The 144,179-nt window shown below is 47.1% G+C and overlaps 1 protein-coding gene and 1 long non-coding RNA gene across 6 annotated transcripts; one reads left to right on the top strand and one right to left on the bottom strand.

Moving 5' to 3' along the window:
* Window positions 1-27,087: 27,087 nt before the first annotated feature.
* LOC145361973 (uncharacterized) lies at window positions 27,088-44,092 on the top strand. The gene is made up of 4 exons (XR_013889900.1): window positions 27,088-28,567; window positions 36,296-37,876; window positions 39,466-40,141; window positions 43,224-44,092. It is a non-coding gene; the product is annotated as an uncharacterized LOC145361973 (long non-coding RNA).
* A 4,851-nt stretch (window positions 44,093-48,943) lies between these two features.
* Window positions 48,944-139,836, bottom strand: LOC145362040 (transmembrane protein 198-like). Of its 5 annotated transcripts, XM_080218078.1 has the most exons (6): window positions 139,411-139,836; window positions 118,391-118,556; window positions 108,237-108,427; window positions 72,808-73,033; window positions 60,353-60,928; window positions 57,284-59,064 (listed from the first exon to the last, which is right to left on the bottom strand). In XM_080218078.1, the coding sequence occupies exons 4-6, from the start codon at window positions 72,956-72,958 to the stop codon at window positions 58,700-58,702; spliced, it is 1,092 nt and encodes a 363-aa protein (XP_080074204.1). In that variant the 5' UTR covers window positions 72,959-73,033; window positions 108,237-108,427; window positions 118,391-118,556; window positions 139,411-139,836; the 3' UTR covers window positions 57,284-58,699. The 5 variants fall into 5 exon arrangements, with proteins under 5 accessions (XP_080074207.1, XP_080074204.1, XP_080074206.1 ...); XM_080218081.1 differs by lacking the exons at window positions 108,237-108,427; window positions 118,391-118,556 and adding an exon at window positions 48,944-56,465 and having other exon boundaries at window positions 58,916-59,064; XM_080218080.1 differs by lacking the exon at window positions 118,391-118,556 and having other exon boundaries at window positions 108,237-108,431.
* Window positions 139,837-144,179: the final 4,343 nt, after the last annotated feature.

Here is a 144,179-nt window from a genome sequence, read left to right as displayed (position 1 = left end):
ACAAATCTACTGTGTTTGTGCATATAGAACATTACAGCACAGGAACAGGTCCTTTGGCCCACAATGTAGAGCTGAACATGCCGCTAAATTAAACTAATCCGTTCTGCCTGCCCTTGCTCCATTTCCCTCTGTTCCTTGCATATTCATGTGCTGATCTAAAAGCCCCTTAAACACCCCTATCATATCTGCTTCCTCCACCACCCCTGCCAGCACATTCCAGCCACCCTCCACTCTCTGTATAAAAAGCTTGCCCCTCCCTGTAGTGCAGAAGGAGGCCATTTGGTCCACCAAACCTGTACCGATAACACTCCCACCCAAGCCCGAGCCCCATAATCCCAAATATTTACCCTGCTAGTCCCCTGACACCAAGGAACAATTCAGCATAGCCAATCAACCTAACCCACACATCTTTGGAGCTTCACACAGAGCTTGATTAAAGCCTTGTGAACCTCATACTAGCACACGTTGACAACTAGGACAGAAACAGGAAATGCTGGAAAAATCTCAGCCGGTCTGACAGCATCTGTGGACAGAAAATAGAATCAATGCTTCAAGTCTGGGTGACCCTTCATTAGAGGAAATTAAGAATACTTTACATGACCCATTTCTATATTATGGCTCCCAATTCACACATTTATTTGTCTTATTGGACCTGAGGTCAGGTGCTATCATTTGTGGACAAGCAGTGGGCGTTAGCAAGGTGGAGTTGGTAAAGCAGCTGTTTTTGTTTTAACATAAGGTTTGGTCATGAAATGGTAGTAGGTTGAGGATTAAAACTGTTGAGTTCAAGACAGAGAGAACATCAGAAAGAAAAGCTTGTATTTATACAACACCTGGGGGTGTCCCAAAGTACTTACAGCCAATGGAAGCCTGGAATTCTAAGCACAAAAGCATTGGGTGCCAGGGAGAAGGTTGTGTTACTTGGGCAGGCAGTGGAAACAAGGATTTTAAAGGAGAGGTGTGATAGAAGGACCAGGTGAGATGTTCAAAGTTTGAGAGAGCTCAAAGGGAGTAGGGGGACAGATGTAAGGTGATACGAGCCGTGCTGCCACAGTGATGCTGTGGGTGAGGCAAGCGATGAAAGGCATAGCCAATTAGGGAGGCTTCATTGCGGGGGAAGATTCATCACCCCTCAACTATATTTCTGTCAAAACCATGACAGCAATGCAATCATGAGGAGCTCATACATGGCAAAGGCCTTGTTCACAAGTGAATGGATATTCTAGAGGGAGATACGGAGAGGAGTGGTGCGAACGGATCCACTGGAAGGATCAGCAATGAGAGGGGTGGGTCGGATGGGGAGGAAATTGGTCAAATTAGGCCCTAGTAGGTGCGCTGGGCACGGAGGTCAGTGAGAGCATGGGATGGGGAGAGGGCGGGAATGTGGAACTGAGCCACGACAGATCAGCCATGATCTTATTGAATGGCGGGGCAGGCTCGAAGGGCTAGTTGGCCTACTCCTGCTCCTATTTCTTATGTTCTTATGTTCTTATGGGGCAGTTAGGGTTATTGCCCATAAGGAGACAACAAGGAGTGCCCCGATTGGCCGTTCAGAAGATGCCACGAGAGGCACAGAGAGAAGTTATAGTCTTATCTAACCGGAAGTCAAACCTGGGACAACAGCAGGAGATTAGGAAGGTCAAAGAAAACTGGAAGGGTTGAGGAAGCAATTTGGATGGGCAGAGTAGCTGAGAATGGTGAAATGAAAGGCATGACAACAGGAGGAAAGGATCTCAGAGGGGTAAAGAAATAAGAAGTGGTAGATAAGGAAGTGAAAATGGAACTGATAGATTCAGGTCCAGAGGTATATGAATGCACAGTTACATAGGCCTAGTTATGTAGCAATGATTAGGATACTGTAGTTATCTCCTGTTTTGCACACAGGGACTCGAGAGGAGGCAATAGGAAGGAGTCCAGATTTGAAGTCAGAGATTCTATGCTGAGGTGGGACTTGAACCCACAACTGTGCGACTCAGCAGCAAGAGTGCTTCTGACTGAGCACAGTGATATGCAGCCGGTGATGTGAGTGTGGGAGTCTGAAGGTAATAGGGCTTCAATGGCTGAACTTCCCAACAACTCATTTGCTTGCTATTTATAAACTGAGAAGAGCAGGTCCAGCTGTATCTTGTGATACATGCTTTGTTGTGGAGCCCTCAGACAATCAGCTCTTTCAACTTTTGGCAGCCATTTGGTTGCAGTAACTGTGTCTAATCCAGTGCGTGTGTGTGTGTGTGTTGCTGATTGGGGGACGGGAAGTAAAGCACTGGGAGATTAATGATTTGTCACATGTCTCTGACTCCCAGCTCTCAACTGCAGATAAAATGCTGCCTCTGACTGATAACATCTTGCACAATTATCCAAGAAATAATGCTGTGCGTTGTGAATTCAGATTAATCCTGCTCTCATTTCACAATGTTTTGATAGCTCGGGAAAAGTGATATTTTCATCCCATGTTGGGGCTGGATTGCAGCCGATGTCTCAGAGGTGAAATAAAAGCAAATTACTGCGGATGTTGCAATCTGAAACAAAAATAGAAAATGCTGCCAAACCTCAGCAGGTCTGATAGCATCTGTAGACACAGTAAGAAGTCTCACAACACCAGATTAAAGTCCAACAGATTTATTTGGTCGTAAACGCCACTAGCTTTCGGGGTTTGCCCCTTCGTCAGGTGAGTGGGGAGTTCTGGTCACAAGCAGGGCCTATAAAGGCACACACTCAGTTTACAGAATACTGATTATAATGCGAGTCTTTACAGCTAATCAAGTCTTAAAGGTGCAGACAATGTGAGTGGACAGAGCATTAAGCATAGGTTAAAGAGATGTGTATTGTCTCCAGACAGTACAGTAAGTGAGATGTTGTAAGCTCAGGCAAGTCATGGGGGTTACAGATAGTGTGACATGAATCCAAGATCCCAGTTGAGGCCGTCCTCATGTGTGCGGAACTTGGCTAACGTGGTGTTGTGAGACTTCTTACTGTGTTTACTCCAATCCAACAGCAGTATCTCCACATCAGCATCTGTACAGCCAACGTTTCAAGTCTAGATGACCCTTCATCAGAGCTAAAGACACAGAAAATAGGACAAGATTTATCCTATAAGGGTGAGGTGGCAGGGAGGGGTTGGGAAGGACTGTAATTGATAGGAATGGCATAGACGAAAATACCAAGGGGATGTAAATGGTGATGATAAAGGCTGAGAAGGGGCTAATAGCATCCATTAAGAGATCAGAATGTGTAAATGCAAATGATCATTTTTGTTCTGCCATTTACACATTCCCATCTCTTAATGGTTGCTATTAGCACCATTCTCAGCCTTTATCATCACCATTTACATTCTCTTTGTCTTTTTGTCTTACACAAATCCCCACCTCATCCTTACAGTATAAATCTCATCTTTTTTTGTCAGAGCTCTGGCGAAGGGTCATCCAGACTCAAAATGTTGGCTCTATTCTCTCTCCACAGATGCTGTCAGACCCGCTGAGATTTTCCAGCATTTTCTGTTTTTGTCTCAGAAGCAAAAACTCACTGGTGTCAGCACTCTCATAGCTTGCCCATGGTTTACAAAAACAACTTACATTTACCTGGCACTTTTAACATAGTAAAACCAGAGACAATGCTGAGACAATCCCTTTTCAAAACAAACTTCCTCTTGAGGGTCCTTCTTAGCCACAGCCAACTCAAAGTGTGACTGGTGTCATCTAGCTGCGTAATAGAGAAAACAACATCCCTGTGCCTTTATGTAGCAACTTTAATGTAGTAAAACATTCCAAGGTGCTTCATGGAGCACCAACCAACAATGTTTCACACCAAGCCACATCAGCAGATAAGCGGACAAGTGGGGTTTAAAGAGTATTTTACAGGAGGCTAGAGAGGTGTAGGGAGAGGTTAGGGCCAAGGCTGATGACACCAAAGTCGGAGGTGTGGTAGATTGTGAGGAAGGGTGTCATAGTTTGCAGGGAGACTTAGACAGGTTGCAGAGCTGGGCCGAGAGGTGGCGGATGGAGTTTAATGCGGAGAAGTGTGAGGTAATTCACTTTGGTAGGAATAACAGATGTGTCGAGTATAGGGCTAACGGGAGGACTTTGAACAGTGTGGATGAACAGAGGGATCTAGGTGTATGTGTACATAGATCCCTTAAAGTTGGGAATCAAGTAGACAAGGTTGTTAAGAAGGCATACGGTGTCTTGGCGTTTATTGGTAGGGGGATTGAATTTAGGAGTCGCAGCGTCATGTTGCAACTGTACACAACTCTGGTGCGGCCGCACTTGGAGTACTGTGTGCAGTTCTGGTCCCCACATTACAGGAAGGACGTGGAGGCTTTGGAGAGGGTGCAGAGGAGGTTTACCAGGATGTTGCCTGGTATGGAGGGGAGGTCCTATGAGGAGAGACTGAGGGATTTGGGGTTGTTTTCGCTAGAAAGAAGGCGGCTAAGAGGGGACCTTATTGAAACATATAAGATGATTAGAGGTTTAGATAGGGTGGATAGTGATAGCCTTTTTCCTCGGATGGAGAAAGCTAGCACGAGGGGGCATGGCTTTAAATTAAGGGGGGGTAGTTATAGGACGGATGTCAGGGGTAGGTTCTTTACCCAGAGGGTGGTGAGGGATTGGAATGCCCTGCCTGCTGCGGTTGTAAATGCGCCTAGTTTGGGGGCGTTTAAGATATCCGTGGATAGGTTTATGGACGAAAAGGGATTGGTTTAGGTTAGTGGGTCATTGTTTTTTAAACTGGTCGGCGCAACATCGTGGGCCGAAGGGCCTGTTCTGCGCTGTAATGTTCTATGTTCTATGTTCTAAGGCAGCTGAAGATACCTAGAAGTGAGCATGTCACTTGTTATAAGATATAGAGCAACAGTGAAGTTAGTGTTATTTATGATCTCAAGACATCTCAAAAACAGTCCACAGCCAATTAATTACTTTCCAAAGTCTAGTCAATGTTGCAATGTAAGAAATAAGGCAGCCAAATGGCAGTCAACAGAGGCGATCTTACCCAAAAAATTCTAAATGCCAAACGAGTGTGAAAATGGGAGAGAATTGTGTCCATCTTTTGGGCAAGCTGGTCCTGATCTCTGCCCACCCCCCACCCCGTGCGGCTGATCGCTGGCTCGGCTGGTACCCCATGCAGAGTAACCCCCCTCTCAAAAGCCGATGAACTGGCGTGATGCGACAGTAAGATCGTCTCCAATGAGATCCCACAAAGTGAAATGAGATAAATAATCAGCTAACCTATTTTGGTAGTATCGGTTGATGGTTAAATGTTGCCCAGGACACCAGGAAAAAAATAAAAAACAACTGTGCTAAACATTGCACCAACAATCATCATAGTGGCTCACTTCTGCATACTGGATGCTATTCATACACTGGACTCCATCCTTTGCAGACAGAAGGAGCAGTTCCAGGCATTGCACCTTTTTCAATAAGCAGCACTTACCACCTACTGGATCATGACAGTAGTGCATGGCTGGCGAAGCTGGTTCTCTTTGCTGGTGCTTCCTTTGCCTGGAGGTGCTGACTGGGTGCCAGCTGCTGACACTGTGTGGAAATGCTGCATCACTCTGGAGGTGCAGAAGCTGCTGCCTCTGGTTTGAAAACACTTGCCCCTATTCTGGGTGTCCTCTGTTGCCCCACCTAAGTAACCAATTGTGCCTTCAGCTGACTGACAGCAGTAAGAATCTGGATAGTGATCAGCGGGGACAGGGCTGGTTGGATATTATTTGCCTCTTGCTGACCCTGAGCACCAAGGTCAGTTGTAGACAACCACATGTTACCCTAGCTGCAATCAGCTAACGCAGCAGAATTCAGGGATCTAGGTTTGGATTTTACTGGTTCATGTCATGCCAAAAAGTGCATTCACCCACTGTCACTGAAACCATTTCAAGGGGATTTACAAATAGAGTTGTGACAGAGTTCATCCACAATTCCATACAAAATGTGTAAAGGAGCCATCCTGACAGCTGTAGCCTTATGGAATACCCTGCTGTGATCCTGCTGAATGTTTCCAAATACCAACATCCTGGGTCACCTGCAAAAATGTTTTCCTTTTTCTCCTTTGACAAAAATGCTTAACTGCAGAAATGGAGTGAGTCAGAAGTCAGTACAACATGGTGAAGTGCTGGAGCAGCTTAACAATATTGTTGATAAAGAGCTCAATGTATTACTTAAATGAGAGCATCTGCAAAATTCCAAGGTGTAGAGGGATCAAGTGTTCTAGTGCATGAGTCAGAAAAAGCGAGTATGCAGGTACAGCAAGTTACTAAGAAGGCGAATGAAATGCTCTCCTTTATTACAAAAGGAATTAAACATAAAACTAAGAATGTTATGCTTCAGTTATACAGGGCATTGATGAGACCATGGGTGGGATTTTACTGCCTTATTTGACCCGAGATCAGAAAATCCCGCCTGAGGTCAACGGACCTTCCCATTGTCTGCCCCTAGCTCGCTGCGATTCCTGTGGCGGGCAGGGCGGTAGAATTCCGGCACACACCTTAAGTATTGTGTGCAGTTTTGGTCTCCTTATTGAAGGAAATGTGGACAGGAGATGGCTGAATTTCCCCTCTCACTACTTGCCCATAAACATAAATGTGTTTTTGATTTTTGATTTCCCCCTTTACAGGTAGTGGTGCATTTCCCCAACCCTTTGGTTTTGTGGGATCCAGCCGTTTATTTGTAACCCCACAGCAAACTCGAGATAGTAGTGTTGGTTTATTTTTCACATACACAGTATGGGAAGAGGTTTTCACAATGCTACCCCTTTTTTGTACTTAAATAATAAAAAAGGGATAAGGGAAAGAATGGGGTTCACGGCAAGACCACAATAAAAGACCACTTGAGTCCAAAGTCCAGAATTAACAGTCCAATCGTATATTCCTTCAGAGGGTAGCCGGCTGAAACTGTCACAGGATGATCTATCTTTCTAGAAGCGAGGATTTCCATAATGGAAAAGGGCACACAGTGATGAATTAGTCTTATAGGCACAGTTGATGTTCCAGTCATATGCAATATAGATGAAGGCCAGGCAATGTATCTGGACAGAACTCTTTCTGTTGCTACCTGTTGGGTAATAAAATGGTAGACTGCACGAGTTCAGTTCCACAGGGCAATATTATAGGTTCTTATAGCTTGTCACATACTTCCCACTTCTTCTCCTGGGTTTTGAATAAAGGGTGTATGTTTGGAATTTTGAGAGGTTTAACAGAGCAGTCATTGTCCTTGGAGACATACTGTCTTCATCCACAGAGATGAAGGTCCCGTCACCAAGTTACTTTATTTACACCATACATCTGTACACAGCCAGCTCTCCAGTTGCTCCCTGCTGAATGCAGGCTGGGAGTCTGACACACCTACTTTAAATAGGGAGCATGAGGCTCCCTGATATAACCATCAATTAAAACACTCTGGCAAGTCAACCTCATTAGCCTGGCTGAAGTCAAAAGTTAGTGGCTTTTGCGACCAAATAAACCAGTTGGACTTTAACCTGGTGTTGTGAGACTTCTTATGAAGTCATCACAATCAGTCAGAACCCTGACTTAGAAGTGCAAAGAGTGTTGGAACATTTTTTTGAAATTTGACTGTCTGCAGTTTGACATTGGGACCTTAGGCTTGCTAAAATCCATATCAATGACCTCAAATTCACTCGCCATTAGCTCCCCTTTAAAGTTAACAAGGTCCCTGTTGGATCTGAACATTAGAAATTCCTCTGGCATGAATCGTGGCTAGTCAGGCATGTCTGCGGAAAGCCTTCATCCATTTTTAAAATAAAATAATAATTTGATCAAGTAACTCAGTTGATGTATAGATATATATATTTTTTCCTTCATGTTTTCTGGACTGGAAGGGGATGTACATGTGTTGGAGGTGGTTCAGAGGAGGTTTACTAAAATGATACCTGGGAATGAGCGGGTTGTCTTATGAGGAACTGTTGGACAGACTGGACTTGTTTCCACTGCTTAGAAGAACGAGGCGGTGACAAGATTGAAGTATCTAAGATCCTGAATGATTTTAACAAGGTGGACGTGGAAAGGATGCTTCCTCTTGTGAGGGAGTCCAGAACTAGGGGGCACTGGTTTAAAATTAGGGATTGTCCTCATAGGACAGAGATGCTGTCCTGCCACATAGATTGGAATGATGCTTTCCCATCAGAGTTCTTTCTGCCGGCATCCCTTAAGACTCTTTTCACTAAGGGCAGGACTTTCCAGCCACACTCACCCCAAAGCCAGAAATTCCCACCTCAGGTCAACAGACCTTTGCATGGGGTCTGCCCCTGCCTGCTATGATTCCCGTGGGGGGCGGGAAGGGAAAGTTCCGCCCTCAGTCTTTCCAGTTTACATCATATAGTTTGAACCATGGTATGAAAGGGGAGAAAGGGACAGACTGAGGCAGCCCGGCCAATTGGCCTAATCTCGGTGAAGGGAAAATGATTGGAAAACATTCTGAAAGCAAGATAACTCTTCAGTGAGAAAGACATAGCTTAATCAAAGACTGTCAGATGGATTTCTGAAGGGAAGATCATGTCTGACGAACATGATTGGATGTTTTGAGGAGGTAACAAGTATTGTCAACGAGAGAAGTGAATTTGAGGTCGTTGATATGGATTTTAGCAAGACTAAGGTCCCACATGGCAAACTGGTCACAAAGTGATAAATTGGATCCAAACTAGCCTCCGAGGCAGGAAGTAAAGGTTAATGGTCGATGGGTATTTGTATGGCTGGAAGGCTGTTTGCAGTGGGGTTCCACAGGGCTCAGTATCAGTTCCCTTGCTTTTTGTGGAATATCTCAATATTCTGGACTTGAAGAAATTTTAGGCAATATAAAAGAAATGGCTTTGTAGTGATCGTGAGGAAGAAAGTTGTACAGTGCAGGAAGATGTCAGTGGACTGGTCAGGCAGATGGAACATTGACAAGAGGAGTTCAGTCTGGAGAAGTGTGAAGTAACGCATTTGGAGAAGGTTTATAAAGCAAGGGAATACATAGTAAATGGTTAAGATACTGAGAAGTGTGGAGGAACAGGGGGACCTTGCACCAACAACAGTCCCACCCAAGCCCTAACCTGTAACTCCACAAATTTATCCCACTAATCCCCCTGATACTAAGGGTCAATTTAGCATGGCCAATCCACCTAACCTGCACATCTTTGGACTGTGTGAGGAAACCTGAGCACCTGGAGTAAACCCATGCAGATATGGGGAGAACATGCAAACTCCACACAGACAGTGACCCAAGGTGGGAATCAAACCCGGGTCCCTGACGCTGTGAGATAGCAGTGCTAACCACTGTGCCACCGTACCAAGTACTTGGATACGCACTTGAAGCACCATAGCTTTCAAGTCTACAGACCAAGAGCTGGAAAATGGGATTATAATGGATGGCTATTTGTCAGCCAGCATGAACATGACAGGCCGAATAGCCTCCTTATGGGCTGCCGATTTCATGTTTTTATGATATGAAGTGACCAGCTGCTTTAGCAAGGTCCAGGTAAAACCTATAGAATTACAGAAATTATGGTGTCCCTTCAATTTAGTATGAATCATAGAATCCCTACAGTGCAGAAAGAAGCCATTTGGCCCATCGAGTCTGTACTGACAAAAATCCTACCCAGGCCTTATTCCCGTGACTTTGGGTATTTACACTGCTAATCTATGCTATGAGAGGATGAATCAGAAATATTTGTCCCCTGCATCTCCCTCAGCTGTTCAGTGAATGTTTATAAGGGAGGAGTACAGAAGGTGCTGAGTGGCTCCTGAATGTTTGCTGAACTGCAGGAAAGCTTTGTGTCAGTAGCTACTTGTGATGTTCAATGTGAGGATCTCTATGCATCTGTGATGCTCTCCGCTCTGCTGTTGCACTCTCTGTCTGCTGCCATACTCTGGAATCGAAGGAGTGAGAGGCAATGGTATAAGCTTGCTGGATTTTCCTGTTGTTTGGATAGGTTCTCTGCAGTTTTTCCTGATTTCCTCTTCACACATAGCGCCATTTGCTCACTTGCATCCAATCTCTGCATCCCCACCCCCGCACCACCGCCCCTCACTCCAACATCTCAATTATTGTGACATTAGCTTTATACAGATGGTGCAGTTTCTGTGCAATGAGAAGCAATGGGTGAGAATCGGAAAGTTGCCCTGATTGGGAAGCATTTTCTCATTTCAGTCAGTGAGAATGATTATTTCGTAGGAAGGAATCAAGTTTCTCCCACAGTCCCACAGTTGGGGCAGCAGATAGGGGCTATACAACTTGTCTTTGAACTGGAACAAGAAGTCAGCCAGATTCTTTCCTCCTGCTGCAGTGGTGTGCATCTGTGCTTGCGTTTGTAATCAGGCTTATCTGCAATGCCCCCTACAGTTGAATAGTTTGCCAACACTCACTGCCCATTCTTGTACATGGAGGCTGGAAACCAGGCAAGGTACCAAAGGACAACTGACACCTACAGGACTGCACCTGAACTGAGATGGGTATTTTCTTTTCTTACAGACAAATATGACTGAACCCTGAACTTCAATCATTTCCTGACAAGTTTTCCACAAGGACTAACTGTCTTTGGGCTATTACACTGCCACAAATAGTGAGTGGTAAAACCTCTCCATTGTCTTTTCTTGCCGTGGTTTTGTGTATAATTTCATTTGCTTTCAATCATGGGCCAGAAACCAAGCGGTTACAGAGACATCGTTGTCAATCATGAAATTTTCCTCTGACTTCTGCTAGGCTGGGCCCTGAATCTCTCAGGTGATATCGATTCTAATACCTCCTTATGTTCACAGGCTTGAGTGGGAGTGTGAGTAACAGTGTGAGTGGGAGTGTGAGTAACAGTGTGAGTGGGAGTGTGAGTAACAGTGTGAGTGGCAGTGTGAGTAACAGTGTGAGTGGCAGCGTGAGTAACAGTGTGAGTGGCAGCGTGAGTAACAGTGTGAGTGGCAGTGTGAGTAACAGTGTGAGTGGGAGTGTGAGTAACAGTGTGAGTGGCAGTGTGAGTAACAGTGTGAGTGGCAGCGTGAGTAACAGTGTGAGTGGCAGCGTGAGTAACAGTGTGAGTGGCAGTGTGAGTAACAGTGTGAGTGGCAGTGTGAGTAACAGTGTGAGTGGGAGTGTGAGTAACAGTGTGAGTGGGAGTGGGAGTAACAGTGTGAGTGGCAGTGTGAGTAACAGTGTGAGTGGGAATGTGGGTAACAGTGTGAGTGGGAGTGTGGGTAACAGTGTGAGTGGGAGTGTGAGTAACAGTGTGAGTGGGAGTGTGAGTAACAGTGTGAGTGGGAGTGTGAGTAACAGTGTGAGTAACAGTGTGAGTGGGAGTGTGAGTAACAGTGTGAGTGGGAGTGTGAGTGGCAGTATGAGCAGGAGTGTGAGTGGGAGTGTGAGTGGCAGTATGAGCGGGAGTGTGTGGGAGTGTGGGTGGCAGTATGAGTGGGAGTGTGTGGGAGTGTGGGTGGCAGTATGAGCGGGAGTGTGTGGGAGTGTGGGTGGCAGTGTCAATGGCAGTGTGAGTGGGAGTATTGGTGGCAGTGGGTGGCAGCATGGGTGGCAGTGTGGGTGAGATAAAACAATGACACTGACCTATATAGCTGTGTTCCCTATCTTGGATACACTGCTCTAGGTGGACAATATTGTAGAAACATAGAAACTAGGAGCAGGAGGAGGCCATTTGGCCCTTTGAGCCTGCTACACCATTTTGATCATGGCTGATATTCAAATTCAATATCTTGATCCCCCCTTTCCCCCATATCCCTTGATCCCTTTAGCCCCAAGAGTTATATCTGTAGTATAGATATGTGTATGTGGTATCTGTATCTTTAAGACAGTAGAGCAGCAGTGAGTCACTTGACTTGAGGAACCAATGGGATCTGAGAGAGAGTGATCACCCCAGAGGGTGGAATCCTTTCTCAGAAGCCATGTTTTCAGTGTGTGAAGGCTCTGCTCCAAGGCAACTGCATCTCTCATGTATCATGTCTCTTATTCAATACATGCCTTTTGTTCTTGACAAAGTCTAAAATCTCTGGGCGACACTAAGAGCCACAACATAAGAGACAGCAGTGAAGAAAGGGCAACTTGTTCACATCTCCACTCAGTTCAGAGAGATTTTAGCTGAAGATTGGAGCAGGCTGCCCACATTGTAACCAAGGGAAAGATAGTGGGTGGAGAGTGAATTTGAAGGGGTGTATTTTAATTTGTTACCCCTGACAGTTTGCCTTCCTCTCCTTACTCTTCATGCTTAATAGTTGTGTGGGTGCTTTCATGGGGAAAGGAGGTGAGTGGGGCGATGGGGAGGAAAGAAACAAGACAGAAAGCAGAATGAGCTTGAAATCAGTCTATATTGGGCCCTGATGGTGCTGCTAGGGAGTTGCAGGTGAACTCAGGCCTGATTTTAACCCTGTGCAAGTGGATGGTTTACAATCAGTAAAGTCCATTTCATGTATAAATATTGAGAGGAGCTTTTTGGTGCTCAAAAGTCCCAGAAGCACCCTCAGATTGACCTGCAGAAAGAAGCCTCTTCAAGGAGTCAGCACCATCCGGGATATTTTCCAAAACTGAATCCTAATCTAACTTCACCTCAGTCCAGGCCTCCCGATGGGTCATAAGTTAGCAATCAGGAACAGGAACCCTGGCTTCTTCCCCACCAGGAGCATTACAGTCAGTTGTAGACTTGCTGATTGTAGGGAGCTTTACAGTCCCTGAGATGCAGAAGTCTCTGGCAAAACAGCATGGCAGTACTGTGAATAGTGCGGGTGTTTTATCTGAAATGACTGAGTTGTGTTGCTTGTTGTTAACCCTTAATTACTGAGATTTTAAATTTTGGACCATTCATAAGTTTTTTTGTCGTAGCTCTACATATCAAAAATCATGTGCCCTAAGTAATGCTTTAAATACCTGTACTGCACATCCAGTAGTATATCTTAATTTCAGGCCTTGCTGCCATATCAGAGTGCCATTGACTGCAGATGCATGGCTCTCGTATTGCCAATGCAGCTCCTGAACACAAAGGACAGGATCACTGTAGAGCCAACAGCAGAGGCCACCCACTCTTGGAGTCATTTTTCCAGGAACCAAAGAGTCCCATAAAAATTGCTGCATACCTTTTGCACTTGGTCAGATCAAAGGTTATTTTTGTGGTTCATCAGATTTGAAGGGTAAAGCAACCCTGGACTGGAGGCTGGAGGTAACGGTGTCATCACCTTATCAGACAGCAATCTCGGAAGCTCAGGCCATTGTTCCTTCTCCAATGATTGCACCCAATGAACAAATCAATTTTTCAATAACCTAGATGTTCATGCGAAGTTGCTGGTGCAGGTTGGATATTGCAGCCACCTACAGAACAGTGGTCACTTTGCCTAAGCCCTATTGTGACAGACTTTTGAGATCTGTTAGAGAGAAAGTGTTGGAACAAAAACAGAAAATGCTGGGAAACCTCAGCAGGTCTGGCAGCATCTGCGGAGAGAGAATAGAGCCAACATTTTGAGTCTGGATGACCCTTCGTCAGAGCTAAAGACAAGGGAAATAGAACATGATTTATGCTGTGAGGCTGTAATTGATAGGAATGGCATAAGTGAAAAGGCAAAGAGAACCTAAATGGTGATGAGGCTGAGAATGGTGCTAAAAGCATCTATTAAGAATTGGAATGTATAAATGGCAGAGTAACGATGCCCACTTTATCATTTACACACTGCCATTTACACTCCCACTCACACTGCTACATTCTGATCTCTAAATGGACGCTATTAGCACCATTCTCAGCCTTTATCATCATCCTTTGTCTTTTTGTCTATACCATCGCTATCAAATACACCCCCCCCCCCTAACCACTTCACCCTTGCAGTATAAATCTTGTCTTTAGCTCTGACAAAGGGTCATCCAGACTCAAAATGTTGGCTCTACAGATGCTGTCAGACCTGCTGAGATTGTCTAGTGTTTTCTTTCGGATTGCAGCATCTGCAGTATATTTCCTGTGTGGTACTCTCAGCAGGCACGAAAGTGAAACAGAAAATGTGCTGTTTTGTAAAGGCAAGTGGTGATGCAATGTTAGAGGGAACGAGGCGGGTGTTAGAACATATCAGAGCAACATTGAAAACTCAGGGAGACTGCCACCTGCAGGTGGTTCCTGGTAAGCCAGCATTTGTGTCATTTTCTCTCAGTGCTCCTGTTTTTGAACAGATTCTATTATTTTTAAAATAAATCTTTCTTTGAAGGTTCATTTTATTTATGCGTAATTCTGCTTAGTCCAAGATTTTTGAGGCTCTACCAGTACCTGAATTCTTAAGGAGGAAATTCTCAATCGCATTCTCACGAGACTGCATGATGAGGCTGATAACTCTTTCACTCTCAAATTCATTATCAAAGCCAAGCTGTAGTACATGCAAACGCTTGCTGTTTCAGACCATTCTTATCTCTGACTCCCCAGTATGAAGTAACTGTCGGACACTTGGTTCAACAGTTCTTGCAAAATATTGTTCACATTCCCAGAAGTGAACTGATCTGTTATGGCAAATTGTGTGGAGTTCCTGTTTCTTCAAGAGTGTAACCATGAAAGGGTCACACCAGGTTTTCAACCACTTGATTCAGAGCGGAGGGATGAAGGGTTGGTTCCACTGATTGTGCTCACCACTGTATAGAACAGCATGCATGTGTAGACATGAACCCAGGTAAAATGTATGTTTGCCAGTGGTGTGGCGATATGCAATAGCAGATTGGCAGCTTATTTTGCACCATGCCCAGATTTCCTTACCCTTGAAATGAATGCAGAATTAAATCGAACATGGTGTAAATTCAGCTGTGAATTTATGATTTCCATACTAATTTCACTCCCACTGTCTTCAGAATATGCAGAAATGCAACCATATGTCATGGGGAGCAGAGAAGTCATCCAGGCATCCTACTTCTCATTGCGTTCTCATAACCCCTGTTGAATGTGTGCAGGTGTATATGTCAGATTGGCTTTTAGTGTCCAAAGATGTGCAGGTTAGGTGGATTGGCCATGCCAAGGGGATTAGCAGGGTAAATATGTGGGCTTACAGGGATAGGGTCTGGGTGGGATTGTTGTCAGTGCAGACTCGATGGGCTGAATGGCCTCCTCTTGCACTGTAGGGATTCCATGATTCTATGATATTAGTGTAGCATCTCTTTATAAAATGCTGGTTAAAACAAATTGAGGGTCACTTAGAAGCTTTCACTATTGATTCCAAAAATGATAGTAGGAAAGTAATGTACTTTTTTTGTTTTTCTTCTCTGTCCCTTCTCCCCCCACCCCTCCTGGAGAGGCTGACACCCTGTTAGGATGAGCATCGAACAGCCACCAACATTCCCCCCTGTGATTACTATTCACAATCTAGTCAGGTGTGTTGACAGGCACCCCGCCCTGTGCCATCCTATCAGGGCTGCTACAGCAATTAGCACTCAGACCAGTTGTTGCACCATTAGCCTCATCCCAACTGAGATCCACTGACTCAGCACTGAGATGTACTCTGGCAGCTTTCTATTTGATACAATCCCATTGACTGAATTGATTCACTGAGCCCATAATAGCTTTCTGTAAGCGAAGGAATGGTAAAAGTCAGCCTTAAGATTCACATGAATAGTTAGGAGCAAGAGTAACAATCCTGTGGAAGCTGCTTTGTTTATGTTGTCCCAATTCTGTTACAGGTGATAAAATGTGGAGTTCACAAAACTCTTCACAAAACCATGTTGCCTCTCACTAATAGTCCACTTATTTCTAAGTGGGAATAAATCCTGTCTTGAAGAATCCTCTCCAATAATTTCCCTACCACTGATGGAAGGCTCACCGGCCTGTGATTACCTGGATTATTCTTGCTATCCTTCTTAACTAAAGGAACAACATTGGCTATTCTCCAATCCTCTGAGACCTCCCCTGTAGGTAGTGAGGATACAAAGATTTCTCTCAAGGCCCCAGTAATTTCCTCCTTTGCCTCTCTCAGTATTCTGGGTATATCCCATCAGGCCCTGATGATTTGTCTACCTTAATGTTTCTCAAGAACCCCAATACCTCTCCTTTTTGATCTCAACATGAATCAAACTATCTATACATCCTTTCCCAGACTTATCACCCACCAAGTCCTTCCCTTTGTGAATACTGACGCAAAGTTTTCATTTAATACCTTGCCCATTTCCTCTGGCTCCATGCATAGATTCCCTCCCTTGTCCTTGAGTGGGCCAACCCTCTCCCTGCTACGCTCTTGCTCTTTATATATGTATAAAAAGCTTAGGATTTTTCTTAATCCTGCTGGCCAATGCTTTTTCATAACCCCTTTTTGCCCTTCTTGCTTAAGTTTCTTTCTACTCTCCTTGTATTCTACACTTGCTTCATGTCTTCCCAGCCTTCTGGCTTTGCCAAATGCTTCCTTTTTCTCTTTGACTAGGCTCACAATATCTCTTGTTATCCAAGGTTCCCAAAACTTGCCACACTTATCCTCCATCCTCACAGTAATGTGCCAGTCCTGAATCCCTATCAACTTACACTTGAAAGCCTCCCACACACCAGATGTTGATTTGCCCTCAAACATCTGCCCCCAATCTACATTCTTCAGTTCCTGTCTAATATTCTTGTAATTAGCCTTCCCCCAATTTACACCTTAACTTGAGGATTACACTTATCTTTACCCATCTGTACCTTCAAGCTTACTGAATTGCGGTCACTGTTCCCGAACTGCTCCCCTACTGAAACATCGACCACCTGGCCGGGCTCATTCCCCATTACCAGGTCCAGTATGGCCCCTTCTCCAGTGGGGCCAGTATGGTAGAGTATGAGAATATCAATGCACCATAGACATCAGGAGAGACATTCTCGTATTTGTGAAAGTAAAGCTTGTCATAAAGGATAGAGTTGTGATCCATTTCCATTGAGTTCAGTAATGCATTTTGGAAGGAAAATGGGGCAACATGAACGAATTGGGAGAGTTTTAAAGGTATGCAGCTCGAAAAGGACCTGAGGGTTCATGCACAGAAATCTTTGAAGGTGGAAGGACAAGTTAATGAGGCTTTTAAGCAAAACATACAGATTCCTTGGCTTTATAAATAAAGATGCAGAGTACAAAAGCAAATATGGTATGCTCAACCTTTAAAAAAAACACTCAGCAGGGATGTCAAGATTTTGCAGAGGAAATTGACCAAAATGGTTTGAGGGGGTGAGGGACTTCACTTACTGCAGAGAGACTCGAGAAGCTGGGATTGTTTTCCTTAGAGCAGAGAAAGTTGGGGGGAGATTTAATCAAGGCATTCAAGATCATGCAGAGTTTTAATGGAGTAAAGAGAAACTGTTTCCAATGACAGACAGGTCAATAACCAAAGGGACACAGATTAAAGATGATTTGCAGAAGAACCAGCGAGAGAAGATGAGGAGAATTTTCTTTACATAGCGAGTTGTTGTGATCTGGAAGGGATCTGGCTGAAAGGGTGGTGGAAGCAGATTCAATAATAGCATTCAAAAGAGAGTTGGATAAATACTTAAAGGGGACATTTGTCTTGCTACAGGCTGACAGTCACTGGCAGTGGGAGGCAAACAGCTGGAACAACCTCAGCAGTTCTCCAAAGAACACTGGGAACCGGTTCACCATCAAACCTCAATGTTGCAATCACTTTGACAAATGGTGAGATTCTGTTGTTGATGTGGGATAAATACCGACGTGTTGACAATCAGCTACTCACAGCAACAGGATATTTGGATGCAGTGTTTGTAACAGGGCGACCTGTACACATTGATTGGTTCAATGTTGAATATGTGTCAGTCATCTGGGGGGAAACACAAAGGGGCCACTGATGGATGTTGTTTCTGGGATGGATTCCTTTACTGGATACATACACGGGATAGTTTTATACCGTGGAGAAGACCACAACTGAGAATGTATCCACGCACTCAATCTCTGCATCTTAACAAACATCAGCAGGAGACGACTTTCATCACACCTTCCTCGGATGGATTCAGTGCCGGGACTCCAGAGGGACGAGGCCTAGTCAACAGGCTTCACCAAAGAAAAGGAATTTGTTTCTCCTCCTCACGTAAAATCATCTTTGTGTTGGACCAATTTTAAAAAGGCGGTAAGTGGGAAGAAGTGTGATTTTGTGACAGCCTCCTGGGTGTCTCTGATGTGTATCTGTGACAGCTTCACCCAGCCTCAAAGCCAGCTCACATGGTGCAGGCACTTGGCTAGCTCACCCTTTGGTAACATTATTCTCCATTCACACTTGCTTATTTTACACTCCATGGTATAAATATATCCTTGATAGACAGCACTGCTATCTGATCACCAGAGCTTTTCTGTTCTTTAACATGATTGGTTTGAATCCCCATCATTTACGGTGATATTACAAACGTCCACCTGTAATAGGTTGGCATCCTTCTTACTTCTGAATCAGGGCTGATGAATTTAAGCCTCACTCCAGCATTTCAGTGCAATACAGTGAGTATTACACTCTCATTGTTGCTGTCTTTCAGATGAGCTGTAAAACCAAATCTCTGTGAGCTCCAGTGGATGAAAAGGATCTCATGGCAGCATTTGAAAAAGAACAGGGAGCTATTCCAGTATTCTGGCTAACATTCCTCTTTTAACTATCACCATCAGAGCAGATTTTCTGCCCCCATTTTAAGTGGGGGCAGTGAATCAAGGGGGAGTGCCAAAATGGCGTTTAGGCCAGCGAGTTTTCCCCGCTCGATCGTCCTCTCCCTCCCCTCCCCCCTCATCAATGGCATAATGGTGTTCCCACCCTGAAAGCTCCCCTCTCTACTATCCTTCCCCCAAGTGATGATTCCATCCTACCCCCGCTGCTGATGTGATGCCACATCAGCAGGGTTCTGGGCCAACTGGGCCCTGATGAGCAGTTCCTGTCAGGCCCACATGGGTAAGTACAGCCACCCATGGGGAGAGGGCCATGCCCGGGCAGTACCTTGGCAGTGCAGAGGATGGGGGGGGTGGTCTCCATGTCCGTGTGGGAGCAAATTTTCCTTTTGATCGGGAAACCAAGGTTGCTGGCAGGGTGGGCTCTGCCAGCATGATGTCGTGGGACCCACCTTCAGGATCTGTTTTTGACTAAGTGTCAAAAGGTATGGTTGGAAAAACCTGGCATGGGAATCAAAGAACAAAAACAGCCCGGGAAACAGGCCCTTTGGCCCAACAAGACCGCGCCGCCATTTTAACATTACCAGTCCCCCCCTCCACCCATGGCCCTTTATCTATTGTTTATGGCATTCCACATTGAGGGAAACTAATTTAGGGTCAATTTATTACCTTCAATCAGCCTAATAGCACATCTTTGGGGTGTGGGAGGAAACCGGAGCACCCGGAGAAAACCCACGCAAGCACGGGGAGAATGCGCAAACTCCCACAGACACCGGCCCAAATCCATGTGTCTGCACAGCTAGCAGTGATAGTCACTGAGCTGTCGTGTTGCCGAGCATCTGGTCCAGTTTAGGCACACACTAACAACATGAAGCACTCGGCTACTCTCGAACATTCAAGAGCAGCCCAAGTACGACCCATCGCGTGTATGCCCCTCGTTGGACAACAAGGCGGACCGACTTAAAACCTGTGAATTAAAAGAGAAAAACATTAGTATCATATCACATCCTTTTACATTACCAGGGACGTCCCAATGCTAATGAACCTGATTTAAAACAATCTCCGACATCCTCCCATCTCCAACCCACTCATGTGCCTGTCTAAGTTACTCTTAAGCAACTCCAGCGTGTTTGCCTCCACCACCTTATTTGGCAGAGCATTCCATACCCCCACTACCCTCTGTTTGAAAAACTTCCCTCTAATATCCGTGTTATACCTCTCCCCCTTCACCTTAAGCCCATGGCCCCTCGTACTGTGCGTCTGTAACATAGGAAATAGCTTACCTCTGTTTACTCTATCTATACCCTTCATAATCTTATATACCTCTATTAGATCCCCCCTCAGTCACCGTCTTTCAATCGATGGACTACAGCCTGCCTTTCATGTCTGAGTTGACACTTAGTCAAAAAAGGATCACATTCTGCCCAGGGTATCTGACAATATATCACATCACTGATTGTGGGATTTTCTGTGCACAACTGCGATTGCTATTTGGCTATAAAGCAGGTCAGGATGTCCTGGGGATGCAATGCCTCACCGTATAAATGCAAGCTCATTCTATTTAAAGAAAGGTTTTTTTATCTAGAGCAGAAACATTATTTATGGATTTCGATTATCGATGTGCTTTCAAGCAGCATTCTACGTTTGCCAACTTCTTCGAAAGAAAAATGCTTTGTAGTCACATCATGTTATTAAAGTAGTCTTTAAATTCTGTTCTTAAGTTTCATTGGTCGGATGTATTTTTCCCAGACTATTTGCCATTAACCTCATGGCCAGAGGTTTTTCTGAATGTGTAATAAAAGTGTGCAGAGAAAATATAGAGATATCACACATCAGGAGAGGAAAGAATGTTCTCACTCATCCGGTCAGAACACGTCTATATTCGAGTGAGAGGAAATAGATCTCCATTCACCCAGAGAGAGAGAGACAAGATCTCCGTTCACAGCGAGGGAAATGTGATTAAAGTCATCTCTTGTTGATGTTTGTTAAGATTCAAAGATTGAATGGATGGAGGGAGAGAATGGGAGGGCACAAACCTTTCCCATTCACCCAGAGAGTGAGAGTCAGAGAGTTGGTGAGAGAGACTTCCCCATTTACCCAGAGAGAGAGGGTGTGAGAGGGAGAAAACACTCCCTCAGCCTTCCAAGGAGTAAGAGTGAGGGAAAGAGAGAGAGTGCACAATGAGAGAGAGTGGGAGACACTTCATTCATCCAGAGAGAGAAGGATACACTGAGAGAATGTGAGAGAGAGATTGTGAGAAAACACTTTTCCTTTCAGTCAGATAGAAACCAGTTTGGGAAATGTCAGTTATTTCTTTGTGAATGTGTTTCCTTGAATCAACCACAGTTGGATCTCAATGGTTCATGTACTTGGATAGAAAAGTAACATTTTTCCCCTGCGCCCCTGCCGGCAACGAGGGCAAGTCTTTTTCCAACCATTGTTCCCCACCTGAAGTCCATACATGTGCACTCTGCGCCCCAGTGTCACTGAGTCCAAATATCGGGTTCCTGCCTCTGGCCTGCCTGATATCAGCTCAAAATCCTCTCAGAACAGGAAATGCTGACATTGTCTTTTTCTCTCACTGTAGGTTGACAGTCACTGGCAGTGGGAGACAGACAGCTGGAACATCCTCAGCAGTTCCCCAAAGAACATTGGGAACCGGTTCACCATCAAACCTCAATGCTGCAATCACTTAGACAAATGGTGAGATAAATACCAATGTGTTGACAATCAGCTACTCACAGCAACAGAATATTTGGATGCAGTGTTTGTAACAGGGCGACCTGTACACATTGATTGGTTCAATGTTGAATATGTGTCAGTCATCTGGGGGGAAACACAAAGGGGCCACTGATGGATGTTGTTTCTGGGATGGATTCCTTTACTGGATACGTACACGGGATAGTTTTATACCGTGGAGAAGACCACAACTGAGAATCAATCTCTGCATCTTAACAAACATCAGCAGGAGACGACTTTCATCACATCTTCCTCGGATGGATTCAGTGCCGGGACTCCAGAGGGACGAGGCCTAGTCAACACACTTCAGGTATGGGTGGGGTGGGCTTGGGTGGAGTGGGGTGGGGGTAGGGTTGAGTGGGGGCCGGGTGGAGGTGGAGGTGGGGGTTCCTCTCACCCTCCCACTGCTCCTCTCCACCCCTCCCCCCGCTGATCCTCCTCATTCTCCTTCCCTGCTGCTCCTCTCCCCCCTCGCTGCCCTTCTCTGCACTGTTTTAACTCACTTCTCCACCTGTCTCTGTGCTCTTTCGCTCTCAGAGAAGGTTCAGTCGATTCAATCTTGGGATGAAGGGCTTGTCTTACAAAGAAAGGTTGAACAGATTGGCCTGTACCATTGGAGTTTAGAAGAATGAGTTTTGATTTTCTGGAAACATGTTATGTCCTGAGAGAATTTGACAGGGTGGATACAAGTGGGACGTTTTCTCTTATAGGAGAGACTAGGGCACAAGAAGAAGAGAATGTTTAAGATGGAGTTGAGGACATTTTCTTCTCTCAAAGGGTCATTAGCCTGTGGAATTCTCTTCCTCAGAAAATAGTGGAGGTTGTGGAATTTATTCAGGCTGAGTTTGATAGAGAAGGATTCGAGGGTTAAGGAGGTGGGGGGAAACAGACAGCAAAGTGGAGCATAGACCACGACCGGTGACCACCCATGATCTTATTGAATGGCAGAACAAGCTCAAGGTGTTGAATGGCCTACTCCTGGTCCCAAGTCCTATGATCCTCTGTTCCTACTATGTTCCAACATGGGCAATTCTTACTCCTTCATTGTAAGGAATGTTCATTAATTTGAAGCTTCATTACATACCATCTAAAAGTGGGGAGCAGAGATAGGTCAGTGCCTGGTCTTGGCGTCACCAGCTGATGCACAAGATAAGTGGCAGTTCAGTGCGGAAAAGACACCCTTTTTTAACAGCTGATTTGGAGAACTCTGTCCTTCTTGGACACAGGACAGATTTGAGACTTAGAGAGGAACAATAATTGGTTTGATTTCAGTGGAGGATGTGGGGGGAGAAGGGGGTGTGGGGGGTGAGAGAGAGCAGCTTCCAAAGGGCCTGTAACATTCCTCAATCTGATCTTTTCACTGCAGCTGGGAGGCTGGGCGGGAAATCAGTTAGACATGCTACTTTCTCGCTCAGGTCAAGGTTCCTGGCAAGAATTGTTCACTGTGTTTTTCGGAAAGCGTCCTCGCTCAACATTAGCTGGTGTTCCCACGCCAGCCTGCTCTCCAGTGCCCCCTGGTGGAAAGCTCATAACATGTTTGGAGACAATTCAGTTCAACTGGGGCAAGTCAAGCAGCCTTTTGATATTGCCATTTCCACTTGAAAGGTGACAGTTAGTGTGAGGTTGTGAGGATGCTGCTATTCACAGAATGGTATCCTGGCAAAGTGTAGAAGACAAAAGCTGGCAGAGCAGGAGAAATGAGGAAAATCTGGGGGAGCAGAGATAGAATTTTTTGCTCTGATTGGCTCAGTGAAACAATTTCATACTGAGATTTCACAGTAACAACTGGTAAAGTTTCACAACAACAGTCTTTGCCAAAATATGCATTGTATTAGAAATGGATTTCTCATTGGCAAAGGTATCTTTTGTTTTTCCTGCAGGACACAAGGCCAGTGCACTGGTGTGGCAAGACCACTTGGGCTGTTTATACCTGGAAGTCGAGCGATTTACAAGACCGCTGGGACAGGGTAACAGCGATGCACTGCTGGGCCTGAATAATCTAAGATGATCAAACAGAGATGATAAACAATGTGGAAAAGATAAATTCAGGCAAGGTTAAATTAAAAGTGAGAGCTTTCGCCAAATAGGTTTAAACCAGTGAAAGGGAAACTTAGGACTGATAGCAGGAGGTTTTCTTCACAGATCGACACTTGAACTGAACTCCCAGATCGAACGTGCTTAATATAAGGGTAGGCGATGGATGGCCTAGTGGTGTTATTGCTAGACTATTAATCCAGAAACTTAGCTAATGTTCTGGGGACCCAGGTTCGAATCCCACCACGGCAGATGGTGAAATTTGAATTCAATAACGAATATCTAGAATTAATAATCTGATGACCATGAAACCATTGTTGGAAAAACCCATCTGGTTCACTGATGTCTCTTTAGGGAAGGAAATCTGCCGTCCTTACCCGGTCTGGCCTATATGTGACCCCAGAGCCACAGCAATGTGGTTGACTCTCGACTGCCCTTGGGCAACTCGGGATGGGCAATACTGCTGGCCCAGCCAGCAAATGAATAAAAAAAGCGCCCAGGAATACTTTAAAAATTAATCTGATGTTGCAATGTGGGAATTGTCGACTCTCTCTGGCTGGGTGGTCTAAGATGGGGCAATTAACCTTTCTCCTCGTAATAATCTTCAAATTGCTTCTTTGAGGTAGGTGTGTCCCCTCAGTGAGTGGTTCAGTGAGGCTAGACCAATATATATTGCTGAACTCTGGGGAGGTGGCTGTGAGCCAAGCTATAACTGCCAAGGTATGGGTCGACCATGCTCCCACAGTGGTGTTAGGTGATTGGGTAGATAGGCTAAGTTGATGCTTACTGACTGCATGACAGCCCAAACAGTTGCTTCATAATTGTGCTCTGTGACAGACTATGGTCCCAGAGCAGCCCAACAGATCCCACAGACATGTGACAGTGCTCCCTGTCACCCCGGTTTCATTGATTGGTCTAACTATTTGATGCACCAGTCTGCAACGCTAGGGATCTCCCTACACAGTGCATGACACCCTTTTGCCCACCATCCTCAGTAATACTGAACACAACTAGTAACTCATGGAATCCTACAGTGCAGAAGGAGGCCATTCGGCCCATCGAGTCAACACCAGCCACAATCCCCCACAGACCCTATCCCCATAACCCTATGCATTTACCCTAGCTAGCCCCCCAACACTAAGGGGCAATTTAGCATGGCCAATCCACCTAACCTGCACATCTTTGGAGTGTGGAAGGAAACCGGAGCACCTAGAGGAAACCCGTTCAGACATGGGGAGAATGTGCAAACTCTACACAGACAGTGACCCAAACTGGGATTCGAACCCAGGTCCCTGGCACTGTGAGGCAGCAACGCTAACCACTGTGTCACCATGTTGCCCTAACTGTGAAGGGAAAGTCCTGGTCTATTTGCAGTATTCTGTTTGAATTCAGGGTGAAATGGATGGCAAGATTCATGTGGCGAAATCCCAACTCAGTGGAAATGGCGAGTTAGTTTGTGCTGAAGAATAATAGGATCTTGCAAGAGGGAACTGATCAGAGCTTAAATCTAACTTGAAATTTCAGAGATAAATGTCAAGAGCCAACTGTTTCAAAGATTTTCAACAGAAATTGTAACGCTTCCATGGAAATGCATTTGGGAAAAGTGTTGCCTTCAAAAAGGTCCTTAAATTGAAAAAGAAACATACCCCCCACGACCTGGCTAGTGCTGATCTAACTAGGGAATATTCTTCTTTAGCAGCTGTTGCTGTTCTTGACCCCACCTGCAATCTCGAGCACGTTTCAGTGTGTACGAAAGCAGTGCAGGAATGCAATCCAATCACTGTACCTCTCGCTTCAGATACTCTACCCCTAAAAGGTTGTTGGTGGCCATGCACCTCCATGTTAATGTTTCTCGCGAGACATGGATCATCTGAGTTGATGGTACCTTCATCCAATTTGTGAGACTTTTTAGAAAGGTGATTCGTTGTCTGTGTGGAGTTTGCACATTCTCCCCGTGTCTGCATGCATTTCCTCCGGGTGCTCCGGTTTCCTCCCAAAGTCCAAAGATATGCAGGTTAGGTGGATTGGCCATGCTAAATTGATCCGAGTGTCAGGGGGATTAGCTAGGGTAAATATGTGGGGTTACGGGGATAGAGCCTGGGTAGGGATTGTGGTTGGTGCAGACGTGATGGGCCGAATGGCCTCCTGCTCTGTAGGAATTCTATGATTCTACTTGATCTTTTTAACCAGCAATCTTTCCTGTGGGTATCAGACTGTCTATATCCAGATCTTGTATTATGTGCCCAAGAAATTCCAACTCTCTCTTCCTGATCTTGGTCAGGAGGGTTCTTTAGGTCTCAGATTTTACCAGCCCCTTTTCATTGGTTATGCGGTTTGTCCAGGATATCTTCATTATTCACCTCAAAATCTCCTCTGCACCAGAGAGGGTACAGCAGAGGATACACCTGGATGCTGCCTGGGCTGGAGCTTTTCAGCTCTGAAGAGAGACCGGTTAGAATCATAGAATCCTACAGAGCAGAAGGAGGTTGTTTGGCCCATCGAGTCTGCAATGATCACAGTTCCACCCAGGCCCTATGCTCATAACCCCACATATTTGTCCTGCTAATCTCACTGATTCTAAGGGGCAATTTAGCATGGCCAATCCACCTAACCAGCACGTCTTTGGACTGTGGGAGGAAATCATAGCACCCGGAGGAAACCCACGCAGACACGGGGAAAACGTGCAGACTCCACACACACAGTGACCCGAGCCAGGAATCAAACTGCTGTGAGGCAGCAGTTCTAACCCACTGTGTCACCGTGTTGTTTTCCTGAGAGCAGAGAAGGCTGAGGGAGGACTTGACTGAGGAATATAAAATCATGAGGGGCATAGATAGGGTGGATAGGAAGGAACATTTCCCCTTAGCAATAACCAGGGGGCACAGATTTAAGATAAGGAGCAAGGAGGTTTATAGGAGATGTGAGGAAAATCTTTTTCACCCAGGGGGTGGTGGGAATCTGGAACTTGCTGCCTGAAAGGGTGGTAGATGCAGGAACCCTCACAACATTAAGAAGTATTTAGATGAGCACTTGAAATGCCAGAGCGTACAAGGCAACGGGCCAAGTGCTGGGAAATGGGATTAGAATAGATAGGTGCTTGGTGGCCAGCACACACACAATGGGCCGAAGGGCCTCTTTCTGTGCTATAAAACTCAAAAAAACACAGAATTGCAACCTCAATTCTTCCCTGCATTGCTTCACTATTCATTCAATACTAATTCCCATGTGTCCAATTGGTTTGATGCATCATTCGAAGATTCTCAGCTTTATGTCCATGGGTTTTTTTGAGTTATGATGTGGAGATGCCGGTGTTGGACTGGGGTAAACACAGTAAGAAGTCTCACAACACCAGGTTTAAGTCCAACCAGTTTATTTGATAGTAAACCCACAAGCTTTCGGAAACGGTGGAACCTTCGTCAGGTGTGTGTAAGGAACACCGTTTCCGAAAGCTTGTAGGTTTACTATCAAATAAACTGGTTGGACTTTAACCTGGTGTTGTGAGACTTCTTACTTATTATGAGTTAGTCATAATCTTGTCACAATTGCTATCTCTGATCAGTCTGGTATCAGCTCCGATAACTGGGAATTGGAAATTTTGACATTGTCTATTTTGTCTTACTGTGGCACACCTCAGCAGTTCCCCAAAGAACATTGGGAACCGGTTCACCATCAAACCTCAATGCTGCAATCACTTAGACAAATGGTGAGATTTACTAGTGGCCAGAAGTCCCAGAGCTGAAACATAAACTCTGTTTCTATCTCTCCACAGATGCTGCCTGACCAGTGGAATGCTTCTAACAAGTTCTCTTGTTGAATCAGCTACTCACAGCAACAGGATATTTGGATGCAGTGTTTGTAACAGGGCGACCTGTACACATTGATTGGTTCAATGTTGAATATGTGTCAGTCATCTGGGGGGAAACACAAAGGGGCCACTGATGGATGTTGTTTCTGGGATGGATTCCTTTACTGGATACGTACACGGGATAGTTTTATACCGTGGAGAAGACCACAATGTATCCACGCACTCAATCTCTGCATCTTAACAAACATCAGCAGGAGACGACTTTCATCACACCTTCCTCGGATGGATTCAGTGCCGGGACTCCAGAGGGACGAGGCCTAGTCAACAATTTGTTTCTCCTCCTCACGTAAAATCATCTTTTATTTTTAATGAAAGAAGGTGGTAAGTGATTGGAAGTGATTTTTGTGACAACGATTGGCTGGATGGCACTGATGTGGGTTTGTGTCAGGTCTCAAAGCTAGACCAGTGCTGAGACCCGATTAGCTCACCCTCAGGTAACATCAGTCTCCCTCCACACTTGTAGATTTCTGTGTAAACATATCTTTAACAACAATGACACAGTCTGAAGTGGGTTTTAACATATGATTTTGTGTGTTAGGGGTGTTATTTAGATTGATCAAGGTTCCATTATCCTTCACATCATAATCCTTCTGTTACAGTTGTTCCAATTCTTATCCCCACCCAAAGTCCACTCTGGAGCATGTCTCAGTGAGCAGAAATCCAGCCCAGTGTCACTCAGTCTAAATATCAGGTTCCTGCCTCTGGCCTGCCTGATATCAACTCAAAATCCCCTCAGAACAGTAAATGCTAACATTGTCTTTTTCTCTCACTGTAGGTTGACAGTCACTGGCAGTGGGAGACAGACAGCTGGAACATCCTCAGCAGTTCCCCAAAGAACATTGGGAACCGGTTCACCATCAAACCTCAATGCTGCAATCACTTAGACAAATGGTGAGATTTACTAGTGGCCAGAAGTCCCAGAGCTGAAACATAAACTCTGTTTCTATCTCTCCACAGACGCTGCCTGACCGGTGGAATGCTTCTAACAAGTTCTCTTTATGAATCGAGATTCTGTTGTTGATGTGGGATAAATACCGACGTGTCGACAGTCAGCTACTCACAGCAACAGGATATTTGGATGCAGTGTTTGTAACAGGGCGACCTGTACACATTGATTGGTTCAATGTTGAATATGTGTCAGTCATCTGGGGGGAAACACAAAGGGGCCACTGATGGATGTTGTTTCTGGGATGGATTCCTTTACTGGATACGTACACGGGATAGTTTTATACCGTGGAGAAGACCACAACTGAGAATGTATCCACGCACTCAATCTCTGCATCTTAACAAACATCAGCAGGAGACGACTTTCATCACATCTTCCTCGGATGGATTCAGTGCCAGGACTCCAGAGGGACGAGGCCTAGTCAACAGGCTTTAACATTTAGGTAGGAATGGAACCCTTTTTAAAACTGAAATCTGCCCAATGAATAGAAGTGGGATTTTGTGAGAGTCTGTAACTGGATATGACTGATGTGTATCTAGGACAAGTCTCGCCCTGGGCCTTAACCCCAGTGAGTGCTGAGAGTAAACTGGCTCACCCTCGGGTAACATCAGACGCCCTTCACACTTACTGACTTTACCCCCGTGACATAATCCCATCTTTGACAGAGAGCACCACTGCCTGATCATCAGATGTAGCCAGTAAGGGCACTGGCATTGATCACTGCCACACATGCCATCCTGGGGGTTTATGGGCACATGAAATCAGCCAGTGAAATAAGAGGCTAGGATGGCATTTGCCACCCAGACTTTAATCTCTGCGATCTATGAATCATTCCTTAAAAAGAGGGCCTAAGAAATGGAACTTGCTGTTAGTTGCAGAGCAATCAGTTTGGTTCATCGCTCCTCCAATAATTTTCAATGCGGACGTTAATTTTGTGTTTGTAGGGTAGGGACCAGGCAGTTTAAACACTCTGATTGAGGGGTCCTGTCCCTCCCTTGTTTCCACCCAACCTGAGACGTCATCACATCCATCTCACTGTGAGGAAACCCTGCTTCAAATCTGCCCGTATGTAACACAAGTGAAAGAAACAGGGTAGGAAATGTCTAACTGTCTGAGAAGGTGATTGACTAGTAATGGGAAACCAAGGAAAGTTGAGTGAGTGACAGTAACCAATTTGTTTATTGTCTCAGTTATCCAGCACTGCCTTACACAAAAGCCAAATATTGTGAATATTGGAAATCCGAGCTAAAAAGAGAAAATGTTGGAAGTGTTCAGTAGGTCAGACAGCTTCTGTGGGGAGAGAAACCAAGTTATTGTTTCAGGCCTGTTTCAGAACTGGGAAAAGTTACAGATGTAACAGGTTTTAAACAAGCACTGAGGCACAGAGAGATGGGAGGATGGGAAGAAGGATGGATAAAAGGGAAGGTGTGAATTATAATGAGCACAGGGGATCATCATTAGATCTTCCCATGGGCTTGTGGAGTACAAACTCCTTTATTGAGCGAGCGGAAGCTCACCCAATGGGAAGTGAGCAGCAAGGGATTAAAACCCATTGCTTCAATGTGGACCCGTATTCTGTAGGTTCCTGGGTAGAGACTTGCATGCTGTAAGCTGTGGGTGCGGCTCTTCCTCACGTTATCATTAAAGGATTTTTGGTGATGGCAGACTGGCCTTGGCGGAATTATTACATTGGTGATGGGGAGGAAAAACAAATTTATTTCTCTCCGGACAACCTCCATAGTCACGAACAAGCAACTATTCTCCAGGAAGAGAAAGCAATTATGCCTCTTTTTGGGGAACTTGAATCCTATGATACCTATGAGCTAGTAAGCTTGGTGAAAAAACACTACGACCTGTAGCCCTCTGTTATATTCCAGAGATACCATTTTAATACACAGGGAGAACCCCTGGTGAACCTGATTTTTAGCCAGGTCACGAAAATTAGCAGAACATTGCGAATTCGGACTGCCTCTCAATGAAATGTTACAGATTGGTATGCAGCATAAATAACCTGACTACCCAAAAGAAGCTACTGGCAGAACCCAACCTGGATTTTAAAAAAGTCATTGAAATATCACAATCGCTGGAAAATGCAGAAAAAGGGGCACAGACCTACAACAATGTCGCCCAGTTAGGGAGAGGGGCCTTATGCAATCAGTTCTCAGTGGAGAGTGCTGGCATCAAGAAGCTGTTAAAAGGATCCCTTACAACATCGAAGATTGCACAACACCACTAGGCAATCAAGGAAAGGCAGTGACGGCCCCAGAGGGGTATGGATGCCAGACAATGGCTCACACTGCCAAACGGCACAGCCAAGGTAAAATTTTAGCAATAGGAAAATGCGTGCTTTCAATGAAGACAAGATCAGTAGCTGACCATGCCACACTGGTAAACCCACTTCCAGAAATAGTGACATTACGGTTGAATTGCATCATCGCCACAGAGGTCATCCCTATAGTTGTAGAACTACTGGTGAATGGTCATCCCTTGTAAATGGAGGTGGATACAGGAGCTACGGTCTCTATTCAAGGGAACAGACATCCAACTCCTGGTTTAGAAGACATGAACCCAGCCTAGCAAGCTTCACGGGGGGAACTTGACAAATGAAAAGCACTACAATGGCCCCCAGTGACTCCCAGGTAGCAATCAGCTCATCTCGCACACATTGTTGTACAGTGGCATGGACCAAGACTTATGGGGAGAGATTGACTCCAGCAGATCCAGCTGAACTGGGTGGAGATCCATGCTTGGCATGAGGGTACTGTGTGAAGTTCTTAGTCAATATCCTGGTGTTTTCCAAGAAGGACTGGGAAACATAAAATGGGCCAAATCCAAGTTCTGCATTGACCCCAATGCTACACCAAAATATTTCAGAGCAAGACCAGTCCTATACTCCCTGTTAGTGAAGGTGGAAATTGAACTAAGGGGCCCTGAAAGTTTAGACATAATAAAGTTTGTGCAATTTGCAGAATGGGCTGTAGTCCCCGTCCTTAAGCCAGACAAGTTGATCCAACTCTGTGGGGATTATAAACTAACAGTCAGTCGGGTTTCCAAACATGATAGGTACCCCATGCCCCAAATTGAAGAACTGTATGCTCAGTTAGCAGACGGCCAGACATTCTCCAAGTTGGACATGAGCCACACCTATCTTCAACTTGAATTGGATGAGTCTTCCTGAAAATATGTGAAGGTCAACACATACAAGGGACTGTACAAGTATACTCGCCGGCCGTTCAGGGTCTCATCAGCGTACACCATATTCCAATGAGTTGTGGAGAACATACTCCAAGGGCTACCCAGAGTGGCAGTGTACTTGGATGACATTCTGGTCATGGGGGCTTTGGAACAAGAATACCTGACAAAATTAGAAGTGGTCTTGCAGAGATTCTCAAGAGCGGGAGTACACTTGAATTGGCTATCGGGGAGATGGCAAAGGGTTATACCTAGTAGAGGATTAGGTGAAAACCATCAAAGAAGCACCACTTCCACAAACATCACAGAGTTAAAACCCTTCCTGGGATTAATCAATTATTATGGAAACTTTATCCTGAATTTGGCTTCAATGCTGTACCTTTGCATATCCTACTATGAAAATACCAAGGGGGTCCTGGGAAGCACCAGAGAAGAGCCTTTCGACAAAGTTACACAACAGCTACTGTCATCTAATCTATTGGCCCATTTGACTCCAAGGAAGAACTCACGCTGGCATACAGTGCTTCTCCATACAGGGTTAGGGCCATTCTTTCAGATACAATCCCTACAGTGCAGGAGGAGGCCATTCGACCTATCAAGTCTGCACCGACTCTCCAAAAGATTGTCTCACTCAGGCCCACCCCTGCCTTATCCCCTAACCCTGTGCATTTACCAACTAACTGACACATCCCTGGGCACTAAAGGGCAATTTAGCATGGCCAATCCACATATGCTGCGCATCTTTGGACCCTAAGGGGGCAATTTACCATGGCCAATCCATCCAACCTACACATCTTTGGACTACAAAGGGACAATTTAGCATGGCCAATCCACCTAATCTTGGACTGTGGGAGGAAACCGGAGCACCTGGAGGAAACCCACGTAGACATGGGGAGAATGTGCAAACTCCACACAGATAGTGACCCAAAGCCGGAATTGAACCCGGGTCCCTGGCGCTGTGAGGCAGCTGTGCTAACCACTGTGCCACCATGCTGCCTAAAAGATGGGACAGAAAAGCCCATTGCATATGCATCCAGGGCCCTCTTGCTGCCAGGCGGAGGTATTCTCAGATCGAGAGAGAGGGATTGGCGGCCATATTTGGTGTGAAAAAGTTCCATCAATACGTCAATGGCAGACATAATAGTTACTGACCATAAACCCTTATCAGGACGTTTTAAAGAAGATAAGGTAATGCACCTATAGTTTCTGCCCAGATACAGCTTTGGACCTTGCTACTTGTGGCCTATACACACCTTCTAGAGCACTGCCCTGGAACTCAGATTACCAACACCGATGCCTCCTGTTGCCCACAAGCCTGACTTTCTTCGCCAGCATTGGAAGTGGTCATGGTGAACCTACATTTTTTTGAGACTGCTGTTCTCCAGAAGGTAGATTAATGCCTGGACACAAAAGGATTCAAACTTGTCTAAAATAAGGCATATGATCCTACATGGTGGATTCCAAGGACAATCCTCAGAAGTAATGAATCCCTATCGGGTTCATTTGGTGCTCAGTGTTACGGATCGGATCATTCTCTGGGGGTCCCATGTAGTTGTTCCTCACCCAGAGTCCAATATTAACGGAACTACATAACAGCCATTCCTGGAGTATCCAAAATGAAACTGCTAGGTAGGAGTTACATCTGGTGGCCTGGACTTGACTCAGACACCACGGACTTGGTGAAGAGGTATGACTTATACCAAGAGAATCAAAAACTCTACAAATACATAAAGGGCAAAAGAGTAACAAGGGAGAGAGTAGAGTCTCTTAAGGATCAACACGGTCATCTGTGTGCAGATCCACAAGAGATGGGTTAAGATCCTAAATGAATATTTCTCATCAGTATTTACTGTTGAGAAAAGCACTGATGTTAGGGAACTTGGGGAAATAAATAGTGATGTCTTGAGAATGTACATATTACAGAGAAGGAGGCGCTGGAAGTCTTAAAGCGCATCAAGGTAGATAAATCCCCAGGACCTGATGAGATATATCCCAGGATATTGTGGGAGGCTAGGGAGGAAATTGCGGGTCCCCTAGCCGAGATATTTGAATCATTGATAGTCACGGTGAGGTGTCTGAAGATTGGAGAGTGGCAAATGTTGTGCCTTTGTTTAAAAAGGGGTTCAGGGAAAAGCCTGGGAACTACAGGCCAGTGAGCCTCACATCTGTGGTGGGTAAATTGTTGGAAGTATTTTGAAAGACAAGATCTACAGGAATTTAGAGATGCAAGGACTGATTAGGGACAGTCAGCATGGCTTTGTGAGTGGAAAATCATGTCTCACCAATTTGATTGAGTTTTTTGAAGGGGTAACCAAGAAGGTAGATGAGGGCAGTGCAGCTGATGTTATCTACATGGAATTTAGCAAGGCCTTTGACAAGGTACCACATGGTAAGTTGTCGCATAAGGTTAAATCTCACGGGATCCAGGATGAGGTATCTAAATGGATACAAAATTGGCTTCTTGACAGAAGCCGGAGGGTGGTTGTAGAGGGTTGTTTTTCAAACTGGAGGCCTGTGACGAGTGGTGTGCCTCAGGGATCAGTGCTGGGTTTACTGTTATTTGTCATTTATATTAATGATTTAGATGAGAATATAGGAGACATTGTTAGTAAGTTTGCAGATGACACCAAGATTGGTGGCATAGTGGACAGTGAAGAAAGCTATCTCTAATTGCAATGGGATCTTGATCAATTGGGCCAGTGGGTTGACGAATGGCAGATGGAATTTAATTTAGACAAATGTGAGGTGATGCATTTTGGTAGATTGAACCAGGGCAGGACTTACTCAGTTAATGGTAGGGCGTTGGGGAGAGTTACAGAACAAAGAGATTTAGGGGTACAGGTTCATAGCTCCTTGAAAGTGGAGTCACAGGTGGACAGAGTGGTGAAGAAGGCATTCAGCATGCTTGGTTTCATCGGTCAGAACATTGAATACAGGAGTTGGGACGTCTTGTTGAAGTTGTACAAGACATTGGTAAGGCCACACTTGGAATACTGTGTACAGTTCTGGTCACCCTATTATAGAAAGGATATTATTAAACTAGAAAGAGGGCAGGAAAGATTTATTAGGATGCTATTGGGACTTGATGGTTTGAGTTATAAGGAGAGGCTGGATAGACTGGGACTTTTTTCTCTGGAGTGTAGGAGGCTGAGGGTGATCTTATAGAGGTCTATAAAATAATGAGGGCATAGATCTGCTAGATAGTCAATATCTTTTCCCAAAGGTAGGGGAGTCTAAGACTAGAGGGCATAGGTTTAATTAAGGTGAGAGAAGAGAGATACAAAAGCGTCCACAGGGGCAATTTTTTCACACAGAGGGTGGTGAGTGTCTGGAACAAGCTGCCAGAGGTAGTAGTAGAGGTGGGTACAATTTTGTCTTTTAAAAAGCATTTAGATAGTTACAGGATAAGATGGGTATAGAGGGATATGGGCCAAATGCGGGCAATTGGGATTAGCTTAGGGGTTTAAAAAAAAGGGGTGGTATGGACAAAGGGCCTGTTTCCATGCTGTAAACCTCTATGACTCTAACTCCCTCCCTCAGTGGGGGTACTGGGTGAAAATGGACCTTAAGGGGGAGGGATGTTATGATGTCCACAAAGGGCATGAAGGATTGTCAATAGATCTCCTGGTGGGCTTTGTGAAGTACAAACTCCCTTATCGAGTGAGTGGAGCTTCGCCCACTGGGAAGTGAGCGGTGGAGGGTTAAAACCCATTGCTTTAATTCAGACGGTATTCTGTAGCTTCCTGGGTATTGACTTGGCTTCTGTAAGCCGTGGGATCGGCTCTTTCTTGTGTTATCATAAAGGGGCTTTTGGTGATGGAAAACTGGCCTTGGCAGAATTGTTACATTGTGTGACATGGGGAAAAGGCAGGAGAGATTAAATGACAAAAGGGAGGATAGTGCAAGGCAAAAGCAAATAGTAATGGAAATCTTCAAGGCTGTGAAGCACTTTGGGACATCTGCAAGTTATGAAAGGTGCTACATAAATGTAAGTTCCTTCTTTCTGGGAACAGACAGCAACAACTTTTCATTTCATTAATACTGCTGGTCCTTCCCCTCGCCTATCATTTACAGTTGTATCACATGCATCAGCTTTGAGTAAGTTCTTGCTTCTGTGTGAGCACATATTCTAGTTTCACATGTCTGGGCAGTACTGAGGGAAAGCTGCACAGTTGGAGCAGACACTGTCAGTTGAGGTGTTAAACTGAGCTCTGCGATGCAAAAGATGCCATTGCACTCTTTGAAAAGAAAAGTTTTCCCAGTGTCCTGGCCAAGATTTTTCCCTTAACTATCACCATCAAGGCAGATTATCTGACAAATTATTGAATTGTCTTTTTGTGGGATCCTGCTGTGCATAACTTTGGTAATCAACACTGTGGTGATTGGCCCCTTAAGGATCTACCAGCAGAGTAAGGATCACATGTCCTGCGAGACCAGTCAGGAAGCAGGCTGGGGGATCATGGTGGAGAGAGTGGACATACGGAAGATATTCCCATTAGTGGGAGAGACTAGGATCCGAGGGCACAGCCTCAGAGTAAAGGGACAACCTTTTAGAATCGAGGAGGAATTTCTTCAGCCAGAGAGTGGTGAATCTGTGGAATTCATTGCCACAGAGGAGACTGAGGAGGCCGGGTCATTGAGTGTCTTTAAGACAGAGATAGATAGATTCTTGATTGGTAAGGGGATCAAAGGTTATGGGGAAAAGGAAGGATGGGGTTGAAAAATTTATCGGCCATGATCAAATTGTGGAGCAGCCTGGATGGACAGAATGGCCTCATGCTGCTCCTATATCTTATGGTAAGCAGGGGTTTCTGTTCCAGATCCTTCTCGAGAGCTGGCTGTGGCCATGAGACTGCAAGCCTTTGTATAGCCTTTATCTGTAAATAAAGGTGTTATAGTTCTTCTCTTAACTGCTGAATAAGAATTATTACAAACTCAGAACAGTAAATGCTAACATTGTCTTTTTCTCTCACTGTAGGCTGACAGTCACTGGCAGTGGGAGACAAACAACTGGAACAACCTCAGCAGTTCCCCAAAGAACATTGGGAACCGGTTCACCATCAAACCTCAATGCTGCAATCACTTAGACAAATGGTGAGATAAATACCAATGTGTCGACAATCAGCTACTCACAGCAACAGGATATTTGGATGCAGTGTTTGTAACAGGGCGACCTGTACACATTGATTGGTTCAATGTTGAATATGTGTCAGTCATCTGGGGGGAAACACAAAGGGGCCACTGATGGATGTTGTTTCTGGGATGGATTCCTTTACTGGATACGTACACGGGATAGTTTTATACCGTGGAGAAGACCACAATGTATCCACGCACTCAATCTCTGCATCTTAACAAACATCAGCAGGAGACGACTTTCATCACACCTTCCTCGGATGGATTCAGTGCCGGGACTCCAGAGGGACGAGGCCTAGTCAACAATTTGTTTCTCCTCCTCACGTAAAATCATCTTTTATTTTTAATGAAAGAAGGTGGTAAGTGATTGGAAGTGATTTTTGTGACAACGATTGGCTGGATGGCACTGATGTGGGTTTGTGTCAGGTCTCAAAGCTAGACCAGTGCTGAGACCCGATTAGCTCACCCTCAGGTAACATCAGTCTCCCTCCACACTTGTAGATTTCTGTGTAAACATATCTTTAACAACAATGACACAGTCTGAAGTGGGTTTTAACATATGATTTTGTGTGTTAGGGGTGTTATTTAGATTGATCAAGGTTCCATTATCCTTCACATCATAATCCTTCTGTTACAGTTGTTCCAATTCTTATCCCCACCCAAAGTCCACTCTGGAGCATGTCTCAGTGAGCAGAAATCCAGCCCAGTGTCACTCAGTCTAAATATCAGGTTCCTGCCTCTGGCCTGCCTGATATCAACTCAAAATCCCCTCAGAACAGTAAATGCTAACATTGTCTTTTTCTCTCACTGTAGGTTGACAGTCACTGGCAGTGGGAGACAGACAGCTGGAACATCCTCAGCAGTTCCCCAAAGAACATTGGGAACCGGTTCACCATCAAACCTCAATGCTGCAATCACTTAGACAAATGGTGAGATTTACTAGTGGCCAGAAGTCCCAGAGCTGAAACATAAACTCTGTTTCTATCTCTCCACAGACGCTGCCTGACCGGTGGAATGCTTCTAACAAGTTCTCTTTATGAATCGAGATTCTGTTGTTGATGTGGGATAAATACCGACGTGTCGACAGTCAGCTACTCACAGCAACAGGATATTTGGATGCAGTGTTTGTAACAGGGCGACCTGTACACATTGATTGGTTCAATGTTGAATATGTGTCAGTCATCTGGGGGGAAACACAAAGGGGCCACTGATGGATGTTGTTTCTGGGATGGATTCCTTTACTGGATACGTACACGGGATAGTTTTATACCGTGGAGAAGACCACAACTGAGAATGTATCCACGCACTCAATCTCTGCATCTTAACAAACATCAGCAGGAGACGACTTTCATCACATCTTCCTCGGATGGATTCAGTGCCGGGACTCCAGAGGGACGAGGCCTAGTCAACAGGCTTTAACATTTAGGTAGGAATGGAACCCTTTTTAAAACTGAAATCTGCCCAATGAATAGAAGTGGGATTTTGTGAGAGTCTGTAACTGGATATGACTGATGTGTATCTAGGACAAGTCTCGCCCTGGGCCTTAACCCCAGTGAGTGCTGAGAGTAAACTGGCTCACCCTCGGGTAACATCAGACGCCCTTCACACTTACTGACTTTACCCCCGTGACATAATCCCATCTTTGACAGAGAGCACCACTGCCTGATCATCAGATGTAGCCAGTAAGGGCACTGGCATTGATCACTGCCACACATGCCATCCTGGGGGTTTATGGGCACATGAAATCAGCCAGTGAAATAAGAGGCTAGGATGGCATTTGCCACCCAGACTTTAATCTCTGCGATCTATGAATCATTCCTTAAAAAGAGGGCCTAAGAAATGGAACTTGCTGTTAGTTGCAGAGCAATCAGTTTGGTTCATCGCTCCTCCAATAATTTTCAATGCGGACGTTAATTTTGTGTTTGTAGGGTAGGGACCAGGCAGTTTAAACACTCTGATTGAGGGGTCCTGTCCCTCCCTTGCAGAAGCGAATAGTAATAAAAATCTCCTTCATTTGACACAAGGCTGCAAACACCTCAAATTACTTCATTGGCTGTAAAGCACTTTGGGAATCTGCAAGTTATGAAAAGTGCTATCTAAATGCACGTTCCTTCTTTCTGGGGACACAGAGTAACGGCTTTTCATTTCATTAATACTGTTGGCTGTTCCTACCCTCTATCATTTACACTTGTATCTCATGCATCAGCTTTCAGCAGGTCGTTATCACTCTTGCTTCTGTGTGAGTACATATTCTAGTTTCACAAGTCTAGGCAGTACTGAGGGGAAGCTGCACAGTTGGAGCAGACACTTTCAATTGAGGTGTTAAACTGAGTCTACGATGTAAAAAGATCCCATGGCACTCTTGGAAAGGAGAGTTTTCCCAGTGCAGGAACAGAAAATAGTGGAAAATCTCAGCAGGTGTGACAGCATCTCTGGAGAGAGAAAATAGAGCCAGTGTTTTGAGCCTGGATGACCCTACATCGGAGCTAAGAGCAAAGAAAATCAGAAAAAGAATACTATGAGGGTGGGGGAGGGCAAATTGAATATAAGTGAGGATGAAGAAGGCTGAGAAGGTAGGTTCTTTAAGGTTCTGAGAAGGTAGGTTCTTTACCCAGAGGGTGGTGAGGGATTGGAATGCCCTGCCTGCTGCAGTTGTAAATGCGCCTAGTTTGGGGGCGTTTAAGAGATCCGTGGATAGGTTTATGGATGGAAAGGGATTGGTTTAGGTTAGAGGGTCATTGTTTTTTAACTGGTCGGCGCAACATCATGGGCCGAAGGGCCTGTTCTGCGCTGTAATGTTCTATGAGAAAGGTGCTAAAAGTGTCCATTAAGTGATCAGGATGTGTGAATGGAGTTTTCCCAGTGCCCTGGCCAACATTCTTTCCTTAATTACCACCATCAACGCAGATTGTCTGACAAATTTTGGAATAGTATCTTGTGCAATGTTACTGTGCATAAGTTTGGTATTCGACACGGAGCAGGAAATGCTAACATTGTCTTTTTCTCTCACTGTAGGTTGACAGTCACTGGCAGTGGGAGACAAACAGCTGGAACATCCTCAGCAGTCCCCCAAAGAACATTGGGAACCGGTTCACCATCAAACCTCAATGCTGCAATCACTTAGACAAATGGTGAGATTTACTAGTGGCCAGAAGTCCCAGAGCTGAAACATAAACTCTGTTTCTATCTCTCCACAGACGCTGCCTGACCGGTGGAATGCTTCTAACAAGTTCTCTTTATGAATCGAGATTCTGTTGTTGATGTGGGATAAATACCGACGTGTCGACAGTCAGCTACTCACAGCAACAGGATATTTGGATGCAGTGTTTGTAACAGGGCGACCTGTACACATTGATTGGTTCAATGTTGAATATGTGTCAGTCATCTGGGGGGAAACACAAAGGGGCCACTGATGGATGTTGTTTCTGGGATGGATTCCTTTACTGGATACATACACGGGATAGTTTTATACCGTGGAGAAGACCACAACTGAGAATGTATCCACGCACTCAATCTCTGCATCTTAACAAACATCAGCAGGAGACGACTTTCATCACACCTTCCTCGGATGGATTCAGTGCCGGGACTCCAGAGGGACGAGGCCTAGTCAACAGGCTTCACCAAAGAAAAGGAATTTGTTTCTCCTCCTCACGTAAAATCATCTTTGTGTTGGACCAATTTTAAAAAGGCGGTAAGTGGGAAGAAGTGTGATTTTGTGACAGCCTCCTGGGTGTCTCTGATGTGTATCTGTGACAGCTTCACCCAGCCTCAAAGCCAGCTCACATGGTGCAGGCACTTGGCTAGCTCACCCCCCCTGGTTATATCATGCCTTTCCTGCATATTGTGTTTTTAAAGTGATCTTTGAATTATGCTGTCATTTATGATTCATTGAGAAATTGCTCCATCAGGAACTTTGCAGCTAGTTTAATGGCCACACGTTTTGAATGTGTAAGAAATGAGCACGGATAAAATGTATCTGCAAGAGATTCCCCCAAAGGGAGAAAAAAGAACTTCCACATTCACGGCAGCACAATGAACAATATGCAGTTTGGAATGCCAGTAAGAGTGGAAAATGATATGAAATAGGACAAGAGGCATGATTCAGTTAGAAAGAACAAGATTTTTGAAATAAAAACAGTGGACCCGATTTTAGCATGAAGTTGGTGCCGTTTTCAGGCGTGAAAATTTGGTTGAAGTCAGGCGTGAGGCAAATAGCGCCTCTGCACCAGTTCCTCCTTTACCAAGGCCTGAAAATGGCTGCAATCGGAAGCACGTCCGAAAGCGGTGCGATGGCCATTTAAATGTATTTGCATGCATTTAAATTGACTTAATGGCACTTCCTCCCTTTACCACCGCATTCGCCTGTCTGGAATCAGCATGAAACAGACATGCTCCACAATAGTCCGATTCAGGTGCTCCAGTTAGTGAGGGTTAGTGAGGAGGTTAAGTGCTGAGCTTGAGATCAGTGAGGGGAGGAGATGAAAAGGGGTCGGCTGCCACTCTGCCTGTGATCAGTGAGGGGGAAGGGGGGGGTCCGCTGTCACTCTGTCTGAGATCAGTGAGGGGGAAGGGGGGGGTCCGCTGTCACTCTGCCTGTGATCAGTGAGGGGGAAGGGGGGGGTCCGCTGTCACTCTGTCTGAGATCAGTGAGGGGGAAGGGGGGGGTCCGCTGTCACTCTGTCTGAGATCAGTGAGGGGGAAGGGGGGGGTCCGCTGTCACTCTGTCTGAGATCAGTGAGGGGGAAGGGGGGGGTCCGCTGTCACTCTGTCTGTGATCAGTGAGGGGGAAGGGGGGGGGTCCGCTGTCACTCTGTCTGTGATCAGTGAGGGGGAAGGGGGGGGTCCGCTGCCACTCTGCCTGTGATCAGTGAGGGGTAAGGGGGGGGTCTGCTGTCACTCTGTCTGTGATCAGTGAGGGGGAAGGGGGGGGTCCGCTGCCACTCTGTCTGAGATCAGTGAGGGGTAAGGGGGGGGTCCACTGTCACTCTGTCTGAGATCAGTGAGGGGGAAGGGGGGGGTCCGCTGTCACTCTGTCTGTGATCAGTGAGGGGGAAGGGGGGGTCCGCTGTCACTCTGCCTGTGATCAGTGAGGGGGAAGGGGGGGGTCCGCTGTCACTCTGCCTGAGATCAGTGAGGGGGAAGGGGAGGGTCCGCTGCCACTCTGTCTGTGATCAGTGAGGGGGAAGGGGGGGGTCCGCTGCCACTCTGTCTGTGATCAGTGAGGGGGAAGGGGGGGGGTCCGCTGTCACTCTGTCTGTGATCAGTGAGGGGGAAGGGGGGGGTCCGCTGCCACTCTGACTGTGATCAGTGAGGGGGAAGGGGGGGGTCCGCTGTCACTCTGTCTGTGATCAGTGAGGGGGAGGGGGGGGTCCGCTGTCACTCTGTCTGTGATCAGTGAGGGGGAAGGGGGGGGTCCGCTGCCACTCTGACTGTGATCAGTGAGGGGGAAGGGGGGGGTCCGCTGTCACTCTGTCTGTGATCAGTGAGGGGGAGGGGGGGGTCCGCTGCCACTCTGTCTGAGATCAGTGAGGGGGAAGGGGGGTCCGCTGCCACTCTGTCTGAGATCAGTGAGGGGGGTAAGGGGGGCGTCCGCTCCCACTCTGTCTGTGATCAGTGAGGGAAAGTGGGGGGTACGTTGCCACTCTGCCTGAGATCAGTTGGAAGGAATGGAGAGGAGGGACCTGTGATCGTTCTGGGTGGCAGAGGTGTGGGGGGGAGAAATAAGGGGGTCAGTAATGTTGTGGGGATGGAGCAGTGTCCTGGGGGCCAGGGGGAGCCATTATCTGGCCCGGGAGGGATGTGGCAGGGGAACATTACTTGGAAAATTTTTTCTGTGCATGCGCAGTTGGAGGCTCCGATTGGATCTGCAGGGTTTCGGGCGTGTTAAGCCCCACCCACAGGCTTCTACAGTACGATTTGGAATCATTGATATTTTTTCAGGCAGAATGTGTATGGGGAGAACAGGTCTAAAAGTCAGATCTGAAACACTCCCAGTTTCAAGTCTGCCCAGCATTTAGAATCAAAATGGTAAATTAGGGGCCAGCAAGTACAGGAAAAACTCAGCAGGTCTGGGAGCATCTGTGGAGAAAGAAACAGAATTAATGTTTCAAGTTTGTATGACTCTTCTTTAGAACTAAAGAGGGATAGAAATGTGATGGTTTATAGAGTAGGAGAGGGGGTGGAGAAGATGGAACAGAATAGAAGGTCAGGAATAGGTAGGAGCTAAGGCGAGATTGACAAAGATGACATGGACACAAGACAAAGGGAGTATTTAGGGCTAAAGAAGGTGCTGATAGTGGCATAAAGGTAAGATAGCAGAATATGTTACTAGGAAAGCAAATGTCAGTACTCAGTGAAAGCAAAGCTAAAGAACATGTGACAGAAGGCCCGGTGGGGGATGGGTGGGTTTGTTTGGGGAAAACCAAAAAAGCTTTGTTAAGTCCAGAAGGATTTAACGTGCCTAACCGGAAGATGAGGTACAGTTCGCGATCTCTGACATGAAGCATCCTCTGGTCTTCCAGGAAATATGCCACATTTATTAATTTCAGACACAGTTTCCTGCACAAGTATCCGAACAACAGACATCAACGTGAAGTCTGACTCGCATGGGAAAGTGTGGAAAATCTGGGATTGGTTTGATTGACTCTCAGTGGCTCAATTTTCGATTGAGATTTCAGAATAGCAAATGTTACTTTCCTGACTATATTTGCCAAAATGTGCATTGAATTAGGAATGGATTACTAATTTGCAAAGGTGTCTTTTTTTTCTTGCAGGACACAGAGGGATGCACTGGTCCCTGCCTGGAGCATTGGAGGTAGAGAGACATACAACTCACACCTATACACTGCTGGGCCTGAGTGATTGAAGGCAACAGCACATGGCTCACACTTGCTTTTCCAGTAACCTGCTCTCTGCCTCTCTCCCTCTTGCCACTTCTCTCCTCTATCCTCCTGCATGACACCCCTCTCACTCCCTTACTCGCTTTCTCCAAGTGAGGGTTTGTGAGAGGGAGCCAGACAGAGAAGTGGTGAGTGGGAGGGTCTGCAACAGGAAGAGAAGCAGGGTGGAATCTTGTGGCGAGCTAACAAGGTACCAGCTTTTTGCAAAGAGCTACTGCATTTTGTGCCACTCAGGCATTTAACAGGGCAGCATTGGGTCTTCCCTGGGGTCAAGGACCCCAGGAAGCATTGGGTCTTCCTGCCAAGTGGCTGTCCCATCTGATTGGCTGGCAGCTCTTCTGTACTTAGCAGCACCATCAGGGTGATGGTGGCCATTGCCAGTACTACACCCAGCTGAGGCCTTGGATTAAGGAGGAACCAGATGGCTGGCAAGGTGCTGCGTGGAGGGGCTCTCACAGGACAGTGATGAGGGATTAGACAGCAAAGGAAGGACTGGAGTTTACAGTGGACCCCATCCACCCCCGAACAACGCTGGCATTAATTGCCCACTTAAGTTTTCTGTTAGTGAGACAGGAAGGTCATCCAAGGGGCTTCCCACCATGGATTTAATCGGGGTGCAGGCAGGAAGATGATGGCCCTCCAGCAGCAGGCTTCACCTCCACACCCGTCACTGTGTGGAGCACAAGACAATGTCCACAATAAGCAGAAGAGAGGTGGTGACAGGGAGAGAGTGGCAGGAGAGAGAGATGGGACGGGAGGGGGAGACAGGGTGGGAGGGGGAGAAGGGAAGGGGAGATGGGGGGAGACGGGAGGGGAAGACAAGGGAGAGGGGAGATGGGAGGAGGAAACGGGGGGAGGGGAGATGGGACGGGACAGGAGGAGAAGGCAGGAGGAAGGGCAGAGACGGGAGAGGGAGGGGGAAATGGGGGGGAGATGGGAGGAGGGGATTCGGGACAGGACAGGGAGACGGGAGGAGGAGACAGGATGGGAGGGGGAGATGGGAGAGGGCAGGAGAAACGGGGGGCAGATGTGGGGAGGGGAGACAGGGCTGGACAGGGAGGCAGGACGTAGAGACAGGAGGGGGGAGTGGATTGGGGAGTGGGAGGGTCAGAGAGGACAATTGGGCAGCTGCACTTTCAGGGATGGGAAGGCGAGGGGAAGAGTCAGTGAGGGGGAGGGTGGGCGAGGGAGAGGGTGGACGAGGGAGAGGGTAGGCAAGGGAGAGGGTCAGCGAAGAGGGGGAGGGTGGGTGGGGGTAGTGTGGGCAAGGGGGAGGGACGGCGAGGGAGGGAGGGTTGGCAGGGGGGAGGGCCAGTGAGGGGGGAGGGCCGGCGAGGGGGGAGGGTGGGCGAGGGGGAAGGGTGAGCGGGGGGGAGGAACTGCAAGAGGGAGAGCAGGATGGGGGAGGGTCAGTGAGGGGGAAGATTGGTAGGGAGAGGGTTGGGTGGGGGAGGGTGGACAAGAGGGAAGGATGGTGAGGGGGAGGGTGGGCAGGGGAAGGGACGACAAGGGGGAGGACAGGCAAGGGGGAGTGTCAGCGAGGGTGAGGTTCAGTGAGGGGGTGGGACGGCGAGATGGAGGGTGGGCGAGGGGGGAGGGTTGGTGAGGGGGGAGGGTCAGTGAGGAGGGGGAGGGTCGGTGAGGGTGGGGGTCAGTAAGGGGGTCGGACGGCGAGATGGAGGGTGGGCGAGGGGATAGCACGGTGAGGGGGAGGTAAGTAGAAAGAGTTAGTTAGTATGTTATTAAACACATTAACAACTACAATTGGAGTGTTGTTTACATTTACTAATGTCTTTACCATGTATCATCAATTTCTTGCCTTTTCCACACCACGATCCCCTTTTTAAAATATATTTTTATCGAAGATTTTTCCCATTTTTACAATCAATGTAACCAGCTCTCCCTGATTGGTGCAGTTCAGAATAACCCTGTCTCCACATATACATTCAGACAGAGACAAAAGTTGGTGTGGATTATTCATTTTCAAAACAAACAGCGCCTCCAAAGATACGAACAATGAAAAGATGTTTCCGACATTGGGAAAAACTGGATAAAGCTATGAGTACATCGGCACAACGGTAAAGCATACTTCCCCATCTCCAGCTACATCAGGAGCACCACTGTCTTCCCAGGATATGTGCTCTGTTTACATCTTTACAGGAGTCCGTCAGAGATTCTTCAAAATAGCGAAAATACAGGAACAAACTGCACAACACCAACCATTCAGTTTCCTTTCCAACTGTGAGGACTCGATGGGCCATACCTGCAACCTTTACCCCAAACCACCCACCCAACCTCCCTGCAGTGCCACTACTCACATTAACCAGGATAAGAGTTAAGAATACCACATAGTGCGCACCACCAATAGAAATGCAAGGATTATAAGAAGATAAATATTGCACAGCCCTACAACCTACCCAGGGCACTCCCCAACGCTCTTAAGCACCTTAAGGATATTAAACCACTAGGATTCAATTTTAACACAGGACCAGAAGCAATGCACCTTCCCACCTTGCACCCCATGGCACAGCAAGGAGCTAGCAGGATAAAATCCGTGCCTTCAGTGTGGACTAATTAAAAGCTGTGCATTGGGATGATTAAAAGATGATTAACACCAATGCTCACAGAAACACAGCCCTTCCTGCACTCACATCACATAACCCCCCCACAAGATACCTTACTGAAAAACAAATTATAATGAAGAGTAAAATGTTCCAATATCTCAATTGATCCAAGGTGACCAAATGGAGATCCATGTGTCGGAGAACAGTATGGAACAGGTACATGTAGACAAGTTTTCATTTAATCCTGAGTGTTGGCCTAGAAGGGTCACAGGTTTAAATGAGTAAAAGGGAAACTTGGGACTGATAGTGGGAAGATTTTCTTCATCGAGAACAATCAGCACTTGGACCAAACACTCTTTCTTAAATTGTGGATCCAGCAACCACTTAAGAAATAATTAGATGATGATGAAGGAACTGTCGTGTCTTTCTGGCTGGAAGGTCTAAGATGAAGTAATTGGCCTTCCTCATCTGTATCTCATTACATACAAATGAACATCCATATTAGGAGCAGGGGTCGGCCACTTGGTCCTTCCAGCCTGATCTACCATTCAGTAAGACCACTGGCTGATCTGATTGGAACCTCCCTCCTACCTCCGATAACCTTTCACCCCCTTGTTAGTCAATAATCTATCTAACGCTGCCGTAAATATATTCAAACTCTGCTTCCACTGCTTTTTGAGGAAGAGAGTTCCAGAGACTCAGCACCTTCTGAGAGAAAAAAACTCTCCTCATCTCTGCCTTAAATGAGCGACCCCCTCAGTTTTAAACTGTGACCCTTGGTTATAGTTTCCCCACAAGAGGAAACATCCTCTCCACAGCCACCCTATCAATCTCCTACAGGATCGTATATGTTTCAATCAGGTTACCTCCTACACTTTGAAACTCCAGCAGATTCAAGGCTAGCCTGTCCAACCTTCCTTCATAAGACAGCCCATTCCTGGTATTAAGAACATAAGAACATAAGAAATAGGAGCAGGAGTAGGCCATCTAGCCCTTCGAGCCTGCCCCGCCATTCAATAAGATCATGGCTGATCTGTCGTGGCTCAGTTCCACTTTCCCGCCCTCTCCCCATAACCCTTAATCCCCTCTCTTATCAAGAACCCATCAACCCGCTTCTTAAAAATATTTAGCGAGGCAGCCTCCACCACTTCAACGGGCAGAGAATTCCAGAGATTCACCACCCTTTGAGTGAAGAAGTTCCTCCTCAACTCCGTTCTAAACCGCCTCCCCTTTATCTTGAGGCTGTGCCCCCTAGTCCTACTGTCTTTTTTGAGCAGGAAGAGTCTCTCCACCTCTATCCTATCCATCCCATTCATCATCTTATATGTCTCAATGAGATCTCCCCTCATTCTTCTAAACTCTAACAAGTACAAGCCTAGTTTATTCAGCCTCTCCTCATAGCTCAATCCCCTCAACTCCGGTATCAGCCTAGTAAACCTCCTCTGCACTCCCTCCAGGGCCAAAATATCCTTGCGCAGGTGCGGCGCCCAAAACTGCACACAGTACTCCAGCTGCAGCCTCACCAATGCCCTATACAGCTGCAGCAAGACCTCCCTACTTTTATATTCAATCCCCCTCGCTATGAAGGCCAGCATCCCATTCGCCTTCCTGACCACCTGCTGCACCTGCAAGCTGGGTTTATGCGACTCATGCACAAGGACCCCGAGGTCCCTCTGCACCGTCGCCTGCTGCAGTTTTTCGCCACGTAAGTAATAGTCCTTCCTACCATTCTGCCTACCAAAGTGGACCACCTCACACTTGCCAACATTAAATTCCATTTGCCATTTCCTGGCCCATTCGCCCAGCCTATCTAGATCCTTCTGCAGACTCTCCACACCCTCCGCACAATTTGCCTTTCCCCCAATCTTAGTGTCATCAGCAAATTTCGACACCCTGCACTCGGTTCCCTCCTCCAGATCATCTATATAAATGGTAAATAGCTGAGGCCCCAGCACCGACCCCTGGGGCACCCCACTAGTCACCAACCGCCAATCCGAATAGCACCCATTGACCCCCACTCTCTGCCTCCTATTTGACAACCAATCCTCTATCCACGCTAACACTCTACCCCCAACTCCATGTCCCCTGACCTTCTGCAATAACCTCTTGTGAGGTACCTTGTCAAACGCCTTCTGAAAATCCAGAAAGACCACATCCACCGGCTCTCCTCTATCCACCGCCCTAGACACATCCTCATAGAACTCCAGTAAATTTGTCAGACACGACTTCCCTTTAATGAAACCGTGTTGCGTCTGCTCTATCAAGCAATTCCCTTCAAGATGCCTCGCAATTTCCTCCTTAATGACGGATTCTAACATTTTACCTACCACAGACGTTAAACTAACCGGCCTATAATTCCCCGCCTTTTACCTGGCACCCTTCTTAAACAACGGCGTAACATTAGCCGTTTTCCAATCTTCCGGCACTTCCCCGGAATCCAGCGACGTCTGGAAAATAACCACCAAGGCATCCACTATCACCTCCGCCATTTCTTTCAGAATCCTCGGATGCATTCCATCCGGTCCTGGGGACTTGTCCACAATCAGCCCCCCCCCCCCTCTATTAAACCTCACTATCAGATTTCATGGGGGCGTTTCTCCCAAACAAGTTCTAAGTGCTGAATTCGTGGGAAAACTGGTATAAACCACGATTATTTTTTCAGTGGGAGTTCAGACTCGAATCTCCCACACTCTGTCCACTGCAGACGTCACAATCATGAATATCATTAAAAGTTCGGAGTGGGTAGGCATGCCAACATTCCGGAACTTTGCGCAGTGGCCCCGATTTGTCAGCTTCTGGTTCACTGGCCAGCCAGAGACCTTCGCCATGCTGCCCCTCACAACACCCCCATGGCCCCATCGCAGCACCCACAAGCATTCCAGGGCCAGCCCCAGTTTCCACACCACACCCCGCCCCCACCCCTGCCATCCAGGATCACCCCGATCTTCAGAACACCACCCCCCCGCCCAATAACCCCGCTTGCTGGCCTCCCTCCGACCTGACGGGATCCCAATGCAGAGTGGCAGCGGGAACCCCCCCATCCCTGCTGGCAGGGTAGGAGCTCTATCGGACCTGGCAACTTCAGCCCTGGGCCCGATAATCACATTTAAATAATATCAAAAGTCGATTAAAATAAATTACTTGCTGTTCCCGCCGCTTTCCTGTGTGATCCCAACCACGCTGGATTTCCGTCGCTGGGAGATGCACGTGCATCAGGATCACACACGTGAATCCCGCAAATCAGCACACGTGCGATTCGCCCGACCTGCCAAAAAATTAGCACGACGGGATGGGAGAATCGTGGCCTAGATTTCCAGCTAGTTTTTGTATCTATTTTTTCCTCATTAATTTTTTTTCATTCTTTTCTGAATATGAATTCAAATAGCTTCTTTGAGGTGCGATCCACACTGTGTCCTCTTAGTGTGTGCTTTGCAGGTTTAATAGGACTTGATTGATGTCAACATTGTCAAGAAACTGAACTAGACTCAGCCATATAAATACTGTGACTACTAGATAGGGCAGGTCAGATGCTGGGAATCCTGCGGAGAGTAACACCTCCTGACTCCCCAAAGCCTGTCCACTATCTACAAGGTACAAGTCAGGAGTGTGATGGAATACTCCCCATTTGCTTGGATGGGTGCAGTTCCAACAACACTCAAAAAGCTCAACACCATCCAGGACAAAGCAGCCCCACTTGGTTGGCATCACATCAACAAACATCCACTTCTTCCACCATCAATGCTCAGTAGCAACAGAGTGTATAATCTACAAGATGCACTACAGCAATTCACCAAGGTTCCTGAGACAGCACCTTCCTTCACTGTGGCTGGGTCAAAATCCTGGAACTCCCTCCCTAACAGCACTGTGGGTGTACCTACACCACAGGGACTGCAGTGGTTCAAGATGGCAGCTCACCACTACCTTCTCAAGGGGCAAATACAGATGGGCAATAAATCATAAAACATACAGTGCATCAAGTCGCCACCAACACATTAGAAACACCTGAACTCCCACCTAATCCCGTCTGCCAGCACTTGGCCCATCGCCCTGAATGTTATGATGTGCCAAGTGCTCATCCAGGTACTTTTTAAAGGATGTGAGGCATCCTCCCTCCACCACCCTCCCACGCAGCGCATTCCAGACCCTCACCACTCCTGGGTAAAAAGCTTTTCCTCACATCCCCCCTAAACCTCCTGCCCCTCACCTTGAACCTGTGTCCCCTCGTGACTGACCCTTCAAATAAAGGGAACAGCTGCTCCCTATCCACTCTGTCCATGTTCCTCATAATCTTGTTCACCTCAATCAGGTCCCCCCTCAGTCTTCCCTGCTCCAGAGAAAACAACCTCTCTTCATAAAAATGTTCCACCCGAGGCGGCATCCTGGTAAATCTCCTCTGCACCCCCTCCATTGCAATCACATCCTTTCAATAATGTGGCCACCAGAACGTGGCCTAACCAGATATGCCCACATCCCATGAAAAAATGAAAACCTATTTTTAAATGAAAAGTTCCTTTACCTCCTCCAGCATTGCCCACATTCCAACATTATCCCAAAGAATGAATTTCCATTTCACCTGCTATGAATAAGGTGGGGGGAAAAAGTCATAGGCACATTGAAAATAACTGCTTTCAACACTTCTGTTTGTTAGCTGTGAAAAATATTGGGTCTTGGGAGGTCAGGAACAATCAGCTTAAGTTGCAAATCTGCTCCTTTCTGTAGTCCATTACATGCAGACATTAACTAGTGAAGGTATCATTCGTCACAAATCAAAGCATGATTTTGAGCTTGACCTGCCTCGAATCTGCTTTCCCAGTACACCCCCATCCCGTTGCCCGTGATCCTTCCACCCAGCCTGATGCTGTTTCAAGTTCACAGGCAAGACTCAAAAATAATGCTCACAGATACTTGTTCATGTACAAAAAAAGTCTTTATACGTCACAAAGAAACATTACAGGAAGAATCTCCACGTTCAGTAAATGGAATAATCATTCTGACAAAGGATACAAACAAAATGAGTTTCTATTAATAAAGGGAAATAGTGTGGATGGAGTAATGTTAGTTCATCATCAACTTCTACACTGGCATAATACAAAAATGGAACCACAGACTGCAAGGAGCCATTCGTGATAGTCAGTGTCTCTTATGAACACAGGGAGATCATATTTTCCGATGGCTAAGTGCCCAGTGCTGATCCACGCAGAGATGGAGGGGCGAAGGTTTAATTCCCAAGTCATGACAGTCATGAGATTACATAGGATAGACGGCATAGAAACAGTCCCACTAGCTCATGCTGATATTTATGCCCCACTCAAGCCTCCTCCCGTCTCTTATCCAGATCTATCACCATAACCCTCTATTCCTCTCTTCCCCTGTGTGCTCGTCTAGTTTCCAGTCTAATGTATGTATACTATTCACTTCAACTACCCTTGTGGTCAGGAGTTCCACATTCAACAGAGAAGCACATTGATGAGCCTAAAGTGCCTCTGCACCAGGGAGGGGAAAATAAAGACCAACTCGGATGCCCACTCCTCAGCGCTGCCCAGTAGCCCACATCTATACATCAGAAAGGACAGGACTGGGCTCAGATGTGCAGGCCCAACAGTTTTCTTCTTGCGTGTGGTCAGGAAGCTTGTCAGACCAGATACCAGAGAAAAGCCAGAGCGGAATTAACACCATTAGGAAAAGCCTCTCGGCTGGGCAGCAGAGCAGAATGATTTATATTTTATGGTATCAAATAATGAATGAGCCCCACCTCTTAAATACTGGAGTAAAATGACAATGTTAGAACCAATTGACTGACCAACTGACTTGAAGGAACTGTAACAGGATGAACACCCTGCCAAGTGCTGAGGGTGTGTGCTATAACCATTGTAAGCTTAGCGACTTCATCTCCCCAAGTAATTCAGGCTGTTAAAAACCATGATGAAATCTGAGGGATGAATGTTTTAAAATTTTCCATCTTTGCCACTGTAAGTTGGCATACTCAAAGCCCAAGAAATGTTTCCCCCTCTCTGACAGGACTGGTTACACAGGTTGAAGAGCCAAAATAGCAACTGTTCAACACTGAAGACTGGAATCTGACTGTTGCAGGATATTTAATTCTGCAGAGGGAACTGCAGTCTGCCTTGTATTAAATCCCTACACTTAGTTGTCACCAGTAAGCTAAGGTAATGTTACAGCACTTTCCCGAGGCAAACACTACACTGCTCGGTACTGTCCACCATTACAGAGGCTGGCCTTGCATTTTATGCCATTCTTTCATTAACCTGGAGGAACCTAAGGAATCATTGAATACTACAGCACTAAGGCACCGTGGCAACTGCACTGGCGTTTTCTCCACAAGAGTCTTCTAGTCTGACCCCACTTCCCTGCTCAGTCGGCAGATGCTTTCACGTGCCTCTTTCAGGCTGAAATGTATAAAAATGCTTTCTCTATCCTTTCATTCCATTCATCATCAGTGTAGTTAAGAGCAAAATATCAAAAAAAACCTACTAATTCATGTTCATGTGCAAATGGTCTGTGTGATGGAGCCCTGCTGTTGTATGCTGAACATCATCAACAGGATACAGGCAATCCATGTGATGGAGCTTTGCTGTACTGTAAGAACATCATCAGGATACAGGCAGTCTAAGTGACAGAGCCCGGCTGTAACATAAATATGTTGGCAAGATACTGGCATTCTATGTGATGGAGCTTTGCTGTAACATACAGAAGATTGACAGGATACAGGCAGTCTATGTGATGGAGCTTTGCTGTAATGTACAGAACATTGGCAGGATACAGGCAATCCAAGTGATGGAGCTTTGCTGTAGTGTACACAACATCAACAGAGTACAGGCAATTCGTGTGATGGAGCTTTGCTGTAATGTACAAAACATCAACAGGATATAGGCAGTCTACATGATGGAACCCGGCTGTAACATACAGAACTTTGGCAGGATACAGGCATTCTATGCGATGGAGTTTTGCTCTGGCGTACAGAACAGCAACAGGATACAGGCAATCTATATGATGGAGTTTTATTGCAGTGTACAGAACACTGACAGGATACAGGCAGTCTATGTATTGGAGTTTTGCTGTCATGTACAAAACATAAACAGGATACAGGCATTCTATGTGATGGAATGCTGCTGTAACGTACAGAACATCAACTGGATACAGGCAGTCTGATGGTGCTTTCATCAGGATACAGGCAATCTATACGTTGGATCTTTGCTGTGGTGTACAGAACACTAACATGAAAATGGCAGTCTATGTGGTGGAGCCCAGCTATAATGTACAGAACATCAACAGGATACAGGCAGTCTATATGATGGAGCTTTGCTGTAACGTACAGAAGGTTGATGGGAGACAGGAAGTCTACATGATGGAGCTTTGCTGTAATGTACAGAAGATTGACAGGATACAGGAAGTCTATGTGATGGAGCTATCAACAGGATACAGGCAATCTATATGATGGAGCTTTGCTGTAGTGTACAGAACATCAACAGGACACAGGCAGTCTATATGATGGAGCCCGGCTGTAATGTATAGAACATCAACAGGATACAGGCATTCTATGTGATGGAGCCTTGCTTAAATGTACATAATATTGACAGGATACAGACAGTCTATATGATGGAGCTTTGTTGCAGTGTACAGAACATCAACAAGATACAGGCAGTCTATATGATGGAGTTTTGTTGCAGTGTACAGAACATTGACAGGATACAGGCAGTCTATATGATGGAGCTTTGCTGTAGTGTACAGGATATCAACAGGATATAGGCCGTCAATATGATGCAGCACCACTGTAATGTACAGAACACCAACAAGTTACAGGCAGTGTATGTAATGGAGCCCTGCTTTAGTTTACAGAACATGAAAGGGATACAGGCAGTTTGTGTGATGGAATGCTGTTGTAATGTACACATCAACAGAATACAGGCAAGCCATATGATGGAGCTTTGCTGTAATGTACAGAACACTTGACAGGATACAGGCAGTCTACATGATGGAGGAGTGCTGTAACGTACAAAACATTGACAGAACGTGCATGGGGTACAGGCAGCCTATGGGGATGGAGCTCTGATGTGATCATGGACAACGTATCAGTTACTCTGACAACCAACATATCCCAGCCACCTTCAGGGGAACGTGAAGCTGATTCTCTTGTGAACTGGTTCACCATGTCGTAAACAGGTAGGTGGAGTCTAACATATACAAGTGTGATCAGCCCCATGTGAAATGCTGAATATTAATACCCCTTCTCTACAAGTGGAGAATTCAAACACATTCAATCCTCTGAAGACATCACTGATATATTCAGCATGTTTCCAATACTTTGCTGACTGTAAACACATCCTGTGTAGTTTCCCAGATACATAGAACAGTACAGCACAGTACAGGCCCTTCGGCCTCGATGTTGTGCCAGCTATAAATCCCAAAATTAACAATATACTTTTAACAATCGGATAACTGACAAATTTGCTCCTTCCAAACATGCACCCCCCCACCCCCATTTAAAACCGTCAAACTCAAAATTAAGGGCTTATTTCATTTTGCTACTATCTCTTTGCCAAGTGAATGGGCATACTAGCTGAGAACACTTGGGTGTCACAATTGCTTGTCTAGCTGAGGAGAGTATGCAGATAGCAAGAAAGTTCTGAAAAACATGGTCCAAATTTGACAACAACAGTTAGATAGTAGAGGCTGTCGACAATCAATTTGTCAAAGGTTAGCAATGGGATTGGGAGAGTGTGGTGCATGATGCTTTTCTGTGTGAATAATGAGGCTCACCCGAGCACCAGGAAACTAAGCCCTTCTCCGTACCCCATGATACGGATGGATCCCATCGTAAACAGATGAGCTGGAACACTATCCTCTCACTCTCCAAGCAAGTTTGCCACAGTTCAAAGTTCACCGTACAATGGCCATTTGATTTTCTCACCTCTCTAGTGCTGTCAAATGGAAATAAGAGCTTACTTTCTATAAAACACGAGCACCTTTTCACTATAGAGGTTTTCTGTCTTCAACTCCCTCAGACCTTTAAATTTATTTGTGTGTTGAATTGCATACATATAAACAAGATTGTCAGTCCATCTCCAACAGATTCCTGCCCAGCTTTCATCTCATAGCAGAAACAGTGCAAGTATCCTTTGCCCTTTGTCAACTGAGAGCTGATGGCAGCTGTAGTTCAGGGTGGCGGCTGCACTGGGAGGTACTTGAAAGGTTCAGAGTTGCTGGAGATATTCACACTGGTCAAAGAATGAAGAAAAAGGACATTGACTGTTATTGAATGCTTGCTGATCCATCCAGCTCTGCAATTTGTAACGGTGATGAAGTATTAATCACAAGCAACTTCTGCCATCACTCTCACATCCCCAAATGGCACGCAAGCAAACTGCAGTACAAAACAAAGGGAGCAATTGTGTTTTATATTTAACATTTGGCCATTTACTCTGCTGGATTATACTTTAAAAAGGCAAGTTTAGTTGGACAGTATTAAAGTGAGACAATATATTGCTTAAAGGCCTATTGTGCTTGCACTAAATAACAACATGTTTAAACTACTACAAAAAGGGCATTAAAACATTCTGGCTTCAAAAGCAAACAGTTGAATAGATTATATATAAAATGGCACCTGCAAAAGAAATAGTTAAAGATGAATCTTGACTGCATAAAAAGCCACATTAGTGGTCCAATGACAACAATTATAGGTCTTGCTGTGATTGGGCAACAAACTAATTGGAAAACATGCAGCTCGAGACAGCCGGAATCCAAGATAATTTCACAAATGAGCTGTAAACTTGTCCTGACTCTACTTTGTGTGTAAGGGACACATGGTTTTATATGGCTGGGCATTAAGGCACACATCCAGTTTCCTCCCACAGTCCAAAGATGCACGGGTAGATGGATTGGCTATGTTGAATTGACCCATGTGTCAGGGGAATAGTGGGGTAAATATTTGGGGTTATGGAGATAGGGCCTGGGTGGGATTGTGGTTGGTGCAGACTCGATGAGCCGAATGGCCTCCTTTTGCACTGTAGGGATTCTATGATTTATTCTATGATCCCCCTGATGGCTGTTGTGCCCATGTTGGTCCGCTTCCCATGACGAGCCCCCTTTCATGAGGTGAAGGATGAGGTGGTGCGGTTTGCATTGTATTCGCTGCCTGTTGAACAGAGGTGTCATTTCTGCTGGCCAGCAGGCCCTTTCACTCAGACTCAGGTAACAAACATGAGACTTGAGAGATGTCTTCATAGTTGCAGGAACTGATTCCTAGAGAGAGAGACACATACAGACCATGGTGTGTGGAGACTTCTGGCTACAGCGCCACATGTTATCTACTTGTCACCTGCTAGGCGCTAAATAAACCGGTTGTTCACTAATAACCTTGACCAGCATTTGCTGTGCAATGGTAACTAGCTCATGCCGTGAGCACGGGGGTTGTGGCTGTGAGTGGCACAGTGGAACCACAGTCATAATCCAGATCCACAGTGGTGTGAATGTTTGTGTTTAGGCTGCTCATGGACGTTGCTGTCTGCCGATCCCGGATACTCTGAATGTAGCTCTAGAGGGGAAAGAGAGAGAAATTAGTATAGAATTATATAGAAGGGGGCCACTTAACCCACCACATCTGTGCTAGTTCTTTGATGGAGTTATTCAATTAATCTCACTCCACTGCTCTTTCCTTGTAGCCTTTAAAATTGCGCCCGCCCCCCCCGATTTATCCAATTGGGATAGTAACGACTTCCCAGAGCAAATTGGAAGGATTTCTTTCTTCTTTGTTGGGATTTTCCACCAGAGTTGCTGTGGCTTCCCAGTCTAATGCCAGGAAACATGGGTGGGAAGCTGGCTGACACAGTGGTTAGCATTGCTGCCTCCCAGCTCCAGGGCCTTGGGTTCGATTCCTAGCTGGGGTCACTGACTGTGCTGAGTCTGCACATTCTCCCCGTGTCTATGTGGGTTTCCTCCAGGTACTCCGGTTTCCTCCCACAGTCCAAAGATGTGCAGCCGGGGCGGCATGGTAGCACAGTGGTCAGCACTGCTGCTTCACAGCTCCAGGGACCTGGGTTTGATTCCCAGCTTGGGCCACTGTCTGTGGAGATTGCACATTCTCCTCATGTCTGTGTAGGTTTCCTTTTTGGACTATGGGTTCGGTTGATTGGCCATGCTAAAATTGCCCTTAGTGTTCTGAGATGCATAGGTTAGAGGGATTAGTGGGTAAATATTTAGGGATACGGGGCTAGGGCCTGGTTGGGACTGTGGTCGGTGCAGACTTAATGGGCTGAATGGCCTCTTTCCATGCTGTAGGGTTTCTATGTGGAGATTAGATAGATTGGCCGTGCTAAATTGCTCCTTAGTGTCAGGGGGACCAGATAGGGTAAATGCATGAGGTTATGGAGATAGGGCCTGAGTGGGATTGTGGTCAGTGCAGACTCAATGTGCCAAATGGCCTCCTTTTGCACTGTAGGGATTCTGTTCTACTATATGGTGCTGCTCCTCTTCCTACCTGCATTGTCCAGTCTGCTTCCCCTCTCCCAATCCCTTTCCCCACTCCCCTCAGATAGCAAGACCTGCAGCTAAAATTTTGTGCAGACAAAAGGGAGAGAGGCAAAAAGCAGGTGATATAGGCCAATTAGCCTAACATCTATTGTTGGAAAAATGTTGTAATTAATTATTCAGGAAGTAATAGCAGCACATTTGGAAAATCACAATCTGATCAAGCAGAGACAGCATGGTTTCATGAAAGAAAAATTGTATATGACAAATTTATTAGAGTTTTTCGAGTAAACCTTAATCTGAGTGGATAGAATGTGGATAAAATGTGAAGGTGTTTCTTCTGGAAGGCAGAACAAAAGAACAGAGGATTATTTAAATTGAGGAAAATGCAGAAAGCTGCAACAAAGGGACTTGGGGTACTTGTGCATGAAACACAGTAAGCTCGCTCACAGGTACAGCAGGTAGAGGAAAGCTAATGGAATGTTGGCCTTTATTTCAAGAGGGTTGGAGTATAAGCGTAGGGAAGTCTTGCTGCAACTGTACAAAGTACTGGGGAGACCACATCTGGAACAGTGTGAACAATTTTGGTCCTCTTATATAAAGAAAAGATATTATTTCATTGGAAGCAGTTCAGAGAAGGTTCACTAGGACGATTCCCAATTTGGAGGGATTGTCTTAAGAGGAAAGGTCAAACAGGTTGGGACTCTACTCATTGGAATTTAGAAGAACGAGAGGTGATCTCATCGAAACATAAAGGATTCTTAAGGGGCTTGTCGGGGTAAATGCTGAGAGGATGTCTCCCCGTCATGGAAGAGTCTAGGACCAGAGGGCAGAGTCTCAGAATAAAGGGACACCAATTTAAGATCGAGATGAGGAGGGATTTCTTCTCCCAGAGGGTTGTGAATCTTTGGAACTCTTTGCCATTGAGAGCTGTGGGAGGCAGAATCCTTGTGTATGTTTAAGGCTGAGGGGGATAGAATTTTGATCAGTAAGGGAATCGAGGGTTACGGGGAAAGGCAGAAAAGTGGACGTGAGGAACAGGCTTAAGGGGCTGAATGACCTCCTCCTGTCCCTATTTCTCATGGTCTTTTTGGGTGCCCTATTGCATCAGTCTGTCTGATTCCTTTTCTATAATATACTCCCATGGACACACAACATTAATAACACAACTGATTATTTTGTTTGTATTATCTGACTTGATTCTTGTGTCGGGCTTGGTCATATATAACCACATGAAGTAATGGAGGCAAGTCACAGAGATGCCTTTGAGGAGAAGTGAGATAAGTACATGAGAGAGAAAGGTTATGTTATTGGGTTAGGTGAAGAGGCATGAGTGAAAGGGTCCTGTGAAACATAAATCCTGGCAGCAGTTGACTGAAGTGCCTGTCTCTCTGCCGTATATCCTATATAGTTATATAGCTTAACATTGTGTAGAAGAATGTAGATCACAGGGTCTCCACTCTCGCTTCCCTTCATTGCAATATTCCAGGGAAAAGAGTTTGCCATATGATACTTTACTGGTGAAAGGATGTCTCCCGTGTACCGCTTGACTGGGTACGGTTTCCTGCGGTATGTGCCCTCTGCCTGAGATGCCCTCTGTCGCTTCTTTGCTTCCTGCTGTCGTATTCTCATCAACTGCACTCGTTTTTGTCGTTTACTGATGATAACTACAGGAAGAGAAAAGCATTAGTGGCAGTAGCATTGGTGTTAACAGCTATGATTCCTTTTCCTCTTCCTCATCCACCCTTCGCAGGATGTCTCCATCTTTACTCAAGAATGGAACAATTGGAAACAAAGCACGTTTCTGTTCCTCCCATTTCCTTCACCCTCGGCAGTAAGACATTCAGACTTGCAATGGTCTTGATCAAAAAAAACACCAGAACAAGTGAACCCAGGGCAGCATCAGTCAGCTCTCTCAGCCTGCTCCCAAAGAACTTAGAATCATAGAATCCTACAGTGCAGCAGGAGGCCATTTGGCCCTTCGAGTCTGCACCAACAATCTCACCCAGGACCTATCCCCATAACCCCACGCATTTACCCTAGCTAGTCCCCCTGACACTAAGGGGTATTTTAGCATGGCCAATTCACCTAACTCGCACATCTTTGGACACTATGGGGCAATTTAGCATGGCCAATCCCTCTAACCTGCACATTGTTGGACACTAAGGGGCAATTTGGCATGGCCAATCCACCTAACCTGCACATCTTTTCGACTGTGGGAGGAAATCGGAGCACCCGGAGGAAACCCACGCAGACATGGGGATAATGTGCAGACTCCACACAGACAGTGACCCAAGTCGGGAACTGAACCCGGGTCTCGGGCGCTGCGAGATTCCTGGGGATCATAACCAATACAACAACTGAACAGGACAATATAATGAAGCTGTCGAGTCCCCCAATAGATCCACTGTGCTGATTGTTCAGTATGAGAATCATTTCATTCAAATGGCTCAGTGGCTAAAACCATCATCCAGTTATGCTCTGTGCCACACAAATGAGCAATGCACTAGGTTTGATTCTGGGTCTTTCATGAGCTAAGTGGGGGGAAGTGCTGGGAGCCCTTGAATGAGTCTTGGGCCTCCCTGCAGAATAAAGGAAAGGTCCAGCTGGGTTGTTTCTACTGCTGGTCACTCTGCAGTGAGCTCTGCTCTGAAGTGCAAGCAGGCACCAGATGGCAGCAAGTTCAGGCTCAGCTAGATGGCAGTCACCCATTGATACCCATTGCCTGGGCTCATAGAGCACAAGAATAATATATTGACAAAGTATCAGGGAGTTGTCAGCATTCATCCAACAGTACCCTCATGGCAACCTGTTTGATTACTGACTGAGAAGTAAAAAATCCTTTCATAAAATTGGTCCAATGTAAAAAAAAATCCCCTCAACCTCCCATCTTCCCCTTCACAGAGTTAATGTTCAGAGGGCAAAAACACAAATGTGGCCTGGAACTGGCCTTACCTTCAGTGTGAGAGTAGCCTTCAGCTGTCAGTTTCCACTGAACCAGAATTCCCAGCATGCTCAGCACTGGCCAGATACCAAGAATCACCCAACTGTACCAACAAATAGGCAACGAGGGCGAAATCTTCAGCCTCTCATAGACATACTGCGCCAACAAAAACAGCTCGATGAAATAGTCCACAGACAGGGTAATAATAGCACCACCAAAGACTGCAGTGGAGATAATGGTGAAGAGTTTTTGCCACTGTAAAGTTAAGACAGCGAACAGCATCCCAACACCAATAAGAAGCCCCACTGGAATCCAGATGGTGTGTGGGTGGTAGAACTGTTCCATCACAATGAGGGTGACAGTTGCTACCAGCAGGCCAAGCACCAGGCCAATCATGAAGAGACCAACGCTGCGGACAAGCATGGTGACCAGTCCGCACAGGATTCCGATGCCAAGACCAATACCAGCACTGGCCTCCACGCTCAGCTGAACGTCCAGAACTCGCTCCTTGTAACACAACAGGAAGATGATGATGGAGCCAAACATCAGCCCACACAGGAACATGACAGCCTTGAAACAGCGATAACCTGCAACAAAGGTTTCAAAATATTACATTAATGACTTCTACACTGTAACCCAGGCACAATAACCACCATCTGACCTGATGCTTAACACCTCCCTCACAATAGCAAACAGTTCCTATCCACACACAAGGTTGTGCACTTGCTGAGTTACACAACGGTGGAGATTGTGTTCCTTACACTTTAATTACACTGAGGCAAGTTCGCTAGCGAAATCACAAACTAGGTGATAAAGTGTTCTCTTCAAGATGGCACTTTATGTCCAACATTAGTTCTGATGAAAGGTCTGAACTGTTAACACTTTTTAAAATTATTATTCAATCATGGGATGTGGGCATTACTGGCATTTGTTGCCCATCCCCAATTGCTGTTGAATTGAGTGGCTTCCTAGCCCATTTTAGAGGGCATTTAGTCACATGTAGGTCTGATGGATGGCAGATCTTCAGCAGATAGTGAAGCAGATGGGTTTTTACAATAATGGTTTCATGGTCATCATTAGGTCCTTTAATTCCAGATTTTTAGTCAAGTTCAAATTTCACCATCCGCCGTGGTGGGATTTGAACCTGGGTCCCTAGAGCATGCCCCTGTCTCTCTTGGTTACTAGTCTAGTGACAATAACACTTTGCCACCATCTCCCTCTCTCTCACTGCAGGTGTTGCCTGATCTGCTGAGCAATCCCAGCATGGTCAAGTTAGCATGGCCAATCAACCTAATCCACACATCTTTGGACTGTGGGAGGAAACCCACACAGACACAGGCAGAATGTGCAAACTTCACACAGACACTGGCCCAAGCTGGGAATTGAACCCAGGTCCCTGGCGCTGTTAAGCAGCAGTGCTAACCACTGTGCCACCCCAACTGAGTAGGTAGACCACAAGAGAGCAGCAGGTTGAGTAGCAAGAGGCAATAGATGGATCCACAACACAAACATAATTTGTAAATTGGTTTATCTTTTCTCTAAATTGGCCACTGGCCTTAACATTAGTTGGTGGTGGGGGTGGGATATTTGAAGCAAGGTTAAGAGCAATGACATCCTTACTGACTCCATCAGCATTGAGTCATCTTTGGGAGTAACCTCACCAAATAACTTGTGACGGCAACCTTAAAAACTCCTGCTTGTCTTCTAACTCTGACTTCAGATTCACGTCCGCACTATAGCAAGCCCCGGCCTTTCATTTCACTTTCTCCATTAAAAACTGACACAGTGCTTTGCTTTGACTGTACATTATGGCCAGAACTTTACATACATGTAATGGGCACGCACCTGACCCAAACCTCTGGAAATTGCACAGGAAGCATCAGGCAAGCACCCCACCGTCAACGTGATCCTGCACCACAAATGGTCGGTGGGCATGTGCAGGAGTCAGAAGGATATCCATTGACAATCAGGCAATTAAGTCCATTACAAAGCCAACTGCATAGAATTTTATGTTGCCCGTGCAATTTTGTAGTCAGAACATGGGCAGACAGCCATTCTTTTGAATGCCTTTCACATGCCAAGGTAGGATAAAAGGGGCCTGAACCTCAGCAAGGTAGCTGGTTAGGAGTTTAGGTGAGAGTTTGTTGCTGCTTTATTTAAAGTTAAAGTTTATTAGTCATAAGTAGGCTTCCATTAACAATGCAATGAAGCCACTGTGAAAATCCCCTACTCACCACACTCTGGTGCCTGTTCGGGTACACTGAGGGACAATTTGGGATGGTCAATGCACCTAATCAGCACAACTTTCGAACTGTGGGAGAAAATCAGAGCACCTGGAGGAAACCCATGCAGACACGGGGAGAATGTGCAAACTCCACACAGTCCTCTGGCCAGGAATTGAACCCAAGTCCCTAGCGCTGTGAGGCAACAGTGCTAACCACTGTGCCACCATGCTGCCCATTTCTGATAGCCCGTGCCTTTTTCTGCTGGACTCTGCATTGTTGGCTTTCTTTTTGAGAATTCTTTTGTCTCCCTGACTTTCTTGAAGGCTTTATGCTGAGTGCACTCTTCAGTGTGCAAGACCATGCCAGCTGCATTGCAGCAGATGGGTATAGTATATCCACAAACAGGACCTCCCCTGAAAAGAACGAGAAGGGAGAGGAGGCTGGGCGTTCATGGTTAGGGAGAAGTCACATCAAGTGCCAAGAATGGAATGGCACGGCATCTGCTCTGCAATGGAAAAAAAAACATGTCTAATTTCTGCTTCTAGATAATTCTGGCACATCAGATTGCTCTACAGCTGTGTATGTTGAAGCTATGCAAAACTATTCATGTTTAGGTCCCACGTTCTTTTTCTTCCCTTCTAATGCATTGGTATTAAGTGGCAGCAATAGCACCTGTTACTGTTCCCAGCGGACAGAATCCAAATCTGTCTACAGCAGACACTAAAACAGGACTGTGGAGTCTTCAGCTTAGTTAGGAATCCAAGAAGATTACGCAAATTGCCTCTTTTTGGATGGGAACGATTAACTTAAGTTGGCTTACACGGACTTGTTTCTTGCTGCTTTCTCGTTCTCGTTAAGGAATCGGAACATTTAATCCATCGCTATTTCAGCCAGGTCAAGAAACGAGAGATTCAAACTTCCTGTAAGAGGCTTAGCTCACAGCAGCCATTTTGTATAGCTCTACTTTTCAAAATGGAGGCTCTCAACACCAATAGTTTATCAGATAATGAATTCTTCAACTGAAGTTCCCCAAAAATGAATCTTAAACCTCCCTTTAGGATGTGTAAGCAGGTGGTTAGCCATCACTTACAGGCACAAGCTGAATAAATGAAAAACACCAGTAAATGTAAACAATCAGACCACCGCTGTTGGAGCATCAGATGTTATAAGATTGAGCAATTTAAATGTTCAGATTGAGGTTATCTATACTGATTCTGGCCTCATCAGCATCCCCAATTTTAATTGCTCCACCATTGGGGGATCTACTGTGGGACTCATCAACAGGAAGTTTGCTTCATTGTTTGATCTTTGTATTGTCTCCATCTTCAAATGGGGAGTTTGACGGAATTGGGTTATTGAGGAAGGACCAATGAAATTCAAAAATTAATGACAGCTGAATTTTGAACTTCGATTCCCCTTTTGGAAGCCTAACGACTGCCAGAATGACAGAATTATTCACAGTTTGGTTATTTGTAATATTGATCAAGTTTTGAGATCACATTTACATAAGTGTACCAAGTTATGAGGGCCATAGATAGGAAGAAACTTTTCCCCTTCGTAGAGGGGTCAATAACCAGGGGTATAGATTTAAGATAAGGGGCTGGGGATTTAGAGGGGATTTCAGGAAAACCTTTCTCATCTAGAGGGTGGTGGGAATCTGGAACTCGCTGCCTGGAAGGGTGGTAGAGGTGGGAACCTTCACAACATTAAGAAGTATTTAGATAAGCACTTGAAATGCCACAGCATACAAGGCAACGGGCCAAGTGTTGGATAATGGGATAGATAGGTGCTTGATGACCGCACAGAGACAATGGGCCAAATGGCCTCTTTCTGTGCTGTATGACTCCCTTTGTTGTATCTTCAGCTGCCAAGATCCCAAACTTGGAATTTCCTCTCTAAACCTCTCCACCTCTCTCTTTTAGATGCTTGTGAAACCTTAACTCTTTGACCCAGCTAATATCACGCATATATTAGTAGTCTGCACTAATACCACCCTATGGTATCAAACCTTGTCTGATTATGCTCCTATGAAGCCCCTTGGGATGTTTCACTACATTAAAGATGCTGTACAAATGCCAATGGAGTGATTTTTGACAAGTGGTCTGGTTAATACCCATGGTTTTGCAATATGCGCTCAATGCAGCACAGAGTCAAGCACCAAAAGCGCTTTACAACCAGGGAAGTACTTTTGTCAAGTGAAGTCACTGTTACAATGTCACAAATGTGAGAACCAATTTACATACAGTAAGGTTCCACAAATAGCAATGCAATAATGACCAGATAATCTGGCTCTAGATGCTGATTGAGATTAAACATTGGTGGGGACACCAAAGAGAATTCCTCTGCTCTTCTATGAAATAGTGCCCTGGGATGGCCAAAAGATGGTAACAAAGCAGGACTCCCTCAAACACCATTTTAAATGCACATGATAAAACAAGCAGTCAATTACAGTGGTCAAAACACAAAATCCATTTGCATTAACACATTTCAAACTGCCTGATTATAGTATTTTAAATATCCTTACTTAAGGCAGAAAGAGCTAGATTTCCTTACCTGTTGTAATGAATGAGGGAAGTTTGCATCACAAACTGATGAACGGAGAATAAAATATATTTATATCTCCTTTTGAACAATTGACATGTACTAAACACCAAAAACACAAGAACCAAACCAGAGTCTGTTACATCAGCGAGAAATTTCGGTAGCACTGATATAAACTGCCAGTGCCCAGGGTCTCTCCCCATTTCACACTGCTGCCAGACCCCAATGTTTGGCAATCTTATAAACAGCCAGTGCTTACAGCTTAGCGCCGTTACAATCTGCTGCCAGTGTTCACAGTTTAGCGCCGTTACAATCTGCTGCCAGTGTTCACAGTTTAGCGCCGTTACAATCTGCTGCCAGTGTTCACAGTTTAGCGCCATTACAATCTGCTGCCAGTGTTCACAGTTTAGCGCCATTACAATCTGCTGCCAGTGTTCACAGTTTAGCGCCATTACAATCTGCTGCCAGTGTTCACAGTTTAGCGCCGTTACAATCTGCTGCCAGTGTTCACAGTTTAGCGCTGTTACAATCTGCTGCCAGTGTTCACAGTTTAGCGCCGTTACAATCTACTGCCAGTGTTCACAGTTTAGCGCCGTTACAATCTGCTGCCAGTGTTCACAGTTTAGCGCCGTTACAATCTGCTGCCAGTGCTCACAGCTTAGCGCCGTTACAATCTGCTGCCAGTGTCCACTGTTTCGCACCGTTACAATCTACTGCCAGTGTCCACTGTTTCACACCGTTACAATCTATTGCCAGTGTTCACAGTTTAGCGCCATTACAATCTGCTGCCAGTGTTCACAGTTTCGCACCGTTACAATCTACTGCCAGTGTTCACAGTTTAGCGCCGTTACAATCTGCTGCCAGTGTTCACAGTTTAGCGCCATTACAATCTGCTGCCAGTGTTCACAGTTTAGCGCCATTACAATCTGCTGCCAGTGTTCACAGTTTAGCGCCGTTACAATCTGCTGCCAGTGTTCACAGTTTAGCGCTGTTACAATCTGCTGCCAGTGTTCACAGTTTAGCGCCGTTACAATCTACTGCCAGTGTTCACAGTTTAGCGCCGTTACAATCTGCTGCCAGTGTTCACAGTTTTGCACCGTTACAATCTGCTGCCAGTGTTCACAGTTTAGCGCCGTTACAATCTACTGCCAGTGTTCACAGTTTAGCGCCGTTACAATCTACTGCCAGTGTTCACAGTTTAGCGCCGTTACAATCTGCTGCCAGTGTTCACAGTTTTGCACCGTTACAATCTGCTGCCAGTGTTCACAGTTTAGCGCCATTACAATCTGCTGCCAGTGTTCATAGTTTCGCACCGTTACAATCTGCTGCCAGTGTTCACAGTTTAGCGCCGTTACAATCTACTGCCAGTGTTCACAGTTTAGCGCCGTTACAATCTACTGCCAGTGTTCATAGTTTCGCGCTATTTCAGTCTGTTGTCAGTGTTTCAGGAGCAAACCCAGAGACTTCCAGCCCTCGATCACGAACATGATTCTCAGATTGTGTTTTTGTTATACCTGCAATTGCATTCATACTAACTCGCTCACTAACTGATAAGTGCGAGGTGATTCATTTTGGTAGAACAAACTTGATTGCGGATTACAGGGTCAATGGCAGGGTTCTGAAGAATGTGGAGGAACAGAGAGATCTTGGGGTTCATATCCACAGATCTCTGAAGGTCACCACTCAAGTGGATAGAGCTGTGAAGAAGGCCTATAGTGTGTTAGCGTTTATTAACGGGGGTTTGAGTTTCAGGGTTGTGGGGTTTATGCTGCAACTATACCGGACCCTGGTGAGACCACATTTGGAATATTGTGTTCAGTTCTGGTCACCTCACTATAAGAAGGATGTGGAAACATTGGAGAGAGTGCAAAGGAGATTTCCCAGGATGCTGCCTGGTTTGGAGGGTAGGTCTTATGAGGAAAGGTTGAAGGAGCTGGGGCTTTTCTCTTTAGAGCGGAGGAGGATGAGAGGCGACTTAATAGAGGTTTATAAGATGATGAGGGGGATTGATAGAGTGGACGTGCAGAGACTATTTCCTCAGGTGGATGTAGCTGTTACTAGGGGGGCATAACTATAAGGTTCATGGTGGGAGATATAGGAGGGATGTCCGAGGTAGATTCTTCACTCAGAGAGTGGTTGGGGTGGGGAATGGACTGCCTGCTGTGATAGTGGAGTCGGACACTTTAGGAACTTTCAAGCGGTTATTGGATAGGCACATGGAGCACACCAGAATGATAGGGAGTGGGATAGCTTGATCTTGGGATTGGACATAGCTCGGCACAACATCGAGGGCCGAAGGGCCTGTACTGTGCTGTACTGTTCTATGTTCTAACGGTGGAGGACCGATCCGTCAGCCTGGATTTTGTGCTCGTTGCTCTGAAGTAATCTAAAATGAAACTGGGATTAGATCCACGGAAAGCAGAGAGCAAGTAAGTGGATTGAATAAAAGAAGCAGAGGAGAAAACATATCTGCAATACCTATTAATTCCTATTTGGATCCAAATTGCTGGAAGTTAAATAGAAAGGCAAATATTATAATGACAGGATAAAAGTTTCGACATTCATTTTTTAAAGTGACAAATGGGTGGAAAATAATCCAATAAAACTCTTAATGTGACCTCCAGTAATATCAAGTGAGCCCAGCTTACTGGTACTGAGGGATGGCAGTGACAGATAGAGTTAGGTCAGAATGCAAATTTCAGATAATACTCTGAACAGCGAGCTTCAGAAAATCACCCACAAGTGCTCAGGATGTCGATTATTACTGGCTGGATCCTGACAGTGCTGGAAAGGTCATACAGAGCTGTGGCAATGATTGCAATCGATATTACACTATGCTGGTCTATACTCACTATCCAGAGTGTCACATGAAAGGGAGATGCCAGTGAACTGGTTTTGTAAACACAGGGAATAACAGTAAAATGTGATATTTGTGACTGTGTACCTTTGTCTCTGTCTCAGCCCATTTGGTGCTGAAGATCTCTCGTCCATGCCATCATCATCTTGAATGATCGCCTGGCCAGCCTCCCCTCTCAGTAAGCTCCAACTCATTCAAAATACTGCTGCTGCATCCACAACTCACTCTGCATTCACCCTTACAGCCACTGACCACTCCTCCAACCTGCTCCAATTAAAAACTGCAACCCAACCCCCTCACCCACCTGCCCTCCCTGCCCCATTCCCCTCACAACTCTCCATTCTTCCCTCTCTTTTTCCCACCATTGGTAATGGTACCTTCAGCTACCGAGGTCTTACTCTGTGGAGTTTCTCTGCCTCTGTACCTCTCTCTACCCTCCTTTAACACCCCTCTTTAAAACCACTTCTTTGACCAAGCTTTTCACCCATCCGTGGCATAAGGGGAGTAGGTGTCTAGCACCAAGCCCCTCCAGTATGTTTTCCTCCACCATGTTTTCCAATATCCTCCAAGATGGCAATCCTGGTATCAGATATTCCGTGGACAGAAACCAATCAATCTGCGATGACTCCGGGTCAAGACCAAGTTCTCCAAGGACATACTTAATGATTTCCTTTTTGCTGATGACTGTGTATGAGCTGCTGGTTCAGAGCTGGGCATGCCATGTAGCATGGACTTGTCCTCCAATATGTGCAACTTTGGCCTTATGAATAGCATGATGAAAACTGAAGTCATGTACCAGCCTGTCCCAGGAAAAGCTTATCTCGAGCCCAAGGTTTTAGCCCATGGCCAGAACCTGAATAGGTTGATTTATCTCAGTAGCAAAGTCTCTCGAGCAGGATTGACCACGAGACAGGTGTAGAATTGCCAAAGCAAGTGTAACCTTTGCCAGACTTTGAACATCAGTCTGGAAATGAGGATTAAATGCCAGACACTGAGGTGCCTACCTGAGCTGGCACGCCAAGCATCCACTCAATATTGAGACAGTCAGAATGGAGTTGGAGTGGCCACATAGCCAGAATGTCTGACACTCACTTACCAAAACAACTTAATCATTCACAGGATGTGGGCGTCATCAGTTAGGCCAGCATTTATTGTGGTGAGCTGCCTTCTTGAACCGCTGCAGTCCCTGTGATGTACGTACACCCATAGTGCTGTTAGGGAGTTCCAGGATTTTGACCCAGCAACAGTGAAGGAATGGCAACTTGCATTTATATAGTGCCTTTAACACAGAAAAACACCCCAAAAATGTCCACTGAAATAAATGACCACTGACTGCTACCAACATCCTAGGAGTTACCATTGACCAGAAGCTGAACTGGATTAGCCAGCTAAATACCCCGGCTACAAGAGCAGGTCAGAGGCTGGGAATCCTGCAGTAACTCACCTCCTGACTCCCCAAAGCCTGTCCACCATCTACAAGGCACAAGTCAGGAGTGTGATGGAATACTCTCCACTTGCCTGGATGGGTGCAGCTCCAACAACACTCAAGAAGCTCGACACCATCCAGGACAAAGCAGCCCCGCTTGATTGGCCTCCCATCCACAAACATTCACTCCCTCCACCACCGACACTCAGTAACAGCCGTGTGTACCATCTACAAGATGCACTGCAGCAACTCACCAAGGCTCCTTAGACAGCACCTTCCAAACCCACCACCACTTCCATCTAGAAGGACAAGGGTAGCAGATACCTGGGAACACCACCACCTGCAAGTTCCCCTCCAAACCCCTCACCATCCTGACTTGGAAATATATCGGCCGTTCCTTCACTGTCGCTGGGTCAAAATCCTGGAATTCCCTCCCTGACAGCACTGTGGGTGTACCTACACCACATGGACTGACTGATGTTCAATAACAATCCTGGAACTCCCTCCCTAACAGCACTGTGGGTGTACCTACACCACATGGACTGACTGATGTCCAATAACAATCCTGGAACTCCCTCCCTAACAGCACTGTGGGTGTAACTACACCACATGGACTGCAGCGATTCAAGAAGGCAGCTCATCATCAGCTTCTCAAAGGGCAACTAAGGATGGACAATAAATGCTGGTTCTAGTCAGCAAAGCTTACATCCCGCGAATTAATAAAAGAAAAGCCCCATCTCAAATCCTACCTTCCCCTCATCCTGCTAAATGGTGGGAAGCGCAAACTGAAGATGGTGTGACCATGGACCTCTTGCTTGCCAACCCATCACAAACCCACACTCCTCACCCCAACCCTCCCCTTCTAGATTTCAGCTTTCACATGCCCCGAGACCTGCCGTCTCAGGAGAAAAAGGTGACAGTTACAACACACCGCTGATAAAGAAACACTCCCACTTGATCTGACTCACATATTGGCGTCGTGCGTACCTCAGATGCCTGTTGTGGTAGTAGTGAGCAGTCAGGCCAGAGGGAATGATAGTTTGTGTGCCAGTTCACCAGAGGGTGCTGTTTGATACAATTCTGCTACAGGGGACTCTGATGAGAACTGCGATCGGGTAGCATCCAGAAGAATGCTGATGGACATGGACACAGAGATGTTTGGTATAATGGCAGGTTACAGGTATAATGGCTTGGTATAATGGCAGGCCTGCCAGATAATCAAATTCAGGGAGCATGGAGGAGTTGTGCTCCAACAGACAGAAGCCACCTGATGTTTGAGTGCAGTGGAAGCTCAGACTGGGATCAGGAGTTCCACGCTTGCTGCCACACAGGCTCAGAGTGCTGCCGTCCATGATTGCAGATATTAATGCTCAGAGGGGCTCCCAGGCCCTCACAACAGTCCAGCAATCTGCCCTCCCAACAGGTAACTGAAACAGCTGAGACTCCACCCCCAGTGGAGTGGCAGTGGCTCTGCGGAGCATGAAGCTGCTCCCACCAGTGCCACTTTGCCAATGCCCCTGCTGCTGCCTGTCAGCTGACCAGCGCAGGCTGCTGCCACACAGCCAGTGTGAAGCCGGGCCTAGTCATAGAGGTTTACAGCATGGAAACAGGCCCTTTGGCCCAACTTGTCCATTCCGCCCTCTTTTTTTAAACCCCTAAGCTAGTCCCAATTGCCTGCATTTGGCCCATATCCCTCTATACCCATGTAACTGTCTAAATGCTTTTTAAAAGATAAAATTCTTACTCGTCTCTACTACTACCTCTGACAGCTCGTTCCAGACACTCACCACCCTCTGTGTGAAAAAATTGCCCCTCTGGACACTTTTGTATCTCTCATCCTAAACCTATGCCCTCTAGTTTTAGACTCCCCTATCTTTGGGAAAAGATATTGACTGTCTATCCGATCTGTGCCCCTCATTATTTTATAGACCTCTATAAGATCACCCCTCAGCCTCCTACACTCCAGAGTTGCTCAAACGAACACTATCTGCAGTTCCACAAAGGGAATGCTGAAGGATGGACAGTTCATTATGTTTTGGAAATGTCCTTAGATGAAGTTGTTTAGGATTGGTTTTATTCCAGACTTTGAACCATGTGGATGGTGTGATGCTACAGTGACTGGATTGAAAGGCGAGCAATTGTGCAGCGACTGTGATGTCAAAAGAACTGGACTCTGATAATCCACTCTCCACAGCTCACCCAGAGCAAAGGGCTCCTGTATGCCTCCTCCTAGTTTCCCTATTCCCCCTTTCCCTGGACACAGTTTCCGCCTGCCCCCCCCACCCCACACATGCCCGGTCCTGGACTCTGGGACTCGGGAACTGGGGACTGCTTATAATCCCAGTCCTAGCCATTGCTGACACATCTGTCCAAGTGAGGGGCAGAAGTCTGATCTCCAGCCAATGAGACCTCCATGCCGCGGTGAGCAGCAGCGAATCAACAGAAAGCGGAGCTGGAAAAGCCCATCATCTGAGCAATCCTGCCCATTGTCTCTGTAGCTCTCCTGCCAGCTGGATGGCTGGTTCTTTAAGCAACACTGATGGCACAGCCCCTCTGGCAGCTGTACACATGTTCATCTTAGACAGCTTCAGAGTGGGCATTCGCTGCACCTCTGTGGCAGGCAAGGTGTCACATCAGTGTAAACATCACGGTATGCCTCCAACACACCCACACACATGTGGCCATGCCAGAAATGGCTGAGAGATTTTTTGGCCAGTTTTTTCAATATGTGACATAGCTCCAGCAGCAGCACGGCAGGGTCCAATTTCAGAGCAGTCCTATCTTAGGACACTGTCCTTTTCCATCTGGCTAAACTTTCGAATGACATTAGTGTCCAAAGATATGGTGGTTAGGGGGATTGGCCATGCTAAATTGTCCCTCAGTGTCCAAAGATATGGCGGTTAGGTGGATTGGCCATGCTAAATTGTCCCTCAGTGTCCAAAGATCTGCAGGTTAGGTGGATTGGCCATGCTAAATTGCCCCTCAGTGTCCAAAGGTCTGCAGGTTAGGCGAATTAGCAGGGTTATGGGGATAGAGCAAAGGGGAGGATCTGGGTGGGATGCTCTTTTGGAGAGTTAGTGCATACTCGATGGGCCGAATGGCTTCTTTCTGCGCTGCAGGGATTCTAATGGTTCTATGTGATGCTCACAAAGATTGACATCAGTTTACACAATGCTTCCAACTGCTACCTCCGTCTTCCCAGAAAGGACTGCTTCACTCAGAAAGACTTTTAATCCTAATGATCCAAAGATCAAGAAGCATTTTCTTCTACCTGATGAATGCGAAGTTGAGCAACAATTGACTTGGGACAGCAATTTAGCAATATCAAAAATTGAACTGCATTCTGCCTGGATAAATCCACTTTGAAACGTGTACCTCCCTCAGTGTCCCACACACAGTTATCAATAGCTTACTCACCAAAGAAGCAGTAGATGACCCCAAAAAGGCAGCACATGGCACAAATAATCGATGGAATGAGCTGATACTTCCTTTCCACCTCCAGGTCACAGCGGTTCACAACAATGTCCTCCTGCTCCTTGAGGTTAAAGTCCAACAGTGTAGAGGTCATAGCTGTCCAAAGTCGACAGGGGAAGGCACAAGAATGTTAGGTGGGTCTGTCCATCCAATCAGAACACCGTAAGTTCTGCGAGAGAAAGGCACAAAACAAACAGAATTAAATCAAGAGCAAATTACAGCAGCTGCTGGAAACCTGAAGTGAAAGTGGATTCAATTTTCATCAAACTTAGTGGCCTTTGAATGGAATTTTCCTCAGTGCCTTCACAATATTCTAGGTATGGGATTGTATGAAGTGTATCCAGCCACAGGGCAAATCAAAGGAGACCCCCGCCCCACTACTCAATTATCTCATGCTGGTTAATGAATTACACAAATATGGCCCAATTTCGGATTACATGAACTGGCTCTTGACAAATGCATCATTATGGTGTCAAAATGTGCGTGGCTTGTGGCAAAAGCTCTCTCCATAAAGTCATACTTGCAATAACGTATCTTTTTAAATCCTCAGTGGCACCATGTGTCTCAGATTAAAAATTCAAAACAACATAGACATGTTGCCTCAAATCTCACCTCCATAACTGTAGAGAGAGGAAAAGAAATTGGACTTTTTATAATTAAAACTAACTAAACAACAGTTACTGCACTTACAAATCTCTTGGCTGCAACAAGCTTGGGTATGTTGAGGTGCTTTCTAATTGCAAGTTTATCTTTCTTGTATGAACGTTCGGATTCGTAACTCAGATAATTTGAATATATTCACCAAACCTGAATGTCAACCAAGTCGTACAAGGCACAACTTTATGCATAGAAGTGAAATTCATAGAAGACAGGAGCAGGAGGAGGCCATTCAGCCCTTCGAGCCTGCTCCACCATTCATCACCATCGTGGCTGATCATCCAACTCAATAGCCTAATCCTGCTTTCTCCCCATAACCTTTGATCCCGTTCACCCCAAGTGCGATATCCAGCTGCCTCTTGAATACATTCAAGATGCAAAATTTAATTGCATAAGCACTTCTTTTTTAAGAAGGACTGTGGCTGTACCAAATGAATATATTGTTCCTGCTGCAGCCCAGATGTTGACACAATTTACTGCATTTTAGTTACCAGTTTAAAATTCTTGTTTCTAGATGCAAAACTAAACTTCAGTCTGGGTGCTGCTCAAATACCCTGGCTCAAAATCAGCACTTTCTGAGACAAATTTTAATTTGAAGGTGGTTTTTAACATGGTGAGTTTATTCCACTGTCAGAAATGTTGTAGACAGAGATAGTGTTGTCTCCAAACAACTTTTATTCCCTGTTTGCCACCTGCAACAGCTAGTCGGAGACAGTTTGGGAAATGCTCCAGTGCCAGAGTTGAAGCTAACCCATAATCTGCTGTACTCGTTCACAAGTTCACAGGGTAAAACTTCAACATGACGCCGAAGAGACTCTGCACAAACTGTCTGGTTCCTGTTAACTAGCAGTCAGCCTTGACTCAGTGCGTAGTATTTTCATCTCTGAGTCAGATTATGTGAGGTCAGGTTCCACTCCAGAGACATGAGCACAGAATCCAGGCTAACACTTCGGTTCAGTATTGAGGGACTGCCTCTCAGATGAAATGTGAAGCAAGATGGGCCTAAAAGATCCTGTGCCACTTTTCTAAGATCAGGAGTTCCACTGGCCAATATTTAGAGAACAGAATCATAAAATCCCTACAGTGCAGAAGGAGGCCATTTGGCCTATCGACCACACACCAACAACAATCCCACCCAGGTCAAATCCCCATAACCCCACACATTTACTCTGCTAATCTCCCTGACACAGTGGAAGAGGGGTGGGAGGAGGCTCACGTGAGGCACAAAAATCAGATGGGCTGAATGGCCTGCTTCTCTGTTGTAAATTTGATGTACTGGGACATAAAAGTGCATTCCTTCCAGTTCTGAGGCACAAGACAGATTGGAGCTCTGATCAAGGCTGAATTAGCTGATTTCAGTTGAGCATCAGAGTTCCTGTTTGTGCTCCCTATCCAGTATTTCCTGATACCAAATGCACGTGGGTGGATGTACAGCAAGGACAGAATTGGGCTTCCCCCACAACTGATGAAGCTGCCAGCACTCATCGTTTGGGATAACTCATCGAGTGAAGTACTCTGAAAACTGACCCTCAGAAGGAGTGAAAGATTGCAGAGCAAGACAGAAGAAATTCAAATTTTGTTTTTATCACTTGGGAAAATTTAAGCACCGGAGGTGAAGAATCGGTCACGGTCTAATAAATAAATCTTAACTAATTCTATGACGAACAGCCCATGTTCAAAGCTTTAATTCCTGATACTGTAAATGGGCTTAGCAGTGCTGATAGCTTGTTGAACAAGCCACATATTGTTCAGGGTCAGAATGACAACTTTCTTGTCTCAGAAACTGGCCAGTGTAGCAAGCAACTAATATCTGTGCTGTATAAATGAATCTTAGTTCTAGATAAACTGACGCAATTAGGAGCTTTTCTTCTCTCTGTTGCTAAACAATCATCTCATTCATCTGACTGATCTGCTTAGCACACTGTGAGCCATCTTATTATCTCTCACTCGAGCTGGTCCACTAAACCTCATTGCTCATAGCCAAGTCTTGTTCGTCAATTGACTCTTTGTGTTCTCCAATGGCCAGACTTTTATCAATGCTGAAATGTCAGCTTGGCTCAGTCACTAGCACCCTTGCCTCTGAGAACAAAGCCTCTGGGTTCAGGTTCCACTCCAAAGACATGTCCAAAACGTGACCATGGGCAGAATTCTCCAGCCGCGCTCACCCTGAAACCGGAAAATCCCGCTCGAGGTCAAAGGACCTTTCCATGGTCTGCCCCTCACCCACTACGATTCCCGTGGCAGGCAGGATGGTAAAACTCATCTCCATATCTATATAGAATCACTACAGTGCAAAAGGAGGCCATTTGGCCCATTGAGTCTGCATCATCTCTTTGACAGGCCCTTTCCCCATAACGCTACATATTTAACCCACTAACCTACACATCTTTGAACACTAAGGGGCAACTTTGCATGGCCAATTCACGTAACGTGCACATCTTTGGACTAATCTGCCTAATCAAGTGGGAGTTAAAGAACTCATGGCACTATTTCAGGGAGAGCAAGAGAGTTCTGCCCTATGTCCTGGCCAAGAGACCCCCCACAACTAACAGTTAAAAACTCAGGATCAACTGGTCATTCAACTCGCTGCTGTGGGATCTTGCTGTGTGCAAAATGGCTGTTGTACAATCTTGATCACTGGATGTAATGCATGTTGAGATGCTGTACGTGATTCATTCAAGGCAAGAATGCGTCCCCCTGTCTAGAATTGCCTTGTCCCCTCTAATTTTCTCACTTTGCACCAATTTGCGTAAAATTGCGCCAAGTGTAGATTTTGTTCCAACCAGGTGCAGCGGGATTTTGTTTGGCTGGATTTTCCGATAGGGTTGTGAACTGGAGCACCATTTGACCCAATTTTGAATAGACAACTATAATGTCGGGGGCACCCTGCATTTTCATTCAGAATGCTGACAAATGCCCCAAACCACTAACAGTAGCCATGAGAGAGAACCAGCGCAGAAAAAACAAAGCAGTTTGACAACTGGACTCAGCAAGAAAAAGTATGCACGGAATGATTGGACTTAGAATCCCGATAGTACAGGAGGAGGCCATTCGGCCCATCGAGTCTGCATTAACAACAATCCCACCCAGACCCTTCGTATTGTGTACCCCACATATTTACCCCACTAATCCCTCTAACCTACACATCTTTGGACACGAAGGGGCAATTCAGCACGGCCAATCCACCCTAACCTACACACCTTTGGATTGTGGGAGGAAATCGGAGCACCCGGAGGAAACCCATATAGATATGGGGAGAATGTGCAAACTCCACACAGACAGTGACCCAAGGCTGGAATTGAACCTGGGTCCCTGGCGCTGTGAGGCAGCAGTGCTAACCACTGTGCCACCGTGCTACTCCAACTTGAACCAAAGATGACCCAAAGTTTGGAAAAAAAATACACAGGGAATGGGTACTACATCCCCAGTGAATCCTTCAGGGCAGCTCTGGTGGTTATTACTGTGCTCTCCCACGCAATCATTATTGAATGTTAAAGGAAGATGATGCTACAATAACATTACTGCAATAGTTTTCCCCCTTCAGCTTAGTGATTGTGTCCAATCAGTACCTGAGCCTTATAGTCCATGCTTCATTGCCCTCAGCCTAGGTGACAGTTGGATGCTACAACTGGCCTCAGCACCCTCAAGGGTTGGTTGACTGCTCTCTCCCCGCCCTCTGTCCCTAGTGTGAGGCAATTCCAATCCTGGCCACTGGGTGGCATCAGAGACAAACAAATGCACCTCAATAGGTGCAAACTGGCTTCTTTAAAATCGCCATCTAAATTATCCAACTTGAAAGGATTAAGGCCCATCAGAAATAAATCCAAATGGATTTGGGTTGGACTATTTAAGACTGCCCAATGTAGTCTGATGCATTGGTAATGTTGGATTTAGAATTAAGAATGGGAAAAATATGACACATGAAACAGGAGCAAGAGTAGGCCATCTGGCCCATGTTAGCCTGCTTCACCATCAATAAGACCTTAATCTGCTTCAGTGCTAGCCCCATATCTGCTTCATTTCCTCAGCATCCAAAAATCTATCTGCTTCAAAAATGCAACATGGAGAACCCTCTGTGTTGGAGAATTTCAAAGATTGTGTTCAAGCATTTTTGGAGAACATTGTTAGTCAGGTTGCTTGAGTATGGCTGGCCTTATGAAGAGTGCCTATTCCACCAGGACACGTCCATCTGAAAGCAATGACATATACAGTGAAATACGTTAACATGCGGCACGGTGGTATAGTGGTTAGCACTGCTGCCCCACAGCTCCAGGGACCTGGGTCACTGTCTGTGGAGTTTGCATGTTCTCCCCATGTCTGCGTGGCTTTCCTCCGGGTGCTCCTGTTTCCTCCCACAGTCTGAAAGACATGCAGGTTAGGTGGATTGGTCTTTAGTGTCAGGGGGACTAGCTAGACTAAATGTATGGGGTTGCACGAATGGACCCTGGGTTGGATTGTGGTCGGTGCAGACTCGATGGGCTAAGTGGCCTCCTTCTATAGGTGGCACAGTGGTTAGTACTGCTGCCTCACAGCACCAGGGACCTGGGTTCGATTCCCTGCTTGGGTCACTGTCTGTGCGGAGTTTGCACATTCTCCCCGTGTCTGCGTGGGTTTCCTCCGAGCGCTCTGATTTCCTCCTGCAGTCTGAAAGATGTGCGTGTTAGGTAGATTGGCCGTGCTAAATTACCCCTTAGTGCCATGGGGACTACCAAGGATAAATGTGTGGGGTTATGGGAATGGGGCCTGGGTGGGATAGTGATCGGTGCAGGCTCGATGGACTGAATGGCCTCCTTCTGCACTGTAAGGATTCTATACTAACAATGGAAAAGTACCATTGGGTATGTTTTGTTTTCACGTTTATGCTTAAAAGGAATGAAGCTCACAGTTAACTTTAAATTCTTCCCAGGTTTCTCCCCTCTCACCACCCCCACAGGTACTACCTGAGAACATCCCTAAAAGCACACAATACCTATTGAGATAAATCAAGTCAACTTTAATTCATTTAGCTCAGATCTGCACTTCTATAGCACTTGTAATAAGGTAAGACATCCCCAAGGTGGTTCACAGGAGAATTATAAAACAATATATAACACCAAGCCACATGGAGAGATATCGGGGTGATAACCAAAACTGTGAACAAAGTCAAAGAAGCGAGAGAGCTGGAAAGGTTTGTGGACGTCATTCTAGATCTGAGCACCAGGCAGCTGAAGACACGACCACCAAAGGTTTTAGGAATGTTGAAGAGGTCGGAATTGGGGAAGCATAAATATCCCAAGAGGATTGTTGAGCTGGAGATAGGGAGTGGTCAACGTCATGGAGAGATTTACAAACAAGCACGGGCATTTTTAAATCAAGCCGCTACAGATGAGTACAACAGCATAGATTCCATCAAACTCCAAGCTTAAGGAAAAAACAAATTAAAGTGATCGAAGCAACATTCCAGGAGGAGCCATCAGTACCAAACTTCTCAGTAAATAACAAGTATAGATGGACAGAGGTAAATACACACGCCACATAATCCTACCCTCACCCAGTATGGAGCAAAACTGTTCAACAGCCCCTGTCTTAAGCCCCAAAAGATTGAGGGCGGCACAGTGGTTGGCACTGCTGCCTCACAGTGCCAGGGACTCGAGTTCAATTCCAGCCTTGGGTCACTGTCTGTGTGGAGTCTGCACATTCTCCCCGTGTCTGCGTGGGTTTCCTCCGGGTGATCTGGTTTCCTCCCACAGTCCAAAGATGTGCCGGTTAGGTGGACTGGCCATGTTAAATTGCCCCTTAGTGTTGGGGGATTAACAGGGTAAATATGTGGGATTAGGAGGATAGGGCCTGGGTGGGATTGCTGTCAGTGCAGAATCGATGGGCCAAATGGCCTCCTTCTACACTGTAGGGATTCTATGACTAAACCTCATACATCAGGAGAGTGTTCTCTGTATCGAGTGGATCATGGATTTCATGCATGCAGTCTATCTGTCCCCATTTTGACCTTTATTCCTCAGAGATATTTTGGGTTTAGTTTCTGTCTCTATTTGTGACAAGTTGCGTTACATGATCTATCTTTTAAAATCACACACCACATCTTGGTCAGTTCGGAACAGCCTTATTTTCAAAAAGGCCCAGGAAATGTTGACTTGTGTGTTAAATGGTACATGGGTGACACTACATCGAAAATCTAAGCGCTTCCTCCAGTTACTTGATGTGTGGTTATACATTTAGTGTGCCTCGATCTGTAATGAAATATACATTTAAGATCAGTTCATGAGTTAGTGTGCAGGTTGGTTGGTAAGAGTATTTGGTGGTGGGGAGGGGGGTGGGGGGACAGGTCTTTAGTTCTCCAAGACCACCTGCCTATTTTAGTGGAGTCCCGTTTCACCAGATTGGTAGTTTTTTGGTTCAACTCCGTGGACACATTGCTAACACTATAGAGACCACCACACAAGCAAGTTTGACCTCAGTTCTCTTCCGCTTCCTGTCTATCCCGCCCCTTCACACATCTTCCATTCCTCCACTCCTGGACACACTGGGGGAGATTATCGTGAAACTTCCAATCTGTGATTTTCCAGTCATTCATTTTTATATGAATGAATCTCACACAATCTCCAGATCTGTCCAGGCAAATAACCTGAGAAGAGAACTGCTATCTTTTTGCTTGGGTCATTTTCCAAATCTTGATTTCCATTCAGCATCTACTGATAGAAAGTAAATGTATATCCACATGAAATGTTGGATTCTTTTAATTTGGATTTATTTTAATGAAATTAATCCTGCACAAATAGTCTCTGCGACACGGTGGCACAGTGGGTTAGTACTGCTGCCTCACAGCGCCAGGGACCCGGGTTCAATTTCCGGCTTGGGTCACTGTCTGTGTGGAGTCTGCACGTTCTCCCCGTGTCAGCGTGGGTTTCCTCCGAGTGCTCCGGTTTCCTCCCACAGTCCAAAGATGTGCAGCTTAGGTGGATTGGCCATGCTAAATTGCCCCTTAGCATCCAAAGATGTGCAGGTTAGATGGATTGGCCATGCTAAATTGTCCCTTAGTGTCCAAAGATGTGTAGGTTAGGGTGGATTGGCCATGCTAAATTGCCTCTTAGTGTCCAAAGATGTGCTGGTTAGGTGGATTGGCCATGCTAAATTGCCCCTTAGTGTCCAAAGATGTGTAGGTTAGGGTGGATTGGCCATGCTAAATTGCCTCTTAGTGTCCAAAGATGTGCTGGTTAGGTGGATTGGCCATGCTAAATTGCCCCTTAGTGTCCAAAGATGTGTAGGTTAGGGTGGATTGGCCATGCTAAATTGCCTCTTAGTGTCCAAAGATGTGCTGGTTAGATGGATTGGCCATGCTAAATTGACCCTTGGTGTCAGGGGGACTAGCTAGGGTAAATGCATGGGGTTATGGGGATAGGGCCTGGGTGGGATTGTGGTCTATGCAGACTCGATGGGCCGAATGGCCTCCTTCTGTACTGTAGGGATCCTATGATAACGCCACTGGACGTATCTGAATTCAGAGATACCTATTCTGCCAGAGTGCTTACAAACAGTTAATGAGGGGTTTCCTGCCACTCCCCTCAAAGTTCACGGCACATTCTCCATCAAGACAAACAAATCCATTTCTTCCTGCCAAAAATTAAAAGGAGGATTCCTTCAGTGGTTGGGCTGTCCCACCTCGGGAGCGCCGGTGTGTGACATTTCACATGACCTATGAAATCCTCACAGCCGGCCGAGTGAGTCATCGCAGAAACATTCGCCCCTCCACATCTGGTGAATAGTCTCAAAGCTGCAGCTGTAACTGACTGGGGAATGAGGCTGGAAAGCCTCGCCAAGCTCCACGCACCATCTGAGAGACGAGGAGTTTCCACAACGGCTTTTAGTGCAGGATCTCACCGCAAACAAAATCTGTTTTCCATTTCCCATTTAAAGGTCTAACATGTCTTGGAGGGAGTAGAGAAGAGGAAACCAAATGAATCGCTGTAACAGACTGAACATTTACTCAGTATAATCAAGCCTCTACACCATCACAATGGCATCTTCCTGTGCAGCATTACGTCTGACAGGTTTTTTCCTAACACTATGGCCAATCTAACCGCAGTTTAACAGAGCAAGATACTTGTAGCCCTTTCAATGCTTTTTTTTTAAGAAAAAAGAACTTGCTGACTTAAGAATTGGCCACATCACATGAATAGGAGCAGTGCCAGTTCTACACTATGGAACACAAGGAATGACAGTCAATGAGTCAAGTCTCAACTGTATTTCCATTTGGTATTATTCGTGAACTAACACTCAAACGTTCTGTTCATGGTTTAACCGAATCATGCCTTTTCCATGAAAGAAAAAGTGCTTTCCTGGACCCAAATTTTCCCTGGCGAAGTGAGCAGATAGTGAGTTTGCTCCAATTTCTCCATATCTTTAAATGACAAAACAATGCTACTTCTTCTGGAGAGTTAAGACTTACTCAGTTAACGGTAGGGAGTTGGAGAGAGTTACAGAACAAAGAGATCTAGGGTACATGTTCATAGCTGCTTGAAAGTGGAATCACAGGTGGACAGAGTGGTGAAGAAGGCATTCCACTTGGTTTCATCGGTCAGAACATTGAATACAGGAGTTGGGATGTCTTGTTGAAGTTGTACAAGACATTGGTAAGGCCACACTTGGAATACTGTGTACAGTTCTGGTCACCCTATTATAGAAAGGATATTATTAAACTAAAAAGAGTGCAGAAAAGATTTATTAGGATGCTACTGGGACTTGATGGTTTGAGTTATAAGGAGAGGCTGGATAGATTGGGACTTTTTTCTCAGGAGCGCAGGAGGCTGAGGGGTGATCTTATAGAGGTCTATAAAATAATGAGGGGCACAGATCAGCTAGATAGTCAATATCTTTTCCCAAAGGTAGGGGAGTCTAAAACCAGAGGGCATAGGTTTAAGGTGAGAGGGGAGAGATACAAAAGGGTCCAGAGGGGCAATTTTTTCACACAGAGGGTGGTGAGTGTCTGGAACGAGCTGCCAGAGGCGGGTATCTTATTGAATGACGGGGCAGGCTCGAAGGGCTAGACGGCCTACTCCTGCTCCTATTTCTTATGTTCTTATGTACAATTTTGTCTTTTAAAAAGCATTTAGACAGTTACATGGGTAAGATGGGTATAGAGGGATATGGGCCAACCTCGGGCAACTGGGACGAGCTCAGGGGTTTAAAAAAAGGGGGCAGCATGGACAAGTTGGGCCGAGGGGCCTGTTTCCCCGCTGTAAACCTCGATGACTCTATGAATTGCTCTTGTTACTGTGCAGCAACACAATTGGAAAAACATGTTTTTGCTGACATGACATCGAACAATTCCTTCCTTAAAGTTGACTTCAGGGGCTAAATGAATGCAAGCTGTTGCTGTGACCTCATTCTTTGAGGGGAGTAGCTGACTACTCACATCCCAGTTTCTTTCAACTATTTCAATGTTTGGTGCATACTTAAACAGTGAAACCAAGGAGTGTCCTTTCAATATGACTCAACTCTGCCCATCCAGAGTTTCCAGATGGGATTTTGTAGGGTCTGTGTTTACAAGTTGCTCCAAATATGTCAGTTACAAGCATAATGAGACCGTGGCATTTTTATAAATAAAGACTTGCACTTAAACAGTGCACAGCAAGCTCTCACAATGTGATAAGCACCAGCTTATCTGCTTTAATGATGTTAGTTGAGTGATAAATATTGGCCAGGACACTGGGGAGAACTCCTCTGCTCTTCTGCAAATAGCGCCTAGGGATCTTTTACATCCAACGCGAGTTAATGTCTTATCCGAAAGATAGTTTCCGTGACAGTGCAGCACTCCCTCGGTGTCGCACCGAGAATGTCGGTCTCAATTCTTAAAATTCACTTTAGGGGGTGTGGGTATCATTGGCTAGCCAGCATTTATTATCCATCCCTAATTGCTTTTGAGAAAATGGCCTTCTTGAACCCACTGCAGTCCCTGAGGTGTAATTACTCCTATAGAGCTGCTCGGGAGGGAGTTCCAGGATTTTGACCCAGCGACAGTGAAGGAACAGGGGATATATTTCCAAGTCAGGATGGCGAGTGACTCCGAGAGGAACCTCCAGGTGGTGGTGTACCCAGGTATCTGCTGCTAGATAGAAGTGGTGGTGGGTTTGGAAGGTACTGCCTAAGGAGAGTTGCTGCAGTGCATCTTATAGATGGTACACACTGCTGGTACTGTGTATCGGTGGTGGAGGGAGTGAATGTTTGGGCATGGGGTTGCAATCGGTGGGCTGCTTTGTCTCTGCATGATGTTGGAACTACTTCACTCGGGGGGCTGTGTATTTGTGGAACTCTCTGCCCCAGAGAGCAGTGGAGGCTGAATCAATCAACAGATTCAAGAGAGAGCGTGAGATATGTTTCTGGTGGAAACCAGGATAAAGGACGATGGCAGGAAAGTGGAGTTGAGACCAGGACGAGATCAGCCATGATTATGTTCAATGGCGGAGTGGACCCTCCCTGGGCTTGGAGAACTCAGACAGGGGGCAGGACACCCTATCAGGGCAGCTGCTTCAAACCTCCACACGTGTGGGCCACCCACCCAGGCTGTGTAAATGACCCCAACCTTGCAACCTGGGACTAGGTCAAATGGCCTACTAACACCAAAAGGTGGAAGTTCTGCAGAGTTTCGGGCCCATTGTGGTTGGTGTTGAGGTATCACACGTTATCCTACAGTCTCGTGGTCTGACACCACCCCAACAATGATGGAATGAAAGACTTTCCTTGTGACGGACGACATCATCGAGGCCTTGACCCTTCAGGTAAGACTCCCCTAGTTGGTAACAGGCACTGCTCTCTCCTATCGTGTTACCTTCTTCCAAAGGTAGAGGGCGGCATGGTGGTTAGCACTGCTGCCTCACAGCGCCAGGGACCCGGGTTCGATTCCCGGCTCGGGTCACTGTCTGTGTGGAGTTTGCACATTCTCCCCGTGTCTGCGTGGGTTTACTCCCACAGTCTGAAAGATGTACTGGTTAGGGTGGATTGGCTGTGCTAAATTCTCCCTCAGTGTACCCGTACAGGAGTGTGGCGACTAGGGGAATTTCACAGTCACTTCATTGCAGTGTTAATGTCAGCCTTACTTGTGACACTAATAAAAGTAAATAATAATAATAAAAGAGGAAATAAACAGAAGTATTTCCTTCCCCCGTCTCAGCAGTGTCTGCCACCTGCTTGAAGTATTGGTGATCCTTTGGTGACTATGGTGGAAGCCATTGACACCGGCTGACATTTGACCTCGCAGTGACTTCCCCAGCGATGGCCCGGGCTATCTCTGTGTGGGATCGCAGCTTCAGGTTCCAGAGGAGCGAGTCCCAGCAGAGATAGCAAAAGGCAGCCTTCCTCAGACGGGCCCACGCAGCTATTCGGAGGCAATTCCTGAGCTTGTGGCGTCTGGGACCAGGGGGCCTTGTCTATCGTCCCTCTGCCTGCCTTTGCCGAACCTCCTTCCAGTTCACGACAGTCGATTAGCCGCAGACCCTGTGGAGTGTCCAAGCTGAGTGGTGCAGTTGGAGCAGAGGCTGGCTGTTGGCAGCAGCAATTTGCCCTGGGGCGCACGATCTCTGTCAAGAGACTCGTACAGGCAGAGATTCAGCAGCAAAGACATCGTGCAGAATAAACCAGTCCAAACCATCCCAACACAGAATCAAATCCACACTGTACCAGACCTAGGAGTGGAAAGTTTGGGAGTCTGATTTCAGACACAAGAACAACAACTTGCATTACATAGCACCTTTTAATGTAACAAAGGCACGTCACGGGGCATCATAAAACAACGTTTGATGAAGAATCCTTGCTGTGGATGAAAAGGCCGGGATTTTACCGTTCCGCCAAAATCGGCTCCAACCGAACTGGAAAACTTGCTGCCAAAGGCCCACTGACTTTGGGTGGAAATTTCTGGTTTCACCCTCTGAGGCTGAACACACTCTCAGCATCACCCCTCAACATTTCACGTCTAACAACTGGGAGGGTGACATTGCTGTTCCCTGGCAAGCTGTACAAAATACCATAGGCTTCAGCCCCCGGCAGCCAACTGCTCACTGCATCCAGGAAACTACTTGAAGGACTTGCTATACAGTCATAGAATCCCTACACAAGGAGGCCGTTCAGCCCATCGAGCCTGAACTAACAACAATCCTACCCAGGCCCTATTCCCAGACATTTACCCTGCTAATCCCCCCCACCCCCACTAAGGGACAATTTAGCACGGCCAATCCACCTAATCCGCACATCTTTGGACTGTGGGAGGAAACTGGAGCACCCAGAGGAACCCACACAGACACGGGGAGAAATCCACACAGACAGCAACCTAAACCGGGAATCGAACTCGGGTCCCTGGCGCTGTGAAGCAGCAGTGCTGGTCACTGTGCCGCAGCAGAAAAATCCATCACATTGCAGGGGCAGGGTCCAGAAAATCCCGGCTATTGACTGCAATGTGCATGAAGATGTCCTGTGATTGCAAAATACATTTTTTCGATGCAAATCTCCCTTTCTTCAAGTAGAACCAGTCCTCCAACCTACACTGGGGGCAGCGCGGTGGCACACTGGTTAGCACTGCTGGGGTTACGGTGAGTGGGTGGGTAAGTGGAGCTGAGTCCACGAAAAGATCAGCCGTGATCTTATTGAATGACGGAGCAAGGGGCCAGATGGCCAACTCCTGCTCCTAGTTCATATGTTCTCCCCCGTGTCTGCGTGGGTTTCCTCCGGGTGCTCCGGTTTCCTCCCACAGTCCGAAAGACGTGCTGGTTAGATGCTAAATTCTCCTTCACTGTACTTGAGTGACGACTGGAGGATTTTCACAGTAATTTCATTGCAGTGTTAATGTAAACCTACTTGTGACACTAATAAATAAACAAACTTAACCATTGAAAGGCTTGTAAAACACATCTGCTGAATTTGGCACACTCTCAGCTTCACATCAGCCATTTTTTTCCGCTGAGATTCTTGTACAGAAACTTTTGACAGCGAGCAGAATACATTTTTGCAATTACCTTCAGGTCTATTTGCTCAGTACAGACTGTGCTATTATCACTGCCTCAACAATAGGCAGTTTAACATGGTGCATTACATTAATCTGGATGAATTCAGCCAGTACAAAAAGGAGACACTGTCTAAACGGGCCAGTAAGAAATGTCCATTTAAGTACATCAAAAATTCCTTGTGTCAGGCCAGGGTAATGCTCAGTATGAATTAGAAATTATAGAAGAGCATTTCTTGTACAGCACGAGATTCCTTTCTTTAAAAACAAAACTTGATACTACCATTAAGGCAGATATTTATGCCCACATATTTCACACAGTGCCGTTAAGAGATGGCAGAGTATTATCAGGTTTGATTAAGTCACAGGTTATACCCTTAGGGCTACAAATAAATTCAAACTTATTCTCTGTTCATTCATGTTCAAAATCCTGGCACTCCCTCCCTAACAGCACTGTGGGTGTACCTACACCACATGGACTGACTGATATCCAATAACAATCCTGGAACTCCCTCCCTAACAGCACTGTGGGTGTACCTACACCACATGGACTGACTGATGTCCAATAACAATCCTGGAACTCCCTCCCTAACAGCGCTGTGGGTGTACCTACACCACATGGACTGACTGATGTCCAATAACAATCCTGGAACTCCCTCCCTAACAGCGCTGTGGGTGTACCTACACCACATGGACTGACTGATGTCCAATAACAATCCTGGAACTCCCTTCCTAACAGCACTGTGGGTGTACCTACACCACATGGACTGACTGATGTCCAATAACAATCCTGGAACTCCCTCCCTAACAGCACTGTGGGTGTACCTACACCACATGGACTGACTGATATCCAATAACAATCCTGGAACTCCCTCCCTAACAGCACTGTGGGTGTACCTACACCACATGGACTGACTGATGTCCAATAACAATCCTGGAACTCCCTCCCTAACAGCACTGTGGGTGTACCTACACCACATGGACTGACTGATGTCCAATAACAATCCTGGAACTCCCTCCCTAACAGCACTGTGGGTGTACCTACACCACATGGACTGACTGATATCCAATAACAATCCTGGAACTCCCTCCCTAACAGCACTGTGGGTGTACCTACACCACATGGACTGACTGATATCCAATAACAATCCTGGAACTCCCTCCCTAACAGCACTGTGGGTGTACCTACACCACATGGACTGACTGATATCCAATAACAATCCTGGAACTCCCTCCCTAACAGCACTGTGGGTGTACCTACACCACATGGACTGACTGATGTCCAATAACAATCCTGGAACTCCCTCCCTAACAGCACTGTGGGTGTACCTACACCACACGGACTGCAGTGGGTTCAAGAAGGCAGCTCACCACCACCTTCTGAAGGGGCAGTTAGGGCTGGGCAATAAATGCCCATATCCCATGAACAAAAATGAAAATGTTATTCAGCGCTGCCTGCCTTCATAAAAGGATAATCTTCCAACTGGAGCCTTCCAAATTCCATGGCTGTTTTCAGTTGTACAATCTCTTCTTGCCCATGTGGGGAGATAGATTTTACCTTCAAAATAGCAGCATGCTCCCCCTATTCTGAGAGTCCAAGATCATCCTGATTTAGAGGTTTGGTTGCGTTTTTCCCAGCCAGCATTTCCTTTAAAACATCAATGCCTAGATACTAGAAATACAATTATGCAAAAGGCTCACTCTTCCCATCCATAAACCTTATTTCCTATTGTTATTTTTGATCACACTTTTCATAGAAATTATAGAATCCTGACAGTGTAGAAGGAGACCATTCAGCCCATCAAATATGCACTGATCATAATCCCACCCAGGCCCTATTCCCATAACCCCACTTATTTACCCTGCTAATCCCCCTGACAGCAATTTAGCATGGCCAATTCACCTAACCTACACATCTTTGGACACTAAGGGACAATTTAGCATGGCCAATCCACCTAACCCACACGTCTTTATACTGTGGGAGGAAACCAGGGCACTCAGAGGAAACTTACATTCACCATCTGATCATGAACAATTTACTATTTTCCATTAAATTGGACAGTTTCAGGAACAACCCTTGACTGTGAAAATGGACACTCCAAAACGTTAAGATCTGCTATGATGTACTCCAGACAAATGGAATGAAAGGATTAAAAATATATTGAGCTCTGTCTATACTTAGTATGCCAGTTGCTATAGTACCATATCTCAGCAATTTACAATAAAGCAATGCTACCACAGCAGTGACAGGGGTGTTCAGAAGGGTACCATTAGCAAATGCTTTACGAGCACTGTAGCTAGATATAGGAGTTCTAATAACACTGTTATTTCAAGTATGTAAGACAATTCCCATCGGTACTGCAGATGCTTATGCTTTTGCTGGTCTCAAACCTGTCCGATACTGGCTCATTTCTCACAAAAAGTTATAGGAGAGGGGACATCTGCCCATTGACTTATGCCAGCTGGCTGCCCATGGCAGCGGAATTAGATGGGGCAAACATTGAGTTGCGATGGGAAACTGTGCCGATTGTGCTGCACTTGCTTGGCACTGTGACCAGAGCTTGCAACTGTCTGGAAGAATCCTCACGCAGAAGGAGGGAAACATGTGGAAAGAGTTTCAGAAAGGTTTGCGGTGTAGCTGGAGCCGAGGGAAACTGTTACCACGGACTGAAGAGGAACAGGAGAAGATCTTCTACTGAGCACTGAGTGTCAGGGAATGCCCAGTACATGTAGTTACATCCAGGGCAAGGAATCGAATGAATGAATTTTGTCTTTTGTACTTGAACTAACTCTTAAACCTTTATCTAACTTCAGTCATCATCAAGTCTTTTGCGCAGCAGAAGGAATCCACGCCAAACATTAGATACCTCGGAAAACAAAAGCGTACTGTGTAAAACCCTTCAGCAGAGTCGAAAAGGGTGAAATACTGACTGACAAAAAAGAACCTACTTTTTTCTTGAGATGTCAGCATTAAATTTAAGTCTCGGTGATATCACCACAATTAACCTCAAACCATATATTAGTTGTAAGAAAAATGCAGCCAACAGAAGGCGGTAACAATATCATCAAATCTCTCCTTCTCGTCTACAATCTACTCCATTAATCTCCTTAGGACAAAAAAGAACAAAGAAAATTACAGCACAGGAACAGGCCCTTCGGCCCTCCAAGCCTGCACCGACCATGCTATCCATCTGAACTAAAACCCTCTCCCCTTCCAGGAACCGTACCCCTCGATTCATGTACTTGTCAAGATGCCCCTTAAAACTCACTATCGTATCTGCTTCCACTCCCCCCGGCAGCGAGTTCCAGGCACCCACCACCCTCTGTAAAAAATCTGCCTCGTACATCTCCTTTAAACCTTGCCCCTCGCACTTTATGCCCTCTAGTAATTGACTTGTGTCTGCATAAATATTCCCCGATGCACAAATACAATGGAGTAAGACTCCAGGATATACACCATCCCCCCCCTCCACCCCCCAAACCCCATTTTGGACCTGTGGCTTCTACAGATCCTGTGATGGTTGACAGCAGATTTTGGAGGGGTTGGACGGACTTCACTGGTGCGAGATGTTGGGAGTGTATAAAAAAGGCTCACAATCAACTGTTGAAAACTGAATTCCCCGACGCCAACTTGTAAAGGAGAGATGATAGTCAGGGTTAATGTTTGGCGGCACGGTGGCACAGTGGTTGGCACTGCTGCCTCACAGCGCCAGGGACCCGGGTTCGATTCCCAGCTTGGGTCACTGTCTGTGTGGAGTCTGCACATTCTCCCCGTGTCTGCGTGGGTTTCCTCCCACCGTCCCAAAGACGTACTGGTTAGGGTGCAGTGGCTGTGCTAAATTCTCCCTCCGTGTACCCGAACAGGAGTGTGGCGATTAAAGGCCAACTTTAAGGGCATTCAAATGGTCAGTGGATAGGCATATGGATAATATTGGAATAGCTTAGGTTAGAGGGTCATTAGATTGGTTCCACTGGTCGGTACAACATTGAGGGCCAAAGGGCCTGTACTGCACTGTAATGTTCTATGTTCTAAAGGATTTTCACAGTAACTTCATTGCAATGTTAATGTAAGCCTACTTGTGGCAATAATAAATAAACTTATCAGATATGTTGTCCACAAAGATATTTCCAAGACTGGTGTCTGCACCGCCAGTGAAAGCTTGTTTGTAGTAATAATTAACTATCTCTATTCGCTGAGGCACTCGCTGTGCCTATTGCTACATCTCACAGCTAACGCCTACATTTCTCAGCAATCTCACTGAAGCTAACTGCAGCGCGAGACAAGACGAGATCACAGATCTGCTGCAGAAGCCTCATCGGGGCTTTCAAGACACAGTCACTATCGCCGATTGCTGTGCAGACACATGGATTTGGGTCGGTGTCTGTGGGAGTTTGCACATTCTCCCCGTGCTTGCGTGGGTTTTCTCCGGGTGCTCCGGTTTCCTCCCACACCCCAAAGATGTGCTATTAGGCTGATTGGTGTAACAAATTGTCCCTAAATTAGTCTCCCCTCAATCTGGTTTCCAATGTGGAGTGCCATAAGCGTAGACAAGGGTCATGGGTGGAGAGGGGACTCACAATGTTAAAATGGCGGCGTGGGCTCGTTGGGCCGAAGGGCCTGTTTCCCGGGCTGGGTTGTTCTTTGGTTCACATCACCGTTTACGCCCACATGGCTTTCACCCAGCTTTGGTACCCAGCTCTGACGAAGGGTCAACCAGACTGGAAACGTTGGCTCGATTCTCTCTCCAGAGAGACTGTCAGACCTGCTGAGATTTTCCAACATTTTCTGTTTCAAATTCCAGCCTCCGCAGAGTTTTGCTTTCATCTTTTGACAGTTTTTGACCACGTGTGCCTTTCAGGGAATCACAGAAACCTCAGCATTGACTCGGTACAGGAGTCAGCCCCCCGGTGCTGTTGAAAGGAAGTATTTAGATAACAGCAGTGAACTCACAGTAACCGTCCGGTATTGGTTCAACACCAGCCAATGCAACGCTGTGCCTGGAGAGCTGTCGGCCAATTTGATTGGCTGTCCAAGCTGTGACACCCTTTCAAGTGCTGATGGAAGTCCCGTCTGCAGCCAATCAACACTCGAGAGCTCGCCATCCAAAAAATTAGGCCATTAAAAATAAAATCAATACTGGATTTTGCAGCCCCTGCCGCCCAATGAGATGTTATAGTCCTGACAAAGTAAACAGCAATTTAGACAGCCTGCCACATTCACCAGGCAACGTAGAGATGCCATAAATTCCCTGACATTTCCAAATTTAGAAATGTCTTGAAAGTACAGGGAAATCACAAGTAGAGAAAACAGAGAGAACCAGGCTCGCTGTAGACTTGGGGAGAAGTGGTTTAAACAGCGAGTTGTCGTGATCTGGAAGGCGGTGGAAGCAGATTCAATCTGAACTTCCAAAAGGGGGCATTGGATAAACATTTGAAAAGGAAAAGGGGCTAATGGAAAAGAAAACAGGGAAGTGAGACTAGTTGGCTGGTTCTTCCAGGGAGCTAGCACATCCACAACTGGCCTCTCCCTCTGGGGGAATAGTTCTGTGATTTATTGTCACATGTATTGGGATACAGTGAAAAGTATTGTTTCTTGCACGCTATACGGACAGAGTATACCATTCATAGAGAAGGAAAGGAGATGGTGCAGAATGTAGTGTTACAGTCTTAGCTAGGGTGTAGAGAAAGGTAGGTACATTCAGAAGTCTGACAGCAGCAGGGAAGAAGCTGTTCTTGAGTCGGTCGGTACGTGACCTCAGACTTTTGTATCTTTTTCCCAATGAAAGGAGGTGGAAGAGAGAGTGTCCGGGGTGCGTGGGGTCCTTAATTATGCTGGCTGCTTTTCTGAGGCAGCGGGAAGTGTAGACAGAGTCAATGGATGGGAGGCTGGTTTGTGGATGGTTTTGATGGCTTTGATTTATAAGGATTACTTTCGGTCTATAAAATGCACTTTGATCAAAGGGTTTGTCTTCCAGCCACACTAACTTGACCTCCAAATCTTCCTTATTAATGATAACATCACAGTTTGGAATTGGCGAAGGAAGCTGTTATTAACTTCCCTCTAAAAGGCTGTAATCTCGACCCCACACACTTCTGACTTTGGACACTGTAACTGAAGCCTTTTGTGAAAGGAACTATATCCCTTTTGTCCGTGAATGCTGGCTCCAACCGAAAGCAGTCGAGCTAACCACTCAGTTTTGAAGATTCTTACAAACTTCATTTTATTAATAGCCTTCCAAAGGTTCCCTTCAATGAAGCAGTGTTTACTAAAAAGCTACCACATTCTGTCTGAAATAAGGTTGCATTTGAAGTTTGCCCATTAATATTTATTGAAAATTGAATATTTAAAAAGGGCATTCTTTTCTTCAATGGGCTCTCAAGATTTGTGTCATTTAGCATAAATGCATTAAAAGCGACACTTTGTCTAGCATGAGGGCACTTGTTCTGAGCACAGCCAGTTATCAAGGCGGAATCTGATGCTTGTGAGAATGGCAGGATCTGGATCCAAAGTGGAGCATTGGAGGATGCTCCACATTCAGTTGGCTTCCACAACAAAAAATCCAAAGCAGGGTTTCATTTAAGCCCCTTTACAAAACCTTGGGGAGTACATTGCAAGAGCATTGGAACATTTTCAGAAAGCAATCAGGAGTGGATGGCCAGGGGCTAGTTAACTAGTTCAGTCTCTAGTAGTCACTGACTGTGTCAGGCAGAATCCAGGTTCAGATAACCTCAGCGAGTCTGAAACATAACCAAGATCGGCCCATACAAAACGCTCTCAACACTGCTGTCCTCTGTGATGGTGGATCATTAACTCTGCTTTCTAGTGTTCTCAAAACCCTTCTCATTTGCATATACACAAGGGAACACTGTGTGGGAAACGAAACATGCTGTAAATCAGGGATTAATTGATTGGACCAGAAATCAGAGCCAATTCAAAGTGGGTCACTTGTACTGTGCCAAAGCAAAGCTTGACTTACTCAGAGCTCATACTTCCTGCTTTCAATTATTTTCTTTTTCCTTTTCAATTTTATTTGTCTATGCTCCTATAAGGCATTGAATCCACGCTGAGCGAGTCTTCCAGGCACAGTCCATCTTCCAGCAACTCCCCCCAAAGGCTAACGCTCATCAAACGCCAGGAAGCTATTGTACCACAGCCACAGTGCAGCCAGTAACGGTCTTTATCCAGCGTATCCCTGTTTGTGCTGCAGGATAGCGTCCAGGAGGGGGGACCCTGATCGTTTCCCACCCCCCCCCCATCAAGACCAATTGTTCTATCCTCTTGCTCTCTAACTGCCTGAGCTCCAGTAACTGGGAATTTCTGGATTAAACAGATAATTGCTCACTTGATACTCAAGCACATAATCCCAATCTAACCCTGCATTACAACAGTGACAGCATTTCAAAAGCATTTCATAGAAACTAGAAGCAGGAGGAGGCCACTCGGCCCTTCGAGCCCTGCTCCATCATTGATTTTGATCATGGCTGATCATCCAATTCAATATCCTGATTCCCCCCCCTTTCCCCCCAATATCCCTCCATCCCTTTAGCCCCAAAAGCGATATCTAATTTCTTCTTGAAATCACAAACACTTTGGCCTTAACTACTTTCTGTGGGAGTGAATGCCACACATTCCCCACCCTCTGGGTGAAGAAATGTCTCCTCACCTCAGTCCTAAAAGGTTTACCCCTTATCCTCAAACTCTGACCCCTCGTTCTGGACTTCCCCCACCATCGGGAACATTCTTTCTGAATCTACCCTGTCTAACCCTGTTAGAATTTTATAAGTTTCTATGAGTTCCCCTCTCACTCTTCTAAACTCCAGTGAATATAATCCTAACCGACTTAGTCTCTCATCATATGACAGAGCTGCCATCCCAGGAATCAGCCTGGTAAACCTTCACTGTACTCCCTCTATAACAAGGGCATCTTACCTCCAAAACTGCGCACAATACTCCAGGTGTGGCCTCACCAATGCCCTGTACAATTGCAGCAAAACATCCCTATCCCGATACTCAAATCCTCTCGCTATGAAGGCCAACATATCATTTGCCTTCCTTACTGCCTGCTGTACCTGCGTGCTTACTTTCAGCGTCTGATGCATGAGTATAAAGCACTTTGGAACATCCCAAGATTGTGAAAGACACTGTAGAAGTGTAAGTCTTTCCTTTTTAAACCTACTGAGCTATTGGAACACCCTCTGGAGCACAGCATGAGTCATCCAATTCCATGTTCTATCAGAGTGATCAGGAGTGTACACTAACATCCTGATGCAGCCACCAACACAACGAGAGTTCCCCATGGCACACTGTCTCACATAAATCACATAATAAGCTTCTATGTAGCTTTTAGGTTGACCTTTGCACTGATCGCGAGTCTTTTGTGGCGGCGAAGGTGGCTACCATTGGCCAGCAGTCAGATCTTCCAGCCCCATTGTCATACACGGGGTTTCCCTGTCGTTCTTTCCCTGCCACCGGGGAACCTGCGACCACCGTCAGCGAGACCAGAATGGCCTCCTTCCATGCTTATGAAATGTTCACTCCACAGATGGGTCACAAGGAAGCCATTTTGATTGGAAGATTGTTCCCAGAAGTGGCTATTACACCATTTCCAGTTTCAACAAGCTTGTTACAAATTTTCTTTTGACAAACACAGGAGATAGTCATCGGCTTCAGGAAGCATAAAGGAGAACATACCCCTGTCTACATCAACGGGCATGAAGTAGAAATGGTCGAGAGGTTCAAGTTTTTAGGTGTCCAGATCACCAACAACCTGTCCTGGTCCCCCCCATGCCGATGCTATTGTTAAGAAAGCTCCACCAACACCTCTACTTTCTCAGAAGACTAAGGAAATTTGACATGTCCGCTACGACTCTCACCAACTTTTACAGATGCCCCATAGAAAGCATTCTTTCTGGTTGTATCACAGCTTGGTATGGGCTCCTGCTCTGCCCAAGACCGCAAGAAACTACAAAAGGTCATGAATGTAGCCCAATCCATCACACAAACCAGCCTCCCATCCATTGACTCTGTCTACACTTCCCGCTGCCTCGGTAAAGCAGCCAGTATAATTAAGGACCCCACACACTCCGGACATTCTCTCTTCCACCTTCTTCCATCAGGAAAAAGATACAAAAGTCTGAGGTCACGTACCAACCGACTCAAGAACAGCTTCTTCCCTGCTGCTGTCAGACTTTTGAATGGACCTACCTCACACTAAGTTGATCTTTCTCTACATCCTAGCTATGACTGTAACACTACATTCTGCACTCTCTCCTTTCCTTCTCTATGAATGGTATGCTTTGTATAGTGCACAAGAAACAATACTTTTCACTGTATCCCAATACATGTGACAATAATAAATCAAATCTAATCAGAGTAAAAGATACAATGGAGGATATGTTGGCCTTTTCCAGATGTTCTGTGATTCATCGAACGAAGACCAGATGAATGATATGGTGCAATATGCTTTTCACTGGGAGCGAGGTGGCCGGAGTAAGGGTGGGTTTCGCTGCATTCACTCCCTGAATTCTATTGACAACACGCTCTGATCCAGATCACTGGTAACAGTCGTTCGATACAAAACAAGACTTGATGCCATCATTAGTTCTTGATTGTTTTAGCTAATGTTACGCCGTTGTTTAAGAAGGGTGCCAGGCAAAAGGCGGGGAATTATAGGCCGGTTAGTTTAACGTCTGTGGTAGGTAAAATGTTAGAATCCGTCATTAAGGAGGAAATTGCGAGGCATCTTGAAGGGAATTGCTTGATAGGGCGGACGCAACACGGTTTCATTAAAGGGAAGTCGTGTCTGACAAATTTACTGGAGTTCTATGAGGATGTGTCTAGGGCAGTGGATAGAGGAGAGCCGGTGGATGTGGTCTTTCTGGATGTGCCCCAGGGGTCAGTGCTGGGGCCTCAGCTATTTACCATTTATATAGATGATCTGGAGGAGGGAACCGAGTGCAGGGTGTCGAAATTTGCTGATGACACCAAGATTGGGGGAAAGGCAAATTGTGCGGAGGGTGTGGAGAGTCTGCAGAAGGATCTAGATAGGCTGGGCGAATGGGCCAGGAAATGGCAAATGGAATTTAATGTTGGCAAGTGTGAGGTGGTCCACTTTGGTAGGAAGAATGGTAGGAAGGACTATTACTTACGTGGCGAAAAACTGCAGCAGGCGACGGTGCAGAGGGACCTCGGGGTCCTTGTGCATGAGTCGCAAAAACCCAGCTTGCAGGTGCAGCAGGTGGTCAGGAAGGCGAATGGGATGCTGGCCTTCATAGCGAGGGGGATTGAATATAAAAGTAGGGAGGTCTTGCTACAGCTGTATAGGGCATTGGTGAGGCCGCAGCTGGAGTACTGTGTGCAGTTTTGGGCGCCGCACCTGCGCAAGGATATTTTGGCACTGGAGGGAGTGCAGAGGAGGTTTACTAGGCTGATACCGGAGTTGAGGGGATTGAGCTATGAGGAGAGGCTGAATAAACTAGGCTTGTACTCGTTAGAGTTTAGAAGAATGAGGGGAGATCTCATTGAGACGTATAAGATGATGAATGGGATGGATAGGATAGAGGTGGAGAGACTCTTCCCGCTCAAAAAAGACAGTAGGACTAGGGGGCACAGCCTCAAGATAAAGGGGAGGCGGTTTAGAACGGAGTTGAGGAGGAACTTCTTCACTCAAAGGGTGGTGAATCTCTGGAATTCTCTGCCCGTTGAAGTGGTGGAGGCTGCCTCGCTAAATATTTTTAAGAAGCGGGTTGATGGGTTCTTGATAAGAGAGGGGATTAAGGGTTATGGGGAGAGGGCGGGAAAGTGGAACTGAGCCACAACAGATCAGCCATGATCTTATTGAATGGCAGGGCAGGCTCGAAGGGCTGGATGGCCTACTCCTGCTCCTATTTCTTATGTTCTTATGTTCTTATGTAAAGCTTATCTGAGTACTGATTGTACAATGGACAATCCTCTGAGTGAAGAAGGATGGCTCGAGAGTGGGGATGGGGATAAGACCATAGCTTGAATTTCTCCTTAATACTCTTCACTGACAATCCGTGCAGAAGCCAACCTAAAACAGATTCTCACCTGGTTCTTCAGCCAATTATCTTGAAAAATGTTTCTTGAAGCACTGAAGTTTTATTTAATTCAATGCAATAAACCCCTCGCTCTCCACTCCACAATGAGCAATAATAAACCTGAACTGGCAGGTCCCCGTGGAGACTTAGTGAGTTCCAAACATCTACCATCATGTGTGTGTGCGTGTGTGTTTGCGTGTGCGCGTGTGTGTGTGCGTGTGTTTGCATGTGTGCGCGCGCGTGTGTGCGTGTGTGCCTGTGTGTGTGCGCGCGTGTATGTGTGTGTGCGTGTGCGTGTGCGTGTGCGCGTGTGTGTGTGTGTGTGTGTGTGTGTGTGCGTGTGTTTGCATGTGTGTGTGTGTGTTTGCGTGTGTGTGTGTGCACGTGCACAGAATCGTTCTGGCTCCAATATTTAGACAAGGCACTCGTTCTAGACTCCCCAACCAATGGGGCAGCGTTCCTACCAATCTACCCCCATTTGTTCCCCCTCTCTCTTACTACGTGCTAGCCCTGCCCCAGATGCTGTAAACGGAACTCCAGTCCTGCTGGCTCTCTGTCAGGATTAATGCGTCCTTACTTTTGTCACGGCGATCTCAAGCTTTCGACTTAAGCATTCATGCAAGAACAAAAAAAAACCCACATCAGGAGTTTGCAGCTGGCAAAATGCACCATAGAAAATGTACAGTGCAGAAGGAGGCCATTCAGCCCATTGAGTCTGCACCAACCACAATTCCACTCAGGCCCTCCTCTATATCCACCCGCTAATCCCTCTAACCTATGCATCTCACAGCCCTTAGGGGCAATTTTTAGCACAGCCAATCGATCTAACCCGCACATCTTTGGACTGTGGGAGGAAACCAGAGCACCCGGAGGAAACCCACGCAGACATGGGGAGAATGTGCAGACTCCACACAGACAGTGACCCGAGCCAGGAATCGAACCCGGGTCCCTGGCGCTGTGAAGCAGCGATGCTAACCACGGTGCCACTGTGCTGCCCAAAATCTAGCACAGCTCCACCAATCCGTTCTCCGATCTGACTGCCCAGCTGTGCGGGATATACAGAGTTTTGTGCAGCCGACCACACTCGCTGGGGAGACCAGACAGAAAACTGTAACCCAGCGAGAGTCATTGCCGAGAGAGAAGAGAATATTTTAACCAAAGCTTAACACTGGGGCAAAATAACTGGAGTGATTAAATAACAGGGAGCATTATATCAACTTGTTAAATTTGTGGCTGTGGCCTAATTAGGGTTTTTATGGACCACATATGGGGGTGTGCAACAAAAATTTAAAACAATAGTAAAAAAATTAAATTAAAAACATGTGCTGTAAAACCTCCAATGGGTTTTGTTTTGCTAAACGCTGGTTACAAAGCCATCCAAGGAACTGAGCACATTAATTAAGTTTGAGTCATATTTTATATACTATACAGCAAGCCAATTGTCAAATCTGTTTATATATATATTGTATACAGGATCAGGGGGCTGGGATTCATTGCTGGCAGTTCCATTCCTGCACCAGCCTTCACACAGCCTGGAGGAGCAGAGATTCCCACTCCCTCCTTGTTATCTAATACGGCACAGACACAGGCCATTTGACCCGACTGAGACATGCTGGCATTTATGCTGCACTCAAGCCTCCACACATCCCATCATCACAACCTTCTTTTCCCTTCTCCCTCACATGCCTATTCCCAGACCTCACGCTGACGTGACTCTCATTCCTTAGCTGGCAGGAGGGGAGACTCGGAATAGCGAGGCGATTGCCAGCAATTCTCGAATTGATTCCTTGCCACGCAATACCAACAGGGTCTTGCCAAAGTTCCAGGGGCTTACAATCACTGCCGCCTCGAGCAGTTCCAAACAGCCCCCTACCCCTCTCATAAAATGGGCGCTCCCCAGAGGGGGAATCCGTGCTGCAGCAAGATTTATTTTCAAAACTTTCCTTGCAGGGTTATTTATTTTATCCAGGGGGACCCCCGCGGAGATGCCGCAACAGCTCATTTCCTGAGTGACGCTGGACGCACTGCATCCCAAACAGCCAATTTAAGCCTGCCCTCCTCAGAGGGATTGACCGAGCATCCCTGCCTAAGGTCACCATAAAAATCAGACTTATTTAAAACAAAAATAGCCATTTAGCAAGGTCACAGGAATGTTACTAGAGTAAAGGTTTCCCTGCCAAAGATTTTGGAATACTGTGGTGTGTATTACTTAAAGAAGTGACCCATTCCTTTTTCTACCATGTGTCAATATTGGTTTCCATCTATTCTTCTGAAATTAGTCGTCCCACTTCTCTCATTGGGTAAATTTGGCGGCCAGTAGCAGCCAATCCGTCACATGCCAAGGAAGTTCTCAGGCTCAGTCTGTGCTGCCTTTGCTCAATCTCTATTCTAACCACTGCCTCTTAACATTCAATGGTGTACCCATCACTCAATCCCCCACTGTCAACATCCTTGGGGTTACCATTGACCAGAAACTGAACTGGACTCACCACACAAACACTGTGCTTACCAGAGCAGGTCAGAGGCTGGGAATCCTACAGTGAGTAACTCACCTCCTGACTCCCCAAAGCCTGTCCACCATCTACAAGGCACAAGTCAGGAGTGTGATGGAATACTCCCCACTTGCCTGGATGGGAGCAGCTCCAACAACACTCAAGAAGCTCGACACCATCCAGGACAAAGCAGACCCGCTTGGTTGGCACCACATCCACAAACATTCACTCCCTCCACCACCGACACTCAGTAGCAGCCGTGTGTACCATCTACAAGATGCACTGCAGCAATTCCTTAGGGTTGCTAAGGAACCCAAGGTTCCTTAGACAGCACCATCCAAAACCACAGCCTCTACCAACTGGAAGAACAAGAGCAGCAGATACCAGGGATTACTCCCACCCTGGAGGGTTTCCCTCCAAGTTACTCACCATCCTGACTTGGAAATATATTGACTGTTCCTTCACTGTCGCTGGGTCAAAATCCTGGAGCTCTCTCCTAACAGCACTGTGGGTGTACCTCCACCACAATTGATTGCAGCAGTTGCTGCCTTGCTATACTTACAGTTTTACAACCCACAGTTTGAACAACTTTAAGTTGGGCTGTTCTTGCAACTCTGACAAAAGCCTTATTCTGCCTCCACTCTTTGTCCTTTCTGGCCAGCTTTACATCAATTTCAAATCTTCAAGATTGCAAGAAGCCAAAGAGATTAGAACATAGAACACTACAGCACAAACAGGCCCTTCGGCCCACGAGTTGCGCCGATCACATCAACACCTACCAATCCATAGACCTATCTATAACCCCCAATCCCACTAATTCTTACCTAAAACGCCAATGACTATCCTATCAGGGTGTTTTTTTTGGTGTTCCATGCTCACAATTCTCAGCCAGGCGGTACAATTCATTGCTGGATGAGTGAATCCATTCACCCTGTTTTTGACTGCGCTGCTTAGATTTCACCTCACAGTGACAATACTTTTAAAAAGACTGAAGTATGGGTCAAAGGCCCCAGTGACATCCTCATAGATGGCTGGCTCTTTGTTCACTCCCTGTCTGACCAGCTTGTTGTCTGCGATGCTCCCAACAGTGTATAACACAGTGCTGACTTGATCTTTGCTCTCTTTATTCACAAGGAGCGTGCGGTACTCTAATGAGTTCAATCAGGACATTGAGGTTGGCCTATCGGAGTATGAACTCCCTGATTAAGGATCCAATTGATGGGCCAATCAGGGAGTTTATCCTTGTATTTAACCGGGGCGTGTCAGTTCCTCTGGCACCCCCTGAAGGTAGCCTGCTGACTGATAGCACTCTGTGTACTGCTGTTAGAGTTTGTAAATAAAGGGATTCAGCTGAAGGGATTTCTGCCTCTGAAAACTCACTACAGGTACTGGATAAAACATCATCACTAATTTTATCATGTCTATATAGTTTGAAGTGGTTCTGGAAGAGGCAAAGAAGAAGCCGTTTCCCACCCTGATTTTTTTGGCACCATTTGAATTGCCGATTGCTGGGCAGTCCTGGTTATTTTGTTGCCTCTGGTGTGGTTGCCGGGTTGGCCTCAAAGTCCTTCACCTGCTGAGCTGCCCCTGACATTTTTCCGCTGTTGCCCAGAGTGTCTCTGTGGATGTAGTCACTGCTGTCTTCATCTGTTATCGCAGGTTTTTCCCGAGATCCATTTGCTTCTTTCTCAGGAAGAGACCTTGCTGGGGACACATTTGTTGAAAGCACATTTATTTACAAACTAACTAACTGCAAAGGTTAGGAAGATCGAGAGATAACTGGAGCTATTCTCTTAGCTGCTTCTCAACCGTCATCTCACAGTCAGTGATATCACTGCGACATGGCTCCTTGTGCACTTGCCCAATGCCCATCATTAACCCGTCACACTGATTACTGGAGCCCCACACTGGAAATATACGCCAAAATCCCCGGCCATGGCCCGGATTCTCCAGTGCCGCTGCAACGAACGACTAAATTCTCCATTCTCGCTGCCAGTGGGGTGGGAACGAATGATTTCACAGAACCCAGAGACAGGACAGGATCCACTGCACTCAATGAACAACAGCATGTCAATGCTATGTTGAATTTTGAATACACTTGCAATGTCAGTATCCATAGAAACCAAAGCAAGTCCCAATCTGCGGAGCTGATGCTCGCAACTCGGAGTCAGAATGTTAACAAGACAATTTGTGATTTGAGCAGAAAAATCGAGGCTGAGGATCCAGTGCAGTGCTAAGGGTGTGCTGCAGTGACAGACAGGCCAAATTCAGGACAAGGCATTAAACTGATTTTCTCTCTGCTTCTTAGATAAAGGAATGCACTGGTTTCAAAGAAGAACAGGGGAATTGTCCCTGTTGTTGTTTCCCTTCCCACAGCTAGTGATGCACAAGGCAGACTGGCGGCACGATGGTTAGCACTGCTGCCTCACAGTGCCAGGGACCCGGGTTCGATTCCCCGGCAGCACGGTGGCACAGTGGGTTAGCACTGCTGCTTCACAGTGCCAGGGACCCGGGTTCGATTCCCTGCAGCATGGTAACACAGTGGGTTAGCACTGCTGCCTCACAGTGCCAGGGACCCGGGTTTGATTCCCTGCAGCACGGTGGCACAGTGGGTTAGCACTGCTGCCTCACAGTGCCAGGGACCCAGGTTCGATTCCCTGCAGCACGGTGGCACAGTGGGTTAGCACTGCTGCCTCACAGCGCCAGGGACCCGGGTTCGATTCCCTGCAGCACGGTGACACAGTGGGTTAGCACTGCTGCCTCACAGTGCCAGGGACCCGGGTTCGATTCCCTGCAGCACGGTGACACAGTGGGTTAGCACTGCTGCCTCACAGTGCCAGGGACCCGGGTTCGATTCCCGGGGGCACGGTGACACAGTGGGTTAGCGCTGCTGCCTCACAGCGCCAGGGACCCGGGTTCGATTCCCTGCAGCACGGTGACACAGTGGGTTAGCACTGCTGCCTCACAGTGCCGCCTCACAGTGCCAGGGACCCGGGTTCGATTCCCGGGGGCACGGTGACACAGTGGGTTAGCGCTGCTGCCTCACAGCGCCAGGGACCCGGGTTCGATTCCCTGCAGCACGGTGACACAGTGGGTTAGCGCTGCTGCCTCGCAGTGCCAGGGACCCGGGTTCGATTCCCTGCAGCACGGTGACACAGTGGGTTAGCACTGCTGCCTCACAGCGCCAGGGACCCGGGTTCGATTCCCTGCAGCACGGTGACACAGTGGGTTAGCACTGCTGCCTCACAGCGCCAGGGACCCGGGTTCGATTCCCGGGGGCACGGTGACACAGTGGGTTAGCACTGCTGCCTCACAGCGCCAGGGACCCGGGTTCGATTCCCGGGGGCACGGTGACACAGTGGGTTAGCACTGCTGCCTCACAGCGCCAGGGACCCGGGTTCGATTCCGGCCTCGGGATCATGTCTGTGTGGAGTCTGCATGTTCTCCCCGTGTCTGCGTGGGTTTCCTCTGGGTGTTCCGGTTTCCTCCCACCATCCGAAAGATGGTGCATTGGCCGTGCTAAATTCTCCCTCAGTTTACCCGAACAAGAGTGTGGTGACTAGGGGATTTTCACAGTAACTTCATTGCAGTGTTAATGTAAGCCTACTTCTGACACTAATAAACAAGTAAAATAAACAAACAAACTTCATCTGTTCCCATAGCAAGGGTTTCTTTCCTGGAACAGGTCGCCAGCCTGAGGCTTATAGTTTGAGGGGCACCGCTCTGCGTCAGGCTTGGCTGACCAGGAGTCACTCCCACTTTTACTGCCAGCCATCAGCATGTTTGGAAGGATTTGCAGGTTGACACTTAACCTATCTGACTGTGTTATAAATGCACCTTCCTTTGGCCAAGTCCTGGGGCAGAGACGCTGACCCCACTGCGGACCCCCAACCCTGATGCCCTGACAAAGAGCACTGACTATCTGACCAGTATCCCCTTCGCTGTTTGTGGGAGCTTCTTGTGAAGGAACCTCCTGCTTTATGACATTGACTATTTTTCCTACTCCGTTGGTTGAAAAGGACTTTGACACATTCCGAGATCGTGAAAGATGCTGTATAAACGGGAGTCTTTCTTCCTTCAAGATCTCACCTGTTTTCTCCAACACAGCAACACCACAAAGAATATTTATTTAACTTTATATAGAGGAGGGAAATATAATCTAATATTACAATGACCTGTCTGTCCTGGCCAACATTCCTCCTTCAATCAACACCTATCAAAATCAGAATAATTGGACATTTAGCTCATTGTTGCTCGTGGGATCTTACTGTGTGCAAAATGGCAGCCGCAACTGTTCACATAACAACAACAACTCGCATTTATAAAGGGCCTTGAGTGCAGAAAAGACCCAAATAAAATTTTGCAGCGAGCACCAGGAGGAGATATTCGAACAGGTCATCAAAAGCTTGGTCAAAGAGTTTTAGGGAACTGTTCTTAAAGGAGGAAAGAGAAGTAGAGAGGTGTAGTGAGGCAGTCCCGCAGCTTAAAGCCCAGACATCTGAAGGCACAGCCACTGATCGGGAAGCGATTAACATCAGCAATGCTCCTGAGGCTAGAATTGGAGGAGTGCAGAGATCTCAGAAGGTTGTTGAGTTGGAGGAAATTCTTACAGTGCAGAAGGAGGCCACTCAGCCCATCAAGCCTGCACCAACCACAATCCCACCCAGACCCTATTCCCATAACCCCATGCATTTCCTCTAGCTAATCCCCCAGACACTAAGGGATAATTTAGCACGGCCAATCAACCGAACCTACCTTTGGACTGTGGGAGGAAACCGGAGCACCCGGAGGAAACCCACGCAGACACGGGGAGAATGTGCAGACTGTCCACAGACAGTGACCCGAGGCCAGGAATTGAACCCTGGCGCTGTAAGGCAGCAGTGCTGACCCACTGTGCCACCCTTCACTGGGATGGCGAAAGGGATTAGGCAACAGCGAGATTCGAAAGCAAGAATGAGGCACTTGGAAAGAGCAAGTTTTTCTTATTATCTCTGCCATGCAAAGTGATGTCTGGTTGTATGCGACAGTCTGTACAGCTCTGATAAGTGCTTTTTAAACATGCACTCAGTCTGTGTTACCATCAATTCCAGGCAGCATGCACACACACTGCAATATCTACAACTGATAAAACCTGAAACAACTCTCACCGTCTATAAAGCAGAAGGGCACATAAATTGGGAGCTACAGCAGTACCCAGCCGCACGGTTTCTGTAGTGACTGAGTGTCAATAATAAGTCACACATAAGGAATCCCTCATCCTGCTGATTAAACAACTGCTCCGCTTCCAGCTAGCCAGCTTGTAATTTAATTAGAAGCTCTGACCCGATTAGACAGCCACATGCCCGACACAGTCGGACTTATTGCTGTAACAAGCAGCTTACAATCGCCCCAGACTGTGTAACGTGAGCCACTCTTTTCCACACATGCTTCAGAGTTATAACAGCCACCTGCCTAAACAGCACATTGCTCCGCAGGTTTGTGCAATCTCCCCCAGGGTAGGCTATACCAGGCTTCAATTTGATGGTTAAAAATGATCTTCATTCCCCCTAAGGCTTAATTGTTTTACAGTATGTCAGTAATGGTGTACTGAGCAACAGTGTCTATCGCAACTTACACTGCAGGGCACGGATTTTAAAATACTTCTCCAGAGTGTAAATGGAGTTTTAATGTTGACCTTACTTTCTTCTTCTCCACGTCCCTGATGTGGCACATTTAAAGTTCTGATTCTTGCGTTTAAATCTCTCCATGGCCTCACACTTCCCCATCTCCTCCACACCCTCCATCCTCATAAAAGAAACTTCACTCTTTTGGCTCTGCCTTCTCTCTGCCTCACCTCCAGCAGCCGTGCCTCTAACTGCAGAGCCCCACACTCCAAATAAGCCCCCTAACCTTCTCCATTTCCCCACCTCCTTCCCTTCCTTAAAACGCACCCTCTTTGACCCTGCGTTACAGCATCCCTCTTAACACCTCCTTCCTAATGCCCAGTATCCATTCCCCCCCCAGCCTTTGCAAAGCACCGACAGCACAGGGACTGCAGCCGTTCAAGAAAGATGTGCGTCCAAAGATGTTGGGTTTAGGTGGGGTGGCTGTGGTAAATTGCCCCTTAGTGTCAGGGGGATTTGCAGGGTAAATACATAGGGTTAAGGGATAGGGGCTGTCAGTGCAGACTCGATGGGCCAAATGGCCTCCTTCTGCACTGTAGAGATTCTATGAAGGAGGCAGCTCACCACCTCCTTCTCACGGGCAATTAGGGATGGGCAATAAATGCTGGCCTAGCCCGCGACACCCATGTCCCAATATCAAAAGCACCTCAATGAATCAAAACATTGTATGATCTTATTGGTCTGTTGACCCTGAGTGAAAAAGATTACAGACGGGGTAACTCTGGGGACAAAGTCTTTGTCCCTCATGTTTCTTCCTTACTTTCTCTTCACTGGGTCAACATTTCTCCCTCTCCACCAAAACGAGGTTAACTGAATGGATCAGTAGTATGAGTTTCACCAAGAACAAGGGGTTTGTGATGACCATGTTAAGAATGGGAGCAGGTATGGACTCCTCAAACCTGCTCTTCGATTTTCTATTTAATATAATTGTGGCTGATTTTCAATCTACCTCAACCCCACATTCACCTCATATTCCTCAGTATCCGAATGTGTAATAAGCTTTTCTCTTGAATATACTGGAAACCCACCTCTGGGGTAGAGAATTCCAAAAATTCACAATCCTCTATGTGAAGTATCCTGTTGGAGTGAGTGGCTGGAGAATCCCACCCTGGGTCACTTCATTTGCTGTAATCTGGTGAACTGGTGCACCGACAATAATCCCCCCCTCAATGTCAACAAAACCAAGATTGCCATCGGCTTCAGGAAGTGGAGAACATGCCCCTGTCTACATCAACGGGGATAAAGTAGAAAGGGTCGAGAGCTTCAATATGTATCCAGATCACCAACAACCTGTCCTGGTCCCCCCCATGCCGACACTATAGTTAAGAAAGCCCCACCAACGCCTCTACTTTCTCAGAAGACTAAGGAAATTTGACATGTCAGCTACGACTCTCACCAACTTTTACAGATGCCCCATAGAAAGCATTCTTTCTGGGTGTATCACAGCTTGGTATGGGCTCCTGCTCTGCCCAAGACCGCAAGGATCTACAAAAGGTCATGAATGTAGCCCAATCCATCACACAAACCAGTCTCCCATCCATTGACTCTGTCTACACTTCCCGCTGCCTCGGTAAAGCAGCCAGTATAATTAAGGACCCCACACACCCCGGACATTCTCTCTTCCACCTTCTTCCATCAGGAAAAAGATACAAAAGTCTGAGGTCACGTACCGACCGACTCAAGAACAGCTTCTTCCCTGCTGCTGTCAGACTTTTGAATGGACCTACCTCACATTAAGTTGATCTTTCTCTACACCCTAGCTATGACTGTACATTCTGCACCCTCTCCTTTCCTTCTCTATGAACGGTATGCTTTGTCTGTATAGCGCGTAAGAAACAATACTTTTCACTGTATCCCAATACATGTGACAATAATAAATCAAATCTAATCATCCTTATTCATCTATTTTTTTAAACCTTAGTACACACATACACACTCTCTTACTCTCACGTGCACACACGCACGCACACACACACTCACGTGCACACACGCACGCACACACACACGCACACACTCACGCATGCACACACACACACACTCACACACGTGCACACACACACGCACACACACGCACGCACACACTCACGCATGCACACACACACACGCACACTCACGCACACGCACACACACGTGCACACACACACGCACGCACACACACACGCACACATGCACACACACACGCACACTCACGCACACGCACACACACGTGCACACACACACGCACGCACACACACACGCACACATGCACACACACACGCACGCACACGCACACACACGTGCACACGCACGCACACACTCACGCATGCACACACACACACGCACACTCACGCACACGCACACACACGTGCACACACACACGCACGCACACACACACACACACACACACGCACACACACACACATGCACACACAGTGTTTAGGTATTTGCACAGTGCATATGAAAAGCATAATTTGTACATAATCGGGGACAATTTGAGAAGGAAACAGGCATTCCCCAAACACAGGCTGGTAAAGTACTCACCAACTCACACTCCAGCCGGCAGTTTCCTTACTCCCGGGGAACGCCTTAGCTCACAGCTCCCTCACAACTGGGCAGGAAAAGAAGGCAGCAATGGCTGCTTAGCTATGGATACAGGATGACTGTGGAGAATTTGCAGCAGATGGCGATTTCTACAAAGTGCGGAACAAGACTGTTGACATATGGTTCTCATTCTTTCTTAAAAAAAAAGAGGGACAAGGGTTTAATTTTTTGAAAAAAAGACCTTTCTTGATCAGTGAGACACTCTGCAATATCTCAGAGCAGACTTTACACTGCTTTCTGGGCCAGGTACTTACTCGCAAATAAGTCTCTGGAATCTAATGACCGCCAATCCCAAGAATTCCGTTTACACCCACCACATGTTTTCAGACAAAATGGCCGGAATTTTACCACGCTGCCCATCGTGGGAATTGGAGCGGGCGAGGGGGACGGACTGTGGGAAGGTCCGTTGACCTCGGGTGGGATTTTACAGTTTTGGGAGGCTGTAAAATCCCACCCATAATCACACTTTGCCACTTGAGGCGGTTTGTACAGGTCGAAGGGGTGTCTTAAAGGAGAGAGAAAAGCAGAGAGGTTTAGTGAAGGAATCCCAGAGCTGAGAGCCTAAGCAGCTGAAGGCATGCCCACCAATGGTGGACGGATCAGGGATGTACAAGAGGCCAAAAATGGAGAAGAGTACAATACTTCAGAGGGTTTTATTTTAATATTCTTTCATGGGATGCAAGCATCACTGGCTGGGCCAGCATTTATTGCCCATCTCTAGTTGGCCCTTGAGAAGGTGGTGGTGAGCCGCCATCTTGAATCGCTGCAGTCCATCTAATGTAGGTACACCCGCAGTGCTGTTAGAAAGGGAGATGCAGCATTTTGATCCAGTAACAGTTAAGGAATGGCGATACATTGCCAAGTCAGTGTGTCGCTTGGTGGGGAACTTGCAGGTGGTGGTGTTTTCATTTGTCTGCTGCCCTTGTCCTTCGAGATTGGTAGAGGAAGGAGCCTTGGCAAGCAGCATCTTATAGATGGTACCCACTGCTGCCACTGTGTGTTGGTAACGGAGAGAGAGGGTGCCAAATAGCGGGGCTGCTTTGTCCTGGATGGTGTTGAGCTTCTTGAGTGTTGTTGGAGCTGCTCCCATCCAGGCAAGTGGGGAGTATTCCATCACACTCCTGACTTGTACCTTGTAGATGGTGGACAGGCTTTGGGGGAGTCAGGAGGTGAGTTACTCACTGCAGGATTCCCAGCCTCTGACCTGCTCTTGTAGCCACGAAGGGGAACCAAGCAAAAGTTGCCTCTGGAGCTCTCCCTCCCCTCCTCCTCCTGCATGCCCTCGGTTACACAAATGAGGGTGAACCGAGAGCCACAGAGTACAGGCCGGAGGCAGCTATCCATGAATTGAGCCACATGGCGAGTGCTGATGAGCTATTTGACCACTGGAGCATCGCAGTCCTCCAGACCAAAACATTCACACATGCTGATTATCTCACTGAACACTACGGCAATGAAAGGTTCGGAAGCACCCTTGGATTCTGCTCCTCTGCGGAGCTCATTTTGACAGCTAGTCGTCAATTATCAAGAGACAAAAGGGTTCATGGAGAAAACCTGTTGGAAGGCTTTTTGATCGCAGGTACTGTTACCTGGTATTGTGTTTATCCTTCCCACTCAGAAACCAGGCTTGTGCTGCAGTGATTTACGCACCGCACCTGGGATCAGTTCTCAACGTGACCTCGGACCTTTGACCTTTCACCCAGCAGAGGGCAGGCACAGAAAAGAGGCAGACATGCCCTTCAGAGAGTCACTTGCCCTTCTCCAGCACAGATCCGAGCCTCCTTTCAGAAATTTGGATAAAAAGGGGCGAGGTTGCGTTTCTCAACCGTTAGACAACCAATTCTTCAAATTCTTTTAGAAGATGTCTCAATGCCCATTTGTTGGAAGATTCAAGTATCAAACTTGATAATTTTTCTTATAATTAATACATGTTCAAAGAAGTGGAACATTCTTTTATTTAAATGCTCCTATGGTTTCCATCCTTGGGTTCCTCAGGATTTTACTCACTGTTCTGGAGATTGGCGGCTTGGCAACTCTCTCTGGGTGGGAGGGCGAAAGTTTTGAGGCCATTGAGAGGGCAGTTTGGTCCTCGATTGTAGGTTTGTGTGACTGGAAGGCCTCCCCTGCCTCTGCACCCACCTCCCCCCTCCACCCACACATCAGCCCAAATAATGGTTTTTAAAAGGACAGTTATCTCAGGAATGTTAACACTCAGTGTTTTGACTTTCACTTCCAAATGTTCCGGCTTCCTCGCAATCTGTTGTTTCCACTAGTGGGAAAAACTAGAAGCAGAGGGCACGACCTCAGGGTAAAGGGACGCTCCTTTAAAACAGAGATGAGGAGGAATTTCTTCAGCCAGAGAGTGGGGAATCTGTGGAACTCGTTGCCACAGAGGAGGCCGGGTCATTGAGTGTCTTTAAGACAGAGATAGATAGGTTCTTGATTAATAAGGGGATCAGGGGTTATGGGGAAAAGGCAGGAGAATGGGGATGAGAAAAATATCAGCCATGATTGAATGGCAGAGCAGATGCGATGGGCCGAGTGGCCTCATTCTGCTCCTATGTCTTATGATCCCTCGCTTTGTGCGTCAACTGCAGTAGTGAGTGTCATCTGCTATTTGGCCAGCAAAGGCATCACAGCAGTGACAGATTTATCTTCGCCCCAACATTTCCACTGATGAGCAGTGGAAATCCTGTCCCGGGGGACACGACAGGCCGAGGGATTTGAACACTATCCCAAAAGGTTTCCCAATTTTGTATGCTGTCATTTAGCTATCCATGGTGACACTGACATGATGTGGAGGTGCTGCCATTGGACTGGGGTGGACACAGTAAGAAGTCTCACAACACCAGGTTAAAGTCCAACAGGTTTATTTGATAGTGAACACTGTCTACGATAGTAGACGGTGACCCAACCGAATTGGGATCCCCTGTGAGGCAGCAGTGCTAACCATTGTGCTACCGTGCGCTCCTCCAATTCTGGCTTAAACATCCCTGATTTTAACCACTGGTGACCGTGCCTTTGGCTACCTTGGGCCCAAGCTCTGGAATTCACTCCCTATACTTCCCTGCCTCTTTCTCTAAGCTACTGCTCAAAAACAAGCCCTTCGGAAAAGCTTTCGGTCATCTGACCGAATATCTCAAGGAGCTGGATGTCAATTTTTGTTTGGCAATGCTCCCGTGAAGCATCCCGAGACATTGTTCTTGCAATAAAGGCGCTACATAAATGAAGGTTGTTGCTGCGAGCAATCATAGGTCAGCAATACCCTGGTGGATAAACCTGTTGGACTTTAACCTGGTGTTGTGAGACTTCTTACTGTGTTTACCCCAGTCCAACGCCGGCATCTCCACATCATGTCAGTGTCACCATGGATAGCTAAATGACAGCATACAAAATTGCTCTTCATGATAGATGCGGATGAAACAGATAAAGAAAAGCTGAAGGTACAACGGCCTCCGACCCCGGGAGACACAGATTGAAAGTTCTAGGCAAGAGAGGAGGAATGATAGGACAAACATTTTTACACAGCGAGTGAGAATGACCTGCAATTTGCTGCCTACAAAGGTCTAACTGATTGTTGGGAGGAGGTTTGTGTGGAGTATAAACACTAGCATGGACCAGTTGGGGCAAAAGGCGTGTTTAAAGGCTGTACGTTCTTTATAACACTCTCTGTGACGGGAATTGAGCCTGTAATCTCCTTGGCCTGTGTCTCAACATTGAACAACTTGGTGCATTTACCCACCAAATGTTTCTGGAAAATTAGAATTCCCTTCCCAGAACGCCTCTACTTTCTCAGATGAAGGAAATTTGGCATGACAACTATGACTCTCGCCAACTTTTACAGATGCCCCATAGAAAGCATTCTTTCTGGTTGTATCACAGCTTGGTCTGGGCTCCTGCTCTGCCCAAGATCACAAGGAACTACAAAAGGTCATGAATGTAGCCCAATCCATCACACAAACCAGCCTCCCATCCATTGACTCTGTCTACACTTCCCGCTGCCTCGGAAAAGCAGCCAGTATAATTAAGGACCCCACACTCCCCGGACATTCTCTCTTCCACCTTCTTCCATCAGGAAAAAGATACAAAAGTCTGAGGTCACGTACCAACTGACTCAAGAACAGCTTCTTCCCTGCTGCTGTCAGACTTTTGAAAGGACCTACCTCACATTAAGTTGATCTTTCTCTACACCCTAGCTATGACTGTAACACTACATTCTGCACTCTTGCCCTTTCTTTTCTATGAACAGTATGCTTTGTCTGTGTAGCGCACAAGTTCACTGTATGTTAATACATGTGACAATAATAAAGTTTATTTTTTAGTCACAAGTAGACTTACATTCACACTGCAATGAAGTTACTGTGAAAATCCTCCTAGTCGCCCCACTCCGGCCCCTGTTCACTGAGGGAGAATTTAGCACGGCCAATCAACCTAACCCGCACATCTTTGGACTGTGGAAGGAAACCGGAGCACCCGGAGGAAACCCACGCAGACATGGGGAGAATGTGCAAACTCCACACAGACAGTGACCCAAGGCTGGAGTCGAACCCGGGTCCCTGGCGCTGTGAGGCAGCAGTGCCAACCACTGTGCCACCATGCCACCCCAAATCAAAAACAAAGCGAAGTCAAATCAAGTCCGTGTGCTGTCTTCCCATGTTCCCATTGGTAAAACCTACCCAGATAGTAGAATTATAGTCACATTTTTAACATCACCTCATCAAAGGTGTCAGCTGAGGCTCAGTTGGCAGGCTGCTCACGCCTCCAAGTCACAAAGATCGTGGGTTCAAGTCCCACTCGCCCCCCCCCAGATATGGGCTGACACCCCAGTGCGGTACCGAGGGAGTGCTGCACTCTCGAAGGCGCTGAGATGCGATGTTAAACTGAGGCCCCGTCTCCCCTCACAGCTGTGTACACATTTACTGCCACATTTCCCGCATTAAAATAGCGACTACAAGTTCAACAATACTTCAGTGCTTTGGAATGTCAGAGGGGGCTACGTGAATGCAAATTTTTCCTATGGGAAGCAAAAAGAGTTGGATTCACATGTGCACAATGCACAGGAACAAAACTGATGGAATGATATCTGTGATAGGCAGCAGGTAAAAGGCAGGACAGACTCCCATTAGGAAATACCGGCTTTCTGCTTTGCAATGCAGTAGAATTCCTACAGGATCTGTCTGGGATCAATTCCAGAAATTGCCTTGTCTCGCTCAAATGAAATGTTGCCAGTGGGAACAGCTGTATTATACACTCCCTCCTGCTGCAAGCCACACATTTCATTGAAATCTTACTCTGTACGGCTCCATTACATTAAGTCTACAGCACAGAAACAGGCCCTTCGGTTCATCTGGCTCATGTTGGTATTGATGCTCCACACAAGCTTCTTCCCACGGATGTTGTCTTGCCCTGTCTGTGGGCTCGCTGGCAATACCCCAGCGGGCACACAAGTCAAGCAGCTGCCCTCTTAGACATACAGCCATGCCAAACCAACTTAAAGTCAGTACTGCACAGAGCCCAACACCGCAAACGGGAGGTTTGCCCTTTTCTTGCCCCTGTGGGTGTTAAATTCTGCTGGGAGTTACAACGGCATGGTAACCTCACCAACATGGTGTTCTTTTGTTCATGGCCTATTCCACCGTCGGGGAGGGGAGTTCGTGGCTATTCCACTGCCGGGGAGGGGAGTTCGTGGCTATTCCACTGCCGGGGAGGGGAGTTCGTGGCTATTCCACTGCCGGGGAGGGGAGTTTGTGGCTATTCCACTGCCGGGGAGGGGAGTTCGTGGCTATTCCACTGCCGGGGAGGGGAGTTTGTGGCTATTCCACTGCCGGGGAGGGGAGTTTGTGGCTATTCCACTGCCGGGGAGGGGAGTTTGTGGCTGTTCCACTGCCGGGGAGGGGAGTCCGTGGCTATTCCACCGCCGGGGAGGGGAGTTCGTGGCTGTTCCACCGCCGGGGAGGGGAGTTCGTGGCTGTTCCACCGCCGGGGAGGGGAGTTTGTGGCTATTCCACCACCGGGGAGGGGAGTTCGTGGCTGTTCCACCGCCGGGGAGGGGAGTTCGTGGCTATTCCACCATTGGGGAGGGTGGGGGGGGTCATGGCCGATTCCACCATTGGGGAGGGGGGAGGGGGGTCGTGGCCTAGTCCACCATTGGGGAGGAGCGGGGGTGTGGGGTCGTGGTGTATTCCACATTGGTGGCGGGGGTGGCCTGTTATTGCTACTGAACGCAATCCTACCCTCACCACCCAGGTGCATTCCAGCACAGGCCACTGAATAACAAGCAGAGGGGGGATAATTTTCTTCCTTCTGCTTGGTTCAGAGGCACGGGGGGGTGGCCGGTTTGGAGGCAGAGGGGCCCAGTTCAGAGGCACGGGGGGGGTGGCCGGTTTGGAGGCAGAGGGGCCCAGTTCGGAGGCACGGGGGGGTGGCCGGTTTGGAGGCAGAGGGGCCCAGTTCGGAGGCACGGGGGGGGTGGCCGGTTTGGAGGCAGAGGGGCCCAGTTCAGAGGCACGGGGGGGGTGGCCGGTTTGGAGGCAGAGGGGCCCAGTTCGGAGGCACGGGGGGGGTGGCCGGTTTGGAGGCAGAGGGGCCCAGTTCGGAGGCACGGGGGGGGGTGGCCGGTTTGGAGGCAGAGGGGGCCCAGTTCGGAGGCACGGGGGGGTGGCCGGTTTGGAGGCAGAGGGGCCCAGTTCGGAGGCACGGGGGGGTGGCCGGTTTGGAGGCCGATCTGTTGCTCTGATCTTAACTAGCAGATCCAGCACTGATAGATATCCGACCTCAGATCCTCGAGCAAGGTTCAATCCTCTGGATCTGTCCACAGCACCATCAAAAGAATCCATCCCAAATTTAAAGTTTTTTCCTCGAGAATGTGGCTGTGATTAAAAAATTGTGAGCAGCATTTAGCCCCTCAGGCCTGACGCACTTTTCCAAGACTGTGGCCAATTTGTATCTTAATTCCATCTCCCTGCCTTGGCTTCATGTCTCAAATTCCCTCACAGCGGGTAGGGTGATGGCCTAGTGGTATTATCGCTAGATTATTAATCCAGAAACTCAGCGAATGGTCCGGGGGACCCGGGTTCGAATCCCACCACGGCAGATGGTGGAATTTAAATTCAATAAACGATATCTGGAATTAAGAATCTACTGATGACCGTGAAACCATTGCCAATTGTTGGACAAACCCATCCGGCTCCTGAGAGGCCTGGATAGAGTGGATGTGGAGAGGGTGTTTCCACTAGTGGGAGAGACTAGAACTTGAGGGCGCCACCTCAGAGTGAAGGGACAGATGTTTAAAACAGAAATGAGGAGGAATTTCTTCAGCCAGAGGGTGGGGAATGTGTGGAACTCTTTGCCACAGAAGGAGGCCGGGTCATTGTGTGTCTTTAAGACAGAGATAGATAGATTCTTGATCAATCAGGGGTTATGGGGAGAAGGCAGGAGAATGGGAATGAGAATCATATCAGCCATAATTGAACGGTGGAGCAGACTCGATGGGCTGAATGGCCTAATTCTGCTCCTATATCTTATGATCCTTTCGGGAAGGAAATCTGCTGACCTTACCCGGTCTGGCCTACACGTGACCCCAGAGCCACAGCAATGTGGTTGACTCTCAGTGGCCCTCGGGCTATAGGGATGGGCAATAAATGCTGGCCCGGCCCCCAAATCCCACAAGTGAATAAAAAAATCTTCTCAATCTCAGCTTGGAAATTTCCTGTTGACCCTCCACCTCACCCTTTTGGGGAGAGTTTCACATTTCCATGTGACTCTTTTTGTGAGGAAGAGCTCCCAGGACATCACCCCTAAACTGTCTGGCTTCTATTTTAAGCTTGTTCTGCATTCCCCTCATTCAAGCAAATAGTTCCTTTCTATTGGACTCAGTTACTGATTTTGAAAGGGGGCTGAGAGAGAGAGCCGTCCTAACCTCAAACAATCCACCCTCGCCGCTTAGCTGGGTCCAAGTAGACGGACATGAATCCAAAGAGATAAATCGGTGTTAAAGCTTACCTTTGATACACACATCAAAAGATCTGAAGGTAGATCTTCTGGATTCTGTGCTGGATGAAGTGTGTGTGGATTCAGTCATTATCCTTTGCTGAAGATACAAGAAAATGGACCTTTTTATGTCTAAAAAAGTCCCTCATTTGTCACAGGAATGCCAAAGCTTTAAAAAGAGAAACATTTTTGAAAGCTGAGCTCCAAGCTGTGCTCACTGCTAACTCAGCTGAACTGATCGAAGCTTCTGTTCTCACCTCATGTTTGTGGCGGGGGGGATGTTTGCCAGTGTCCCTTTAATTGCATAAAACAAACAGTGAATTTGAAGAACTGCAGACTGGATCCAGTCATCAGAGAATTTTACTGGGGTCAGGGACGATGGTGAGGGAGTAAAGGACTTTCCCTATTGTAACTTGAACCGTCGATTCGAATTGTTAGCAATACCCCTTTGGTGATGCAGGTTTTGCTGTGGTGTTAACAGCAAAATAGCTGCAGTATTGTGTCCAATCCTGAGCACCAGACTGCAGGGACTGCATTGGAGGGGGTGCAGAGAAGATGCACAAGAATGGTCCAAGGCTGAGGAACACCAGTTCTGTGGAGAGACTGGAGGCTTGGATTCATCATCATAGAATCCCTACAGTGCTGAAGAAGGCCATTCGGCCCATCGACTGTGCACTGATCCAATCCTACCCAGGCCTTATTCCCACAAGCCCATGCATTTACCCTAGCTAGTCCCCCTGACACTAAGGGACTATTTAGCACGCCCAATTCCCCTAACCCGCACATCTTTGGACTGTGGGAGGAAACCGGAGCGCCCGGACGAAACCCACGCAGACACGGGGAGAATGTGCAGACTCCACACAGACAGTCACCCGAGCTGGGATTCGAACCCAGATCCCTGGCGTTGTGAGGCAGCAGTGCTAACCACTGGGCCACTGTGCCACCTCAAAAGGTTTTTCATAATCATCACCATACTTTTAATTCCAGACTTTTATTGGAATCAAATTTCACCATCTGATACAGTGGGATTTGAACCTCAGTCCCCGGAGAATTATCCCGAGTCTGTGAATTACTAGTCCGGTGATAAGGCGACGATGCCACCACCTGGACTACCAGGGACCTCTTGATTGTCCATGGGTGGCACAGCGGGTTAGCACTGCTGCCTCACTGCACCAGGGACCCGGGTTCGATTCCCAGCTTGGGTGACTGTCTGTGTGGAGTTTGCACATTCTCCCCATGTCTGCGTGGGTTTCCTCCGGATACTCCAGTTTCCTCCCACAGTCCGAAAGACGTGCCGGTTAGGTGCATTGACCGTGCTAAATTCTCCCTCAGTAACCCAAACAGGGGTGTGGCGACTGGAGGAATTTCACAGTAACTTCATTGCGGTGTTAATGTAAGCCTCACTTGTGACACTCATAAATAAACTCGAGCAGAGAGAGGGAGACTTAGTCGCAGTGCTCAACATCAGGAGGGGTTTAGATACCGAGTAAATAAGGAGAAATTGTTTACAATGACACGAGGGTTGGGAAGCAGGTTGAAGAGAATTGGCAGCAGAATCAGAGTGGGGCTGAGGAGATTTCGTTTTTGAACGCAGTGGGGTTTTTTTATGATCTGGGAGTGGGCTGTCTGAAAGGGCAGTGGAAGGAGTTTCACTCGTAACTATCAAAAGGGAATTGGATAAATATCTGAGGGTGAAGAATTGCTGGGATTTGGGGAAAGAGCAGGCAATGGAACTAATGGATAGCTCAATCAAAGAGAGACGCAAACATGATGGCCTCTTTCTGAGCTGAAAGACCAGGAGGATCCAATAGCCAGGTACTGGAAGGTGAAGAACATTCCTTGAGAAATGTATAACAATTAGGAGAGGGACAAAAATGTGAGAGTGCAGCAATGATTCATCCGTGTGTTCAGAGCTAAAAGGTTTCCACGAATGTTGCCAGAGACACTTGGCCAGTCAGACCTGTCCATTCACTCTGCAAATTCTGATCAGGACTCATTCTAGTTTATATTGCAGCGTCCGCACTTGGTCACTTAGTGTTTCACTGAAATGATAAAAAGGAATTTTGTGCCAGGGAAAGGAAAAAAAAATTCAAAGACAGTCCTACCCCCGTGGGCCATTTACGCTGAAGTGTCGTTTCTCCCTCACCGGTAGACTTCAAATGGCAGGCGCCCGATCACCTTGTCTGGATCAATCCCAACGGATTTCTTACGCAGTCAATCAGATCTTTCCATCCAGTTAGGCGTGGGTCCCGTTGTTTAGCACAGAGGGGGCTAGGGAGCAGTTCAATAGTGGAGGCAGTCGCTGAGAGGTTATGTACCAGACTAGAGGCCAATAGATCAGCTAAATTTACCGGCACAGGACTAAATAAGCCAGCCGATTGTTGCAAATTAAGAAAGGAAGTTACGACGAATCTTTATAAATCACTGGTTCAGCCTCAACTGGAATATTGTGTCCAATACTGGACACTGAGGAAGGGTCACAGAATATTACAGTGCAAAAAAGACCCTTCGGCCTATCGAGTCAGCACTGACAGGCCCACCTAATTCCACTCGCCAGCACTTAGCCTTGAGTGTTTTGACGTGCCAAGTGCTCATCCAGGTACTTTTTAAAGGACGTGAGGCCTCCCCCACCCTCCCAGGCAGCGCATTCCAGACCCTCACCACCCTCCGGGTAACAAAGCTTTGCCTCAAATCCCTCCTAAAGCTCCCGCCCATCACTTTAACCTACGTCCCCTCGTGAGCGACCCGTCAGCTAAGGGAAAAAGCTGCTCCCTGTCCGTGCCCCTCAATCAGGTCACCCCTTTGGAGAGGAGGCAGGAAAGATTCGTGAGAACGATTCCGGGGATGGGGAACTTCAGCTGCGTGGTTAGATCAGGGAAGCTTGGAGAAGAGAGGGTCGAGAGGAGATTTGTAAAGGGATTCGAAATTGTAAGGGGGGGTTCCGGATGGAGTAGATGAGGACAAACCACAGGTGAGTGATTCAGATCTAGAATGAGGGTGTGATGGAGGTAGATTCAGGGGAATTGGATCGTTATTTGAAAATAAAATTGCAGGGCCGTGCGGAACAGGCAGGGGAGCGGGACTGGGTGAGTTACCCCTGTAGACACAATGGGTCAAATGGCCTCCTGTGCCGTAACTTCTATTCTATGGTTTACTAATGGGGGGCCTACGCGTGATGTCAGCCCCACACAACGTGCCTCATTGTTAACAACAGAGACCGGACAGTAAAGCACTGGCTTACTATCCTCATCAGAGGAAGCATGGCGGCACAGTGGGTTGGCACTGCTGCCTCACAGGGACCAGGGTTCGATTCCCGGCTTGGGTCACCATCTGTGTGGCGTCCTCCCCGTGTCTGTGTGCGTTTCCTCCGGATTCCTCCCACAATCCAAAGATGTATCGATTGGATAGTTTGGCCATGTTAAATTGCCCCTTGGTGTCCAAAGATGTGTAGGTTAGGTGGATTGGCCATGCTAAATTGCCCCTTAATGTCCAAAGATGTGTAGGTTAGGTGGATTGGCCATGCTAAATTGCCCCTTAGTTTCCAAAGATGTGTAGGTTAGGGTGGATTGGCCATGCTAAATTGCTCCTTAATGTCCAAAGATGTGTAGGTTAGGTGGATTGGCCATGCTAAATTGCCCCTTAGTGCCCAAAGATGTGTAGGTTAGGTGGATTGGCCATGCTAAATTGCCCCTTAGTTTCCAAAGATGTGTAGGTTAGGGTGGATTGGCCATGCTAAATTGCTCCTTAATGTCCAAAGATGTGTAGGTTAGGTGGATTGGCCATGCTAAATTGCCCCTTAGTGCCCAAAGATGTGTAGGTTAGGTGGATTGGCCATGCTAAATTGCCCCTTAGTTTCCAAAGATGTGTAGGTTAGGGTGGATTGGCCATGCTAAATTGTCCCTTAGTGTCCAAAGATGTGTAGGTTAGGTGGATTGGCCATGCTAAATTACCCCTTAGTGTCCAAAGATGTGCAGGTTAGGATGGATTGGTCATACTAAATTGCCCCTTAGTGTCCAAAGATGTGCAGGTTAGGTGGATTGGCCATGCTAAATTGTCCCTTAGTGTCCAAAGATGTGCAGGTTAGGATGGATTGGTCATACTAAATTGCCCCTTAGTGTCCAAAGATGTGCAGGTTAGGTGGATTGGCCATGCTAAATTGTCCCTTAGTGTCCAAAGATGTGCAGGTTAGGATGGATTGGTCATACTAAATTGCCCCTTAGTGTCCAAAGATGTGTAGGTTAGGTGGATTGGCCATGCTAAATTGTCCCTTAGTGTCCAAAGATGTGTAGGTTCGGGTGGATTGGCCATGCTAAATTGTCCCTTAGTGTCAAGGGAATTAGCAGGGTAAACACATGGGGTTATGGGGATCAGGCCTGCGTGGGATTGTGGTCAGCACAATGCGATGGGCTGAATGTCCTCCTTCTGCACTGTAGGATTCTATGATATCCCAAGAACAAATCTGTTGAAAGCTCTGAGTAGCATATATCCAGGAAAGGGTAAATCTGTCAAAATGCACTGAGCGGCGGACGGGAGAGGATTTATTACAGCTTTGGCATGAGAAATGGTTCAGAGATGCGAGTATGGGATCAATTTCCCCTGTTTCGGCATGTTCCTCTGCCATAATTACACCAGATTCGCTCGAGTTAGATTCCAACAGCTGCTTCCATTCAAATCCAGTCACATTGGGAGTTCTCCACCTCACTGACAGCGAGAGCAATGAGATTGCCTGAGGAGAGAAAGGTCAGCTCCTGCCAGGGATTATTCCCAACGGATCTGTCCCTCCCCCAGCAATGGGGATCAGGTGGGAATTTTCGCACGGAGTTGCCGTCACACTGTCAGTTGCCAACTCTGCTTGGATTTATTCCCGGCGATTATCACGTACCTTCTCACCTCCAACTGCCCCGCTGGGTCAAATAGTTCCTTCCCCCCCTCCATCTCCATTAGCTCAAAGCTAATTAACAAAAAACTCAACTAAAAAATTAAAATAACATTTTTTTTTAATGCCTTTCTGAATTTTACTCCTGGGTTTTTGCTGGCAGTGTGTTCTGAGGACATTAATCATTCACTCTGGGGGAGGTTGAAAACCCTCTAATTGCATTGGAAAAGAATATCCAATGGACCCACAGCACCATCACTGTGCCAGTTATCATCAAAGGCCAGTGCCAACATTGAACTGTGCCACCCAACTGAGGGACAGCCCAACTTTACTACTGTGTTGAGGAATACTAAGAATGAAGAGCACCGTTTGGAGGCCAACCCACGAGGGCTGCCCTGGAGTTTCCAAGAATTAATCGCCAGGTGTAGTTTCCAGCAACTTCAGAGAAAAAAGGTCAAAGCGTTATTTAGTTTATTTTCTAAATTACTTTGAGCACTTGCTCTAAATGTGTTGGAGATGGCGGGGCAGGGGTTTGGATGGAGGGGAATGGGGAGATGGCAGGGGGGGGTTTGGATGGAGGGGAACGGGGAGATGGCAGCGGGGGGGTTTGGATGGAGGGGAATGGGGAGATGGCAGGGGGTTTGGATGGCGCAGGACAGGGTAGAGATGGCAGCGGGTTTGGATGGCGCAGGACAGGGTAGAGATGGCAGCGGGTTTGGATGGCGCAGGACAGGGTAGAGATGGCAGCGGGTTTGGATGGCGCAGGACAGGGTAGAGATGGCAGCGGGTTTGGATGGCGCAGGACAGGGTAGAGATGGCAGCGGGTTTGGGTGTTATGGGAAAAGACGCTGTTTGAATCCCCTTTCTAATTGGTGAGGGAAGGAGGGGAAGTGTGCTGCAATAATGGACCTGCTGGGTGGCCAATGGCAATAACATGGAGTGAAACAGGTTGGAGGCAGGAGGGTCATGTGATAATACCCCCAGAGATATTTCCAACCCGGATTGGCAACCTAATTGAAGGCCCTGCTGTTCCTGGCAGCTGCTGAGAGTTAGGGTCATTATTATGGCACGGAAGGAGGCCATTTAGCCCATCCAGTCCAAACTGGAGGAAGCTACAAGTAGGCCGTCCAGGCCATTATAACCGCATTTTACCCAAGCCCAATCCATCACTCAAACCAGCCTCCCATCCACTGACTCTGTCTACACTTCCCGCTGCCTCGGGAAAAGCAGCCAGTATAATTAAGGACCCCACGCACCCCGGACATTCTCTCTTCCACCTTCTTCCATCGGGAAAAAGATACAAAAGTCTGAGGTCACGTACCAACCGACTCAAGAACAGCTTCTTCCCTGCTGCTGTCAGACTTTTGAATGGACCTACCTTATATTAAGTTGATCTTTCTCTACACCCTAGCTATGACTGTAACACTACATTCTGCACTCTCTCCTTTCCTTCTCTATGAACGGTATGCTTTGTCTGTATAGTGCGCAAGAAACAATACTTTTCACTGTATCCCAATACATGACAATATTAATGTTCCAGATATTCACCACCCTCTGTGTAAAAAACTTGCCTTGCACATCTCTAAACCTTTCCCCATGCTCCTTAAACCTACGTCCCTGAGTACTTGACTTTTCCACCTTGGGAAAGAGGATCTGACCATCCACTCTGTCCATGCCACTTATAATCTTGTAAACTTCTATCAGGTCACCCCCTCAACCTCTGTTGTTCCAGTGAGAACAAACCGAGTTTATCCAACCTCTCTTCATAGTTAATACCCTCCATACCAGGCAGCATCCGAGTAAACTTCTTCTGTACCCTCTCCAAAGCCTCCACATCTTTCTGGTAGTGTGGTGATCTGCGCCCCTGTGCCACTTGGCCAGCTGCTGTTTGGTAAGCCTTGCTCGCCGATGGGAAATCCAAAAATAATGCTGTAGCCCATCGAGGAACACTTCAGATGACAATCTAGGAAAGTATGAGGCTCCCTGGAGAGACTTGCCATATTTGGGACAACAGATGGTTGTGGAGACACCTAAGCCCTAGACAGATGCCTGACATATTTGACACTGGTAGTTGGTAGACTTCCTGCAGCTTAACACATCCCCAAAGAAGGCCCATTTCGAAAAGTATTTGCACACATGCCAACCTCGAATGCGAACCAAAGCTTTTAAAAAGCAAACAACTCAGAAACTCTCTTAAATACACGCCTACAACGTGCAAAAGTGCAGCGGAAGGTGAATTTGTACCTTAAGCTGCAGGTGAGCGCAGTATTCCTGTGTGTTTGTGAAAGCTGAATAGAGCATCCAGTGTGAAATACTCGGGACTTGTTTTAGGGACACTGTTGTTAGTGTATCTTCACACTGTTTTTCTTACCCTTTGGGGAACAGTGCGGAGAGACAATGGTGGGAGGATTCCTGAGCTGATTATTGGCCCATTGTATCACACTGAACACTCCTTTCATGGCCACCAAGTCCTGGCGTTAAAGTTTATTTTATTCGTGTCACAAGTAGGCTTACATTAACACTGCAATGAAGTTACTGTGAAAATCCCCTAGTTGCCACACTCCTGTTTGGGTACACTGACAGAGGATTTAGCACGGCCAATGCATCCAACCAGCGTGTCTTTCAGACTGTGGGAGGAAACCAGAGCACCCAAAGGAAACCCACGCAGACACAGGGAGAATGTGCAAACACCACACAGACAGTGACCCGAGCTGGGAATCGAACCCAGATCCCTGGTGCTGCGAGGCAGCCATGCTAACCACTGTGCCACCCGCATTGGGCTCGAACCCAGAGCTTCCAGGTAGGGGTACTACAACCACAGCACACGACCTCTTACTTCAGGGATACTGGAGCTGGAGGAGTCCATTCAGTCTGTTTAGTCTGCCCTGAATGCCAATTAGAATAGGTAAGGACTTTATTCCCTGGAGTGTAGAAGAATGAGGGGGGATTTGATAGAGGTGAATAAGATTTTGCTGGGTATAGATAGAGTGAATGCAAGCAGGCTTTTTCCACTGAGGCTAGGGGAGAAAGAAAACCAGAGGGCATGGGTTAAGGGTGAAAAGTTTAAAGGGAATATTGGGGGGGGCTTCTTCACACAGAGAGTGGTGGGAGTGTGGAATGAGCTGCCGGATAAAGTGGTAAATGCGGGCTCACTTTTAACATTTAAGAAAATCTTGGACGGGTTCATGGATGAGAGGGGTGTGGAGGGATATGGTCCAGGTACAGGTCAGTGGGACTAGGCAGAAAAATGGTTCGGCACAAACAAGAAGGGCCAAAAGGCCTGTTTCTGAGCTGTAATGTTCTATGGTTCTAGATGATAGTGTATTTATATCCTTCAATAACCTTGCCCAAGAAAAAAATCTATCAATCTCCTCAGTTTTGGAATTTTCTATTGGATTCCCCCTTCACCCTCCCGACAGCTATTTCCAGGAAGTGAGGAGCAGGGATGTGCTAGATTTCCACTCCTCTGTGAAATCCTTCCTCATATGACCCCCAAACGGTTCAGTTCAAATTTTAGGTTCTACCCCTATGTCCTGGACTCTCTGACCAGAGGAAATAGTTTCTCTATCTACCCTAAATAACACCTAGAGTATTGTGTGCAGTTTTGATCTCCTTTTCTAAGGAAGGATATTCTTGCTCTCGAGGGAGTGCAGCGAAGGTTTACCAGGCTGATTCCGGGGGGACTGATGTATGAGGAGAGATTGACTCGGTTAGGATTGTTTTCACTGGAGTTCAGACGAATGAGGAGGGAATCTCATAGAGATTTATAAAATTCTAACAGGACTCGACAGGGTAGATGCAGGGAGGGGGTTCCCGATGGTGGGGGGAGTACAGAACCGGGGGTCACAGTCTGAGGATTCGGGGTGGACCGTTTAGGACGGAGATGAGGAGACATTTCTTCACCCGGTGAGCCTGTGGAATTCATTCCCACAGGAAGTAGTTGATGCCAAAACATTGAATGTATTCAAGAGGCGGCTGGATATCGCACTTGGGGTGAATGGGATCAAAGGTTATGGGGAGAAAGCAGGATTAGATATTGAGTTGGATGATGGTGATGGATGGTGGAGCAGGCTCGAAGGGCCAAATGGCCTCCTCCCGCTCCTATCTCCTATATTTCTTCTATTCCCTTAATCTCTTTATATGATCAAAGGAAAACAGCTTGCACGTACGTAGTAACTTCAACGTGATAAACATCCAAAGGTTCTCGAGAGGCATTATCAAACACAATTTGATATCTCAGCACTTAAGGCGTTAAGACAAGTGACTGGTGAGCTTTAGGGAACATCTCAAAAGAGGTGAGAGAGAGGGCGGAGCGGTTTAGAGGGGGAACTCCAGGAGGTTAGGACCCAGGCAGCTGGAGGCACAGTCACCACCAATGGTGGAGCCATTTAGAGCCTGTAAGCTACCTCGAACGTAAACTGATCTGAAAGTACTTGCTATAAGCTGACGGGGAACCACATTTCTCTTTGGAAAGGTCTATAGATAGACCGTCAAGGAGAGAATTTACCACTCGACAAATCACTGGAACTTGTTAACACTTGGGTACGAGGCCTCAAATCTGTAAGAAAACAGGAAGGGAAACATTTCTGAAGGGAAAAATAAACTTTTTTTTCCATGCTTGCAATAATACTTTCCTGCATGCTCCCATTCCGGAATGTTATTCGTCACAGCCTATAAATTTTCCTGAAATCTATCGGAATCAGAGATTGGGGGTTGTGGGGGTGGGGGGGATTAAGCGTTTTGGATTGCATGTTATTTATATAAAAAAGATCACAGATTGTTGTCACTTTTCAAGCCAAAATGAGCTTTGTCCTCAGTGTTAGCACAGACACAAAAAGGAATGAACACAAAGGAGCGTGGAACTGTCTCCCCTAAAGCCCGTGGACGGCAGGGAGGCAACTGGAACCTTTAAAACTGATTAGCGAGGATTACGGAGCAAAGGCAGGAGTTGAGGTACTGATCAGCCGCAATCCAACTGAATTGCAGAACAGGCTCGAGGGGCAGAATGGCCTCTGCCAGCTAGTTCACAGAATGGTTACAGCACAGAAGGAGGCCAGTGGTGTCTGTGCTATTTCTCAGTCCCGACGCCCTGCCTTTCCCCCCGCCCCCAATCAATTATTTTCCCAAGAGGAGGCCCTTCAGCCCATTGTGTTGGTGCTGGCTCTCTGCAGGGGCAGTTCACATAGTGTCCCCCCGCCGCCTCACCCTTTTAAGATAATTATCCACATCCCTTTTGAATGCGTTGATTGACCCTGCATTCACTATCCAGATCCCAACAAGCGCTGTGGGAGAAAGGTTTTCCTTTTGCTATCACTGTTGCTTCTTCTACCACTCACCTTCGCTCAGTGCCATCTGGCTCTCAACCCTTTTGCCAACGTAATTTTGCCCCTCTCGATTTGGAGCATCTTTATAAAATGCCCTCTCACTGCTGCCTCACAGCGCCAGGGACCTGGATTCGATCCCCGGCTCGGGTCACTGTCTGTGTGGAGTCTGCACATTCTCCCCGTGTCTGCGTGGGTTTCCTCTGGGTGCTGCGGTTTCCTCCCACAGTCCAAAGATGTGCAGGTTAGGTAGATTGACCATGTTAAATTGCCCCTTAGGTGTCCCAAAGTGTGTAGGTTAGGGCAATTAGCAGGGTAAATATGTGGGGTTATACGGATAGGGGTTGGGTGGAACTGTGCTCGGTGCAGATTCGATGGGCTGAATGGCCTTTTTCTGCACTATCGGGATTGTATGTAGCAGTGACGTCCTTTAGCACCTGGCCAGCTGGGTCTGTGGTGGTGCGACAGAGTCAGTGATGGACAGTGAAGCCCCCCCCCCCCCCCCCGAGGCCAAAGTGCATTCTGTGCCCTGGTCATCCTCAGTGTTTCTTCCATGTAGTGTTCAACATGGTGGAGTAATTAATCATGTAGTAATCAGCAGGGGGTTTCCTTATCCATGTTTAACCCGATGCCATGTGATTTTGGAGTTCACATCAAGGATTCCCAGGGTAACTCCTTCTCGACTGTTCAGCACTGTGCCACAACCTCTGCCAGGGTGTGCTGCTGGGACAGGACATACCAGGGGACGGTGACGTCTGGGATATGCTCACACATGGAATCACACCTTCCAGACAATTTCAGTTTTGACCAGTCTGTGAGACAACTCTCTCAATTTTGGTACGAGCGCCCAGATGCTCGTAAGGAGAGCTCTGCAGCGTTTCCAGTTACATAGCTCAACGCTAGTAGGTCTGCCCAGTCTCATTGGCAGCAGATCGATACTATTGTGTGGCTTGCCAGGCCATTTTAAGAGTCAGCCACATTGCTGGGGAGTCACATGTAGGCCAGACTGGGTAAGGATGGCAGATTTCCTTCCCAAAAGGACATTCGTGAATCAGATGGGTTTTTACAACAAAATCGACAAATGGTTTCACGGGCATTAGACTTCTAATTCCAGATTTTTATTGAATTCAAGTTTCACCATCTGTCATGGTGGGATTTGATGCCCGCTCATTGCCCAGAATCTCTGGATTACTAATCCAGCAACAACACCACCGCCTCCCCCTCAATTGTAGCAAGCAATTGATATGAATTTACTTTAAAACAAAACTTGACAAAGCTTCTGCCAATAGCTTTGTGGGTAAATAGAAGCACAGAAGGAAGCCATTTGGCCCATCACATCCTTGCCAATGCCTGCCCTTTTCCTCCGTCTCCGATCTATCCAACTAACTGACGTCCCTGGAACCATTCTTGTCAACCTTTTTATCACCCGCTCTAACATCTGATGCAACACCATGTCAGGTTTCAATACAATCTATACATCATGCAGGAGGCCATTCAGCCCATCGACACTGCACCGACCCTCCAACACAGCATCTTACCCAGGCCTCATCACCATAACTCCATGTATTTACCCCGCCATTCCCCCTAACCTTTGGGCACTAAGGGACAATTTAGCACGGCCAATCCACTTAACCCGCGCATCTTTGGACTGTGGGAGGAAACCGGAGCACCCGGAGGAAACCCACACAGACACAGGGAGAATATTCAGACTCCTCACAGACAGTGACCCAAGCTGGGAATTGAACCCAGGTCCCTGGCACTGGGAGGCAGCAGTGCTAACCACTGTGCCGCTCCCAGTCATGATCCATGGTGAGGATGCTTGGATCTGGTTATGACCACAACTCACGCTGCAATGGAACAGCCCAACTACCCTCGCCCTATACGCTCAATGGCACAACTGGACGAACACTTCTCCAGAGTCTTCAACGTGTCATTGATGAAGACGAACATCTCGCCAAAGACATCCCCACACCCCCACTTCTTGCCTTCAGACAACCACACAACCTCAAACAGACCATTGTTCGCAGCAAACTACCCAGCCTTCAGGAGAACAGTGACCACAACACCACACAACCCTGCCACAGCAACCTCTGCAAGACATGCCGGATCATCGACACGGATGCCATCATCTCACGTGAGAACACCGTCCACCAGGTACACGGTACATACTCTTGCAACTCGGCCAACGTTGTCTACCCGATACGCTGCAGGAAAGGATGTCCCGAAGCATGGTACATTGGGGAGACCATGCAGACGCTACGACAACGGATGAATGAACATCGCTCGACAGTCACCAGGCAAGACTGTTCCCCTCCTGTTGGGGAACACTTCAGCGGTCACGGGCATTCGGCCTCTGATCTTTGGGTAAATGTTCTCCAAGGCAGCCTTCACGACACACAACAGCGCAGAGTCGCTGAGCAGAGACTGATAGCCAAGTTCCACACACATGAGGACGGTCTCAACCGGGATCTTGGATTCATGTCACACTATCTGTAACCCCCATGACTTGCCTGGACTTGTAAAATCTCACTAACCGTCCTGTCTGGAGACAATACACATCTCTTTAACCTGTGCTTAATGCTCTCTCCACTCACATTGTCTGTACCTTTAAGACTTGATTAGCTGTAAAGACTCGCATTCTAATCAGTAAACTGAGTGTGTGTCTTTATAGGCCCTGTTTGTGATCAGAACTCCCCACTCACCTGACGAAGGGGCAGCGTTCCGAAAGTTCGTGGTGTTTACTACCAAATAAACCTGTTGGACCTTAACCTGGTGTTGTGAGACTTCCTACTGTGTTTGCCCCAGTCCAATGCCGGCATCTCCACATCACAACTGGAGGACACAGATTTCACACAGGGGCAGCTAACACAGGGAGGAGGGGAACAATGGGGTTACCTTCTGAAATAACGTAGCTTAAACCAGGAACAGGATTTTTCATTGCAGCTTTGTCAATATACACATTGTCTACTGAACAGAAAGCTTTCTGTACGTCTGCAACACTGATTATAGAAGTTAAGAATTATCAAACCACAGGACATTTTGTCCCTTGAAGTTTCTGTGCAGCAATCTTCACGCCAGATTTTTTTAAATCTTTGGCTCGTAATTGTTTCCACAGTTATCAGAAACATTTTCTCCTTGTGCTCAGGCAGCTAACAGAACACAACTGTTTAACCTGAAGGGACTGAGGTCGAGAGGGAGTGAGCCGCTCGCTGTCTGAAATCAATTAAAAAGCACATGGGTCCTCCACATGCTTCACTTCCTTCCTCCTGCACCCCCAGACACCCACTCCCACCGTCCCCCAACTGGAGACTTAACAAACGTACATCACACTCACACCCAAAACACTTGGTGCATTCAAAACGGCTCGGGTCACTGTCTGTGTAGAATTTGCACATTCTCCCCATGTCTGCGTGGGTTTCCTCCGGGTGCTCCGGTTTCCAAAAGACGCGCTGGTTAGGGTGCATTGACCCGAACAGGCACCGGAGTGCGGTGACTCGGGGAATTTCACAGTAACTTCATTGCAGTGTTAATATAAGCCTTACTTGTGACCAATAAATTAACTGTGGCTTTGCTCAAAATGAGACCAATCAGCAATGCAACAACTGGAGCAAATTTGTGGTTGACCGAAAAACAAGATGACAGCAACTTGCATTTTATATCGCACGTGGGGTGGCGCAGTGGTTAGCACTGCTGCCTGACAGCTCCAGGGACCTGGGTTCCATTCCCGGCTCGGGACACTGTCTGTGTGGAGACTGCACATTCTCCCCGTGTCTGCGTGGGTTTCCTCCGGGTGCTCTGGTTTCCTCTCAGTCTGTAAGAAGAGCTGGTTGGGTGCATTGACCGTACTAAATTCTCCCTCGGTGTACCCGAACAGGAGTGTGGCGACTAGGGGATTTTCCTTCAGAATAAACTTTATTAACTTTTACCTCAGTAGAATTTCCCAAGGTGCTTCACAGTATCCAAATAAAATTCAACTCCGAGCCACAAAGAAGAGATTTTAGTATCGAATGTGTATCGATGTATATATTGCCGTGACCTGCACACAGGAAGTGACACGGTTGCGCAAGAGATAGATGGGGCCACACAGAGTAGGTTTCTGTGACGGTAGCTATAGCGAAGAGAGATGGCACGGTGAGGATCTGCATTGACCCAGTACACCCGAATAAAGCACTTCAGACACCCCATCACCCCGTGAAGGCAGTTGAACAGATCATAGCCGACATGAATAGGATGCAGGACTGGACGGAGAAGTGGCAGATGGACTTCAACGCGGATAAATGTGTAGTGGTCCATTTTGGCAGGACCACTGGGATGAACAAGTACAATATCAAGGGTAGGAGTCTTAGCTGTGTTGAAGAGCAGAAGGATCTTGGGGTCCAGGTCCATAGGACTCTTAAATTGGCCTCACAGGTGGAGGATGCGGTCAAGAAGGCGTATGGTGTACTGGCCTTCATTAATCGAGGGATTGAGTTTAGGAGTCAGGAGGTAATGCTGCAACTTTATAAGACCCTTGTCAGACCCCACTTGGAGTACTGTGCGCAGTTCTGCTCGCCTCACTACAGGAAGGATGTGGAAGCTATTGAGAGGGTGCAGAGGAGATTTACAAGGATGTTGCCTGGATTGGGAGGCATGTCTTATGAAGATAGGTTGAGGGAGCTAGGTCTCTTCTTCCCTGGAGAGACGAAGGTTGAGAGGCGACCTGATAGAGGTTTATAAAATGTTGAGAGGAATAGATAGGGTGGATTCTCGGAGGCTATTTCCCAGGGCTGAAATGGTCGCTACGAGAGGACACAGGTTTAAGGTGCTGGGAAGCAAGTACAGAAGTGATGTTAGGGGTAAGTTTTTCACTCAGAGGGTGGTGAGTGAGTGGAATCGGCTGCCATCGGTGGTGGTGGAGGCGAACTCGCTGGGGTCTTTTAAAAGACTTCTGGATGAGTATATGGGATCTAATAGAATTGAGGGCTATAGGTAAGCCCAGTAGGTAGGGATATGATCGGCGCAACTTGTGGGCCGAAGGGCCTGTTTGTGCTGTCATTTTTCTATGTTCTATGCCGTTCCATCAGCTTCTCCACGGGGATATAGAATGATATTCAGGAGTGTGTCCCGCACACAGTTTTTCAGCATCCTGGATTCAAAGTGCAGATTTCGACAATGGATAAAGAATCTTCAAAGCTCACTGACACTCATGTCTCGAGTGGGCAGATACAGGCTCATCCGCCTGTCCCACGGTATGTCCACTGGCAGCGAGGTTCGTCCGCCTGTCCCACCGTATCTCCGCTGGCGGTGAAGTTCGTCCGCCTGTCCCTCGGTATCTCCGCTGGCAGCGAGGTTCGTCCGCCTGTCCCACGGTATCTCCGCTGGCGGTGAAGTTCGTCCGCCTGTCCCTCGGTATCTCCGCTGGCGGTGAGGCTCGTCCGCCTGTCCCACGGTATCTCCACTGGCGGTGAAGTTCGTCCGCCTGTCCCACGGTATCTCCGCTGGCGGCGAGGCTCGTCTGCCTGTCCCACGGTATCTCCACTGGCGGTGAGGTTCGTCCGCCTGTCCCTCGGTATCTCCGCTGGCGGTGAAGTTCGTCCGCCTGTCCCTCGGTATCTCCGCTGGCGGCGAGGCTCGTCTGCCTGTCCCACGGTATCTCCACTGGCGGTGAGGTTCGTCCGCCTGTCCCACGGTATCTCCGCTGGCGGTGAAGTTCGTCCGCCTGTCCCTCGGTATCTCCGCTGGCGGCGAGGCTCGTCTGCCTGTCCCACGGTATCTCCACTGGCGGTGAGGTTCGTCCGCCTGTCCCTCGGTATCTCCGCTGGCGGCGAGGCTCGTCTGCCTGTCCCACGGTATCTCCACTGGCGGTGAGGTTCGTCCGCCTGTCCCTCGGTATCTCCGCTGGCGGTGAGGCTCGTCCGCCTGTCCCACGGCATCTCCGCTGGCGGTGAGGCTCATCCGCCTGTCCCTCGGTATCTCCGCTGGCGGCGAGGCTCGTCCGCCTGTCCCTCGGCATCTCCGCTGGCGGCGAGGCTCATCCGCCTGTCCCACTGTATTTCCGCTGGCGGTGAGGTTCGTCCGCCTGTCCCACCGTATCTCCGCTGGCGGCGAGGTTCGTCCGCCTGTCCCACTGTATCTCCGCTGGCGGCGAGGCTCGTCCGCCTGTCCCACTGCATCTCCGCTGGCGGCGAGGTTCGTCCGCCTGTCCCACTGTATCTCCGCTGGCGGCGAGGTTCGTCCGCCTGTCCCACCGTATCTCCGCTGGCGGCGAGGTTCGTCCGCCTGTCCCACTGTATCTCCGCTGGCGGTGAGGTTCGTCCGCCTGTCTATGGAACAGCTCTTTGCAGTCCAACCCTGTGAAATGATCAATGACATCCTGGTGCAAGGCCGTTCAGTGTGAGAACAGAATCGAGGCTGTCCAGTGGAAGCTCAGCCCTGCTAAGGGCAGACTCAGGGGTTCCCTACTTGGGCCACCTGCTCACAGTTGGTGCAAAGGCCGATCCAGACAAGATAACAGCCGTAGGGCAAACATCCACCCCCCCCAAGGACAAGCATGCCCTGCACTGCTTCCTTGCTCTGACACCTTATTTGTCAAAGTTCATTCCCTTTTACATTGAGATGACTGGAATCCTCTGTCAGTCTCTCCATCAGGATGTAGAATGGAACACTGCTACGTTCCGCAAAGATTTGGTTTCAGCCGATGAAGGGAAAGCACTCCGAAAGTTCGTGCTACCAAATAAACCTGTTGGACTTTAACCTGGTGTTGTGAGACTTCTTACTGTGTTTACCCCAGTCCAACACCAGCATCTCCACATCATGAAGGGTAGTGTTTGGGTCAGTGGGTGCCTGGTCACAGAGCCATACCCTCCCCGTGTTTCTCCCCACCCCCCCCCCCAACTCCACAACCTGGGCACTAGTTGGCACCTTCAAAGTTTATTTCTTATTGCCACAAGTAGGCTTACATCAACTCTGCAACGGTATCCAGAGGAAACCCACACAGCCATGGGGAGAATGTGCAAACACCACACAGACAGCGACACAAGCGGGAATCGAACCCGGGTCCCTGGCATTGAGTGGAGACAAGAGCAGAACACTGACGAGGAAATCTTTTCAAATGTTTCTGCTTGAGAATTTAGCCAAAACCTAAACTACGTCAAGGTCAAGAATACTGTCGAAAGCAACAACTTGTACTTAGGTGGTGCCTTTAACATACTAAAACGTCCCAAGGTGTTTGGCAGGGCTACCAAAAAATTTGATACCAAGTCACACCAGGAGATATTAGACCAGATGGCCAAAAGCTTGTTCAAAGAGGTTGGTTTCAATGAGTGCCTCAAAGGAGGAGAGAGACAGAGAGTTAAGAGAAATTGCAGAGTCCACAACAAGCTCTTTGTACCACAGAAAGTGATTGAAAATCCTGCACGAGATGCTCTTAATCACATCAGTTTGTGTAACTGCGGTGAAAATGTCCCAGAGATCAAGCTCTTGATGAAACTAATCAGAAGCACAATGGTGGCAATACACCTATCAATGCTTTGCAGCCAGTTCCAGTGACTAACTCAGCTTAACATCAAGCCTGTGCATTGCACTGATTCCTTTGTCTTGTAAAAGGACTTGGCCCACCAGAAGTTTTTTTTGGAAAACGCTCCGAGTTAAGAAGCATTCTTAACACTGAATAATCACTGATTCCATCACTGCATTTCTTTTCATCTTATTTCAATTCCACCAAAGTCACACCCACCAAAAGTTAAAGTTTATTTATTTGCGTCACAAGTAAAACCTACATTAACACTGCAATGAAGTTACTGTGAAATTCCCCTAATCGTCACATTCCTGTTCGGGTACAGAGAGAATTGAGCATGGTCAATGCACCCTAACCTGCACATCTTTCAGACTGTGGGAGGAAACCGGAGCACCCGGAGGAAACCCATGCAGACACGGGGAGAATGTGCAACTCCACACAGACAGTGACCCAAGCTGGGAATTGAACCCGGGTGGTTGGTGACTAGTGGAGTGCCCCAGGGGTCGGTGCTGGGGCCTCAGCTATTTACCATTTATATAGATGATCTGGAGGAGGGAACCGAGTGCAGGGTGTCGAAATTTGCTGATGACACCAAGATTGGGGGAACGGCAAATTGTGCGGAGGGTGTGGAGAGTCTGCAGAAGGATCTAGATAGGCTGGGCGAATGGGCCAGGAAATGGCAAATGGAATTTAATGTTGGCAAGTGCGAGGTGGTCCACTTTGGTAGGAATAATGGTAGGAAGGATTATTACTTACGTGGAGAAAAACTGCAGCAGGCGACGGTGCAGAGGGACCTCGGGGTCCTTGTGCATGAGTCGCAAAAACCCAGCTTGCAGGTGCAGCAGGTGGTCAGGAAGGTGAATGGGATGCTGGCCTTCATAGCGAGGGGGATTGAATATAAAAGTAGGGAGGTCTTGCTGCAGCTGTATAGGGCATTGGTGAGGCCGCAGCTGGAGTACTGTGTGCAGTTTTGGGCGCCGTACTTACGCAAGGATATTTTGGCCTTGGAGGGAGTGCAGAGGAGGTTTACTAGGCTGATACCGGAGTTGAGGGGGTTGAGCTATGAGGAGAGGCTGAATAAACTAGGCTTGTACTCGTTAGAGTTTAGAAGAATGAGGGGAGATCTCATTGAGACGTATAAGATGATGAATGGGATGGATAGGATAGAGGTGGAGAGACTCTTCCTGCTCAGAAAGGATAGTAGGACTAGGGGGCACAGCCTCAAGATAAAGGGGAGGCGGTTTAGAATGGAGTTGAGGAGGAACTTCTTCACTCAAAGGGTGGTGAATCTCTGGAATTCTCTGCCCGTTGAAGTGGTGGAGGCTGCCTCGCTAAATATTTTTAAGACGCGGGTTGATGGGTTTTTGATAAGAGAGGGGATTAAGGGTTATGGGGAGAGGGCGGGAAAGTGGAACTGAGCCACGACAGATCAGCCATGATCTTATTGAATGGCGGGGCAGGCTCGAGGGGCTAGATGGCCTACTCCTGCTCCTATTTCTTATGTTCTTATGTCCCTGGTGCTGTGAGGCAGCAGTGCTAACCACTGTACCACATCAACCACAGTGCTAACCGACTGAACAAGACGTTTCTCAAAGTGACAGAAGTGGCCAAAATGAAGTGCTAATCGGGATTGGAGTTTTGTTTTTTGGAGTTTTTCATGGTGAGACAGTTTAACGTGGCCATGGTTTATTCCTTCCTTGGTTGGGCTCAGCTGCTAAACGTTTCGGGATGTGCCATCACAGTCACAGCCAAAACCAGTACAACTGTTATTACCAAACATCATCACCATGACCAGCAACATCACAACTGCTGCCAGTGTGGATCCTGGCACTGCCAACACCACTGCTGCTAACACCCAGCAACTAAAAATCACTGCCAATACCTCCAGCGGCTCTGCCAATACCTCCGCTGCTAACACCACCACAATAACTAAAATCACTGCTGCTCCCACTAGTGCCACTGGCAGCACCAACATCACCGCCAGCGCCTACTGCCAAGACCACCATGTCTGCGTGGGTTTCCTCCGGGTGCTCCTGTTTCCTCCAACAGTCTGGAACAGGTACTGGTGAGGATGCATTGGCCAGGCTACATTCTCCCTCAGTTTGATTTGATTTATTATTGTCCCATGTATTGGGATACAGTGAAAAGTATTGTTTCTTGTACACTATACAGACAAAGCATACCACTCATAGAGAAGGAAAGGAGAGGGTGCAGAATGTAGTGTTACAGTCATAGCTAGGGTGTAGAGAAAGATCAACTTAATATTTGATTGATTATTATCACATGTATTGGGATACAGTGAAAAGTATTGTTTCTTGTGCGCTGTACAGACAAAGCATACTGTTCATAGAGAAGGAAAGGAGTGCAGAATATAGTGTTACAGTCATAGCTAGGGTGTAGAGAAAGATCAACTTAATGTGAGGTAGGTCCATTCAAAAGTCTGACAGCAGCAGGGAAGAAGCTGTTCTTGAGTCGGTTGGTACGTGACCTCAGACTTTTGTATCTTTTTCCCGATGGAAGAAGGTGGAAGAGAGAATGTCCGGGGTGTGTGGGGGTCCTTCAGTGTACCTGGACAGGAGTGTGGCAACTAGGGGAATTTCATAGTGACTTCATTGCAATGTTAATGTAAGCCTGCTTGTGACCAATAAATAAACTTTAAACAAAAAAAGCTGCTCACACCACTGGCACTGCCAACATCACCACTGCTCACACCACTGGCACTGCCAACATCACCACTGGCACTGCCAACATCACCACTGATCACACCACTGGCACTGCCAACATCACCACTGCTTACACCACTGGCACTGCCAACATCACCACTGGCACAGCCAACATCACCACTGCTCACACCACTGGCACTGCCAACATCACCACTGCTCACACCACTGGCACTGCCAACATCACCACTGCTCACACCACTGGCACTGCCAACATCACCACTGGCACTGCCAACATCACTACTGCTCACACCACTGGCTCTGCCAATATCACCACTGGCACTGCCAACATCACTACTGCTCACACCACTGGCACTGCCAACACCCAGCGCCAGGCTGTCACTGTCAATGCCATCATTGTCGACACCACCATCATCAATACCACCACCAATGCAAGAGCATTACTATCGCCACCACTGTCAATGTACCAGGGAACAGTTATCCAAGCTTCTCTTTGGGGAATAACCTGGTGCATTTTCCACAGAAACACAACGCTCCATCACAGTCCACTTGCCAATCAGTCAGCAGCCTTTCCTCATGTAGTATAACTGTTGTTCCTTTTGAAATACAGTATTCTTACATCTGTCCTGATCAGTGAAAGACAAAAAGTTTCAACGACATGTCCCTTTTTGCAGCAACACTAAAGAACAGTTAATATTTGCATTTACATGGGCAGCACGGTGGCACAAGTTTGCACTGCTGACTCACAGCGCCAGGGAACTGGGTACGATTCCCGGCTTGGGTCACCGTCTGTGTGGAGTTTGCACATTCTCCCCGTGTCTGCGTGGATTTTCTCCATTTCCTCCCAAACTCCAAAGATGTGTAGGTTAGGGTGGATTGGCCATGCTAAATTGTCCCTTAGTGTCTAAAGATGTGCAGGTTAGGTGGATTGGCCATGCTAAATTGTCCCTTAGTGTCTAAAGATGTGCAGGTTAGATGGATTGGCCATGCTAAATTGTCCCTTAGTGTCTAAAGATGTGCAGGTTAGATGGATTGGCCATGCTAAATTGTCCCTTAGTGTCCTGGGATGCGTAGGTCAGAGGGATCAGTAGGGTAAATATGTGAGGTTACAGGGGTTGGATTATGGTCAGTGCAGACTTGGATTGTGGTCAGTACAGGTTAGATGGATTGGCCATGCTAAATTGCCCCTTAGTGTCAGGAGGACTGGCTAGAATAAATGCATGGGGTTATGGGGATAGGGCCTGGGTGGGATTGTGGTCGGTGCAGACTCAATGGGCCAAATGGCCTCCCTCTGCACTGTAGGGATTCTATGATTTATCCCTCAATAAACAGGACAAAACAGATTATCTGATGGTTATTGCAATGTTGTTTGTGGGAGCTTTCTTTGTGTAAATGGGCTGCTGTATTTCCAACATTACAAGGGAGTGACTACAATTCAGACGGTGCTTCATTGGCCGTACGATGCTTCGAGATGTTCCAAAGGTGCCACAGAAATGCAAGCTTTTCATTTCTTTGCGATGCTCAGGGCACTGATTCTGGACCCTTGAAGGAGCGCTGGGAGAGGTGCAGGAGGTGGAACTGGTCTCCTGGTGATGGAGGAACCAAGCTCGGAGGGAGGCTTAGGAAAAAAACTGGCACTCTTACACCTTGGAAAAGGCAATGAGTGAGAGTGGCGTTTCGGAAGATTAGAAGAAAGCTAAAGGAATAAAAAAGGTTAATCCTGAGTGCCACGTCAGGGTAAACCACAACCGCAGGGGCACACATCCAAACTGACAAACGGGTTTCAGGAGGCACTTTTTCACGGAACGTGGCCAGTTCCTATTAAAAGGTATCCCCGGAAGCAAGAAGCGGATTTTAAAAAATCTTTTTTAAAAAAAAAGGAAGGATGGCATAGACAACAGTCTACCCCCCACCTGTGTTTATCTTTGTAAACTCAATCTGAAACCATACCAGACAGAATTAACCCTGCTGTTAATTACTGAATAGTAAGAAGTCTCACAACACCAGGTTAAAGTCCAACAGGTTTATTTGGTAGCACGAGCTTTTGGAGTGTTGTCCTGTCGTCAGGACTCACCTGAAGGAGGAGCAGTGCTCTGAAAGCTCGTGATTCCAAATAAAACCTGTTGGACTTTAACCTGTTGTTGTCAGACTTCTTACTGTGCCCACTCCGGTCCAACGCTGGCATCTCCAACATCATAATTACTGAATGGACAGCAATGGGAAATGTTTGCATTTTATCACACGTTGCCAGGACTACAAGCTCAATACTTAAAGTAATCTTATTGTGTAGGGCTCCTCTTAATACCATACTGGCACAGGTTCCCTGGTGCCAGCTTGGGCTCAATGCCAGGGACATGGATGCTTCATTGACGATTCGCCACCCGTTCGCCAATCACCTTTCCCTTCACACGTGCTCAGACTGAGCCAGTCTCCAGTGACAAGTAAGTGACAAAGTGAGAAATACCTTGTGTTGTGGCTTTTTGTCCAGACTCATTGTGTAGTGGGACCTGTACTCCTCCACACACACCCCCCCACTCCCTGTAACAGGGCTCCCCTCTGTCCTGGAGCCCTGCCTGAGCAGTGCACAGCACTGAGAAAACAGGGCAAAGCAAACCCCCTGATTTCAGGACTGTGCTGGGAGCAACAGGCCCCAGCTGAAGAACTTCAGCAATTCATCTGTCAACCCGAGCCTCGTGCAAGCAGCGAACAAAAGCTAAACTCCTCAAGCCAGCAGACAACACACGTTACTCACCCTGAAACGTAGCAGCCCCTCAGCACTCGTGTGCTGAAGCCATTTCCTCTGGAATGGGAGAGGGTAAAAATATCTCAGCGCCTGCACAAAACAACTCCCAAACTCTTCTCCAACTTCTTGTGAATCATGTACTAGAATCTGTGGCCTTCGGAAAAACTGATTCCCAAACACTGGGAACAAGTTTTCAGAGAGAGAGAGAGAAGCAGAGAAATAATCTCTTGTCTGCAAATCCCTTAGTTTGGGTCTGGCATTTAACTATTTCCTGCCCCTCTCTCTCTGAGTGTCAGTCCCTTTCTCTCAGTGTGAATGTTTACACTCACTAACCTTTCTCAGACCTGAGTTTCACTGTCCTTTAACTTGCTTAATTCTTGTTTTTCACAAACTAAGTTTAAATCTTTATTCCCTCTCCTAAACTACCTCTCTCACTCTCTCCTCTACTAACTGCCCCCCTTCTTTCTCCCTCTCCTCTAACTGCCCCCCTCTCTTGCTCTTTCACTGTCTCCCTTACCAACTGCCCCCTTTCTCTTTCACTCACCAACTGCCCCTCTCTCTCGCTCTCACTCTCTCCCTCACTAACTGCCCTCTCTCTTTCTCTCTCTCACTCACTGCCCCCTCTTTCTTTGCCCTCTCTCTCTAACTGCCCCCTCTCTCACTCACTAACTGCTCTCTCTCTCTCTCTCTGCCCCCTCTTTCTCTGCTCCCTCTCTCTCTCTATCTCCCTCTCTCTGCCCCCTCTCTCCCTCTCTCTGCCCTCTCTCTGCCCTCTCTCTCTGCCCCCCCTCTCTCTTTCTGCCCCCCTCTCTCTCTCTGCCCCCTCTCTCTCTCTCTGCCCCCTCTCTCTCTCTGCCCTCTCTCTCTGCCCTCTCTCCCTCTCTCTGCCCTCTCTCTCTCTCTCTCTGCCCCCTCTCTCTCTCTCTCTGCCCTCTCTCTCTCTCTGCCCTCTCTCTCTCTCTGCCCTCTCTCTCTCTTTCTCTGCCCTCTCACACACACACACTAACTGTTCTCCCTTACAGACTGAATTTAAAATTTTCTCCCCACATTCAGTTAGCAATGACCTCACTTCCAGACTCTACCAATTAAACACACCAGCCAAGGGAGAGAGAGAAAGAAAAGCTTCATTTCTGTTCACCTCCTGATACTGCTCTTTTACGATTGACTGTCAAATGGAAAGTTCCTGTAATGCAATCCTTCACATTTAAATTAAAAAAAAACAGATGAGGTTGTTTTGCATGAACTTAACCTACTTTCCCCATTGCCATTGAACAAGGCTGAACAGCTCTGCATTCTCACTGCAGATAACGACAGGACTAATTTGAGGCTGTTTGTATCCTTAAAGGTCCCTGTGTGTCTGACAAAAAGGCAACAAGTGATTTCGCCAGGGTGGGTCCATTCAAATCATTGACCTCTTAAAGAACTGAACCCAGTCAGTTCCACGGTGAGGAATGTGTTAACGTGTTTTTCACTTATAGTCTTTTTCACTAATCAAACTGATTGCTTGTTGGAAACGAACTTTTAATCTTGACTCCAGCTCAGTGAATATTATGTTTCAATCCCAATCTCTAAAAAAAACCAGACAATTCTCTGCCTCCGGTCAGCCAGAGACTCACAGCGCCAGGGACCTGGGTTCGATTCCCGGCTCGGGTCACTGTCTGTGTGGAGTTTGCACATTCTCCCCGTGTCTGCATGGGTTTCCTCCGGTTTCTTCCCACAGTCTGAAAGACGTGCTGGTCAGATGCATTGACCGTGCTAAATTCTCCCTCAGTGTACCCAAACAGGAGTGTGGTAACTGGAGGATTTTCACAGTAACTTCATTGCAGTGTTAATGTAAGCCTACTTGTGACGAATAAATAAATGTTAGACTCCTGTGGAGTTACAGTGACACCAGTGCTGGGAGCCCTCTGCGTGATCTCTAAGTGTGGAGGTGCCGGTGTTGGACTGGGGTAAATACAGTAAGAAATCTCACAACACCAGGTTAAAGTCCAACAGGTTTATTTGGAATCATGAGCTTTTGGAGCACTGCTCCTTCACTTACCTGGTGATTTGATTTTAATTTGATTTGATTTATTATTGTCACATGTATTGGGATACAGTTTTGTTTCTTGCACACTATACAGACAAAGCATACCGTTCATAGAGAAGGAAAGGAGAGGGTGCAGAATGTAGTGTTACAGTCATAGCTAGGGTGTAGAGAAAGATCAACTTAATGTGAGGTAGGTTCATTCAAAAGTCTGACAGCAGCAGGGAAGAAGCTGTTCTTGAGTCGGTCGGTACGTGACCTCAAACTTTTGTATCTTTTTCCCAATGGAAGAAGGTGGAAGAGAGAATGCCCGGGGTGCGTGGGGTCCTTGATTATACTGGCTGCTTTACCGAGGCAGTGGGAAGTGTAGACAGAGTCAATGGATGGGAGGTTGGTTTGTGTGATGGATTGGGCTTCATTCATGACCCTTTGTAGTTCCTTGCGGTCTTGGGCAGAGCAGGAGCCCATACCAAGCTGTGATACAACCAGAAAGAATGCTTTCTATGGTGCATCTGTAAAAGTTGGTGAGAGTCGTAGCGGACATGTCAAATTTCCTTCGTCTTCTGAGAAAGTAGAGGCGTTGGTGGGGCTTTCTTAACTATAGTGTCGGCATGGGGGGGACCAGGACAGGTTGTTGGTGATCTGGACGCTAAAAATCTGAAGCTCTCGACCATTTCTACTTAGTCCCCATTGATGTAGACAGGGGCATGTTCTCCTTTACGCTTCCTGAAGTCGATGACAATCTCTTTCGTTTTGTTGACGTTGAGGGAGAGATTATTGTTGTTGCGCCAGTTCACCAGATTCTCGATCTCATTCCTGTATTCTATCTCATCGCTGTTTGAGATCCGACCCACTACGGTGGTGTCATCAGCAAACTTGAAGATCGAATTGGAGTGGAATTTGGCCGCACAGTCAGAGGTGTATAAGGAGTATAGTAGGGGGCTGAGAACACAGCCTTGTGGGGCACCAGTGTTGAGGATTATCGTGGAGGAGGTGTTGTTGCCTATCCTTACTGATTGTGGTCTGTGGGTTAGGAAGTTCAGGATCCAGTCACAGAGGGAGGAGCCGAGACCCAGGCCACAGAGTTTGGAGATGAGTTTTGTGGGAATAATAGTGTTGAAGGCTGAGCTGTAGTCAATAAATAGGAGTCTGACGTAGACACTCTATGAATTATGATGATGGAGCAGTACTCCGAAAGCTCATGATTCCAAATAAACCTGTTGGACATTAACCTGATATGTTAACATAACAGTGAGACTTCTCACTGATCTCTAAGTGTCACTGCGGTCAGTGGGGTAGCACCCTCACTTCTGAGCCAGAAGCCATTCAGACTGTTCTCAGAGCAGTATAGAATCATAGAGCCCTACAGTGCAGGATGAGGCCATTCAGCCCATCGAGTCTGCACCGACCACAATCCTACCCAGGCCCTATCCCTCTGACCCCATGCATTTACCCTAGCTAGACCCCTGACACTAACAGGCAATTTAGCATGACCAATGCACCTAACCCGTGCATTTTTAGACTGTGGGAGGAAACCGGAGCACCTGGAGGAAACCCACGCAGACACGGGGAGAATGTGCAAACTCCACACAGACAGTGACCCAAGCTGGGAATCGAACCCGGGTCCCTGGTGCTGTGAGGCAGCAGTGCTAACCACTGCGCCACCGTGCTGCCCATTTCCTCCAGGTGTTTCAGTTTCCACCCACAGTCCGAAGATGTGTAGGGTAGGGTGGATTGGCCATGATAAATTGCCCCTTAGTGTCCAAAGATGGATATTGGTGGATTTGCCAAGGGAAATGTGTGGGGTTACAGGGTAGGGCGGGGGAGCAGGCCTGGGGAAGATGATGGGCTGAATGGCCTCTGCCGCACACAGAACTCCCGACTGAAAATACAACAAAGTCTCCTGACAAGAGCTGGATTATTTGTCCAGAAAAGTACAGTGAGAGGTGGATATTTGCACTGTACGAATCTCAATCCCACTCACATGTGGGCTCCAGGCATGATTGACAGGGGAATTATCAAATCATCTCCAAACTGGACTTGTACATACAGACTAAAAGCAGTGGACTTTTCCTGAACACAGAGGTTTCTTTGGAGAAATTCCAGACCTTTTGTGAAAGAGTAGGGGAACAAATATAACATCTAAAGCCAGCGAACATCAATATAAAATAGCCTCTAATAAATCCAGTGGGAGAATTCCCCAGAGAGTGGCCAGGAACGCGTGGACTGCAGAGGTTCAAGAAGGCAGCTCACTGCTATCTTCTCAATGGACAGGCAAGAAACGCTGGTCTAGTTGAGGATGCCCACTCCCCGGGAATGAAGGGGTTAGAAAGTTGCTCCCACGGGGTGTGGTTGAGGTGAGTAGCAGAGCTGCGTTTAAACAGAACGTGGATGTACCCGAAGCAGAAAGGGAGCAATCCATTGGGTGAGGTGAGGTAGGGTGGGAGGAGGCTTCTGTGGCCCGTGAACGCCGGTCTAGACTGGGACAAATGACCAGTCTCACAGGTTCAATGCAATTCTCTGCCATTTAGACCTTTAAAGCTTCATCTGCCGCCAGCCATTCCTCATCTTTTTCGGGATGTAAATCAAGAAGCCACAATATTGCAGCTTTACAGCAGATCAATCCAGTGCTCCCCTACTAGCATAGAATCCTTACAATACAGAAGGAGGCCATTCAGCCCATCGAGCCTGCACTGACCACAATCCAACCCTATCCCTGTAACCTCATATATTTACCCTACTAATCCCCCCA

Source organism: Carcharhinus amblyrhynchos, chromosome X, assembly GCF_965287045.1.
Source record: "Carcharhinus amblyrhynchos chromosome X, sCarAmb.v2.hapA, whole genome shotgun sequence".
NCBI lineage: Eukaryota > Metazoa > Chordata > Chondrichthyes > Carcharhiniformes > Carcharhinidae > Carcharhinus > Carcharhinus amblyrhynchos.
This window is presented reverse-complemented; position numbering and strand designations above follow the sequence as displayed.

Bases quoted from the DNA above. Each gene is read 5' to 3' on its own strand.
- LOC145362040 (XM_080218078.1), bottom strand. From the start codon at position 72,958: ATGACCTCTACACTGTTGGACTTTAACCTCAAGGAGCAGGAGGACATT. The intron at 60,929-72,807 runs GTGAGTAAGCTA...CCTTTGTTGCAG, and splicing joins GGTCATCTACTGCTTCTTTG to GTTATCGCTGTTTCAAGGCT. The intron at 59,065-60,352 runs GTAAGGCCAGTT...CTCTTCCTGTAG, and splicing joins AGGCTACTCTCACACTGAAG to TTATCATCAGTAAACGACAA.